Consider the following 142,639-nt stretch of genomic DNA (forward strand, 5'->3'; position numbering starts at 1 on the left):
GATTTAAAAATACAATTTTTTATGCAAACGGTTGCACGACGCCCAGTTCACTCCATTGGTATCTGATTCGTTAATAGACTAATATATCACTGGAGGCGAATAAATGGGTGTGTCTGTGACATCATTCTCTCGGAATAAACAAGCCGATAATGGCCTGTCAAAAAGCATTACCGTTATTGTTCCGAATAAAAATCATTTCTGGCGAATGTTTAGGGAAAATACCCACGGAACTTCGGCTTTTGACACTATTCGCGGAACGCTTGTCAATCCCATTAATGTATTTTTGTTCCGGTGTTGTTAGCTTTAAAATTAGATTATAGGATCGTCAATGCTGCAATATATATTGTTGCAGAAAATTAAAGGTTAAATACTTTTGATGGCTTATTATTTCACACTTTTCAAAGGAATTTTTTATTATTTGCCCGTAACCAGTGAAACTCTGGCACTTACAATTTTGGGTGTGTTGGGAAGCTGTAAGTAGCCGAGAACGAAATTATGTGGGAAAGATGATGGTTGGATAGTACCCGGCTGTTCAGATCTGGCTTTTAAAACTGAATGAATTTTTTAACCAGGGCGATACGATTATTTACCAATTTGAAAAAAAAAACATAAAATGACAACGTCTTTATGAATATCTGTTACCGAAACCTAAACTAAGGAAATACATACTACAAAGAATCAAGAGTACCGCGGCCCGCATGCTTGGCCGAACAATATACAGCTTACGATTTTTTCGTACAATCAAGTCAACGTAATAAAAAATAATAATTATCACTTTTATTGTTGCCGAAATGATATCACTCAGCCAAAATATGTTTAGAGCAGTAAAATGGCGTGTCCATAGCCTTAATGAGTAAAAATCACAAAATTAATTTACTAAAAGCAGGCACATAATATTTATGTATACATCGCTACATTAATAAGGAGCTGAAAAGCAACAGTACCTACTTGTAACAAACTGTTATTGAATTTATGACGTTTATTTATGATGAGTCCGTCAAACTGTTATTGAAATGATGGACGTGGATTTATGAAGAGTCAGTCAAACTAAAATGCCCAGGACAGAGCAATACGAGTGCGATTTTGTATGAATGGCATTGAAGCCAAATCTAGGACGAAGGGAAATGCCTGGCCACAGTGGCAGCCATCTTGTATGACCATCTTTTGAAATGGTTTGTATGCGAAGTGGTATTACTGTTACTATTTTAATTTTATTTTCATATTTTTTAAGCAATTTCAACGGCCTCTGATTATGATACTGGAAATGGGATGTTATTTAAAAAAAACAAATAACATAAAAGCAGTTTTAACATTTTTCTTTTATCTTCCCCCTCACTCCGCGGCTTATTATACTATCTCGAATACTTAATCTGTCTCCCTCCAAGGCTTATTTAGTCCCTGGTAAAACAGATTTACGATAAGTCGTTCTTATATATTTGATAGAATCAATTATTGTACATTGTGCAGCCTCCTTGTTCTGTCCAAGACGCCAACAAACTTAAGTTTTCTTACAATATGTTGTGTATTATACGGACACGACATTCAACATTGTGCGAGGTTAGGCTTACACAATAAATATAAAATTCAACCAACAATATTCAACATAACCTAACTTAATTGCTACATATTGTATTTATTTTCAAAAAATCACTGCCTTAATCGTTTGTATTCATGAACATGACAAATGACGTTTGTGGAATTAATGAAAACTGAAAACTACCCGGAAAACATGAACGTGGAACGGTTAACCTTCAAAATAAGTTATATGCTAATTTATCACGTGAAGCTACTACGACTGTATCTAGTATTCTCGTTTTAGCTTTCGCATTGGCATTAACATTAGGTTCTATTTCAGATGCCATTATAATATATTACATCACATTTCCTTAGATATAGACTTCACTAGACGGCTCTGCTTGAAAGTGGCCGGTTTCCATAACCAAACTGTTTGTTTCAATAACTTTTGCATTCTTCTCACAAGAAAAGGAACTTCCAAACACTTTGAAATTCATTTTCACCAACTGGGAAATAACTAATGGCACTTGGCTGTAGTTTTAACATTTAAATTCAATGACAAATCTGCTATCAGTAGGTAAACAATGGTTTGTTGAAACATTTTTGTTTTGAATAAATGGGGAAAACCGGTTTCAACACTCCCGTTCCGAAGGGGGGTAATACACTTACCCCAAAAGAGAGTTTTGTACGATATCTAATGGCGTGAATACATTTGCGTGCCGAAACGCGAGCCGAGCCTCGAATTGTGGGAAAGGAACTAAGCAATAGCAAATGATGCGAAGCTCGAGTCGCAAATGTAAACGCAGCATAGGTTGATTTTTTCAGCACATACTGTATAGTTTAGATAATCCTTAAAAACTATTTGACAATCGAAGTGCACTTGAAAAAAAATATATACAGGTACTATTTTTATTTTATAATTTATTTTACTACTTATTTAATTCAGGCGAGATTACTCTCCCTTATTCGTAGTTAGTATCCCCACTACTTTTTAACCCTTAGGATATGACCAACTACAATAGCAGTTCAGTGAAATCATGACTACCTTCAGGTGTACTGCAATGTGCAGTGTATAGAGCTAGTTTTTATAAGTTTTGAACGCATTTCAATATTGTCTTTGAAAATTCCAAAGTAAAACTTTGACATTGTAGGGCCTGTCAATTATTTCAAATATAATTTTCAATATTATATTCGGCTTTGAAATATTCAGAAAATATTACCCGTCTTCTAAGGGTTAACATATTAGAAGGTGACTGTTATATAATAAAGAAGAAAACTAGAAGTGCCACTGACTTAGTACCTTTTGGGTCTAGACCATTTCGCACGCGGTCTGTTTCTCTCACACTTGCTTGAAATTGTATATATCGCCATCTCATTTGAACTTCGTAATCCTGGTGAATCATAGTTTTGTATGAAAATATAGGCCCAAACTGGGCTTATATTTGGATTACAAAACTTTACCACACGGCACTTCTTGGGTTATTCTTTATTCTACAATATTTGGCTGATTTATATAGCACCGTCTTCGTGAAAAATCACCTCAAGGTCGCTATGGTGACTGTCTACGTGAGATTTTGAAAAACTACTCCCAATAGGCAAAATTTTGGTATTTTTGCGCACTTGTCATTCAATATAAGATGAAAATTACTGTCTACATCTGAAAAACTTTTCGAAAAAAACATTTCGAAAAACTCTGCGTAAATGCCGGGGACTTCATTTAGTTGAAGATCGGTGCCGGCGTAACTCATTCTCTGGACCAGAGAATGTGTTTACCTTAGCCTCTCCACCAGACGTTATAAATGATTGTAACACAATTAAGATAGATAATAATCTACTTTCTTCTGATTTTTTTTCTTTAATCAGACTTAATATTGTAGGAACTAAACAGAAATAAAGGATTTAGTTTTGACTGACCATTGAGTAGGAACACTTACCCGTGGTCGAGGGGTAAGGTTCTCGACTTGCAATCCTGAGGGCGTTCAAATGGGTTAAAATCCCGGCGTGCGCAGGTTCATTTTATTTGATTCATATCTGTTCTTTCACGATTAAATAATTAAAAATAATATAAGGTAAATTTGCGTCACGTTCCGGAGTGAAAGATACCCTCAGTTTCGCCCTGGTGTAAGAACACCATTCAGTATTGAAACCTTGCTTGAAATGGCTTTAGATTTTGATGGTGACCAGATCTGAATAACCAGATAATTTCCCGACTTTCTCTTCCCCATCTCCTTCCCTCCCCTATACCTTCAGCCTCACAACATACCCCGATAGGGGATACCATAGTCTCACTGACTCCAGACGATTGGGAGCAATTGGGACTCGTGTGCGGTATTCACATAAAAAATGGGTTTGAGGTAGATTAAAGTGTGTGGCCATTATTGTGGCCGTCATCGACGTTTGTCCTTTTCCTTCTTACGCGTCTTGTTTGAAAACGAAAAAGACATAAGCAACTAGAATTATGACGTCACGTACAATTTCTCGCTTGGACTAGCATTGTCACATGCAAAGGCAATCAATATTTTCGGCACATGTTTCTCAATTCTAAATCGATGAATCGATGAGGTAGATAAAATAGTAGAAAGGTTTTAGCCTAAAATGACAATATGCACGAATAAACATTAAAATTTATTAAGCGGAAATGATTAATAAATGTGTTACACAGATTTAGGGACATGTAACCGAAGAGGATCAAACTGCGTGTAATTATAACTTGAATCTAAGGAACGGTTTACGGTAAACATGCAGCGAAATGTCCCTGAAGGGCAATCTCTTGCATTTTATTTCGATGTCCCACCCCTTTAAATCCCCCTTGACTAAAACTATAAGATTTACTCGACCGCGATGCAAATCAGGGCTGAACTAGCCATTAAGCGCAGTAAGCACATGCTTAGGGCATTAAGCGAAGGGGACATCACTACCAGTTTTACCGTGCACCATATACAGGGTGTCGAGGGACATACCTGACCTACTTTAAGCAGTAGTTCTCAGCCATTAAGCGCAATAAGCACATGCTTAGGGCATTAAGCGAAGGGGACATCACTACCAGTTTTACCGTGCACCATATACAGGGTGTCGAGGGACATACCTGACCTACTTTAAGCAGTCATTCTCAGCCATTAAGCGCAATAAGCACATGCTTAGGGCATTAAGTGAAGGGGACATCACTACCAGTTTTACCGTGCACCATATACAGGGTGTCGAGGGACATACCTGACCTACTTTAAGCAGTCATTCTCAGCCATTAAGCGCAATAAGCACATGCTTAGGGCATTAAGCGAAGGGGACATCACTACCAGTTTTACCGTGCACCATATACAGGGTGTCGAGGGACATACCTGACCTACTTTAAGCAGTCATTCTCAGCCATTAAGCGCAATAAGCACATGCTTAGGGCATTAAGGGAAGGGGACATCACTACCAGTTTTACCGTGCACCATATACAGGGTGTCGAGGGACATACCTGACCTACTTTAAGCAGTAGTTCTGAGCATATTTGGAGTAAAAAATGTAAGTGACGTTTGGTCTCCGCCTTTTTTCATCTAGAAACTTTAAAAAACATTAACGGTCTTACTAAAAAACGTGGTGAAAATTTTATTCAGTTTATGAACTACCGTGTATGTGAAAACATATACGTTACTAAATGAAACGTAAAATAGAAAAGACAAAAAAAAATTGTTCATGGAAAGATACCTAAGATATATACAATGCTTATCTGTTGTATCGTATACTTCAAATATTTTTAATTTCTCATCGAATTTCGGAATTTTTCGAATGTATTTAAATGTTCTATTTTTTTCTTTGTTTTGAAGATGTAACAAATACCGCTTTAGATACTAAATAAAATTACCTTTTAGATTTTTGTATTTCAAATATACTTTCATATTAAAAAAGTGCAATATTTTAATTTAAAACCCGAAAAAAGTTGTTAAAAAAGCTTATCACAAATATTTTTGATCAAAACGTCGAAAATTTCATACAATTTAAAACTCAAAATACACAGTTATTTAAAGAATTTTCTAGAAAATTGTCACTTTACTTTTTACCTCGTTCATACAATTAAAAATTATAATAATAATTCCCAGAGGATAACCAAAAAAATCAGATATTTTGGTACAATATAAAAGTTGATTTTTAATAATTTGTATTGACATACATATGCGGAAGGCATTATTAAAAACATTAATTTCGTGGAAGTTTTATTAAATTCACACGATAAAATGTCAATTGAAAAACAATATGTACGAAATAACCTCTCTTTTCACGTTCACGATGTGACATTATTAATAGATTAATACTGACGAAAAATGACACAAATAATAGTTAATATATTAAATTATACTAATATAATTTGTGAATTTGTATGTTGAATAGAAATTATAAAAAAAAATGTTTTAAATCACACATATCAAAGCTGTCATATTTTCCTGTGACAAACATACGCATGAGTATGCCATGGCCCATGTTAGATCTTACTTAATAATTCGAATTTTAATTCTTTGTACAATGTGTAACAAAATATCGTTTAACGGTTGTGATGTGATTATTTACTAGTAATGCTGTAACACACTAATTATGTTTTTATATTACTAAACTAGTCCCAGCGAGATCTCATACGGACGTCATCGACGTTTGTCCTTTTCCTTCTCACGCGTCTTGTTTGAAAACGAAAAAGACAAAAGCAACTAGAATTATGACGTCACGTACAATCTCTCGCTGGAACTATTATTGTCACATTCAAAGGCATTCAATATTTTTGGCACAGCTTCTCAATTTTTTTAAATCGATGAAGGAGGGTTGCGGGGAGGGCTCTTTTGAGGCCAGGTATAGATTTATTGAATCTTCTGAAACCCCGATAGGTATTTCAATGACAAAATATGATAAACATGGTTATTTTGATTAGCTGTATCTCAAACACTGTTAAGTTCACAGATTTTTTTCAATTTTTATATTATTGCACATTTAGTCTACTTTAAAAAGATATACACTCTTTGCTGAAAAAAAGGTCATTCGAAGTCAAGGATCGGAGAACTGCCGAGGTTAAAAACTATTTTTTTTCATTAGGCCTCCGTCATGTAGAATATACCAAGAATTATAACTACCCCATTTGATGCAAGGTAACTCCTCCCCCTGATAAATTTACTGTATTATCGGGGAAAATTGTGCAGCAAAGTTAAAACAAAATATACAAATGAGGTTTTTAGGAATAAATACGTATGAAGCGAAAAGATACGTAGGTACTTAATTCAACATTATTTTGTATTTTGCTAGTGGGGTTAATAATTTTTAAAACCATTGATTTGAAATGTGAAGAAAGTCTACTTAATTTCGGATTTTTAAGTTCATTTTGCAAAGGTTCTTGGTGCTTGGCCCCTTCGACCCGCCCCTGTGTCGAAGGGTTACAATACTGAGACATAGTAGAAAGAGCTATTTTGGATATTTTATTTCTCAACCCCCTGCGCCTTGTTTCACACCCAACTATAATCAACACAGTTTGAAATGGCAAAGGTTATGTTAGGTATTCGCGTGACCGCCGCTGTGTTACTCCGGGGTTCAATAGTCTGGCTTTGCTGTCGTTTTATGTTGGGGATGCATGAATTGTTTTTTTTTCTGTACAGTGATAATTTCAACAACCATTCTCAGTTGAATATTTTATAGTAGGCTTTATAACGGCCAAAATATGTGAACATATGAATTTGCTTTCCTAGTTGCACATGCACAGGTTTTCATATTTAATTGACTGAACGCCACTGGTAGGTAAATTCGTTCATTTTCATTTGTAAAAAAAAAAAATACTCACTGCTTTGTGTCAATTTCTTTCAAACAACTCAGATTTATAATGGAATAAATATTCATTGCGTTGCGTTTTTCAGCTTGGCATACATTTAAAAATACAAAAAAATCACAACTCCTCTTTAATTTTGTCTTGGTAAAATAACAATAAAATGTTAAAGATTTCATAGGGTTTTTTTTAAATTTCTTAGTCTATATTACATGTGATACTTCATAGTACACTGTGATGCAACTTATTGGCAATCATTCAAACTTAATCGGTAGGAGTTTTGGATGGTTTTTTTATAAATATTTGAATTATATTAATAGGTTAATATAACAGATTATAACGCGGGGACAGATCCGTGTGGAAGGACGCGTAACAAGAATTTAAAAATTCAAAATGTTTCGATTTGTAATAAGGTCTGGTGATGATGGAGTCTTTGTTCGCCTAAATTTAGGTTGCTGATGATGTGGAAGCGAACATAGAATCCTTAACGTCGGAACTGAAAGGAGACAGCAGGAGATCGGCAGAAGTGAAGGATTTCTTACAGGCGGCCAAGAGTCTTGACTCTCCAAGGTCGAAGGGTTTTAGCGCCATTGATCAATTCGAATTATTTTTCAAGTTGCTGACAGTTGTTTGAAATAAATTTCTATTTTTCCCAATTATTTCAACTTCCAGCTAGTGTAGATATAATAATATTGTACGTCGTACCTTCGTGGTCAGAATTATGAGCGCTCCGTGATTTAGTCAACTGTACAAACAAACATTAATATCAATACATTAATAGCAACCTTGTGCGTCGAATCGTATTTAGTTTTCGAACATTGTAGCCGCAAGACCCGTCAATATTTTGACAGTAATTTCCCAACCATATACTTTTATGTTTACTATTTAACAATAAAAGCAATTCTTACAAGAGAGCATCGATTTTTTCATTAGTCAGCGGTCGTTCAGACAAACATGTTTCGGCATTTGTTTGACTTTAGTCATCATCGACAGTATTGATTTATTTACGAATATTGAGTCTCATTGAATAGAATTGATTTTGCACTTTTTCTTCAGTCTGGACAATGTACTCTAGTCTTTGCGTCATGCATTTTTCTGTCCGGTGAGTTTATAGATATGTTAAATGTTCGCCAGGCGACAAGCATCAGCACTTTTCAGTTACGCGTGGAGACCCATCCACGTCAGCAACATTTATTCAACTAAATCTTAACTAGCTTTCCAACAGTTATTTGTCAAGTGATAAAGAGTGCATGTCAAAAAATCGCTCCACAAAAATATCCAAAATTTGTAGATTATAATTCCTAATAACCATATAATTTATCGTTAAATGTGTCCCCGAAGAACACTCTAGAGAATTGTCGAATTTTGTGAAATCTATAAAGTCTCATTTATATTTTACAAGTGTTTTAAACTAACTGTGAAGTGTCAAGAGTGTTTTTGCCGAAAAATCAACCATCTGTTATTATATACTGTGCTAAGGCAATTTACAGTACATAGGAGTGAAATACGCAACAACACAGAAGGGAGCCGTGGCAGCGCGGGTTAACGCACCACTATCGCTTGCACATTATCCGGCCGCGGCGCATCGAGTTCGATCCACACACCGGCAAAAAAAAAAAAAAACTTCACTTTTTTTTAAATTAAATTTAAATAAACAATCCTACACCATCTATCTGAATAAATAAGAACTAAATTATTGACAACATCACTTTTAGCCAAAATCACAACCAGGCATAATCATTCTCGCTCTGTGCATTAGTCACGATACTGTGTCTACATTCAAATTAAAAATAAATATTTAAATAAATAATTCCTATAAACATGAGTCGACAGAGGAATGCACAAAAGAAATTAACGACATCTAGTGACGCTGAGGAAGATGACAATAAAATCATTAGTTATATCGATAAAAAGTTTCGAGAAATGAACGAAACAATTAATACGAAACTAAATATTCTGCCAGACATAAAAGACTCCATCAGCTTCATTTCCGCCGAGTATGAAGACCTGAAAAAAATGTTATCTGATTCATTGGGCACAATAAAAAATTTACAAGCTGAGAATGTTAAGCTAAACTCAGAAGTGCGCGATCTTAACGCACGCGTGTCCCACATGGAACAGACAGCCAGGGAAACCAACGTCGAGATCCAGTGCGTACCTGAGCATAAATCTGAGAATCTGATATCGATCGTTAAACAACTTGGAACCGTGATTTCTCGCCCCTTTGCCGAGTCGGAAATACTTAACATTCATCGAGTCCCCAAGATCAAACCAGATTCCAGAAGGCCCAAGTCAATCGTCGTGAAGCTCCCGAGCGTGAGGGCAAGGGATGAAGTCCTGGCTGCAGTCGTCAGCTACAACAAGAAAAACATGAACTCCAAGCTAAATTCAACACATCTAGGCATCGACGGCATCAAATCACCGGTATACGTCAGCGAACACCTCACACCAGCAAACAAGGCCCTGCATGCAGCCACGAGGATTAAAGCGAAAGAAGCTAATTATAAATTCGTGTGGATCCGTAATGGTAAAATACTTGTACGTAAAGATGAAAACTCAGCGCATGTAGTGGTGATTCGCAACCAGGACTCGTTAGCTTCGCTTGCCTGATTCCTACCGTATTTTGTTTAATTTCAATTGGTATATTATCTGTGAATTATGTATACTGACATGGACAACCTAAGAATTTATTACCAGAATTGCAGGGGTTTAAGAACTAAACTTAATGAAGTTTATCTAGAAATACTTAATAACAATTTTGATATTATTATTCTAACTGAAACATGGTTGAACGACTCTATATCTGATGCAGAAATTTTTGGCTCGCGTTATAATGTTTTCAGAAGGGACCGTAACAGTTCTTCTAACCATAAAAGTGACGGAGGGGGTGTATTGATAGCCGTTTTACAAGAGTACCAAACAAACCGCTGTAAGCATTGGGAAAGTACCTTGGAAGACGTATGGGTGACTATCAAATTCAGCCAGAACAAATTAACGAGATGTCTCTATATCTGTGCTCTTTATATACCCCCCCCGTTGCTTGTTGATAATTTTGAATACCTTTTTGAAAAAATTAGCAATGTTATGGAAGGCGTTGGTGAATCGAATTTGTTAATTATAGGAGATTTCAACCTGGCAGGTATTCGTTGGACCCGCAATGAGCCTAACCAGACTCATTTCTTATCTCCAGAAAATTATAATAATGACATCGGCAACCATCTTGTGAACTTTCTTGCCCTAAATAACCTCAATCAATTCAATGACATTGTGAATAGTAACGGTAGAATCTTAGATCTCGTTTTATCCAATTCACATGAACTACAAGTCAGGCAAAGTACCGATATCTTAAGTCGCATTGATGTACATCACCCACCCTTAGAGATTGATTTTAGTTTTGATTTCAAACTAACAAAAATGCTAAAAAATAAAACCTTACTTAAATATGATTTTAATAAAAATGATTACTTTCAATTCAATAAGGAATTACAAGAACTAGATTGGGCATTACTTTTACCTGAATTCATGTCGGTGGACAATATGGTTTCTATATTTTACACTCATCTGAATCGTATAATTGAGAAATGCGTAACCAAAATTGTAAATTGTAATAAGCAGTATCCCCACTGGTACTCACCAGACTTAGTTAAACTTATTAAGGAAAAAAATAAATTTCGAATTCTCTATAAAAAATATAAAAATCCTCGTGATAGAAATTCTTACGAACTCTTACGCACCCGTTGTTCCAAACTCATTAGTAATTGCTACTTTAAATATATTCAACAAATCGAATCGTGTCTGGTTAATCATAATAGCGTTAAAACTTTTTGGAGATTTATCAAACAAAAGAAAAAAAATAACAGTACTATCCCCCAAAATATGACGTATGGAGAAAAAAAGTCATCCAATGGCGAGGAAAGCAGTGAACTATTTGCCCAACACTTTTCATCAGTATATGAGAAAGATAACATAAGAGGCAACGAAGAGACTCAACCTCATCCCGTTTCAATAGATCAATCAAACGGCGTTCTGCACACAGTAAATATTAGTGTGCACGATGTAAAAATAGCAATGCTTAACCTCTACCAGAGCAAAGGTCCGGGTCCCGACAAAATTCCACCTATCCTAATTAAAAAGTGTGCACACAGTCTCGCACTCCCTCTGACTATCATTTACAGGAAATCGTTGTCTTCATCCGTTTTCCCAACAAGATGGAAACAAGCAAATATTGTACCTATACCTAAAAGTGGCGACCTTCACGACGTCACAAACTATAGACCCATCTCCATTCTCTGTTCATTTGCTAAAATTTTAGAAAAAATAATTTGTCCAAGTCTGAATTATCATCTCAAAAATCTTATTACTCCAAAACAGCATGGATTTCTCTCCCAGAAATCAACATCCTCCAATTTACTTTGCTATGTCACTACCTTAACCGAAGCTGTCGATAAAGGTCAACAGATAGACAGCATCTACACTGACTTTAGCAAGGCCTTTGATAAGGTAAATCACAGATTATTAATACATAAACTAAAACGCATGGGTGTTCATGGTACCTTGCTAAACTGGTTTCACTCCTATCTAACTGACCGTGAACAAAGAGTAGTATTTGATGGTTATGAGTCAAGAGGATTAGATGTGCCGTCTGGAGTACCTCAAGGGTCCCATTTGGGCCCGATCTTGTTCCTTGTTTTTATTAATGACTTGTGCGATGTTATTTTGGATTCTAAAATTTTATTGTTCGCCGATGATTGTAAGATTTTTAAAATTATCCACACATTACTTGATTCAATACTCCTTCAAAATGATATCAACAGAGTTTCTAAATGGTGCACTGACAATAGAATGTTTCTGAATTCTTTAAAATGTGTCCACATAACTTTTACACGTAAACGCAACTCAATCTCAACTCAATATTTTATCGACGGTACTAAACTCCAGGAAGTCACAACCATTCGGGACCTAGGCGTAATATTTGATAAAAAACTAACTTTCACACCTCATATCGACAGCATTATTTCTAGATCCCTAAAAATGCTAGGATTTATCAAACGAAATAGTAAAAATTTTCAGAATCCCAAATCAAAAATAACGCTATACAATTCCTTCACCCGCAACGTGTTGGAGTACGCAAGTTCTATATGGAGTCCAACCTACAAAGTTCATATTCAGCGAATAGAGCGGGTTCAAAAACATTTTATGTACCACCTAGCGTATTGTGATAAGCGAGCTCGATCACTTCCTCATTACACCGATAGACTAAATTTCTACAATGTACGCACCCTTGAACAGAGAAGACTAAATATTGATTTAAATTTCCTTTTCAAAATTATTAATGCTCTAATAAACTGCCCTTTTTTACTCTATCAAATTATGTTCAACGTTCCTAGAATTGGTTCCCGACTAATACATTATATTCCGTTACATATAAAAAAATATAAAACTAAGCTGGGGTATGACTCACCTTTACCAAGAATGTGCCGTTATTTTAACGAGACATATAAAAGTCATCCCATTGATTTGTCAATGTCATCACTGGCCACCTTCAAATCAAACGTAAACAAGACTTAAAGCTACCTATCGTGTTGATCTATAAAATAATTACTGTTGCTGTTATGAAATGTATATGTAAGTGTATGTATTTGTGTATACATGTATGCATGTAGGTGCATACATGTACATTATTCTTTACGTATAGTTTTGTGTTCATCAATGTTGTGTTTGTCTGTAATTAGTGATAGTATCAACCAAGTTTAATTAATGTAATTGAATTTCGAGAGCTTTGATATGAATCACTGTTGACAAACCTAAGAAAAAAAAAAAAAAAAAAAAAAAAAAAAAAAAAAAAAGTAGTGTTAATTTAATCTACTCCGCCCAAAGTCCAAACTGACCGGAATCAGTGGGACTAGCATCCCCAATGGGGGTGTATGAATGTGAATGAAGCAAGGAGTCTTCTTGACCATTATCTGCGTAGAAATTCCAAGAAAGTATTAATAAACGGAATATAACATTTTTTATTGTTAGGAATTTATCCACCTGCATTTCTTGTATTAACCCTCGAGTTTCTTAAATACTATTGGTTAAAGCATTTAATAAATAAACTTGTTCAAAAGGTTATCAGAACTCGATTAAATACACAAATTTTTAATACTTTTAAAGCACGTGAAAATTCATGTCACAAGGGTTGTTCGTGAATGGGGTTGCGTGAGAGTATAGCTACCAGCCACAAGGGTAGGTATTGGTTACTAGGGTAGCTCTGAACTACCCTGTTCATAAACTTGCGTTTATTCATACCCCACTGTGTGTCTAATTGTGACTCGGAGATTTTATTTACCAATAAATAATGCCGACCCAGTTTGAACGAATATCAATAATACATATATTGGTATTGATACCAAGTCCTAAGCGGATTGTATTTAATAAGTTCAAGTTGCTGTGGATTTAACAAGTTAATATTTTAGATGTAGATTAAATATTGAATACGTTCTTTGCTTCTACATGATTTTACATCGGATTGATGTATTAAATACACGATACATTTGAAAACGTGTCTCGTGTTAGTTAATAATACAACCCACTTCTTTGTCCATTGTTAATTACGGTCAATAAGTTCATAAGAAGGTATGATCCTTAGAATTTCTTGGGAAGAGGGAGGATATACGACGGAGCTATCAATATGCAATATGCCTTTAATCCTCTCCTTGTGCTTTATTTCCATATTTGTGGAACTTAACCATAGTCTAAAGAAGGTAAACAAAGCTTAGTTGTTCATTTCGAAAAGTCATATTTGTTAAACTGTATCACCTATATCTACAACCACCATTCTAGTGGATAAGGTAAATTATCTATTCTTCCATTTCGATTGGTGATATTTGTGAAAGTGCAGAATATCGACAGCCACGAAAAGGAAGTAAACAACGATTAGTGTTTCATTTTGAAATAAATTTCATTGTGAAACTGGACCATATGCTATACCTACACGCTAGAATTTGTTATTACCCCATTCTGTAAACGTTTCTCAGTACGAGATGATGTAGAAACTTTATAGGGCGTGTTACACGACTGGGAAAACTGTTTTCGTAGTTGTGTCGTCAATGTTTGAAAATTGCTCCCATTTTATGCCAAAACGCCGCTTTTCACCAATAAACTGAGAGACGGCGACAGCTCAGTTAAAAAGTGTGACCATCGATCCATGTGCTCCCGGAAAACTGATATAGCGGGCATTCTTGAACAATCAATAATGCATGTCCCCGTAAAGTAACAATATTTTTTTCTGTACGAAAGTCCTTCATTGGGTTCGCCGCGAATATTCAAGGCCATTAGGCTGGGAATACACAAACTGCTATACGCAGTCAATATCGACAACCACAAGCAGTACCTCCGTGGCGATCTGCAGTTCTCGAAGTTAAAACCTCTTTCGACATAGGCTGACAGCCTATAACATATCAACATATTTGTATCCCAGGCTTAGCTCGTACTACACACACAAGTTAAACACACCTTCAGTCCAAAAGACTTCCTGAACTTCAAACTTGCACTATCCAAAAAGGTTTTCTGGGTGTGATACGATAAGCTCGTGATCCCGTCGTCGCCTTAGTGGAATCTCGCTATTTTGAGCCTTTTTTACATTTCCTTGAGGGTTGCTGTCTTTATATCAGCGTAACGACATATTCGTATGTCAACAAAACATTCAATTCATTCATTGTTCTCTTCAATAGTAAAGTTATTATAATCTCTGCCAGCATTACTTATGTTTTCCGTTCATCAAACTATGTTGATTTGCTGTGTTGTGTAGCTACTCGAAACGACTCGGTGTAAGATTCCGCCTATAATCTAGATTGTACTCGTGTAATATGTGGAATCTAGAATATATGTCGGTTGAATTCCACGCAGGTATAACAAACGTTGTTTTCATTAGCTGGAATACTAGCGGTTTAATGATTATTTGCATTTGAAACTTCAGGAGCTTTACGACTAAAGAACGTGCGGGAGAATAATAACAGAACAAGTAAGCGGACACGGAATAGGTTATGATAATAAATATGTATTTTTAACTGAAATTTATTTTTCAGATAAAACTTATCGTTCTCTTTTTTCGCATTTATGTGGTTCCATGATAATTCAACACACCTTTAAAGAGTGATATAAAGTCATTAGAATCGATGAAAAAAAATTAAAACCTAACCTACTTAACCCAGTTAATAAAGTTTTTGTTTCATCACTTTCCATGACTTTATATAACTTTTTAAAGATGTGATGAATTATCATTTTGATGATTTTTCCGGTCACCTATATACACAGAAATATGATTTATATTTCCATGTATTTTCATTTTTTAATTAATAAGGCAGTACGGATCGACAAACAGTTATATAAAAAATATTAAATAGTTTATTAGTTCTTCTTTTGGCCGCCTGCGGAGTATGTTAAGCTCACAGACATATGACTAATATTCATATGTCTATGGTTAAGCTTTAAGCTTTTTCATGCTTATTTAGGTAAAGTAAAGTAAAATATTGAAGACAATATTAGCGATTTCTAAACGAAAATCTGAAACTGAAAAATCAGAAAAGGATACGGTCACATCTAGGACACGAACCCAGGACCCTTGTCTTTCCGGGACACTGCTCTACCACTGAGCTAATGGGACCCTATCCCCCTCGGTCACTTTTAACTGTATCATACTTCGAATAAGAACTACCAACATTGTCTTCATTTTTTCACCTCACATTTTTATTGGCAACTATCTTTATGTGTGACCGTATCCTTTTCTGGTTTTTCTGTTTCAGATTTTCGTTTACAAATCGCTAATATTGTCTTCAATAATTAAATATTACAATTTGAGGTTTTACTCAATAAAGTTATTCCGAAAAAAAAATAAAGTAAAATAGTTTAATTTTTTGTTTCTAAAGCAGCAGGGGATTAGAACCATCGGATGGGACCTTTTCCCTGATCCCTGATTGTCAACATTGGAACAAACTAAACCGTTCTGGAAAATTATCTCAAATTGCTAAAAAAAAGGTCATGACACGTCACTGCTTTGTGTGTCTTCATACAAGCACTTTCATAAAACGTTTCATAAAACCCGGTTTAATAGTATGTAATGCTGTGTCACTTTTCTGCATTTCTCTATGGACTCTGTGACGGTTTCGCAATAATGTGTCGGCTTAACGAGCTGCCGTTAGTTAAAGGGGGAATTGTTGCTAAGAAAGTATACGGAGGTATCCAAAGATATTAGAAGAACGAGATGTCCTATGAGCAGTTCATACTGTGTGGAATTGTTTTGCCCAGTGTCGCCGGTTTTGTTCACCAATACTACTGCACACCTTCGCTTACGCTAAGGACGTATCGTTTCAGTTGGCACTAATACATAGAACAGATTTCTGTGCGTACACGTCCCGATAGTATTCAAAGTACCCTAATTAGGTAGTACTCCGCGTACGGTCCGGCGGCCAACATAGCATATCTCGTTCTTCTAATATCTTTGGAGGTATCTCATTATTAGTCTTCAGTGCTGCAATACTGCAGTAATCTAGTAAGTGGGTCTATCGCCTGATAAGGTTTCTTCCTGTACCAATTTCTGGTGACTTTTAATAACATTATCACATTCACTGGTACCGTATAAAATGGCTATAGACAATTTAAATAGGATAAAAAAGATTAGGTATTTTATATTTGCTCACACTCGTTTTGTTATTTGAATTCTGTTAAACTGTCACAGTTACTTAGAGCTCCAAACACTGGATAACATTATTATTCATACTTTCAAATAATTGTGAAACACTGGTTCAAAAATTCTTGGTTTATGATTAAGTCTCCCATATATATATATAAAAATATAAAATATTTGTCACTTTAGATGCATATTTGCCCATGGTGGTCGTCAAGGCGGTGTGATATATATATATATTTTAAAGTTTTTATACAGCATTTTATTTTTATTTTTTATTGTTGATACAATATTTCATATTCTAATTCAGTAATGTTGGCCTCACTGGGTTGTTTACCCGTGCTGAGGCCCCCATTTTATAATATAAGAATTTATACATTTAAAAAAAGAAAAACAACATTAAAATAAAGATAAATTTAAACTCAAAATAAAGATTAAAAATTAAAATATAATTATCACACTAAAAGAAAATTTTTAAAAGAGAATGTAAATTTATAATGATTTATGTGTTTGTGCGTGTTTTATATATTTGTTTGTGTTGCGTGTATATGTTTTATTCTTTTATGTTATAGAATTTTGGTAATATTGTAATAGTTAAACAAATAAAAATACACTGTTGCACTTAGCAAAAATCCCACTAGTGCAAAGCCGTGGGTATTATAGTAGATTATAACATTTATATGCTTTAAGTATAAAGTATTATATATTAAAGTGTACATTTTCTTTGAACACAAAATATATAAAATGGAGCTATCAAAATTAACACGGTATGTGAAATGTAAACAAAATGTGACATTTTCAATAAATTTTTACACAAAAAAATATGGTAGGTACCTACTAATGTTTTAGAAAGAAGAAGCTTTATAAAAGTATATACTGCCCAGCTGTAATTTTACTTTGATAATCGTAGTGTTAATTTCAGTAATAAATTCGTAGGTTTGTGTTCTCGATATTATATTGAGTTCACATTACTATAATTTTTGTAATAATTTCTTAGGTTTTTGTTCTCGATATTATATTGAGTTCACATTACCATATTTTTTGTAATAATTTCGTAGGTTTGTGGTCTCAATATTATATTGAGTTCACATTACTATAATTTTTGGAATAATTTCGCAGGTTTGTGTTCTCGATATTATATTGAGTTCACATTACTATAATTTTTGTTATAATTTCGTAGGTTTGTGTTCTCGATATTATATTGAGTTCACATTACTATAATTTTTGTTATAATTTCGTAGGTTTGTGTTCTCGATATTATATTGAGTTCACATTACTATAATTATGGGGCTGCACATCTCGACACAGGAATTCTTTAGTGAGATGAGGGGCTTATGATTTTGTTATATACCTTTTTTCAATAAATAAATTGTACTATCAAAAACAAAACAGAAATAAAAAATTGTGATAACAAAACAAGGGCATGAATTTATGGCATTGCACAACAGATGTAAGTATACATATTTAATGTTTTGACGTAACAATATCTCAACAAAAGTTGTAATTAGTGTGTTGTACACCTTAGGGAGAGTACAATTAATATACCTTTGGGCTAATCTGATATTCTAATATACCTACATAGTTAATATGTAAACTTCACAGTCTGATTTGTGACAGTGTTCGTTGAGGGGGTGCGATATATGCATAGATCGGCAATGGTTTTTTCGTTAGTGCTAATTATTTATTATGTGTACAAGGTGTCCGGGGAAAGTTTACTAACTTCAGGATGTGATTCTACATGACAGTACAAGAAAGTTCATTAACTTCAGGAGGTAATTCTATATGACAGTACAAGAAAATTCACTAACTTCGAGTGGTGATTCTACACTACAGTACAATAAAATAAAATTTCGAAATACTAACGTGTTAAGGTAATTTTCAAATTAAATTGTTTTTACAGAAAAACAAATTCTAGGGCAAAATATTATGTATGGGAAAAATCAAAGAGTAATATCCTAGTTCCATGGGAAAGTTATTTATCTTTTTTATATCTACCATCTTGTATAGTCACCTCTTGTGATTAGTGCACTTTACCCGAAGACACATGTATACCTAACATGTGCGCATAAGCGCACTTGAAGTGAAATGACATTAAAATGCGCTCTATAAACACTATGTTATTATTATTATGTATTTTTACAGTAAGAGAAGATTTTCCCCAATTCTGGGCAAAATGACGATCTGGTGATGGAAATGTGTGGGGGCTGCTAAACGAAGTATCACATAACATACAACTTCACATCGAAGCAGTAGCGAGTCACATCAGTTTATCATAAAAGTTAATTATCACCGATAATAAGCAGAGATATATCGCCAGAAAACATTAAACATCAGCCCCGATGATGGACAGTGTAACGCTGTCCGAAACGAAGGCTAAAGATGGGGGAAGCGCAAAACGGCATAGTAACCCAAAAATTAATCACGGTAATACTTGTGGCCGTGAAAATTTAAAATCATATCTACATTTAACAAGACCTAAAAATTGAAAATATTTTGTTAATACAGAATATTATACCTATTTAAAACGTTTTTCAAATACATTTTTGTGACCGAGGTAGTCCTGGAGATTGGAAGAACCCGAAGATTTTTATTTTGAAAACATTGTTCAGGTTCCTTATCGAAAAAACGTATAAGGTAAGTCCCGGGAGGGTAATTTTGATACATACATAACTTATTTAAAACCCATAAATCTACTGGATAATCTTCTTCGGATTTGAAAGTATATACCATTGACAAGATCTAGAAATGACTTTTACATCCGATAGTCTTCACTCCGTTAATTATTGTCGTCGTGAAAGGGTTCTATGATACTAAATACTTGGTTGTTGAAAACGGTCATTAGAAATGGCCTTTGGATGTTAAAACCATGTCATTTTGCGTTCGCTGTTCGGTTGTGTAAATGTGTCAAGGTGCGATTCTCCCTGCAGTTAAATGCAGCTTTCAGAAAATTTCTCCTAGACCTAGACGTTATTCCGCTTGCACTTGCCCAACCAATTAAATTATTAGTCTGGTACAATGTGTTCACCAAAAGGAAACATTTCAAACTAATCAATAAGATTTTTAGTGCCTTTGCAACAATAAGGTAATCTACACCTTATGCATGCGTATTGTAATGAAAATATTTCGTTTTTAGTATTGCGTTCCTTTGGTCACTTAGTCCTACTGCAATTAAATGTATGTTTTAACATATTACTCATAGAAGAAAGAAAGGTATCTACCCCTTCGGTGATTTTTCAGATGCAGGTGCGCAATTAATGTTGAGCCAAACATCACACGTATTTTGTGTATTGGTGAATTTGTATACATTTCCAACAGTAATTGCCATGTGAAACGTCATTGAGAAACAGCGTAACAGCTTTTCGTCTCGTAACCGCCTATTTATTGACAACAAGTGTACCTGTATTTACGTTAATTTTTTTAAATGTATTGCTACTTTTATTATGTATAATATAAAAATATCTTTTTAAATTCCACTGAAATTTTCATTTCTGATGTCGAATAACAAGTTTGAAATATGTTGTATGCAAGCGATGCATCTGTGCGAGTACTTTGTTCGTTTCACGCCATATTACTATAAGTGCCAATGAGGACGCCGCATGGAAACAAAAATCGCATCGGTATTTACTGCACAGGACGCCATATTTCGTATGTTGCATGCAATATGTTGTATGCAATCGATGCATCTGTGTGAGTACTTCGTTCGTGTCACGACATATTATGTTTATAAGCGCCAATGAGGACGACGCATGGAAACGAAAATCGCATCGGTACTTACTGCACAGGACGCCAGATTTCGTATGTTGCATGCAATATGTTGTATGCAAGCGATGCATATGTGTGAGTACTTTGTTCGTGTCACGCCTAATTATGTCTATAAGCGCCAATGAGGACGACGTATGGAAACAAAAATAGCATCGGTACTTAATTCACAGGACGCCAGATTTCGTGGATATATATATATATATATAGACAGGATATTCGTGGATATATATATAGACAGGATTTCGTGGATATATATATATATATATATATATATGTAGGCAAAAGTAGGCAACGCGTAAAATGTTGGGGTACATTGCCCGACGTTACGGAAATCTTGCCGGCTAGACATTGCCGTAAATGCTGGTTTACAGGCACCTGGTTTTTGGCGAAATGTGTTTTCCTTCTCTGTGAATAAACTATATTAGTTTACTTATATATGTATATGTATTTTATTAGTTCTGTGGAATATTTTTAAACTGGTGAAATTTCGTTAATATTGGTTCCTTTTACGTAAATATAGTACGTGTGTTCATAATATAATGATGTTATAAATTTCGCTTAATTATCCGCGTCGCTTGGGTTGACGTAATTTAAAAATTGCAAATTGTTACGTAAAAGCTGAAATGTAACAATTTGAATTTCCTACAAGAATATTTCATATATTATTATTAATGAATGGCCTTCTGAAGTTAGAGCCGTATGAAAGCACATTATTTATATTTTTGAATAAAATAATCCCACGAAAAACATTTTTCAATGTCTGACAAATTAAAAATATTGTCATTATCTGCTCGAAACATAAAGCCTGTTTCACCCCCAAATGGGAACCTCCAAATTTTTATTTTTATTTTAATTAAGGTTAACATTTTAAGATGTTTTAATAAATAAGAATAAACTGAAAAAAATATTTTTGTAAAATCCCATATCTACAAGTTAGGGGGCTGCTTTGAATGAGTTTCCTGGCCTTGTGATCTAGGAGGTTTTAGTTTCACTCGGGTGTATGAATATTATTATCATTGTTTACATTAAGGGCCCGTTCCCACTTCCGTTTTCAAATCGGAGGCGGGTCCCGTTTTAAAAACGGATGGCCAATGGCCCTGTTCACACTTCCGTTTTGAAAACGGATCCGTTTTGAAAACGGACCATACTCTACGAAAAAAAATAATTGTCGATTCAACAAAAACATGTTATTTGCTCATTCTTCAGTAATGGTGCGCAATGGACGACGATGAAGCTCTTGTTGTCATGTGGTACTTATTAAAAAGAAGGAAAATTTTGGGTACACCCAATCATAGCCGAATGATTTTCTGTAGGAATTTTCCAAGTGTTAATTGGTGAGTTGAGAAGTGATGAACTAAAGTTCTTTAATTATTTTAGAATAATAATGATTGGATTATTTATATAGCGCCGTTTTCACCATGAAAAATCACCTCAAGGGCGCTTAATGGCTTAAGAGAATGTCTATCACTTCCTTTAACCATCTACTGGAATGAGTTTCAGAGAGCTTAACATATCAAAATACAAAATTGAGAAAGTGCATTTGTCCTGAAGAAAGGCTATCGATATTTTAAAGTAAGAAAACAATAAACACTCAAATATTTTTTATTATGTGTTTATTTAACTAATACGCTCTTCCGTGCATCTCATTAAAGCTTTAAAATTTAAAAAAAGTAAACTTAAAAAAATAAAAATAAAAATTTTGATGTACAAAAGTTGTGTACACCAAGTGTTTTGTTTTTATTTAGTTAAAGATAAAATATTACCATACTCTTTCTTCGACCAGTGGTATTAAATTTTCGGGATTTATTACCTTATCCATTATTGTAGTTTTGATTTATTTACTTAACAAAATAACCAAATACAAGCACGCAGCGTGCCTGCTTCCTTGCGACAGGGAGCGGGCGGGGAGGGGTCGGGGTTTGGCGGGGACTCTGCCGGAACGACTGGACGACAAGTGTGAACAGCTCCATACAACACTATGAGCGAGCGTGTTCCGACACGATTTGAAAACGGACGCGCTGCGTAGGCGAGCCATCCGACAAAAAATGTCGGATCCGTTTTCAAATCGTGTCGGACAAGTGTGAACAGCTCCATACATCCACTACAGCCACTAGGGCATCCGTTTTTAAAACGGGACCCGCCTCCGATTTGAAAACGGTAGTGGGAACGGGCCCTAACTCCACACAGGAGGCCCCGAGGAAAATGACTTTCCTTGTGCATTGTGTCATTTTTTGGGATAGTGTGGGGGGTCTTTTTTAAGGAAAGGAAGGAGAAGAAGTTCTGGGAAAGTAAAATGTATGAGGGTTGGGTAGAAATGCAGAGATCAGTGTTTCCAAGAGTGACGGGCATATGAATATATCCCTCTCACTACGGCGCAACTGGTGGGCAGACGCAACACCAAACGTATGCTCAATTTTTCCTTACTTGATTAAATTGATAAACGTTTTGAAATATCGAAACTGCTTCTTCGGCAGATATTCAATTTCATTGGCCTGTCTGAGACCTAGAAGTCGAAAGGTCTCAGGTTAATTAGAGATCAGTTTACGTTAAACTCTTCGATAATCGCATTATAAGATTCAAACTAGAGTAAGTACGCTTCTGCTGTACGGACTCCACACCAGAAAAGATGTATTGAAATATAATAATGGGTTTTCCAATAAGAGGTGTTATTTTGATATTCAAAGAGCTATTGAGAGATGATTAAGATTTTTTTATGGCCAGAATTGGATGGCATTGATCTGGACAACATTTACTTTCAACAAGACGGCTCTACGTGCCATACAAGCAACGAAACCATTGATCTTTATGGGAAAAGTTTCCGGACCGTATTATCTCTCGAAGAGGTGATCACAATTGGCCACCGAGATCTTGTGATTTAACACCTTGCGACTTCTTCCTTTGGGGCCACGTGAAAGATAAGGTCTACGCCAACAGCCCAGCGTCGATTCAAGACCTCAAAGATGGAATTCGTGAGGCTATCGAGGACATAAGGCAGCCACTTTGCGATTTGGTTATGGAAAATTTCATGAAAAGGATATGGTCCTGTAGGCGTGGTCGTGGTGGTCATTTGACTGATGTTATTTTTCACTATTAACGGCATTCCTTCTTCTTTATAATGAAATAAACATTCAATCATTTATATTAAAAAATGGCATTTTTCTATGAATATCAAAATAACACCTCTTATTGGAAAACCCTGTATATGAAAATGCATTCAAGTAACATTAATATAAAATAGTGCATAATTTGATAGATAGTTTATACCTCCTGGAGTACTATAAGTTGTTAGTATCGAACCACTACTGTCAATTGCGGCACCACGATCTGCTAGGGCAGGACAGACGTATTGGCGTAGCACATCATAACACTGGGTATGGTGCTTCTAACATGTCTCTTGGTATTTTCAACATAACCGACTAGGAACACAAGACAAAATGTAACATTCTTCTGCAATACATACACAACTAACTATCAGACACACTCACTAACTTATAGGATGCACGATCTTTGCAACAAGTTTGGGTGAACTTTTGATATATTTACTGACTCCATTTATAGAAGTTAGCGTTATCTATACCAGCTTTTTGCTGAATCATCCAAATTAAAGTAGCGTTGGTAATGTAGTTTTAGTTATTTTTCTTAAATGTAGTATTGTTTTAGCTTCTATTTTGTTTATGTTACTGTTACATGTTTTACTAATATTGCTTCACATTTAGTTTATCAGTTTGACTTTATTTCGTGCTTTTAAAATTTTTTTGTATAATTTTCGATAGCTCACTAGATATTTTGTATTCTTATAATCTATGCAAAACCCCAGCTGGGCGTAAAACCAAATAAAATAAAATAAACCTTAAAGGTTTCAAATGCAAATAATGTATCTTCATTCATGTCATACTTTTTATTTATTGGGCTTAGAACTTACCGCTTACGTTAACTTTTATTTTGTTACTGTTATGTGTATGAAATGAACGTATTCTGTTTTCAAACACAATAACTGTAATTGTTCACTAGGCACAACTAAAAAAAACTTTTTTTCATTATTTTGATCAAAAACTAAAAAAATCAAAATATCTCAGATCGGCGGAGTACGAAACACCACAACCTAACTAATTAATATGTACCTATAACATATTTAATCTTTGATCTGCAGCCATTCGGCAATGTATTGAAAATTGATATTTTTAATTCATATATGGACGCAGGTAGCCCTCAATTTTACAACATACCCCAATTAATACCACAGTACCACTCCAGACGTTTAAGAGCTGTTGAGACTCTTGTGGGGTATTCATATAAAAAGGCTCTACCTGCTTCTGTCCCAATTAAAATATACTGAAAATGGTTCCATGCTAACTCAACACAGTGACTATTCAACACACTTTTAAAAAGTGATATAAAGTCATTAAAAACGATGAAAAAAAATTTAATCTAACTTTCTTAACCCAGTTAGTAAAGTTTTTGTTTCATCACTTTCCATGACATTATATAACTTTTTAAAGATGTGATGAATGATCATTTTGATGATTTATCCGGTCACCACTGAAAATATAATAACACTCTTGTAAAGTATTTCAAAATGGTTATATCGAGTTAAACGAGGGCGGAATTTTATTTTGCTCCTGAAATATCGAATGAATATATTTAATTTTTTTCATTATTGAAACACTGATAACCATGACATATGCGACTGTGGCACACACGATCTGCGGTCAATATCTCTATAACATTTAAATTATTTCCATATTTCCTTACCGTATAACACACGACCAGTGACGATTGATTTTTTATAGCTAGAGTGTATATAATTTTTGAAACAAAATTAGTAAATAGTAAAAAAAAAAAATTGGTAACAAAATTTTCAAGCATTTACGAATTTCTGGTATAAAAAAAAGTAAAATCAGTAAGCTTGTGTTACCGTAGAATTTTATACTCTTATTTTAGCAATTATTTATTAGGGATTTTACAACTTTGTTGTATTTTGAAGGTAATTTAAGCTATGGTTTTAATTTAATTTCGAACATTGCTAAGCGCCTTTAAAGCGATATTTTACAAGGAATTGCGTTATATAACCTATCCACGTGATTATTAGACCTTTAGCACAATATTTCACTAAGTACCGTTGTTTCGCTAACCATCTTTGTATGAAGACTTTCAGGATAATATATGGCGTAGAGTTCTAAATCCTGCAAATACTTGTACAAAGCTTGTATTGCTTTTTTTCGGTCGGTACAAACTTATATGCAGCAAAATGAAGAAAAAAAATAAAGTGTAACATTCAAAACAACTTTGTATACACCACCCTAAATAGTGGTGTAAACAAATGATTTATTTTCATTAAATAAAAATGACGTCACGAAGTGAATTTGCGAATATTGAAGAAATTAATAATGTCACCACCGACCACGAGTCGCGACCCAACTACTTCTTGCTAATTTTAGGGCGTGGTTATAATCGCTATGTAGCTCTGTTACCTGAATTATCACACAACACGCGATATCGTTGTGTACACATACGGTTAAATAACTCGGGAATATGACATTACATGGTGCATTTTGGATAATTTCTCTATCCCATTTCCTAGGAGGCTCCGTTAACCCATCGCTACGAATAACGTATATCATGACCATATTTTAATTCCTCCCACTTTCATCCATAATAATAATAATAATAATATTTTATTCCAGAATGTGGGGAGGTTAGTGCAGTCCCACACGTCCCATATAGATATACATATAGAAATTTTTTTTTTTTTTGAATAATATATAATAAATTAACAAATAAGGACAACTATGCAGGGTGTGGTCTTGAGTGCGCTTGGGCCCAGCGCTCACTCAGGAGTGGCGCTTGGTGCTGGTAGGCTGCGGTCACCAACGTGTTGGTGGAGGCCATTAGCCGCATCCTGGCTCCAGTGACCCGGTGTCTCATCAGGCCGGCAAATCCATTCAGTCCTAGTTCCGTGAACATTGTCGATGCGCTGCTGTATCTACGGTATCCAAATATTAGTCTACAGGCGTCATTATATTGAATTCGGAGTCGTTCCATCGAGCAAGTTCGGTAGTGACACCATGTCTCACACGTATACAGGCCAGTACAGAATGCGTTGAACAGTATTTTTTTAACGTTATTGCTGCATTTGCAAAATCTGCGGGCAATCATATTAGACACTATGCTTAGGCTTCTCCTTTGTCGTTCGATATCGCCATCGTCCGATAGGTCTTCATTAACAATGTGCCCCAAGTATTTCACGTTCGAACATGTATTTATTTTATATTATTTTATTTTATTATAAGCGAAAAGTCTTGCTTGCGCAATGATGGAGATCTCAATTATCAAAGGACTGAACCCGCGACGCCTGGGTGGTAAACCGGCGCGTGTGTGCCCTTGGCTATTAACCGGTGGATTATAATTCAAATACATACAGTAATACCTCGGGTAGCAAAGATTCTGATGCTAAAATCTCTTTAAAACTTTGAAAACCATCGGGTAAACGGTTTGCTATCACGGAGAACAAACATAATTGATGTCGAGGAAAACTATCTAATGAAGATTTCTAATAAGCGTAATAATTGATTTGTATTTTTAGTAAAATAAAACAGAAGTCCACCATTAAAAATTCCAAATTAGAAATAATTATAAAAAGTTCTAACGACTAATCCTGCTTCAGAATATATTATAGACTGTAGACTATATTTTTTAAAGTTCGAGTGTACTGTTATTAGTTATCTTGCCACTCCAACTTTGAGTCTTCTCGAAAATCCACACTGCAAACGTATAACGTAATAAAAGCATCGTGATTAGTGATTACACTCTGAGTGTAAATGTCAAACTGACAGCCGACAGCGCGCTTGTAGCAAAACATCGCCCAGTAATTGCGTTCAAATGTCTCGGCGCCGAACATTTGACTTCCTTGCGAATGGGCTACATAACTGTGTTTAGTGTATACCTAATTGCTAGTTAGGTTGATTAAAAATCTAGAAATGTTTCTGAAAACTCTCACGTGGATCCCATCATTTGAGGGTTGGTTTAGATTATTGCCAGTTGGTTGATACCTACTCTCCTTTTCGCTCTGTGAGGTACTAAATTTAGCTTGAAATGATCTTAGTCGTGTTTTGTGGCCAGATCTGATTAATATGAACAAAGCATTTCCCCGCCACCTTTATTTTCCTCTTACCACTTTCTACAGCCACAACAACCACCAAATCGCAAAGGCTCTGGGCAGTTGGGATATTATTTACAATTATTATACAAGCTATTTTGTGAAATCCGTTTTCCTAACCTAACCTAACCATTTATTTTTATTATTAATTTCCATGTTGGTCACCCTACATTTTTATTATTTATTGTTCCATTGGCACTTAAATCGTGTCCACTAATTATATACCATTTTCGCCTAAATGCCGTTTGATAAAAGTAGGTTTCTACCTCTGAAAATACCATTCGCAGTTACTATTGTGCATAATTGAAAATGTCCGTGTTATCATTTAAAGTTATATTCCACTCTAGGCTCTTCTGAAACGGGTTTTATACTGCGCCTAGTTTGTTTAGGACGTTGACATATTTTATTTAAAAAGCACTGTTTTTTATTCTTTAATCAATTACCGGTTGTTTATTTAATATACGTATTAATTACATTATTAATGGTTTATGTAGATTTTGGTATTCTTTGATAACCACCAGATGGTAAATACTATGTATTTTTTTTAATTAAAATTTCTCCTTACTTAACCTAACCTAACATAACCTATCGTAACTAAACCCAACCTTTCCTGACGTAATCTAGCCTCTTCGAACGTAACACCATCGACTTTCCGTGACTTTTTTTCGAATTAGGTACCTTTTTTATTGTTTTTTAAAAGTATTATCCTTTTAAACTACAAGTAAGCAGTTGTACAACAGAATGTTTAATAACAATGGAATACAACATTAAAATTCATGTTCAAATTTTTGTAGAGAAAAAAGTCTGTGTCATACTTTTTTGTTTTATATGAAAATATGATTCAAACTGTAATTGAATAAAATCAAAATTTTAATCGATTTAAAAAATAAGATTTAAAGATAAATAAATCTGAAATATTCTACACTTTGTAGAAAGGTGAGGCTTCTCTAGTAGGTATTTAATACAATTTATTATTCGTGCTATGTATTCCATTATTATTACTAACTGTTTGAGGTATTGAATTCCCTTGAACTTGCCTTTTTAACGAGCCATAAGTAGGATAGCCTATTCGTGTAGAAATATAATAATTATTGTAATCCGCATATTACCAATCCCCCAACCCCTAGCATTGACCTCGGGGTTGGGCCTACCTACTCCCCATTAACTGGAAATGTTTTCATGACCCCTTGACTCACTCACTTGGCTTTCTGCTTACAAAATAATATTATGACAGTTTTGACATTCACACTTAATCCCCACTCGAGAGTTTGAATGCTGTCAGTTTCCTGAAAAACTAAAATTTAGTTTTGGTTGTGAGGAAGACCGACTCATATTATATTCTCCTACTAATTAGGAGGTGACTGCGACCGTTCGGGAATGTCACTTACCTAACTAGCTATCATACCATTTCTACATACCGGATTGGTAGGCAGAGGATGAAAAACCCCACAACTCCTGTCTTCACACAAAATCCTTGCTTCATTTGCATTTAACAATCGTCTCATTATACTCTTCTGATATCCCAAATTTCGACATGGCCAAACTCAAGAAGGTATGTCATCTCTAATGATGACACTCCTTTATTCGCCCAGCCGCTCTTAAATTACTTACAAATTGGTGACTTGACCTGATCAAACAGTGATTTACCAGAGAATTCCATATCTGTTGTTGTCAGGATTGAAATCGGATTGAAAAACGGATTGTTGTTTATTGTGTATATTTGTTTACTAGTACCTAGTTCTGTGAACAGTGGACTTCGCGTAATGTTGATAACTCGCAATAGTCGCAATCTCATGCGCCCTGGGCGAATAAATATGTACTATCAAACACGGCTACGATCTTGACAAGATTTACCGGAATGCAAAAACAATTTACACACAGAGGAAATGCAAAGTGCTAGAGAACAGAAAACTTACTTAAAAAAATATTGCTAATTTATCAAGAATCTCTTCAAATTATTCTTATTCCGTTTAAAAACAGCCAGTTATGTAGGCCATTCACGAATGTATTGATAGGTATCCTGATAAACTTTTAATAAAATTCTAATGTTTTGTCGCGATGACGGAATACGTGTTCATAAAAATCCTAACATTTTCGCACTTCGTCATTTTATATTACTGAGAAAAACCGCAGGTGCATGAACTCGTGTTTCGAAATTATTACGAATTTACTAAAAGTTTATCAGAAAGCGGCCTGCAGTCCCGTTTTTAACCAGATTATCAATAATTTGAAGAGATTCTAAATTAATCAGCAATACTGATTATTCTCCCTTTACTTATAATGATAATAATTATTTGCTGTAATTTTATTTTTGTGCATATTACAAGGTTATCATCGAGTTTGATAGGTGTCTACGTTGTAAACAAAATTAAGTTTTTATTTTTTTTTAATATATTATAGTTCCTGTAACCTGTATGAAAGTGTAAGTAGTATACCGAATCATTTTCTATAATTCCACCCAGCTCACTAGCATGATTTTTACCATTTCTTTTCAATACACGACAGTTTCACTGATCTACTAAAACGACCACAGATATTTTGGTTCTATAAAAATGTATGGAACGAAAATATCCTTAAATACTTGTAACTTATGCGGGTGATCATTCGGTGTCTTGCACACGCCCCTCATCAATAGACTATTTTACGAATAACTTATTGGTATAAAGAGAAGGCCGACATATTCGCTTTTGATATTAGTTGCTAAATAATTCACTTCCTTTCCGATGCACAGGTGCTGTCGTGAAATATTTTCAGAACTGACCAACTGAACTACCCACTAGCTATTACATTATATTGCCTACTTATTAGTTCCTACACCCATTTGCCTTTAGAATATTCAATTGGTACAACGTTGCCAAGGCGATCAATTATGTTGAAATTGTAGATAGGTACTTAATCATAATAATGGTAAATGATATGTTCGTATGAAAGTATTACCAGATAGATTGGTACCTACCCTATTTTTGTTGAAATTTTCTCGTAAGAAGTAAAATATTTTTTAAATTCTTTTTAGTACAAATAGTAAAAGTATGGCATAAATATGTTACACATCTTCGGGATAGTTTTTCTTTCAGTTTATTCTGTAATATATTATTATGTTTATCATTCAAGAGCTGTCCACTGTCTACATAATTGTCAATGTTCCGGGTTCCTAGACCAGTCTAAATATGTTCTATGTATAAATATTATTAATTTAACCTGTTTGTATAAAATCATTAATTCAATGTTTGATACCCCTGATTTATTATATGTAATCTCTTTTCATACTCCAAGCAGGTCGGTTACAAGACAGTACCTACTTACCATATTATTGTAGCAATTCTATATCAACGTCCCAATATCACACTCCTATGCGACGGATTCAACAGCTAGGAAACAAATACAACGATGTTGTTGATATATTTAATACATCAATTTCAATATATGTATAAGCATACCCAATTGAAGTTTTTTACATCAAGTAGTGGAATATTTTTAATAAAGGTATTTAATTTGACTAACACATAATAATTTTGTCAACTGAAAGAGAAAAAAATATTTTGGTTTTTTTATGTTTTGTGCTATTCTATTCTATTCTAAATACTGTGTGGATCAAGTTCAGTGATATTTTGACTTTATATTTATTTTTCTGCAATTGGTTTCCTGCACTATTTTCGTGTATAATTTCGTAAATATTTTTATATATATATATATATGTATGTAAAAGCCTTAATAGGCGTGAAATAAATAAATAAGTATTCAAGATTAATGACACGACGTGTTACGACGCATGCACTGGTGCATTGATACACTAAATTGTTTTGCAAATACGTCAAACTGTGCTGATAGCGCGCACACTGGGTGGCTTACTCGCACTTTGACACATTACGTTGGTATGATAAAATCAATGTCCTAGCGCACGCATGTGTTAAGTGCAGTTTTTACAAAAAAACTATTACGTGTTTTGTTAAGTATTATATCAAGATTACTCACATTGTAAATAGATGTTTCGTAGGAAATTCACATTGATTTTGTTGCTTCACTTCTTTTATTTAACCTGGAGTATTCTTATAAATTAAATTTTAAATCGCACTTACCACGTATGTGCGCTAGGCCATCGAAATGATTGTAAAGGGGATATTCCATTTGATTGTTTTACATGTATACCGCTCAAGTGACCCAACTGCCAGGAGCCAATGAGACTGGCATCTTCAATTAGGGCATATGCCCTGTGCAAAGACCACCGTTCAGAATCGAAAAATTGACTCATGTGACTTAAGCCGCATTCGATGACCAGATCTGAATAGCAAGGTATTTCCGAGCCTTCATCTTGCCCATCATTCCGTTCTCTACTCCATTCAGCCTCACAGCATACGTATTCCACTGGCTCTGAAAATTTGGGAACTAGATTATAAATATTAAATAAAAAAATTCGAAACAGTTGAAATTCCATTTCAATATTATTTTTTTTTATTAAAAACCTTTTTTCCATTTGTTTATAGATTGAAAAAGTTATGAAGGTTTTCGATTTTGAAAATTCTTAAGTACTAATTTATTTATTTGTAAGAAACAAACAGCTTGAATACATCGTTAGAATACACATAATGATTTAATTAATGTTAAGCAAAACAAATCACACAAGCGCCCTAGAGGTGATTTTTCGTAACGACGCTATATAAATTAGCAAAATATTATTATAATAATTATTTGGAGGCAATACTGCGCTAAGCAGCTAAAGTATTGTTACTATTTTCTTGTCATAGTATGTCAATGGCGCCGATATTTAAACTAATTCAGGTGCCATTTGCTTCAGGGCTGGGTTCTTTTCCGCCTTCATTGATAAAGAAAATAAAACAAAAATGTTAGAATTTTAGTAAAAACTTTCATTATTTAATGAGATCCTGAATCCTAGCTCAGTTAGCATGATAGTTATTTTAGTAAACACTTTCATCATTTAATGAGATCCTGAATCCTAGCTCAGTTACGGGCTTTTTCACCAAACCCTTATAAAGTTTATCATAACTATATGTCACATAAAATTATGCATACGATAAAGTTGCTCATAAACCTAGGTGCGTTTCACCACAGAAAACAAGGTCCCACGCAGCTATTAGACGAATCTCTCTGGCAACAGCGCTTTTATAATGTCTAATGCAACGCCTGTCTTTAAAATGCGATTGTTTCTATGGAATTGCAAACGTCAAAACGGTAAACAGACGTGGTTTATTTATGCAGACGACATTTCTGCCCAATTCATTCTTGGTAAGTACAATAGTTTTTGGTATTGTTAATTATTATGCGATCTTACTAGAGATTTGAGTCGAATTAAAAGATTTGTCTTATTTTTCAGGATGAATAAACGAGATCGAAGCATTAATTTTACGAAAGACGAGTGACAGTGTAAACAAACTACTTGAATATAGCGACGCGGTGATGTCCTTAGGAGATAACGGCATCAGGTATTATAATATTACAAATGAGGATGTTCAAAGTCACACAATGTCACGCAATGATTCTTTTGAATTATTGTTCTTCCTGTTAATCCCTAAAGCCTTGCAACGTGCATCTCGAACTGTCAGAATTCAGATTCCATATAAATTCGCTATTTTTTAATATATTTCAAAATAAAATACTGTTCTTGAATGTGGATTAAAGACTCTCAGTTTTGTGCAGTACAAATCGACTTATGCACTTAAAAATATAAAATTTTTGAACTCAAACATTTATAAAGTCACTTACAAATGGTTTTTTCATCATGAAAACTGTAATTACTACTTTACACGAAACAAAAAATGTATTTAATTAGACAAAGATGTTATGAAAGTTATTGTCCCTTAACTTTTTTTAATTTAATATGAAAATTTGCAAACTTCGACAAATATTTATCAAACGCTAAATGTTTTTTCATAGAATTATTTGAATTCTCTCGGGAGCGTTTATAGTAAATTACTAAAAACGCACTATTCTCTCTTATACTTCCAGATAACCCGAATGCCATTGCAGAAGAGGTACTCATGGAGGTGTTCTCCATAGAAGAAGATAAAGACGAAGCATTCCTCGATAACCGCCCACTTCCAGGGCTATTTTTGGATACGCAGTCTCCGATCCAGAAGCCCCCGCCTCAGACCTTATGCCGTGGGATAGTTGGCCCATCCCCCTGCTTCGCACGCCTCGATGATCAAGCAGCCGCAGCCGGTGTCTGCTGTGAGGCGGCCACTGCCTCAAATAAGCCGCCGTCTCGTTAAACAGAATTCCCCAGACTCCAGAGGGTCCTGATACTTGAACACAATTGAGGAAATAGGAGGAAGATGATAAGAGGCAATTGAAACTGAAAAGCACAATTAAAAATTGCAATAATAAATTAATGTTTTTTTAATTCCATTCCCTTTTAACAAATATATATTTTTAATACATAATTATTTACAAATATAGAACTTAAATTATAATAGATTATTAAACAATAAACATTATTCAATGATCTCGTGACTGGATCCAATCTACCTCTCCTGGAAGCAGTTGAATCTAATAATTAAATTGGCATAGCAGATTACTTGCGTGTTCATGCAGAACACACCATTTCTGTTGAGGCGTACTTCAGCATTTTTTCACCTGAAATAAGAGAAAGTAATTTCAGTAATCAACATTATTATTTCAGTGCAATGGCAATGCCATCAGGCGACAACACTGTGCTTGTCACTTGCCCGATGAGTCTTGTGAATGAAGTTGGCTAGCGCTTTCATCATTTTAATAGTCTTCATTGATTCTAATGACTATTTATCACTATAGTATGTACTACTGTAGTATGTTATTGAAGTAGCAAAGATTCTTACTTGGTGACATTGCGATTTGCAACATGTTTGCAGGATAGCCTTTAGGAACTGATCCAAATTATAAATAAACCTCTTTTGGGAGCCAGGTCCTAAGGGAAGTGAACGTACACTGGACGGAGGTGTACAATAGCCTCCTAGCACTTCTTTTTGGTGCAGCATTAATCCTGAAAACAATTATATTATGGTGTATCTATGTACAATGCTTGTAGCAGGATATAATAATATATTATGTGGGCACACAAAATAACATTACACACAGTAACTAACGTCACTGGGTACATACACTGTTATTATTTGAGTACAGCTATTTCGTTATGTATTTGTATTAAAATAACATACCTGGTGGTGGTTCTCCGAGACATTTTGTCGATGATTCGGTTATGGATTACATAACAGCATGTTTCATCAGTCGAAAGCGCGAAATGAAATCTACATCATTCAAGACTTCCAAATTTTTTTCATAAGCTTATATTGTCACTTACTGTTCACTCTTGGTATTCGCATTACTGACGCCCGCGACCCGTCATATGCTTCTGCATCTTCAATTCTGGCAAAATCCTCAATTAAATCCACATAAAAGTAAAATAATGTAAACTTCACAGCTGTCAAAAGTATCAAGTGTCAAGTCAAAACGTACTGAAAGGCAATAGGTAGAAAACTCGGCTAATATATCCGACATATAACCACTATTAGCTGCTTCAAGTACCCTATAGTGAAGAGGGACCTTATCTTACATATAGGCGTTTTTGAGCGTTGGTGAAATCGAAATAATACTTTATCCTATGCATAGTGCTTCTGACAGTTTATGAGCAGGATGGTGAAATACCCCGTTAGTATGATAGTTATTTTAGTAAACACTTTCATTATTTAATGAGATCCTGAATCCTAGCTCAGTTAGCATGATAGTTATTTTAGTAAACATTTTCATCATTTAATGAGATCCTGAATCCTAGCTCAGTTAGTATGATAGTTATTTTAGTAAACACTTTCATTATTTAATGAGATCCTGAATCCTAGCTCAGTTAGCATGATAGTTATTTTAGTAAACACTTTCATTATTTTGAGATCCTGAATCCTAGCTCAGTTAGCATGATAGTTATTTTAGTAACCACTTTCATCATTTAATGAGATCCTGAATCCTAGCTCAGTTAGTATGATAGTTATTTTAGTAAACACTTTCATCATTTAATGAGATCCTGAATCCTAGCTCAGTTAGCATGATAGTTATTTTAGTAAAAACTTTCATTATTTAACCCTTAAATGCATGATTTATTAATTTTTCTGGAAAAAACAATATTTTGTAGATATTTACATGCATATGCAAAGAAATATAAAGAATTTAATTTTTTTGTAATTATTTAATGATATTTGAATAAATAAAAAATTGTTGCAGGTTTACATGTATTTAATAAAAATTAATATGAACAATTTACGTATGAAAAAAAAATAAAAAACCTAAAAAAATTTCTCAAAACTAATAAGTGTACCGGAAAAATACGAGTTATTACATATAAGTATTGTATTATTGTATCTACTTACCTAAGAAAATCAAAATAATAACAGCAAAACAAAACTGTAATTCAAACCTCCAACCAATTTTCGAGAATCTTCACATTGTTAAAGAAAAAGTGACATTTGACAAAAAATTTTGAAAAAAAAAGGTGATGCCACTCGATAAAATATATAACCGTGAACTTGATAATTCTAAAACGGCATGCATTAAGTATACCCCAAAGAGTAAAAGGTGGTTTGAACGGTATGTTGCAGTTTTGCAACAGTATGCATTTAAGGGTTAATGAGATCCTGAATCCTAGCTCAGTTAGCATGATAGTTATTTTAGTAAACACTTTCATTATTTAATGAGATCCTGAATCCTAGCTCAGTTAGCATGATAGTTATTTTCTTTGTGTTCATTGGCTTTTCATTCATAACATATTCAATAATGTACTTAATTTTTTTCCCATTTGGCGACAGAAATATATGAAATATTTGATTGGTTGCTTTCACCTCGTATACGTGTTAATTGAAGAAACGCGTGAATCTATTTATGTTATTCTTGTACATAATTACAATATTATTAAAGTTATATAAAAATACCTAATTGGTTGTATGCATTAAATAAAGGGAGTTCATTGGACATTTTAAAATCTTTATAATAAACATTATTTATTCTCCCAATAAACTGTTTGTATATCATTTGAGATAAGTCTATCACTATAATACCAGTCCATTTTTTAAGAGCAAGACGCAATATAGATTAATAAAAGTGTCATATTCGCCCAAAAATATAAATTCTTCAAAACACCGACAGTATAATAATACAGGGTTGGAAAACCTTGCTTGCACAAACTCTAATTTGCACAAGTAAGCATATACAGGATTTTCCAATAAGAGGTGTTATTTTGAATAGCCCGCTATTTCAGTAGATGTTACGTTTGAAGCTGTCATTTTTTGACATTTGACAACTAAAAACGCCATTAATAAAAATGGAACGATACACGCTTCACCTTTTAAACATTTGGTTTATATATAAATTGTTAATTACCAGCCTCAGAACAGACTTTGTCTAGTGAGGAGGGTAATGAAAAAAAAACATCTGTACAGAACCAACCTTAAATAAACGCCCGGGTTGCCGGCACTGAAACTGAACAACACATTGAAATTATTAAAAATCATTTGCGTGAATCAAATGCAAATCATCTTGAGTGATGAGGCCCATTTCCACCTCGGTGGCTTCGTCAACAAGCAAAATTGTCGCATCTGGGGCTCGGAAAACCCAAGAGTTATTGTTGAAAAACCTCTCTATCCTCAACGTGTGATTGTTTGGTGCGGTTTATGGTCCGGCGGAGTCATTGGACCTTACTTTTTCGAAAATGAGGCTGGAGCAACAGTTACGGTGAATAGATTGCGCTATCGAGAGATGATTAATGATTTTTTATAGCCGGAATTGGATGGTATTGATCTGGACAACGTTTACTTTCAACAAGACGGTGCTACGTGCCACACAAGCAATGAAACCATTGATCTTTTACGATTGAATATGAAAATAACACCTCTTATTGGAAAACCCTGTATTTATTCCAAATAAACGGTCTGATCCAGCCTATGCATGGTGTGAACCATAATTCGAACATAAACATAATGTATAGTTGTCATAGATAGGTACGTACTGATTCATCTCACGTCTTCCAATTCTGGACCGCGTGCTAATATTAAGGCGAAGCTTAATGCCAAATCACTATTTTGATTAATCTTTATAACGAATCGTACATTATCAATACCAAAAAATATGTTTTAGCTAAATTGAAGGTTTACCTATCGCTTCGCTTTATTAGATTACAAATAAAAAAATAAATTACTCGATAAAAAATATAAATGTAAACTACTAAAAAATGTATAAACGCGTAAAGAAAACAACTTTTAAAAAATACAGTATTATAGCTAAGATTATCTGTGACAGTTTCACTTGATTAACTTTTTTGCTTTCTTATAAAATTATTTACAAAATAAATAAAAATAAAATCGAACGTTTCTAGACTCCGTTTGTCAAGCGATTTTAATGCCTATTACCTACGATATAAGGTATACCAATAATATACACATTTTTGGCTTGTAGCTTCTTCTTAAGCCATTTTTTACAACGGATGATCGGAGTTTCTATGATATCATCAGGACATCATCAAACGACGACGCACAACTCTGCCCAAACGCACTCGCTGCTGTATGCGTACAAAGTGACATTACATATTTTTGTTATCTTTTCATTTGTAATTCGTAACTAATGCAAACTGTCCTACTCATTATGATGCAGAGGTGATATTTTAGGTTGTCCATAGTTTACGTGCATCTTTTCAAATGTTGCAGTATTTTAACTCACTTGTTACTTTTGGTTAAATCCTTTGCATTGCCACATGGTTCGATTTACCAAATGGTTTCCACGAAAGAGATAAGCGGTCTAACTGCGTAATATTATTTCACGATAAGCCTAAACCAGTCAGTAATCTCCAGTGTCCTCAGAGCTTGCGATATTTAGTAATGCAAACTGTCCTACTCATTATGATGCAGAAGTGATATTATAGGATGTCCATAGTTTACGTGCACCCTTTCAAATGTTTCAGTATTTAACTCACTTGTTACTTTTGGTTCAATCCTTTGCATTGCCACATGGTTGGATTTACCAAATGGTTCCCACGAAAGACATAAGCGGTCTAACTGCGTAATATTATTTCACGATAAGCCTTAACCAGTCAGTAATCTCCAGTGTCCTCAGAGCTTGCGATATTTAGAAATCTTTTTTGTGTTTTGACCGATGTACTACGTCGTGTAATATTTTAAATTGAGCCGCTATCAATAACAACCCTTACGTAGATGGCGATAAGGTTTAAATTCCCGCTTAACACCATCCGCCTGTTTTGATTTATGCAAGAAAAAAACATGGCCAAAAAGTGCCTTTTATTTTATTTTGTGGATGTTCAGGCATAAATATTTAATTTTTTTAGCTCATTTTATAAATAACTTAATTTGCCACACTATACAATAAAATCATAACCGAAAATGGGTTCGTAAGAAGGAGATTTTAAACTTTAAAGCGGTTTTCATAGGCCTTTACATTATTTTTTTCTAGGCTTATAAAAATAGTTATTTAAAAAATACTCGATTATTCTACTCGCAGTATTTAATTAATAATGCATCTGAAACATTTCTAGGCGACCATATTTTCAAACCAAAAACACATGATTTTGCATTACTACGTATGGCATCGCCTTAAGAGAAGTGCATTTTGGGCACATGTTGTTATGAATGGACAATAACAAAAACAATGCTGTAGCCATAGCCCACTCCAATGCCAAATTATGTCGCCAGCGTGTCGCAAAAAACCTCATAATACGTAATAGAATATAGAATGCTAATTCCTATTTCCACTATTTACCTACGAATCTATTTTTAAAACAAAGCCATCAGAGCACGTAATGTGAGTTACCGAGTTTGATAACGATTTTAAATATATTATTTTTCAATAAACGTTGACATTTTCTTGATTTTTCTGAATTATTTATCAAATAATCTGAGGCCCACATTTTCATATTTTTTATGTATATCAAATGAATATTTTAAATCATTGAGGAAGAAGATAGTATTAATAAATATAAACGAAACAAATTAAACAGAAAAAACACAGACAAATAAAAAGAACGGTCACAACTAGGAATTGAACCCGGAATTGAACCGAGACCACTCGACCATTGGGACCTAAATATTAGCAACTAATTTTTCCCATATTTTTGGCATCTACCTTTTTAAAGAGAAAAAAAGTTTCTAATGAAATTGGTTTGTACAAGGTAAACACAGTTTATAATTTATCATGATATAGCAGTGTTATAAAAGTATCGGCCTCGATTAAGGATTTAATTGCAAGAATCGGCTCCCGATCCAATGTTTTGTTTCGCATAATACACAATACTAGTTTCGTGCAACACCAACAGAACGAACCAAAGACAATGAAAGTCACGGTCAACTGGTTTATTGGCTTACTGGACTGGTTAGGTTAGATTCCTTGCCGACGATGAGCGAAGTTTCCCATTCGAGACATATAAAAGCGACGGAGTCGGCAATCTAAACAAGAGTATTAATAAATCCAACCGTGAATCTTCCCGTTACATCACCGTGCACTACATCTAGTCCAGAAACCGTGTACATCAGACCTTGCGTCAGATCCGGTACTTCTGATTTTATAGCGAGTTCTTTAGCATGTTGGCCCAATGAATAATCCCAGTTTCCGGCCTCGATCACTGAACGCAACATTGTCAAAAATCCAAAATCCCTCGAAATATTTCTTCAACTTTTGGCGATTTTAACCTTGGAGGACTTATCTTTATTATAATTATGCCATACGTGTTCAAAGTGAGCTGAGAACCCTCTATAGACCTTATAGTTTTAAAAATTTACAAATTTTTTAAACTCGGAAATCTTGTGCAATATATTTTTTTTTTGGAATTTCGACGCCGTATGCCTATTTTCTTATGGAAATTTCTCCTCACATATTCCAATGGACGCTGAAGAGGTTTGAGGGGACCCACAGATAACCACTCCCTATATTTTTAGTATTTCTCATTTTAGCCATGTTCTTTGTTACATTATCGAAGCCTTGTTTTGCCCTGAACGTTTCTTGACCATAAACCCCTTCCTTCCTCTCCATTCATATAAAAAAATTTGAAAAGGACGATATTTGTCAAGTAATATTGTTTTGCTCTTTTTACTTATTATGTTCTTATAACACAAACCCCTTACTTATATCGCGGTGTAAAATAACGTCTGAATAGTGAAAAACTTGACTCAATACCACAGCTTAGGTATGATTAAAACGGCCTTAAACCGGGCTCGAGGCGGGTTGAATCTGCGCCTAGTAAGTGAGCCGGTTATTATTCTTATGAAAACGCTACAAATTGATCCATCGTCTCGTATTGATTCTGCTTGACTTTAGACACGGTATAAAATACTGTATTAAACTGACACGTCAACAGAGGCCCTCTAGTTGTCTTTCAGTAACTCGATATTGTATACATTTAAACCAGAACATTGTTTGGAAGCGTGTGTATGAATATTATTGGAGCATTCCAATAGCAAATATCATTTAACCAAACGCATTATACCTAAGACAAGTTTTCCCTTTACAAGTGTCAAGTGTTAGTAGACTGAAGGGCGTAGCTACAACAATCATATGGGGGGGGGGGGGGGTTAGTACCTAAAGGGGGTTCGATCCTGGGGAGGAGTTGGAAAATTTACTAGAAAGTTTGTTTGGAACGTTTACTTACCACAACTTATTATTTATATCGCTTTGATAAAAATAGATGGTGCCAATAATATTGTTGTATTTTCCAGGAATGTAATCTATTAGGAGTATTCTCCTTTTTCCTAAGTAATACCGGGCCGATGGGAGGGATTGGGGGAGGGAAGCCCTTAATCCCCCCCTTATATACTCCCGTGAGTAGATTTTAGATGGGTACCGTGTACTAACCACCTACTTCGCAAATAATCTCTAGAACTCTGAACAATGAAAAGCATTCAAAACATATTTATGTTTTAATTGTGTCTCAAGATAACTAGCTTCATAATTTTTCACAGAAGTTACTATTTCATCAAATTTACTGCCTCGCTTTTCGAGTCCACACGAATTGAATTAACGAGTACATAGAACATTCGCCAACTGCACTCATTATTTCTTGCATTTGAAAAAAAATTGTTGACTGAGAGACATTTTCACTGTTTTCCTGTGGAGAAGACTTTGTTATTCAATTCATTTGTAACGATTGAAAGTGAAAGCGATCGAAATGAAGCATTTGGGTAAAATAATTGATTCGTTCAATTTAATCAATAAATCTACTGGACGAGACGTGTCGAACTTCCACATAATATGTACATCTTCCCTGAGAGAATAGTCCCCGTTTCCAACACTCTCGATTGAACGAATCAAATCACTCGCTGCATTTACTTGACATTCTGTTACTTTTCATCATCTTACTGGGAGACGGACTCTATCCTTTCTTACAATTTCGACGTACACGTCTAGTACACTATTTAAATATCAATAAATCCATATGGTAAAATGAATCGATTCATATTTTAGTATTACCTAACCTCATTACTAGGATATGGCAAAGCTGTGGCAAAACCAGTGCCGTACTCCAGGGTAAAATAACTTAATTTTTTAACACAAAAAAACACACCAATTAAACACTTATTTTTAGATCGCTTCCCGGTTTCAGCTTGCGAGAACACTTATTATAAAATGACGTGCAAAGTTTTCTCGGAGCAGTCTATATTTTACCTCGACGGCCTCCGTGGTCGAGGGTTAAGGCTCTCGACTTGCAATCTGAAGGTCGTGAGTTCAAATTCCGGCGTGGGCAAGTAAAATTTATTTGATGAATTTGTGTTATTTCACAATTAGGGTTGTTGTGAGGCTGCAGGTAGTGAGGAGGAGAAGTAGATGGGGAGAGTAAGGTGGCTATTCAAATCTGGTCACCAATCTGGTGGGATCAAAACGCGATGCCAACTCAGCCACTTTATCAAGTAGCATATTTATCATTTATTTATCAAGTAGCATAGTTTAAATACTGTTTTAATACGCAACATTTTAATTTTTTTCAAATACCTGTTTTTTAATGCATTAAATTATTGTGAATATACATTGATTTAAATTAATATATATTATAAAAGTACGTGTACAATGTGCGTGCCGCTAAAACTCAGAAACGAGTCCCGGTACGATGAAGGCAGTTATATTGTGTGGTAGCCCTCTATCCCACATCCATGAAGACGGTTCCCGTTTTTACCTGAAGAGCGTGCTTTTGAAGATATAAGGGCTCGAAGTTTCGCCTTCTAGAAATTTCTAGAACTGTTCAGAACATTCGAGAGTATTCGAAAGCATTCCAAAACATTCCAGAACATCCCGGAACATTCTGGAATTTTGTGGAATATTCGGGAATAATTTTTATTTTTTTTAATGACTACTTTAAAATTACAAATTGAAGTAGTTCATTCATAGTCCTCCTGACTAGGTATTTCTGTTCCGAGGTGGACTGTAGGCTGTTGTATGGGTGTTACAACATGATTTACACATCTTCGTGTTATGTTGATTTCCACAAAATATATGTGTTTGTGTTACTTCATTATTTTAACGATTTCCTCGTCTTCGTGTTTAGTTAGCCATAATTTGCTGTCGTTTTTAAACCTTTTTTATATTCATGTTTTTTTTTAATTTCATTTGGAATGGCATCATTTAATTTTGTAGCATGGAAATTATGATTTTTCTGGCCAAATGATTTATTTAATTATGGGATATTCTGTGTAAAAAAATATAAATTGTATTTTATTGGTTTATTATTTTTATGAAGGGATAATATAATCATTATTATTTTTGACCAATATTCACTGCTTTCATTTAGTCTGACGGACGTCAGACAAAAACCAACATAAAAATTCATAAAAAATGAGTTCGTGTCCTGACCTTTGTCCCTCACTCATAGTTTACCGAGAACAAAGCGACCAGTCTACATTCCGTTGTAACCTCTCCCTCTTTCCCAAAAACGACGCTTGTAACAAAATGAGCGGTTGCGACGGCAGAGCCATACGTGCCTCGGAATGTAACATCTGTCTTCTTATCAATCAATATGATGGGTGGCATAAAATATTCAACAAGGGAACAACTCGCGGTCGGGGGCGAGCCACGTGGTGTGTTTGTTCACCACTTTATTCTCGCCAGCCGGTACTCAATAGCATGGGCAGATTTATTCACACCAGTGAATCGATTCAATCTGTTTCCCCTAGTCTTGTGAATTGATTCTTTTTATTCGTTTATTTTATTCACGAAAAAAATACCTGATAAAAGTGGGTATTACGACATGCAAATCGATAGAAAAATGTATTTATACTCGTATTAGACTCGCAAAGCTGCATTTAAGATTGTTTGCATTGTATAGCTAAGGTCTACTATTATTACAAATGTTTCTAGCTTTCACCCTTCAAGGGTGTTCTAGGCCACCATTTCAAATTATGGAGAATATAAAAGTGTATTTATATATTATTTTTGTTTAAATTAGCCAATTTCAATATTATATGACGATTTGAGTCGAATTTAGACTTAGAAGAGATGAGACGTTAAATGGAGGAGAGGCTATTTTAGATAAAGACATCCAAAAATATGTGTTCTAATGTTCCTACTTCTTGACGTGAATTTTAAAAAGGTGAGAAGGAACAGAACAATGTCCAACTCTAATCGGAATAAGTGAGGAAATTCCTTTAATGGAGAAATGGGGGAATAGTTAAAACCACGTTTTTTTGTGGTATAGTTCTCAGTATTAAGGCATAGCAGGTTCCCTTGGATTGACTAGCAATACGCCAATACTCTCTCCAAACATTGCGGGATCTATCATTGATGATGGAAAAAATATCAGAGAGGGGAATGTGGTTTACGAGGGTAACAATAGGGTTAGATGCTCCTTGTTTTGCCAAGGAATCCGCAATATCGTCACCCACAATGCCAATATGTCCAGGAATCTAAATCAGAGGAATGGAAGTTATCAGCACTCTTATAAGGCATACAAAGTAATCATAAGGGTGAATAATAGGTCTGGATTTAAGTTTTTTTAGAAAACTGAGAGAATCAGAGGGAACAAGGGAATGTTCTAAATTATTTTTGATTATATGTTTGGAGGATTCAATTGTTGCTATGCACGAGGCTGAGAATATAAAAAAATTGGTTTGAAATTGAATGAAATATTCTGTCATTAGAATTATTGTGGTAAATGTTAATACCTATACCACAGGAGTGTTTGGAGATTTAAATAAATAAGAGGAGTTGGGCTATTTAGATGAGATAATGTGATTGAACATATTATCGACAGTACGGGCTGGGAGATTGGAATGGCTTTTAAGAATGCCGGATATTTATTGAGAAAAGTAGTAGGGATTTTTTAATAAAAAGGGCAGCATCGCCTCCCGTACCATCCCGGCGATTATCGCGGAGACGGGAGTGTATGGAGTAAAACATGTCTCCGAGATAGCAGCCCCAGAAACAAGGTTTGAGTTTAATAGGTCAAGGAGGTTAGATTAGAAATAGCACTTCGGCTATTCCACTGAAGTATTCTGACACCTTGTTGAGTCATTTTGAAGAAATGATTTTAATGTGGGAATAATAGAAGCAGCGTTGACGGTAGATTAGTTTGAGAAGAAATCTTAAAAATAAGCAGTATTTGTTTCACCTGAAATGTTTAACTAATTTTATTTTATTTATTAAACTTAAAATAGTTACACTTCACGTGGTTTTATATAAACGTACATTTTTGATTTTGATGTGAATATTTTAATAGAAATATAATATTACAAAATACATATTAATAATTAATGCGAAGAAATGACACTTTTCTTCGTCTAAATAATAATCTGTATTTTTTATGTATAATATGTATCCATCTCATTTGTAAATAATGGTTAAAAGAACCCGAGAAAATAACAGATGATTGTATGTTTAAAAGTAAGCGAAATGCATAATAAGGGAACAAAAAATAACATATTATATCCTACTCGAAATCTACCTCTAAAAGTAGATAGGTACGTGTACGTACCATAAAAAACAATAATAATGTTATCAACGTATTCACGCTTCATAATAAGGTTCAAAATCGGAAGATATCGCCCGTCTATGTGAGGAAATTGAAGGCTTGGAAAGAAGAGACAACCGAAACTGCCGAACGGATTCCCGGCGAGCATTGAGCAATAAATTAGTAACTTTCGACTAGTGTATTATGTCTTGCAGTGACTAAACTAACGCCGATCTGCGGATCTAGTATCTCCATTGTATGGGTCCTAGGACCTTGACTTCCCAACTGAAATATACGAAAACGTTTTGATTCCTTGAGTAATAAATACACTGGGACTAAGCGCTCAAGATAGACTCGATACTGACAGACGAGTGACGTACGACGTAAGACCTAGGACGGAACTCTAGGACTACAACGTCACAACTCAATACGGAATAAATTTATTAATTCCTTGTATAAGTGAGACACAGTTTGTGAAAGAGACGCGTTGCTTAGAACTAATGGCTAACTCGCAGCGCGGTGGTTTATCGCTCATGAATAACGGTGACCCGGGTTTACAGTATATCTACCGTATCGCTTACCTTAATATAATATTATTCATTGAACTAATTTAATTGTCAAATTAATACAAATACACGCATATATATTTTTATTTTTTTTACATCTTACCTTTAAAAAATCTTAGAATGCAATCTCAAGGGTAGAAAATGATGAATCAATTCCGTTTGAAATCGAGAATCAGGTCGCGTGCCTCACAAGATTTAATTAATTAATTTAATTGCTTCATACAATTTTACCCGCGTCTAGTACTCAGTGCGGTGCCTAAAATGAATAAACACACTCTGTTTTACAAAGTAAACACAAAAACAATAAATAAATTGGTGTTTTTTTTTCAGTAATTACAGATTTTTGTAGCTATTTTATTTTCGACAATCTTTGAAAAATCAGTATAAAAATGCTGTATTATTTAAAACAATAATAATTTTGTTTATGTAACTTCTGCAAAAAAATAAGCAAAATTAAATATTTAATAAAATTTTATTGTTTTTTTTTGTAATTTCCACGTTTTTAAAATAACGGACCAGTTTTATTCACTCTGCTAGGAAAATCTTCAAACGGGAACATTAAAACGGTATGATATTTAAAAAAATAAATATATATATATACATATATATATATATATAAATAAGATGCTGGCAGCAGGAAGAAACAGGGTTGAAACCTGTCAATTGTTAAATAAATAAGTGGTGTAAAGTTATGTTAACACTGCGAATTGGTGTTTTTTTTACTGACATTAACTTTCTTGCAAATTTTTTTTTGATAAATCTGACTTCTAACTTTGTTTTTAAAAGTGGGACATTAATGAAAAAAAAATTCTGGGCCCGTAGCTAAAAGGCCTTCTAAACGATCCGACTTGCAGAACCCAACATAACTGCAAGATTGTGTAGGCAAAACCGCAGACCGAATTATTATTATTCCCTTTGTCGGGCCGCACAGTGGGCTGAAAATCGCCTTTCATAGACATAGAGACTTGAATTTTCAAGGGTATTTTTTGGCTAGAAATGGATTCTGCTGATCATTACTATGCTATAAAATTTCGTACGAAGCAATTGCGTGTACAAATGAAGAAGTTATCATTTTTTTAAGAAAAATTTGTATGGCACTGACATTAAAAAAGAGGCTATCTCTGGAGTCATAAGGTTGGCCATTCTATCCTTACACACAGATATACTACTATTTATTTGTATTTTTTTGACATACTTCGTATTGTGGCGCAACTTGTGATTTTTTTTTAAATCCTTAAAGTTGAAAAAAACACTTTTTAATGTTGATGATTCATTTTAATGCTTAAATGATTTACATATGAGTATGCTTTGTCTAGTTTACAATATTTTATTAACACTGCAAGCCTAAAAACATGTTGTGTTCTGCATGTCGGATCGTGTGTAGGGCCTATAAGCAGTTTTACCACTCTGCTACGGAGATCGTCTCTCGAAGCAACTTTAATACAGTATTTGTCAATACAAACCTAATATGTAAGTTTAGGTAGTCGATAAAAGAAACGAACGCTTAGATGGTTTGGGAATCTAAAGCAGATGAATGAAGAAAGGAATGTAATGCTCAGAGAATAATCGAGTGAATGGTAGAAAAGTAGGAGACGCCTGAGGAAGACATGGCACGAACAAGTGAATATAGTAGTCGGCCATATCAAGGGTCAGATGATGTGTATGAGACAATATATGTGAATACAGCAAGGAGTTTGTGGCAAGAGAAAGAGTTAGTTTTATTATAATCAAAAGTAGCTTATATTGTCCAAAACGACATCCTTATATCATTGTCACTCACGACCGTATAATTCAACACGTATTGAATATTTCATCCGTGCTCTACGATTCTCAGAATCGCCTGCTTATGCGCAGACACGAAGACGTCGTTGTTACAAAAAATTCTCTAAATATTTATGATCTTCGAATAAAAGATTGAACCTACCGGCACTTTTGTCCTCTTGTAAACTTGACCAGAAAATGAATAAATACCCCGTTGACGACATCCTGTACAAATTACAATTATTGTTCTAACTTCAACGTAAAAAAAATGTACAATCAATATTTATTTATTTTATATATATTTATATAAATTAAAAACAATACAAAACAAAATTAACCTTTGTCTGTCCAACTGGGAAGGATTCCCGTTTCAAGACAGCCAAATTAAGTATTTAGTACATAATATTCTTACAATGGAATGGCAATGCTGTCAAAACAAATTTCGAGAACATTGTTGATTGTATTCGAAGTGACAGGATGGTTTCTTTATCCTTGAAAGAATCGCAAAGATGTAATTTATTACCAGGGTCAATTTGGATAACATTAGTAATTGCAATCAGAACAGATGAATGGTTTCTTTCGGGACATCACAAGTCTGAGATTCTTTCCAGGGCATTTCGGAGAACATTTACAATTGTATAGTTTGAATTTCCACATTTATAAATCATTATAAGACATATGAATCCTATAGTACTATATTTTTAGAATTTCTTAAGTGATTATACATATAGAAATTACACATTACTAGACCAGAATATATGCCGTATGACATATTATTATGAATTTCCATTTTTAAAATTTAGAATCTTTATTTATTAAATGGCTAGTCATTATTATACAGTAATCTAAATAAACCGCGCAAAAGATTCGCAAATTTAAATTTAATTAATAACAACAATGAAGATCAAGTATTAGGAACAAACTGTTCAAAATAGAACATAAGATACAAAATAGAAGAAAAGTTTCAGAAGTACAAACACACAACAATCATAACCCATAACATAGCCTAAACTCACCTTACCGGTTTTATCCTGTTACCATAGAAAAAAACAATAATTTTTTGCGGCGTAAAAGTTAACCCCTTTAATAATTCAGTCGTGATGTGCGTAGGTACCACCTTAACGTATCCAAGTCGAACATCTTTCGAGTGAATTAGTTAACGAAATGTTTTAATTCGCTGTAATAAATTATTTTATGTAAGCCAACCTAACCTATTCTTTTATCACTGTTCTATTTTCTACGGTTGTCATAGAAAAACATCACTTATCTTTACGGTGCTAAAGTTAACCCCTTTTATTATTTAGTACTGAAGTAAAAACAATTAGGATTGAGTAGTAAGCTATCATCTATCAAGATATCTGTATACTAGTTGCGTTGTGCCCTGTGTTACCCGGGCTGTACACAATGTTTTAGAAAATTTAATTTTACAGTGACTTTCATCTTGTTTTGAAGGTCAAGTGTTCGAAATTTCATCATCCACGCTGTGCCCTCGAGTCCGCGATCTATCAAGTACACCACTACAAAAGTAATGAACGCTTTAAAATGATTTACCCTTTTTAAATTAAACCCACACAGGAGGCCCTGAAGAAAATAATTTCCCTCAGGGCTTATGTTATCTTTTGGGATGCTGTGTGGAGGGTCTTTTTTGAGGACATGAAGGAGAGAAAGTTGCACCCCTGCTAAATTACCGGCCGTAGCTTGCCACTTGGGATGACCTATGGCAGAGGTGTTGGTTATCCAATAAGTTCGTTCCCGGGGTTGCGTTACCCAAACTTGTAAAAAAGCACCATACATAATCAAATTTAAACATTGCTCAACTATCCTTTGTCACTAAATAAAAAAGAATACGCAGACACTGTTTCAATCTTCCTTTTTCTCCTTCACCACCCGTTTTTTCTTTCGTCCACCTCACAGCAGAGTAACGCCCTAATCCATGAGATAGGATTAAGTAAATATATTATCTATCAGTATCAGCTGTCAATCATTGATTTAAATATGAACATATTGTTTAACTGTAATTTTAAGTAATGAATCAGAAGACAATGAAATGTATTTAAAAGGTTCTTACCAGGTTTATCTACGCATAAGCTACTCGTACAGCCTGACAGCAGAATCTATAGAAGACAATGAAATGTATTTAAAAGGTTCTTACCAGGTTTATCTACGCATAAGCTACTCGTGCAGCCTGATAGCAGAATCTATAGAAGACAATGAAATGTATTTAAAAGGTTCTTACCAGGTTTATCTACACATATGCTACTCGTACTGCCTGACAGAAAAATCTATAGAAGAAAATGAAATGTATTTAAAAGGTTCTTACCAGGTTTATCTACGCATAAGCTACTCGTACAGCCTGACAGCAGAATCTATAGAAGACAATGAAATGTATTTAAAAGGTTCTTACCAGGTTTATCTACACATATGCTACTCGTACTGCCTGACAGAAAAATCTATAGAAGAAAATGAAATGTATTTAAAAGGTTCTTACCAGGTTTATCTACGCATAAGCTACTCGTACAGCCTGACAGCAGAATCTATAGAAGACAATGAAAGGTTCTTACCAGGTTTATCTACACATATGCTACTCGTACTGCCTGACAGCAAAATCTATAGAATACAATGAAATGTATTTAAATGTTTCTTACCAGGTTTATCTACACATATGCTACTCGAACAGCCTGACAGCAAAATCTATAATCAAGCATCCAATAATTTGACAGGCTAAAATGCTTGCCTACTTGTTATATTCAAAATCAATAGCATTATGAAAAGAGACATTCGTGGTCTGTCTATTCGTCTATTGGTCAGTAATAATATGACCATAATTTTCCCTTTAGCGTAGCGACAAATTCCCTGTCCCCCGGCAAAACCCTACCCCTGCATTCCAACACCTCGAATGTAAATACTAGTGGAAATGAAGAGGGTAAATTATTTTTTCGTGTCAATATAATCTTTGTATGATTGTAATCCACGACCAGAATTTCTCTTCACAAATAAATGAATCGTTCGAAATACATCCACGAAGTCTGGTAAAATAAAAATTAAATATTGTAATTTTTCCAGTTCAGATATTTTTCCAAACAACTTTTTCGAGTTACAGTTTTTAACCTTTTACATTTTTCAATTGTGTGTTCATTGATCTTCTTTTAGTTCAGATCTTTTCCAAACAACTTTTTCCGGTTTCAGTTTTAATCTATACACATAACAAACAAGAGTTTTTTCCAACCGAATTTAGTTAAAACGAGATTTGTTATATCGTTTAGCGTACAGGGTGTATTCAGGACATATCCGTTAGAATTTAACCAGAGTTTCCCGGGGTTGTTTGGAGTAAAAGATGTAGATAATCATTTTACTATCGTCACTGATTGACAAGATACAACCAAAATGTCATCGGACAGTAAAAAGACATTTTTTACTCAAAATTAGCTCAGGAATCGCTGGTTAAATTCTGTCGGGTATGCCCTGATACATCCTGTACACTACACGATATAACAAATCTCCTTTTAACTGAATTCGCCTGATACACCCTTTAAAACACAATATAATTTATATCTCAAATAATCATCAGCGAAATTATCATCTGCTAAAACGATTTTTTTTCTCAGTTTGTTTTTAAAATTAACAAAAATACGGCGTGAATGCTAACTGATTTTTTTATTTTTGTTTTGTTTTAAAATTAAACGTAAACATCTGAACCCAAATACCTACAACCAGAAAATAAGGACTGAGTTTCATATAGACTATCTAGACTATTTTACTTTGGTTAGGAAAGAAATTATTTTAGAAAAAAGCCAATCATATGTAATAATTGTATTTATCTTCATAAACATAGAAATAAATACCTAACTACTCTTAAGAAATGGCTGTCGTAATCGGTGATTGAACTTGGTATCTTTATGTTTAATCATAACGTCTACAAATCGGCTGATAATGTTTGAATGTCTTTCGGTCGCACAATAGACGAAACTGTCTGAAGCATCCATCGTCATTTATAAAACAATTTCAAAATATTCCTTTTAAGTTGGTTTGATATTGCATTTAAAAGTCGGTAAATTACACGACAAGGTAAATTAAACATCTCAACAGGATACAGAGCGAAGCTCAAACTTTCTTCAGACAGACGCACCTATTTATAAATAGATATATGCGTTAAAAAGTACGTTGTACTAAAATAATATTATTCAGTGTTGTTTATCCCTCAAATCTGAGCCGATTCCACTGCTTGCGACATCTTCTGTAAATAATACCAATTTCCGTGTACATGTGTTATAAAGTCTTTTGAATCAATTGCTAAGGCCGTAATTTCAACATTTTGCTAAAATATGTAACATTTTTGACTCGTGTTTGTTGTAATATTATCTAACTTTTGTGTTTAAAAGCGCAATAAATATTTTTTATGAAGTTTTGTAAAATATAAAATGAATGATGTGCTAATTGGATGTTTTGTTCCAGGGAGGCACCGGGCAGCGGCGCTCGAGAGAGCTTCGCCCTTCCCCATGGGGCCCCAGCGCGCCCCGCCCCCACTCCCCCGCGCTCCGCAGACCAGGCGTAGGCACGACCAAACCAACCTGACCTACCAAACCCACCCGCCAAACACGCCTATACATTCCCGCAGATGCTAAATATATCATATTTTATATAAAGATATTTACAAATTCCCGACCTTTTTAAAGGTTAAAAAATATATTTAAAAAATTTCCAACACAAATTAAAGACGTTATTTTTCTACGAACTTTTTAATAGGATGTTAAAATCTAGTTTTTAACCAGTGATGCCGTGATTGCCTTCGTTTAATCGATTCTCGATAAAGTGTCTTAATATCTAAGTATCTATATCCATAATATAATTGTGTTAAGAGCTCAGTCGCGCTTACAGGATTTGAGCATAGTTTCTAAAAGTAACGATAAGTGGCCTTATTTAGTGAACTAATCTATTCGAAGTGCATTTAAACGTGTAAATAAATGAGCAATTAAAAATCATTACCATAAGAGCACAATCAAATTGCACAATCACATTTTATTATTATTGTTAATACAAGTGCCCTATTTTTATAATCTAAATATTTATATTTAATGTTGAGCCAAGTGCCGGATTGTTAATTTGTGTGTTGTATTCCTGTTTTATATTCAACGTTGCAATATAAAGTGTGTCGGTACAGTCAGCGACATGGGAAAACCATCCAACAAAACACACGGCCAGGGTGAGTTTGTATTTTTATTTAAGTATTATATGGCTTGTTTTCTGTGGGCTGACCTACTGACATTCTCCCATGACATAGGACTTTGTGGATATCAACAATACGCAACCAAAATAAATATATCTAGTTACCTGCGGATGTAGGCTTTTAATTATAAAACACGAGGGCATTCATTATTCGTGGTTTAACGACAATTATCTAAAAATATACATTTTACTCAACCTACTACGTAAATAAGATGAAATCTTATATAAATGTTATGTTCGTTTGTTCAAAATCTTAAATCTCCGAAAGTTTTTCACTGTTTGCTTTGAAATTTTGACACAACTTTACATTCAAATACGCGTGTGTTTTTATATACTTACATTATACAGGGTGTATCGGCACGTACCCGACAAACTTTAACCAGCTATTCCTTAGCATATTTGGAGTAAAAAATCTTATGTGCACTTTGCTGTCCGGTAACGTTTTCTTTTAATAAAAAAAATACTATTCATATTTTCACCACATGTCACCACTGTTTTATCCTTTGTCAAATTTTGAAAACCCATCTGGCAAATATTTTATTCGAATTCCGTTGAATAATGCACGTGTGTACCTATATTGGCGCACTTTTACAATCACAACGAAATGGCACGGCACCATTCGTCTCATTTTTAACTATTATTATTTAGTGTGTGCGAAAAAGCGAAGACGCTTTTTGACATACTTGCTTATAACAGCTGTTGAACACGAAAAGCAATGCCAATGACAGTGATGTAGTGTGGAAATTTTAATTTTTTTTGTTTTTAATTGAAAAAAAAATGCTACCGGACAGCAAAGTGCCCATAACATTTTTTACTCCAAATGTGCTAAGGAATAGCTGGTTAAAGTTTGTAGGGTTAGTGCCGATACACCCTGTATAGATTTCACCTGTGACAGGTATAAACATGCTTTAAAAAAACATAGCCATTTGTCAGACTAGCATGTTCATTGAAACAGAGCCATCTGTTGGATGTAAAAGCAACGCGCACTATTGTTTCTCTATCTGAGAAACAATAGTGCGAAAGACTGATCCACAGCAACGCGTTGCGGGGTACAGTTAGTGTAATAATTAAAAAAAAAAAATTATTGGGTTTAAATTTAAACTGGAAAACTTAATCTTTTTAACTTATTTTGAAGGTTATACCCATCAATGTAATTTATAATTGAAGAAGAAGATAATACTAATAAATCTAAACGAAACATGAAACCGACCAAAACACAGAAAAATAAAAGGATAGTTATCTTTAAAAAAAAATAAAAGGACAGTTATCTTTAGAAAAATAAAAGGATAGTTATCTTTAAAAAAAATAAAAGGATAGTTATCTTTGGAAAAATAAAAGGATAGTTGTTATCTTAAAAAAAAATAAAAGGATAGTTGTTATCTTTAAAAAATAAATAAAAGGATAGTAGTTATCTTTAGAAAAATAAAAGGATAGTTATCTTAAAAAAAAATAAAAGGATAGTTATCTTTGGAAAAATAAAAGGATAGTTGTTATCTTAAAAAAAAATAAAAGGATAGTTGTTATCTTTAAAAAATAAATAAAAGGATAGTAGTTATCTTTAGAAAAATAAAAGGATAGTTATCTTTAGAAAAATAAAAGGATAGTTATCTTAAAAAAAATAAAAGGATAGTTATCTTTGGAAAAATAAAAGGATAGTTGTTATCTTAAAAAAAAATAAAAGGATAGTTGTTATCTTTAAAAAATAAATAAAAGGATAGTAGTTATCTTTAGAAAAATAAAAGGATAGTTATCTTTAGAAAAATAAAAGGATAGTTATCTTTAGAAAAATAAAAGGATAGTTATCTTTAAAAACAAATAAAAGGATAGTTATCTTTAGAAAAATAAAAGGATAGTCATCTTTAAAAAAAATAAAAGGATAGTTATCTTTAGAAAAATAAAAGGATAGTTGTTATCTTTAAAAAAATAAAAGGATAGTTATCTTTAAAAAATAAATAAAAGGATAGTTATCTTTAGAAAAATAAAAGGATAGTTATCTTTAGAAAAATAAAAAGATAGTTATCTTTAGAAAAATAAAATGATAATTATCTTTAAAAAAAATAAAAGGATAGTTATCTTTAGAAAAATAAAAGGATAGTCATCTTTAGAAAAATAAAAGGATAATTATCTTTAAAAAAAAATAAAAGAATCTTTAGAAAAATAATAGGATAGTTATCTTTAGAAAAATAATAGGATAGTTATCTTTAGAAAAATAAAAGGATAGTTATCTTTAAAAAAATCTGTTTTTTCTGTTTCATGTTGCGTTTAGATTTATTAGTATTATCTTCTTCTCAATGATATATTTCATAAAAATTCAAACGATCGAATTAAGTTGGAACACAAATTTGTCATATGAAAATTTAAATGTCAGCGTAAAAAACGCAAATTTTACGATGTTTTATTTTTTTATTTTTCAGTGTATTTACTCAGTAGGTTGGGCAATATTATTGTTTAATAACTCTAAAAAAAATGCCAAAGTTACCTCTAAAATCAATTTGATATTATAATTTAAAAGACAAAATAATTAAACAGCTCACGTCCATTTTGATTATTTTATAATTATTTATTTTGGTTGAGTATTTTGACCTCAAATCCAAAATAAAGTTTTGTATGAAAAGGCCTCCTGTACTTCTACCCTCCTTTCATTCAAATCGTGGCATTTTTTGTATATTGAAAGACCAAATTCCTCCCCCTCTAAGGGCGGCATACCATAAAATAAGGGTGTGCTATTTGCCTGCCGGTGACCCCATTTAGCACCGATCCGAGTAGGTCTCGGAGTGGGGGCAATCAAAAAGGCAATTTGTCCCATATCCCCTTCAAAGGCTTCAGGGAAATTGGACTGGTAAATATAGTCGGTATTCATTTCATCAAAGTGTACAACAATAATAACAATATATACCTACAAATGCCATCTATACCTGTCTATTTACGCTCGAACACCGTAGGTATGCCTATATTGAAATAAAATAATTATGTGATACCGCACAAGACAATCCGCATTAAATGAATTCCCAGGACTGTCAGTACCGTCCTGGTGGAAAAAAAATGAAGTGGGTACTGTAGGTAGCATATCAAGTACCGTTACTTTTTTCGTGAAAATGTCTTTCGTTCATCACTGGGTATAATTTGTATTTTTCTGCTCAGCTTACTTTTTAGAGCAGCTCCAGATCTACAAGACGACGCACGAATAACTCATGTAACACATTCAGTTACGGAGTTACTGACTCGTCTTCTCTCCAAAATCACTCGTTATTGTCGTGCAGAGTGATTTTGAAGGCTCTTATCTGACTCCCCTCCTCGCTCGATGACATATGCACACTAAAAAGCAAATGATAATGGTCTATTTTTAGCATATAAACACTACTTGGCGCCACAACTCTTGGGCCACGAGATATATTTGCATATTTGGCGACAACAAAAGCATTTCGTCGTTAACTCTGGCGGGACCTTAGTATGCGTTTTGAAAAAAACCACTATTCAGAGTTGAAACATTGCTTGAGATGGCTTTACCCGTGTTGTTGATTAGATCCGAATAGCCAGGTATTTCCCTTCTTATTCTTCCCTTTCCCACTCCTTTTAGCCTTATAACATGCCCCAATGTTTTTAAAATAATTAAAATTGAATTGAACTCTCACCTACTCTTATCTTATTCTGAGTATTAACATGGCTGGCCCGACTAGTATTTGTTTCGCATGATCGTGGCAACAAATAAACAATATTACTTGTTTTATTCTATTTGAAACGTGGTCTAGTGTAGTATTACCGACTATTAGCATTTATTGACCATTACCGATCTGATGATATTCCATATTAGCGTTGTGCTGCATTAAGTAAATACGTTATCTCAATTGCATCGTTTTAGTGACACTGCTATCAACTTCGCATTTCAGCCTAGCAAATTCTTCAAAAAACTTGTATTGACCAATATTATTTTATTTTTATTTTAGCGATAAAGCAAAATAAAATTTTGCTTTGTGCAGATGCATGTACTATTATTCTTGCTTTTTAAAGGAATCAATTTTATCAAAATTATATTTTAATAATTAAATATGTCGGCAGTCGACGGAGCAAGTTTCATTCCCCCACATCATGCAATCTCTGAGAACAATAATTGTACATAAAATTAGTGCGAGAAGCAACTACAATAAATAGTCCATGGAGTATAGTCTTGTATTTATTGGGTACGCGATATCGACCAAAGTAAAATCACATCAATAGTAGGTACGCGATGATTAATCATACTCAATAGTCACCAGGCCAGGACTGTCCAAATGTCCGTTAATGATTTGAAATAATAATAATAAAATATTGTAAATTTTTCTTCGCAGTGACAGTTCTGGTAGTTAGTAATTGCATTAAATCAATATAATTTATATTATCAATCAAATTGTTATTTATAATTAATGTGCCTTAATTTTTTTTTGCTTTTTTCTTTCAATGAAACTAGGGCGATGATTGAAAGCGAATAATAAATAAAACTAATACGTATTAGTAAACGAAGAAATTTGAACATGTTTAGCTTTTTTAAATGATTAATTTTTGTCTTCAATTAATTTACCTTAATAATGAACTTTTGTCTGTCATCGTGAATTAATGCTTTTTTGTAGTCATATTTGAAAAGTGTGTAATATTACATTTCATTGGCGCAAAGTGTCAACAATACGCATGTTTATTTTACATGTATGCCAAATACATTTGACGACCCCTTAGGCAGAGCCTAATAATAAGCTTGTTTACTCTGAACTCACTTCACGGTTAAAGTTAATATTTCAACATTTACATTTGTTCATTTCCTTCGAACAAATTCACGATAATATTCGTACAACGTATCTAAAGATAACCAAATATATTATTATAGTCTTTGGTATCATAGAATAAAGAATAACACAAGAAGTGCCCTTTGGGCGTGTTTCGTAATCCGAATATGAGCCGAATTTCTGCTTATATTTCCATACAAAACTGTGTATTACCATGATTGTGAAATTCTAATGGAATGGTGATATACATTTTCAGGCAAGTGAGGCAAAACGCGTGCTAAACGGTTTAGAACCAAAAGGTACAAAGTCAGTGGCACATTTGTTTCCATTCAAATTTTCTTGTTTATTCTATGCCCAATTACAATGCAATTTTATCATCAACATAAATAATTCCATATGAATAAGACAAAAATGTATCTAGGACTATTTAATGTCATTGTCTAGGCTAGGACCAAGGCTCGTGGAAAATGTATTTAACAAGGTTACCTCTTCCAGGGGGTAAAGCGGTGATTGACTAGAAAGTCGTGACATAACTGTATGTCTGTCTCGACACAGGTTTACCCTAGTGAGACAGGCATCGAAAAACCACTTGTAAAAACTTTATATAGATAAATAAAAAATAAAAAAAATAAATAAAAAAACTAGACGCCCATTTTCTACTGGGAGATTTGAATTTACTCCAATACAAGTGGCGTCAAGCGACTCTAGCCAAACGCTTTTACATTTGATTTATTTATAAGGTGTTCGTTATATTATTTATTTATTTATTTATTTACGCCCTAATGGGCTTTTACAAAAGTAGTTAACAAGTAATACAGTTGTGTTACATAGTTTACAATAAATTATGATTTTTGATTAAATTAAGGTAAATTCAAATTAATAGTGTGGATTACGGAAAGCTAAATATGTATTAAAGAACATATAAATATAAAAACAAAAGTGTATTCACTACGGAGTTGTGAATTCACACATCTCAGTAAAATGATTAAAAAGATTTCGTTTTATAACTAATACGGAATCTTTAAACATGTCTACAATATTCCCAAATTTATTGCCAAAATGATGTAGTCTATTTATAGGTGTATGAGCTTCATAGTTGGTTTTAAAATTGTCACAGAAAAATGTAGCACTTTGCCTCGTATTTCTAGTCGGTACGTAAAATTTTATTTTGGCGCGAATTTCAGGGTTTTAAATGGAATTATTAATAATTTTATTTAAAAGTACAAGGTCAGAGATGATCCCCCTATCTGATAGCGTTATTTAAGTGTTGTTTCATCAAAAGAACATAGTTAATATTTTGAATTGGAATATTCAGTTTAAAGTTAATAAATCTTAGAAATTTGTGCTGTACCCTTTCAATATTGTCAGAATGCGTTTTATACAATGGGGACCAAATATATTTAATTATACTTATATGTTACAGCTAATGTTCGGAATAAAAGGGTAAAATCCCAGGAATATTTGCAAATTAACTTATGCATTGATGATGCAGAATCGAGGTTATTTATTGGCTCCTTCTACATATTTCCTTTGAAGACATTCAAATTGAAAGTTTAGTTAATATTTAGCAAACTATCGTGACAAAGATATGATAGGGAAACTGTTGAGGATAATTGCATTTGCACAAAGAGTCACACGTGGTGGTGGGTACTCTCAGCATCACCTTAGTGAATGTCGTAAAAGACCACCATTCTGAATCGAAGCGTTGCTTAAAATGGATTTAACCGTAATTGGTGACATGTGATTAGCTAGGTACTTCTTCACCTTCCTCTTTCCCATTTCTTTCCACTCCCCATACCGAAATAGCCCAAACTCTTTTCATCACAGCTAAATGGAATAATACAACGTATTTATAAAACAAACTAATTATAACGAAATAAGCCAAATTAAGTCCCATGGACCGACATGATCACCAACACAGAAATTCTCAGGCGGGCTAGAGCAGAGAGACAACTGCTTAGATTAATAAAAATCAGGAAAATTTCATATCTGGGTCATGTACTTCGATGGGAGAAGTATCACTTGCTCCAGTTAAAATTGAAAGGCAAGATAGAGGGTCGCAGAGGGCCTGGTAGGAGACAAATGTCTTGGCTGCGAAATATACGAGAGTGGACCGGCATTAGAAGTGTGGAGGAGCTATTCCGGGCAGCGCAAGACAAAGAGACATTTTCAAGAGTGATCGCCAACGTCGGGGGGACCTGATACGGCACATAAAGAAGAAGCCAAATTACAGCAAGTATTTTTTTTTAAATCAACTCCACACAGGAGGTCCTGAGGAAAATAAATTTCTCAGAGCGTATGTCATTTTTGGAGATGCTGTGCGGTGGGTCTTTTTAAGAAGATGAGGTTGTACAAATGGATTATGAAGAGACCATTATTTAGGAAATACCAAAAACCTTGCCACAGCTGAACTGTTGAACTCAAGAACGAGTCGTAGAAACTACCCGTTCTCGTGAGATAAATAATGTCAACCAAGTATAAATGTTGGGCGCACGTTAGTCACGTTTCCCGGGCATGCACCTGTGCCGAAAGGATTAAAGATTCTAGTTCCTCGGAGCATCTTCCATTGAAATACCGGTAGAACAACGTTAACATTCCCATCTAGCCTCTTTGCTCTAAAAAATGAAATCCGCTTGTTAAAACAGAGGAAATCTATCAAACGGACTGCCCGTTTCTGCACTGAGTCAAGGATTTTGTCAAGTATTTTGGGGCTCCAGGCCAGAGGTGGCTGACAAATTAAACTGTGGTTTAAAATAATGTAATGGTGATCTATTCAAAGTATGTACAAACCTACTTAATTATAACTACTTATTATATATACATAAAATTGTATTTAATAGCTGACGTGTACCCGGCGTTGTTCTGAGTTATGAATGGTTTGGATTAAAGTTTTGTGTTTGTGAATTGTGTACCTAAAAACTGGGTGTAGTTAAGGAGGAAATACATAGTAATCATAGACATATGAATATTAGTAGACCTGCCCTAAGTGATTAAAAGCGTATTATCCCCACTCCCCATACCGGTTCCATTGGAGCCGGCTGGGCTCGCGTATGGCCTCAAGTGAAATTTGAAAACGTGACGTCATCATTCTTGTGCGAACTATGGTCGAGGCATCATCGGTTCATTTTACGAAATAACACGGCAAAATGTTGACTTGTGATATGAAAACTTGTAAAAATAGATGTGAAAAAGAGAATAAACCCAATTGTCGTATTACATTCCATAAGTAAGCATTATTTTACTTTATTTTAAGCTTATTCACACCGTATTATATGGATCAGTTTTAGAAACATATACTATCACATCACAATGTAGCGATTCTCAAGTGTGCTCATCGTTGTTTACTGGGGTAAGTAAATTATGAAACATTTGTAAAAGTGTCTTAACTAAATACTCTGAAACTAACTACGACTCTGCAAACAGAAGAAATTTACTTTGCCGAATTTGGACTTCGCAAATTAGTTCATAACGTGGCGAGTAATTTGCGCTCCCATGTAAAAATGTCTATTCATTCAAAAGCAGATTTTACTTTTAAGAACTAAATGGTGATATTATAATGCGAGATGCCTATTTACTGTCAGATTGATTTATTGACGAATCACAGTCAGCTTAACCCCCTTCGTTCTTCAACAGTTGATTTTACCCCTCGCCATTATCTTCTCGTCTATTAATTCCTATGTCTGTGATAGTAATATTATTATTAAGAATTAAAAAGTTTTTTTAAAAGTTTGTTTGACTTGATCGCGCCATCTTTTTGTCGGGCATCTTCGACGTCTTGTACCATTCACTTCCACGTCATACGTTCTCCTTACCCCCCTTTCTTCGGTCATTAAATACGCCTAGCTTTACCATACATTTGTATTTGTGTCACGTGACCGCGCCATGTTTTCCTCTGGCGTCCCCGACTTTTCTACCTTTCACTAATATACACCATATTGTTACTGTTTAAAAATACATTATATCGACTTTAATTCGATTCCGTATATCATTCCAGAGTAGAGATAATACGTTAAGTCTTCCTCGGGCGTACCTAGGGTTGCCAACTCCCGTTTTATGAATTAGAGGATATGATACGATTAAATAAAGGACATATGATGAAAATAAAGGACATCAATATATTTTTTTTAAATGCTGTTATGGTATCAGTACTTACATTTATTAATAAAAAAACATTGTTAATACACAATGTTAATCGAAGCCAAGTAAGTAGTACGACCTTAATTAGTCATTTTGCATTTAAAGTAATAAATAAAGTTAATACTTGGTATTACTTTTGGCTGCTCTGAGAACTTCTTCGTTTTCTATAATGAAATTATAAAATTGTTTGCATTTCATGTTGAAGTTCGACTTTATTTGTAGTTCTTTTATTTATTTATTTTTATTTATTTAATATTTGTATGTTTTTTATAATAAATATACAATTATACATATTATACAGTGTTATCAAGGTAAATAATAATAGCTTTTCCTCACCATAAACGAGACGAGGCTCTTGTGTTCTGCTTTTACATTATTATTATCAATATTTATTATTTCGGTTTTTGGTCCACGTATTCGTACATAAGGAAAAAATCATTTCGGCTTGGGCTTAAGAAACGGGGATTGAAAATACGTATTGTATTATTTTTAGCAGATTCTTGTTTTCATCCATAGATTTGAGAATCTGAATAAAAAAATATCAAGAACATTTTCACACTTCTTATCGTCTATAATTTTCGTCCGGAGAGGCTTTAATATACAGAACTCTTCATACAATCCATCAAGGTTAATATTAGGTATCAAAGTATTGTCCTCTATTGAAGATTTTAAATTAGAGGACAAGATCAATTTTTGGGTCTGAAATAGAGGACGTCCTTTAAAATAAAGGACGTCTGGCAACCCTAGGCGTACCTGACATTTTCTACCATTCACTACTGATTACCACATTTTCTACCATTCACTACTGATTACCACATTTTTACTGTTAAAAATCAACATTTTCTCGACTTTAATTCGACTCAACAAAAACATAAGTACGAAGAAATTAACTTAGATTTACCAAAAACATTACATACCCAGTTAAAAGTAAAAGAGATCGAACCTTTCGGCTTCCAAATGGACTTCCCGAAAAGTGCCTGTGGGAGCTAACCTTGTTAAATACATTTTCATTGGCTAGGACATAAAGAAATTAATAATCTTTTCAGATATGCAACATGAACCAATCATAGTTGCACCCGCATATGTTGCACAACAAAGGTAGATTAAATATGTGTCAAACAATAGGAGAAAGATAATTATTATAATGATTGGTACTTCCATATTATCAGAAATCATTTTGAAAAATCTAACCTCAAATTTTCAAAAATGTTCTAGATACGTTGGAATATTTCTTTTATTTTAATTTAATATTATAGAAACAAACATTGATTTACGGAGATGAAACAATATACAGGAATAAGATACTTCATGTTGGGTACCTATGATGTTTCCTTGTAATGTCTGCTAAGTGGTATGTTTATTCCTTAATTACCAGGTGACTTGTGTAGTTTATAGGTGTGTGTGACGTGTGTAATGTATGTGTGAGTGTATGTATGCGCATTGAATAGTTAAAATTTTTTCATGATAGCACGATATACCATAATTATTACCTTAACTAGCGCAGACCCGTGAAAAATCACAGGATAGTCTGAATTCTTGACGAATCAATTCCAATTTTCTAAATAATTATTTGTTATAAACACTATGCAGGTTTATCATACAGGTTGTACACAAGGGACGTACTTTTCTTACTTTAACCAGTGATCCTAACATTATTTGGTGTAAAAAATGTTAACACTATTGTAACATCCTGTATTATAGGAAGGTACTTCATCGCTTGTCTAAATTCTTCACACATTGTTCCAATTTTGAAATGACACTTAAATTTGCAAAAGCAGATTTGAGTTCATTGAACCAGAGTTACGCAGGACAGACATTATTTAATATATGCTTATATTTGAGTGTATCAATAATAATAAACATAGCGCCCTTAAGGTGATTTTCTACGAAAACGGCGCTATATAAATTAACCAAATATTATTATTCAGAAATCTAAACTGTTTAGTTGGTTGTATCATTTAATATAATATTAACGTAATCATTTTATCATTTTTACAAGTCTTACAGATCCCGCTGTAACCTCTCCCTCTATCTCGTAGTGGAGCTCTCAGCGGCAGGACCTTCATATTATTATATACACAATTTGGGCACAACGAAGTCTTCTCTGTTTAACAGCTGAATTTCCATTTCCTGCAACGGTGGTCGGTAACAAAGTTTCCTGCGGTTCTGGGCAGCGCGGTAGTTCGGTCAGTCTCCGCTAGTCGGCGTCGCGGCGCCGATTTCCCCGTCCCCGACGCCATCTATACGGGTTTTCAGAAAAGCGTCCATGCGCCTGATGTCCGATGTACTCGCGCCGAACTCTGTTCCGAATTCCGTTGTCAGATTCGTCCAATTACTCGATATAAAGTTAGTGTTGGAATGATTTACGTTTAGCCGCAACCCACCGCGTTGCGCTCAGCCTGCACATGTTGAGTTTCGGGTAATCGCCTGACAGTTTACGTGCGCTAGAGTTCGCGACCTCTGTTTGTAACCACCATGTGAAAACATTCAAGTTTGCCTAAGTTTCGTGTTTCGTTCGACGCCATGGTTCGCTGAACAATATCCGCGAACCTGTCATCATTAGCACAGTATCTTGGATTCCCCCACGGCTCTGATACCATCCTAACATGATCCCAACAGCTGCTGTGCCTTCTGACAAGTGCAGAGTTGGTGTTTAAGATTCGCTCGGCCGGTATCGATTATTAGTTTAATGGAGTGACAATTGTAAATTAGACGAAAATTTACGGTTTGTTAAACGATTCGTGTAGAAAAGACGATTCTCTTTCACTTTAACAGTCACTTTCGATGGCGTAATTATTTTTTTTGGTGGGTTTGTACTTATGTTTGACATCTTGGTTGTTATCTGACATTTCATAGTAAGGTTTCTAATCAGTGATAAATAACGTTAAGTGATTTTTATCTCACATTCTTACGAATGTTTATGTAGCGTGACGTTGTCCAAATTTGTTTTCAAAATAAATAGAATTTGAATTCGTCCAGAAATAATTCAATCTAAAATTTAACTGTGAAAGTGGTAGTGACTTGTGTTATTTTTAAAGGAAGAGTCATCGCCGGCGATCACCGACTACACCGCTGAACGCGTCACCGTAGAAAACCTATTTAAATGGATCGGATCGGTAGACATAGTAACGCTTAGGGCCAGTGATTCATCCCTATCGATCTCCTCGCTGACATGCCCGAGCCTACTGTTAGAGATCTGTCGTCCCTCGAGTGCCGCGACTAGAGAACTGGAAAATGGGATGTTACTTGGCTGAAAAGTCTCGCGAGATTCCTTTAGAGACCCTCACGTCCGTCGTTTCCATCAAATATATTCCGCAAAGGGACAGACCCTGGGGGCTGAGAGCCCAGGAGATTCAGTGTGTACACACAGTGGTCCAGCAGCAGCAGCAGCAGCAGCAGCAGGCCTGCCGCGGGGGGCACGCCAGAGGGCCGGCGCTAGCGTAGGCGGGCCCCGGGAGGCCCCATGCGCCCCCCGGCACCATGGCCTCCCTGGAGCTGGAGATCCTGGACCTGAGTAGCGAGGACGGCGCGTGCGGCCGCCGCCGCAAGAGCCAGCGTCGGCGCAAGAAACGCACGCGCCGCCACTCGGACGGCTCCGACTCAGCGGACATCAACATCAGCGTGAACCACGAAGGGGAGGACGAGGAGATGGAGCTGGAGGCGGGCGCGGGAGGCGAGCCCCGCGGCCGGCCCTCGCTGCGGGATTCGCTGCTGTCCGTGCTAGGCAAGCTGGTGGTGTGGAGACGGTGTGAGCCGCGGCCCCATCCTCACCCCCACCCACGACCCCACCCTAGGCCTAGCACCAGCACGGACTACTTCAAGTCCTTCTACGACTGCGGTTCGTCTTCTATTCTCTGTTGGACTCTACCGATTCAAACTTACTGCTGACTAGTTAACCACTACTACTAATCACTGAATGCTGATCACTAACCAATGACCATTGTCATTGTACTACTTATTGGTTCCACGTCGGCGGTTCGTCCAATGCCATTGCTTCATATTATTATTCTTCGTAAGCCTTCTAGCGTCTGGCTCTGGCCAGTGTTGCCGATTCAGTTCTTTATTTTGGTATCCCACGCATACCCTGATGTCTGCATTGTTGATTATTGACCCTTACTTGGCCACATTGCTGGCCATTTGCATTGCTTTCGAACTACACAATTCTTATTGTTAGAATCTACCAAGCTATCCCAAAGACGCTTTACACCGTTACAATATAATTACTATACAGGTGTCCCAAAAATAGTGTCAAGCGGAAGTCGAGAGGTAGAGCACCCCCGTATGTCCCGCTATTTTTTGTAGTTTTTGAGTTATGATTTCTTTTCGTATTTTTTTGTGAAACCTTGACTTGAAGAGATTATTAGTCACAGAACCATTAATTATTGAGATACATGCTTGATTTGTTAGAAAGCTTAACAAGTCCAAAAAAATCTGTAAGTCAAAGTTTCACAAAAAATACGAAAAAAAATCATACATCGAAAACTTAAAAAAATCGCGGAACATACACGAGGGTGATTTTGGTACGTCTAGGGGTGTTCTACCTCTGGACTTCCACTTGATACTATTTTTGGGACACATATATATGTGTAGTTTTATGTACATAATTACTATAAAACTCCGGTTAGCAAACTTATCTTAAAAATGACTGTTTTTTACATAAAAGAAAACTGATATATTATACCTATATATTTTCAGATATCTCAGACTGTATATATATCGTGAAAATATTCAGATTATGTTGGATAATGTCAAGAATTAAAGACAGAAAACGTTAAATAGAATCTAAATTTTCGCGATTTTATAGTTAGAATACGTACTTGTGATTTATGCAGCGTCAACTCCTAAGACTACAGTTGATGCTCCACAATTATTGTCTTCTTCACACCACCCCCTTATGCTAATACATACGTTAGCAACGGACTCGAATAGCTAGAATAAGCTCCATTTCGAAAACTGACTGGACAAGTGAGCAGACGCTTTCGTGAGCAGTTAAGTGGTCAACCACCTACCATTTCCACTATCTCTATTCTCTATGCTGTTTTCCCTATTTAAATCAATACCCACGTCGAGTGCAGTTGTTACCACCTCACACCCAATATCAGGAGGCTCAAACTGCAAATTTGCAGTTACGACTTACCATTTATAATAACCGTGCTGATTGGATTATCACGGACAGTCGCGATGTAATTGCGTGAAGTTTAATATCATCATCATCAAACATAATGATTATTTAGGTTGTGGGTGATTGTAACTCTGGTTCAATGCACTTGGATTTGTTTTGAATTTAAGTATCGTTTTCATAATTTTTACTGATTGTGTATGATTTATCGTTGATTTTTCACGGGTTTGCGCCAGTTAAATATAATATTTTGTACCTTTCTTTACTCAAGCATGTGCTTCAATTATTGTTTTATATATGTTATTATTAAATTCTGCAAGCATTTTATTTTTTATTATTGTGACAGCTTTTTCGGCGTTCAAGGCCATTTTCAAACTAAAAATTTAAAAAAATATCAAATTCATTTGAAATATTTCAAACTATATAAAAAAATATTTTACAAATGCAAAATGTTGTTTCATGGAATTATTTAAAATCTTTCTCTGTTTCTAACACTTACAGTACAAAATGAGAAAGCACAACTTTTACGAGAACGGCGCCCAAGGCGTTAAAAATGTATTTTATCATGTCAATAAATTGCATAGTGTAAATTGCTGCTGGAATATGATTTCTGGTAGCAACATTGATTGATATCACGTTACATCAAGACTTCCAATTGATTTTTCATGTCACTAAACTCATCGAATTTATGATAGTTAAATTATATAGTCATCAAAATAATAGTATTATCATAAGAAACAAATATAGTAATTTAAATAATAAAATTTAAAACGAGCTACCTACATATTATTATAATTGTATCCAAAATTAGACTTAAATGCAGACGGGCCTTTATATTTAACCACCAAATAATTATACAGTGATTTGATGCCCAAATACAGGATTTTCCAATAAGAGGTGTTATTTTGATATTCAAACGTAAAAGATCAATGGTTTCGTTACTTTTGTGGCACGTAGCGCCGTCTTGTTGAAAGTAAACGTTGTCCAGATTAATACCATCCAATTCCGGCCATAAAAAATCATTAATCATCTCTCGATAGCGATCCATTCACTGTAACTGTTGCTCCAGCCTCATTTTCGAAAAAGTAAGGTCCAATGACTCCGCCGGACGATAAACCGCACCAAACATTCACACGTTGAGGATAGAGAGGCTTTTCAACAATAACTCTTGGGTTTTCCGAGCCCCAGCTGCGACAATTTTGCTTGTTGACGAAGCCACCGAGGTGGAAATGGGCCTCATCACTCAAGATGATTTGCATTCACTCAAGTGAATTTTAATAATTTCAATGCGTTGTTGAAGCGTGTATCGTTCCATTTTTATTCATGGCGTAGTTTCCACTTGTCAAATGTCAAAAAATGACAGCTTCAAAAGTAAAATCTACCGAAATAGCGGACTATTCAAAATAACACCTCTTATTGGAAAATCCTGTATATGCAATATATTCACACTCTGGGGTGTTAAGAGTACCTGACTTGCTTTAAACCAGTTTCCTGACATTATTTGGAGTAATGTGTAAATGATTCAGTCTCCAGTGACATTTTTTGTTGTTGTTGTTTTTTTTAACAAACTTAATGAAAAATTCTTTCACGTGTTGTCACTGGTCATTCACCCGAGTAACCGCCCAACCCTAACTCAAGCCACATGTCATCTATCTACATGTTTACTCCAAATAACCTTATGAATTACTGGTCAAAGTAAGTCGGGTACTTCTCTTAACACCCTGTGTATTTATCACACTCGCCTTTTACCCGTGTTTTCCAACGTTGGTTGTATCAAGGAGATTCTATATAGAGGAGGAGGTCTACCAAATACTTACTACTATGCGTACAAACGTATTATTTTTACATTTGTTTTTCGTTGTTTTTTAAACGCTGTTATTATTTTTCCTCCTGTAATAATAAGTTTTTTATTTTTTTTACAGAAACAGAAAGAAGAATACGAGCTAATAATAGAGAATTCAACTCACAATTTCATTACGCTGTATGTATTATTTTTATTTATTAAAAATTACATTCATATATTTGTGTACTTGTTTACAGGTAACGTTGGAAGCCTTTTGTATTTTTATTACACCTGTCGCTGTATATTTTTATACAAAAAACTTAGATATCTTGTCAATCATGACGATCCTTACATTCTGTGTTTTCAAATAGATTTTACATAATTAATTCCTTTTTTTGGTCCCCTGGATTATATAAACGATAACCATAGCAATCCGTCAAACTGTCGGTGTTTTCAAAGCGATATCTTTTTGTACCTCCATATTATCTTCTGGACATGTCGGTGTATGTTCAACAAACCCAAAACATCTTATATCGTTTGTTTCATTACAATATCTCTTTCGAATTACTGATCTGGACCTATAAAACCTATAACCATGACAACCCCTCAAACTGTTGGTGTCTCCTTCTTTTGCTTAGCACAATATCTCTTTCTTACTCCAGATCTCCTACACATGTTAGTACATTTTCAACAAACCTAAAACATCTTAAATCGTGTGTTTTTCATTGAAACACATCTTCTTGCTGTTGTTTATTCCTGTGTTGTTTTCAGAGCAACTACATCAAGACCTCCAAGTATTCCCTCATCACATTCCTGCCGCTCAACCTGCTGGAGCAGTTCCAGCGACTGGCCAACTTCTACTTCCTGTGCCTGCTGGTGCTGCAGCTAATCCCGGCCATCTCCAGTCTGACGCCCATCACCACCGCCATCCCCCTCATCGGGGTGTTGGCTCTCACTGCGGTCAAAGACGCTTACGATGACTTTGTGAGTATTTCTATTGGGTTTCGTGACTAAAGAGAACAGTGACAAAACACACAATAAAGAAATAGAATAAACAAACCTTACCTATTATTTTATTTTGTTCTGTTTCATTGCTGTTCTGTTTTACAATTTTTTTGTAATGCCTCTGGGTCTCTGGAGAACATGCGAGCATTCTAATATGATCATTGTTAGAATAATTTGCGATGCGATTTTTACCTTTATGCTTCGAAAAATGTATGAAAATCAAAATCAGCAACGTTTGGGCTAATAAACTTTAGGTTCCACTAATATTTTTTTTCTGTTTTATACTCCTGCCTTTAACAGGTTAGAGTTATGTCAAGACCCTAAAATGAAAAATCAGATGTTAAGGCGAAGCTTAATGAATCACTATTTTGATTAATCTTTCTAACGAATTGGTGTACATTATGAATACCAAAAATATGCTTTAGATAAATTGAAGGTTTCCTATCGTTTCGCTTGAGTAGAATACAAATAAAAAATAATTACTCAATAATAATTACTTGAGTAGAATACAAATAAAAAATAATTACTCAATAAAAAATATAAATGGAAACTGCTAAAAAAAATATTTTTTCAATAGAAATGTATGAATAAGTAAAGGAAACAACTTAAAAATAAATAGAGTATTATAGCTAAGATTATCCGTGACAGTTTCACTTGATTAATTTTTTTGCTTTCTTATAAAATTATTTACAAAATACATAAAAACCAGTTTTGTGCATGAAATCGAACGTTTCTAGACTCCGTTTTTCTAGCGATTTTAATGCCTATTACCTACAGTATAAGGTACACCAAGAATATACACATTTTTGGCTTGTAGCATCCTCTTAAAGTGAAATTTCGGAAATCGGATGTGCAACTTTTTTTGACAGTTACTGCTTTTTTGCATTTTATAGTTTATTATTTTACTAGTGGTACCTCCATACTACGTAGCTTCGCTCGATTTTCTACCCTTCTTTTCCATAATATTCCTTCTGCAAAAGAACAATATAACTTATTTTATTAGTGTATATTACCTTCCTATTACATAGAATCGCCTGATTTTCTACCCTTTTTTCCATAATATTCCTTCCGCAAAAGAACAATAAAGCTTATTTTACTAGTGGTACCTTCCTACAACATAGATTCGCCTGATTTTCTACCATTTTTCCATAATATTCCTTCTGCAAAAGAACAATATAACTTTTTTTACTAGTGGTACCTTCCTACTACATAACTTCGCCTGATTTTCTACCCTTCTTTAAAAAGAACAATATAACTTATTTTCTCATATTTTGTGACAGATAAATGAATGACGTAACGATCTTTAATTTTTGAGCCTAAAAATTCCAGTCGGAAAAATCTATGCGGATTTCATGACATGCGGTGTGGCAAAACAGTGCATAAACAGACAGTACAATTTTGGAGGGTTATTAACAAAATGGCGCAACTTACAGAAATGGGGCTTATTTTATTATATATAAGTTTAAAACTTTTAGTTTTATATATTAACTATAAGTAAAAGCATAAAACTAATAATAATATATAGTAGCGTAGGGAGTGTGGCGAACCCATCGCTCAGGGAGTGGAAACAAGACCTGCAATAGCCATCCCAAGCTAAGGTGTGAGCTACAGTGCTCAGGCTGAATGACTTGGGGAACAGTGTCACGAACTGTGCCTCCGAGTAACAGGGTTGCATCTCGGAATATTTAGACCTTACCCCCGCACTGGAGTAGACCTTCTATTTCCCTATATACTCGTGGAACGAAAATTGGACCATTCGAAAACTCTCTCTTTCTTCGCTGGGCCTTCAGAGAACCAAGGGGGAGTAGACTCCTCCGTCGTGGGGCCTTCAATGAACCAAGGAGGAGTGAAGAGGAGAGACGAGACCCTCTTCCCTCGTGGGGCATTCAGGGAACGAAGGAAGAGTGAACTCTTGGAGGAGTGGAGAGGAGAGACTTAACCCTCTTTCGTTGTGGGGCCTTCAGGGAACCAACGGGGAGTAGACTCTTCCCCCATGGTGCCTTCGGGGAACCAAGGAGATGTGAGACCCCCTTCCCTCGTGGGACCTTTAGGGAATCAAAGTAAAAAAAATGGTATATAAAAACGGTTCCATGATAACTGAACACAGTGACAATTCAACATACTTTTAAAAAATGATATAAAGTCATTAGAAACGATGAAAAAAAAATTTAAACCTCACCTAACCTGACCCAAACTACGTTTTTGTTTCATCACTTTCCATGACTTTATATAACTTTTTAAAGATGTGATGAATTATCATTTTGATGAGTTATCTGGTCACCATAAAAACATTTGGAGTGGAGAGGAGAGATGAGGGCACCTCCGTGAACTCTTCCCTTGTGGGGCCTTCACAGAACCAAAGGGGAATAGAGAGGAGAGATGAGGCTCTCTTCCCTGTGGGGCCTTCACAGAACCAAAGGGGAATAGAGAGGAGAGATGAGGCTCTCTTCCCTGTGGGGCCTTCACAGAACCAAAGGGGATTGGATAAGAGAGATGTGACCTGGTAAGACACATTGTGGAACCAGAAGACATAGCCACTATCCAATGACAACCCTGGTGAATTTTATAAAAGGGACCGGGTGACTGTTAAAGGAATGAGGTAAAATGGGAGATAGCACGATGGGCCTATGGCCTAAGTGCTCACGGGAACTACTTGTAAACCGTCTCCGCTTTATAAATGAATAAATAATAATATTGGAAATATGCCAAATAATGCCAAAAATATGGCAAAAGTTAGTTGCAAGATGATATTGTTAATTCTATATTTGAATCTTGAGATCGACAAATAGGTCCCAATGGTCAAATTGACCCTCACTACTCCAAGTCAGTTCAAGGGTGCGTGGATATAAAGCGAGCCATCCTCCATAAGGTGGGTGGCAAGTTGTCTTATTTTAGGATGACCAGATCATCCTTCTCAACAGCTCTCTGGTTACTGTCCTTCCATTAATGCCATTTCTGGAGCTCCGCCAAGAAGTTCTTTTTCCACCTTGACCAAAACGATTGGGTTAGTTAATTTAATTTTTGAGACTGGTTTAGTCTGTTCAGGCATCTCCTTCAGGAATTGCAGTTGTGTATTAGCAAATGAGAAAATGGTTGGTAGTTAAAGGGTAGAGAGATCAGTAGGATCATCATCATGGGACAGAGGTGTTAATGGTCTTGAGTTTAAACAAGCCTCTACTTGATATATTGCAGTATATAATTTTTCATATTTTAATGGAGAATTATCAGTGATTCTCTTTAAATGGTACTTTGCAGATTTTACTACAGCTTCCCGCAGGCCACCCTGATTTGGAGCACGTGGGGGGGGTGGTGAAATTTCATTCTATTGCCCTATCCGCTAAATATTTTTGGATTTTTTCAGCAGCTTTTTTTTTATTTAAAAAAAATTATTTTAGTCGACTATATGCTCCTCTGAAATTGGTGGCGTTGTCCGAATATATTTTTAAAGGCTTACCCCTCCGGGCTACGAAATGTTTTAAGCTGTTCAAAAAAGTTTCCGTAGAAAGGTCAGTTACCAACTCTAGATGTACTTTTGGACAGATTCTTATACTATGGTACTCCACAATAAATTCCCACTCTCATTCAAAAATCACGAAACATTATCTCAAATAAAAAACTGAATACAAAATGTAGGGAAATCAGAAGTAGAATATATACTGACACAGAGTGAAACCAAAACCATTCGACTGCACTAAAAAACACACATATATTTATAATTCTCTCAGAAAAAACTACATAATATATTTATAATTACTTCATATTATTCATACTGTTAAATTTTAATATGTAAATAAAATCCTCTCCGCACGGGAGCTCCCAGTGAAGATACAATAATTAACTCTACTTTTTACAAAAAAGGAACATAATAAAACATTAATTATTATTTTTATATTTCACATTATTTTTATTTTTCATGAATAAAATAATAAATATTGTAATTTTGCAGTACGTGCCAGAGTGGTTAATACTCTCAGGATCGCATAAAAAGTAAAATAATTTTTTTTTTTTTTAATGTGTGTTTTGTCTGTTAATTCCAGCAAAGACACCAGAGCGACTCGCAGGTCAACAACAGGCGCTCCAAGGCACTCCGCAACGGCAAGCTGGTGGATGAGAAGTGGGCCACGGTGCAGGTGGGGGACGTCATTCGAATGGAAAACGACCAGTTCGTGGCGGCGGACATCCTGCTGCTGTCCACCAGCGAGCCCAACGGGCTGTGTTACATAGAGACTGCAGAATTAGATGGGTGAGTCGCGTTGTTCATTTTCCTACATAGAGATGAAAGAGTTATACGGGTGAGTCGCAATGTTCATTTTCTTTCATGGAGACTGCAGAAATAGATGGGTAAGACGCATTGTTCATTGTCCATCATACACTGCAGAGTTAGATGGGTGACTCACATTGTTCATTATCCTACATAGAGGCGTCCGAGTTAGATGGTTGAGTCGCGTTGTTCATTGCGCTACATAGAGACTGCAAAGTAAAGTGGATGAGTCGCATTGTTCATTGTACTACATAGAGACTCCAAAGTAAAGTGGGTGAGTCGCATCGTTCATTGTCCTACATTGAAACTGCAGAGTTAGATGGGTGAATCGCATTGTTCATTGTCCTACATAGTGAGGGCAGAGTTAAATGGGTGAGTTGTATTGTTTATAGTCCTACATGCAGACGGCGGAGTGAGGTGGCAGAGTTAGTTCGTTTTTGCTATCCTAATAGGCAGGTCAACCACAGGCCCTACTTGACAGATTTGATTGAGCAGCCATCATAAAATAACTTGAATATAGTCGATAATTGTCAACTTTTGCACTTTGTTCCACTTGGAACAAAGTGCAAATGTTATTTAAATTTCAATTCTAATACAATGGAATTCCACCACGAATTAACAGTCCAAAAACTAGACTCATTAATTGTCAACTCATCAAAAAATGTAAAATGATAAACGTTTTTCTTACAAACAGTATCCTTCACTCCACTGTCACTTTTAATCATGTTGTTGTATGTCTTTGTTCAACAGGGAAACAAATCTAAAATGCAGACAGTGCCTAGTGGAGACAGCGGAGATGGGGCAGGATGAATCTCTCATCGGCAGATTCGATGGTGAAATTGTGTGCGAAGTTCCAAACAATTTACTCAATAAATTTGATGGTGAGTTCCTTCTCATTTTTTAAATTTATTTGAATCAGCTGTAATTTAAAATTGAATATTTATTTTATACATTCAGTGTGTAACAGCACTTACCCAAGCTTCGGTACAGCCTAGCGGGTCACGGGTTACGCGCTCTGTCTGGTTCCAGCAGCACGGTGACAGGCGAGAAGATGGACCAGGCTCCTCCATTCTTCATCGCGTTCAACACGTTCCAGAGCTTCTCCCGCAGCCCACATTGCCAGTGACCTTGTCCATCCACTATATTTATGGAATAATGAATCGTTAATTTATTCTAGGTGCCTTATCATGGCAGGGGAAGAGATTTCCCCTGGACAACGACAAGATATTGCTGCGAGGCTGCGTGCTTCGTAACACCTCCTGGTGTTACGGGGTGGTCATCTTTGCAGGGAAGGATACCAAGCTTATGCAGAACAGCGGGAAAACCAAGTTCAAGAGAACCAGCATCGATCGACTCTTGAACTTCCTCATTATTGGAGTAAGAAATGTTTACTTGCTTATTTATATTTCTGATTTCTACCCCTTTCCCTATTTAACTTATAGAATAGCTTATATGCATTTGCTTCGTAGATTTAATGCGGTTGAAATAAGATCCTGAATGTGAATGTACCTTGTACAACCATATTACAAATAGCGAATATCCAAAAATTATGGATTTGGACCTTGAAGGCCCATTTTATTTTCTTCTGAGTAATCTTTAGTACTTTGGCGAATGCACGAAAAAAAGAATAATCATTTATATTACACCTATTGAAGCATAAATTAGTTTGTTGTCGCAAATGTTTCTATTTGTAATTTATTGTCAGCAGATGATGTTTTTATTTCTGATTGTTGTGACTTTGTAAAATAATAGAACAAGGTAATATAATGTGAATATAATATGATAAGACAATAGCTACATAATCAACAAGACAATCAAAAACACTAATTTAAATCATCTCTTTGTATGGTATTTATTGTTCTAAAAGCATTACTTATTTATGTTTATGTTTATATGATGTGTCAAGAACATCTTTATAGATGCGTTGATAACAAATTGTTGACTTTTGCATGACATATTTAAGGTCAAATCATTTTTAATTTTTCATATTAGTAACAAAACAACCATTGAATGTTGTGTTAGTAAAATGAAGATACAGGCCAAAGTAAACTGTTTTTCTAAAGCAATTTAATAGATATCCTCTATATGTAGCTGTATAGTGAGTTCATACTTGGTTCATATTATTCAAATAAAATTATCTGTCGTGGTGAGATGACAATGTCTTATTGCATGACACTTTTATATTTATTTAAAAGACCCAAGATTAGAAGAATTTGCCTAGCCATAAGTATTTGACAGACTTTTTTGTTATCAAGTATCAAGATGTAATTTAACTCTAAATTATATTGATGTGCCTATACTTTGTATAATAATAATTATAAAAAACATTTCTAAAGATACACACACGTCTATGGATTTCAATCTTTAGAAAACAGATGTTGGGTGGAAAAGTTATGCTCGCTTCAACGAATTTTCAATGGAAGGAGCTTTGTAGAGCTGGCTTTATTGATGCCTTTGGCACCAGTGGAACGGTTTAGAGACATGTCAAAACGTCAGCTCAACATTTCTTGCACGAGAATTGTTTTTATGACCCATTATTGTGCTTTGCAGAGAATTATTATCTGTCAGATTTTGTATTTTCTCCCTCCTACAACACGGGTTCACTCCTTCTTTTCCTTAAAAAGACCTTTCACACAGCATTCCTAAAGATGACGCAAGGAAACCTGAATACTTCCTTCGCTGAGTAAACATAAAAAGTGACCTATTAGTAGGCGTGTTGACAAAAAATTCATTATTGGTTCAATTCCTCTGTTAGCTAAGTCCATTGCAGAGCAACATTTTCCGCTCATAATGATTATAGTAGGAGTTTTTCAAGTATTGTCAGGTTAGTGTCCGGAAATAATAATAATTGGATCACCTCAAAGGCGCTGATCAGTACTAGCGAGTGATTTTTTTTTTCAAATTTGACTTAAAAAATTCTAACTTGAACTTAATTCACTCGGAAATGGAAGGTCATAGGACAAAATCGACACCAAATATGATGTAGATTCACCAGTTTCCGTGTTTTTTACTTTGAATTCCCGGGCGCCGTGTATATGTATATGTGTATACACTGTATATATTATTCCTAATGTACAATTTGTTTGTTATCCACAGATAGTGTTTTTCCTGCTGTCAATATGTTTCTTCTGCATGGTGGCATGTGGCATCTGGGAGTGGCTGTTTGGCCAGCGCTTCCAGGTGTACCTGCCCTGGGACACACTGGTGCCCTCGGAGCCTGTGGAGGGTTCGGTGGTCATCGCCTTCCTCGTGTTCTTCTCCTACGCCATCGTCATGAACACGGTGGTGCCTATATCACTTTACGTCTCAGTTGAGGTGAGTTATTCTCATCTTGTTCTCCTGTTGGCCATGGCAAGCACATCTTGTGTCACCCTTCTCATTTTTTTCTCCCGTTGGCTGTGGCAAGCACATCTCAGTGACTGGACCTTGTTTCACCCCTTTCATCCTAATTATATTGGAATTGCAGCGTGGAATTTGATCTCCTTTACAAATCGCCACCAGAAAATTGGTTTGTTCTCTTGTTTTAATAAGTTGCGGAAAATTAGCATTACATGTTGACATGTTTACTTATGCGATTGCGTTTGGCTAAGAAAGATATTTTCTGTTGGGTTGGGTACTAATTTTACATGGCATATACGCGCCGTTTCGATTTTAATGCCTTATTTTGTGTCTATGTCCACAAAACGCCCACTATTTTTCATATTTGTGGACGTAGATCAAATTATGGACATAGAATCAAGAACCGATTTTTGCTTTTTTCTTCGTCCACAATGTTCCAGGTGAACATGAAATGGCGAATTTTTGGCAAATTACTGTATTGTTTTGTTCTATTCTGTTCGAACAAACCAACACAACACATTGGTTTTTTTTTGGTGGATTTGAAACAAAAATACTTTTTTCCATCCTTGAAAAAAAAAAAAGTTTTTTACTGGAGGATGTATAATAAAGCAATACTAAATATTTTAGGGAAATCGTTAACAAAAAAACTGATTCCTCTAGTTTCACTTGAAAATCTCACAAATTATCCTTATACTCTACTTATCCTCCATAATATATATTTTTTCTTCCTTCCTAATACGATAATTTGTATGGATTTTAATTTTGTAATTTTTTTTACTTTGTAACCTAGTTATATTATTTTTTTGCAAATGTACACTCCTCTTTCATCCACAAGCAAATGCTTTTAATGGAAGTATATTATACATGGTGTCCGGAAACTCGTAGTACAAGCCGGAAACTGGAGAATGTATACCACACGGGGAACCCAAATAAACATAAAGTTTTTTGATTTGAGCATTTTTATAAAAAAAAAAAACCAAAAAAATATATTTTTTGGTTATTTTAGGGTTCAAATTTTTTCGTCATTATTTGTTTTACTTTTAAATTTTTAAATAGTTTTAATTAGTTGGGTACTTTGATCTTCAGTAATAATTTATAAGAATTTGATCAAAAAAAAAATCAACTTCTGACTCGATTTACTCGAAAACGAAAGCTCAAATCAAAAAAAATTATCCTACAAAATCGACTCCAAATGTGATGTAGATTCACCAGTTTCCCGCTTGTACTACGAGTTTCCGGACACCATGTATAAATTAAAACAGTATGATTTGTAAAGATTATATGTATATTTATTGTAAAAATCACAAATAATAAACAAATACAAATACAAAAATAAATACTGAACTTTAGTTTTACATGAAAAAGTCCATTTCATTAAAAATGATCTTTAGTACAAACCAATATTAGGGTAGCGAAATGCTCTATACTAGCTGCGATTGCTGGCCATTCGCCTTTAGTTCTCATTCCTTCCTCTCCAACATAAGAAAAGTAGGAGCTTCAGACGGATGGAATCATCATAATCATCATCGCTATGTACTTCCCAGTGTAATATGATCTCCACAAATGTTCTCCAATGTCCCTCGCTAACAGGAAAACAGTCAAGTGAGGATGACTTTACTAGTTAGAAGTTACACAAATGTTTTGTGGTTGCGCCCATTGAATTCTCACCTTTTCACTGCGGGCTTATAAGCCAGAAACCGTCAACTCTCTCATGGAAACAGGGCTTTGGTTGGCAAACTAGTTGTTAAATAAAAGAGTTTTTGTTTTATTGTTCCAGGTTATTAGATTTGCCCAAAGTTTCCTTATAAACTGGGACGAAAAGATGTATTATGAAAAAACAGGGACGGCAGCAAAAGCAAGAACAACAACTTTAAATGAAGAATTAGGTAAGATTTTACTGTTTTCATGCACATTATGTTATTTTTATTTACTCCTACGGACGGACACATAATTTTTTAAAACAAATATTATGCAGAATATAATAACATTTTGTGTCTATCAAATGAAAATGATATTTTCCCATCAAATTTATACAAAACATGGTGCAGAACATAATGACTAGGACATGGCAAAGCTGGGGCGAAACCAGTAAACCAATGCTGTACTCTAGGGTAAAATAACTTAAGTTTTTTAACACAAAAAAGCATACCTATTAAACACTTATTTTTAGATCGCTTCCCGGTTTTAGCTTGCGAGAAGTCGAGCATGTTGTCAACAATAAAAGTTTATTGACTTATTATAAATAATGTGCAAAGTTTTCTCGGAGCAGTCTATATTTTATCTCGATGGCCTCCGAGGGTTAAGGCTTTCGACCAGCAATCTGAAGGTTGCAGGTTCAAATTCCGGCACGCACAAGTAAATGTTGGATGGTGATCTTACACCAGGGTGATACTTAGAGTATTCTCCACTATGGAACGTGCCGCAAGTATACTACATATTATATTAAATGAATAAAATGTGATATTACAAAAATTCATCAAATAGAATTTACATGTGCATGCCGGTATTTAAACCCGCGACCTTCAGATTGCTAGTCGAGAGCCTTTTCCCTTGACCTTATACCTAAATGAAAACAGAAATCTGTTCTTGACGTATCAAATATTGTCCTTGAATATTGAGGGAACATCACACTCAAAAGTGCATTTCTTATTAAAAATACTGGACTGCTAGTTCACCTGTAGTTTTAAAATGATTTTTTTCCATAGAAGCCATCTGAATAACAAGTCTCTTTTCTTTTCCATATATTTTCCATTGAAGAGAAAGAGATGAAAATAACATTGTTTATACATCTACATAATATGATTACAACCATATCAAATTTCATATTTCTGCCAAGTCGGCTGCAGCTTGCAAGTCGAGTGAAGTATTTTTAGCACAAGAAGGGCAAAAAGGAGTATACGAAATGAGATTATTTTAGTAAGAATGATTTTAGCCTTTCATTAAAACTCGACTTTTATATGTCTTAGTTGTATCAGAGTATTTGACCATCTGGTCATTATAGTGGAAAATACTGTTAAATCTTTTGTAATAATTTTTTATTATATTTTAGACAAATCTTTGATACTTGATATTATATTTCACAAAAAAATACAATTGATATCACCCAACCTCCAGACTAAAAAGCTGATATATTTTTATGCATAGAATGGTTAATTTCAATTTCGGTATTCTTCGCAGTGAAAACTAATTTCGTTAAAAAATAATATGTAGTGTATTCAGAATTTCTTCATACCAGACCTTTCGTTGTTTAAACTAGCCACTTGCAACTGCTACACTGTGATTAAAACGAATTTAACACATTAAATAGTGATAATTCAATTGTTTTGCCTTTAATAATGTGTGGCTCTGGAGCTTTTCATTTTGCCATAGATTTGCTGTGTACTAATAATAATGACCTTTCGTATTTATCAAATCACTATGATATTTTCCTGTCAAATTCAATTCATGTGGATCATCAGAACACAATGACATTTCTATCAAATTACAATGATATTTTTAGGTCAAATTCAATACATCTTCTCGGACAAGACGGGTACATTAACGCAGAACATAATGACATTTAACAAATGTTCAATAGCAGGTCGGTGTTATGGTGATGTTATTGACGAGAACACAGGTGAAATTGTCGATGTCATCTCTGAGGTATGTATTTTCCAACCTGTACATACCACCCCTTTAAATGTATCATTTAATCCCCTATTTAATATCATTTAAACATATATTTTAAAGATTCCGTAAGTTTTTGCTTCATTTCTAAATTCGGAATCTTGGTAATGCAAGTAGATGTTAGATTTTTGATTGAAAACATTTTTTAAATCATATAAACTCGATTATTCTCTGAATGCTATTGAAGCGTTTGAGAGGAATGTATTTATCTTTGTATAATATTTTCTTTTAACTCATTCATTTATATTTGCATGCGTTTTTCTAGTAAAAGTTAGATCACCAATGCACTCACTTTGTTTTTTAGACTGTATGTGCATCTATACAGGAGATTGTACTGTTTTTATTAATCCTGTTGATGGATTTTAGAGATTTTCTGTCTCGCAATTTGTTTATAATGATGTGCAATGTTGCCTGTACGGGGCATGTTGACTGTGTATATTAGTTATATTGTTTATAATGTTGACTGTATGGGGCATGTTGATTGTGTGGATCAGTTATATTGTTTATAATGTTGTGTAATGTTGCCTGTATAGGGCATGTTGACTATATGAATTAGTTACATTGTCTATAATGATGTGCGATGTTGCCTGAACGGGGCATGTTGACTGTGTATATTAGTTATATTGTTTATAATGTTGACTGTATGGGGCATGTTGATTGTGTGGATCAGTTATATTGTTTATAATGTTGTGTAATGTTGCCTGTATGGGGCATGTTGACTATATGAATTAGTTACATTGTTTATAATGATGTGCGATGTTGCCTGAACCATGTTATCTGTGTGATTTTGTTACGTTGTTTGTAATGATGTGTAATGTTGCCCATGTGGGGGCTTGTTGACTGTATGAATTATGTAGTTACACTATTTACAGTTGTTAGCAGTTTTCACTATTTTCTTTCTGAATATCAAAAATACAGACATTTTCTTTTATTGTGTGACTTCTACACATTATAGACTTTATTTCTATTTATTGCTAATGTGAAGTTAGTTTACATAAAATATGGCTGTTAAGTTATTAAGCATCAAAGGTGATGATTTTATGTTCTGCTAGCTGACATATACCCGGCGGTGCTCGGGGTTATGGATGGTTTGGACTAAAGTTTTGAGGTTTTGAATTCTAGTGTACCTGAAAACAGGCTCTATTCTAAAGGATTTAAAAGTTTACTTTTTAAAAGTTTTTGTTTCTCTTGATTGTGCCTGACTTCCACCATTCACTACTTACTGTATACCACATTGGTACTACTAAAAAAACTACATTACATCAACTTTTATTTGACTCCGTGTCTCATTCACGTCAATCACAGTCGACAGTCTCAAATCTTCCTCGGGCGTCCCCGACTTTTTCTACTATTCACTACTGTATACCACATTGTTAGTATTAAAAAACTACATTATACTGACTTTTATTCAACTGCGTGTCTCATATCAGTCCAGAGATAATGCAAAGTCTTCCCCAGGCGTCACTGACTTCTACTACCATTCAAAACACTCTCTAAAGACCGGTCAGTAGCTGAGTTGGCATCGCGTTTGGTTCCCACCCAGGCGTCGCACATTCAATTCCACGGCTGGCCTCGAGTCCTCCGTCACAACACAAGCAATATTTTCTGCTTACTGTGGTGGTAGTATGAGATTTTCAAATATTGTCAGGTTATTCGTAACCCGGGAATGTTTGTCTTTCTTTTAAAAAAAAAAAATTATAATTTAAACACTCCTGGCAATAATAAGAACAAACTTTGAAATTTTCAGCGAAATCGGTCCAGTAGTTTTTGAGTCTACAAACAAACAAACAAACATTCATTTATATTTGTATATAGATTGCTTGTGTTATATATATTATTATTTTTATGGTTCTATACATCCACTCATTTATAACTTTATTACACATTAAAATATTTAGAAAGTTAAAGTGAATGTACATGATTATTTTGTTAGATACGCATGGTTTGAAAAATTGAATGTCTACGCCATTTTGATATGTTTACATTAAGTATTCCAGTTTCACAGCTTGAAGATAGTTAATTTGCAATACCAATAATGAGGATAACAGAATTTATAACATCTTGAAAAGAACTCAAATTATGATCGGAAATTATCAACTACTTGTCGGTATCGCCAGTAAAACCAGAGGTGAATGACCAATATCATCACTGTAACAACAATGGTGGTTCTTTTCAGCCATTTGTATATTAAAAAAAAATTCCGGTTGTAAAAGGGTTACATCAGTGGCCTAATGTTAAAAGTACCAAGGTCAAAATAGGAATAAGGCCTCATCAACGTCAATATTTACTGAATTAACCCCCCAGGCTAATTTGTTCACTTTTGGGAACAACTCCTGTGGTCTAATAGAAATCGTTGTGTCCCCTTTACTGTCATGGTGAGAAATATGATCTAAATAGTGTTAGAAAGAGAAAACACCACACTTTATATTCAAATCTAGAAGTTAACCACAGAAGAATTAAAATGCACATCTGTATGAGCCCAAAGATTCCGACCCCAATTTGAAAAAAATATTTAAACCCTGGTGAATTTTTAAATTTATTTATTTTTATGAAATGACAAAAAGGTGAGGTAATGTTAGTAAAGTTTGTAATACATTTGTCTTATAAAATGTGATTTTTTTTTCGTTAATATTATTTTCATTTTTCGTAATTCTAGTTACAAAAATGGTGCGACAATTAAAAAATTTTAATATTTGCATTAAAAATTTTAATATTTCAAATTTCAAAAACAGTTTTTAGTTTTCGGATGCGTTCAGAAATAATCCATCTATTTGAATCTAATTGCAAAACGGAAATACTCCGACCTTCTGACAGAATATTCCGGAAACCTGAGGAGGGGTTAAGTAATAATTTGACATTGTAAATCTCTAACATTGGCGTTGTCGTCTTGTATTTCTTTAAATCGGGTAATCTTTTAGTAAAGAAAGTTCCGACTTCTTTACAACTTCCACAGTCTTAACTTAATACAGTAGAAACTAACAGACTAATCTGAAACTTTGGAGGTCCCGCGCCGCCAGGAATCTGGCACTATCTGAGTCGGTGTCAGACTTTTAAGATAGGGTTAAAGTGTGAGAAAACAGTCAAGAGATTATATTGACATACGAAAAGAAAAAATTGTGCTTTATTTACTTTGTTTGATTTTCACAAATACATATGTAGGAAATACATGTGTTCTACAGCACTAAATAAAAGCACAAATACTTTCATGTCTTTTTTATTTTCCAGTTTTCCATACATTCCAGTAACCCGGCACCATCGGGCTTAATGTGGGTTAGTGAGATTCTGCAGTTTCATTTAAATCAATCAACATTGGGTTTTTAGCACTAGCACTAGGTCACAGATATTATTGGTGTTGCAAATTGTCTCGTCTCAAGTTATGCATCCCGTGGTTGCAGCCCTCACGGTCTCATCCCGTCACTTTTCCGTTTTCTTTTTTTTCATTTCTGTCACGCACCCGGCAATGGCAACAGCAAGAACGCGCGTCCGATAGGGGCAAGCTGCGCCTGGGTGTCCGCTACAGCGAGGGGGGACGGGGGGGCGGGGGCGCCGCCATCTGCCACACGAGCCTGGCCGCCCTGCTCGAGACAGAGGCGGACCAGGGCCGCAGCACCCCGGGCCCGCACTCCCGCTCCCAAACTGCTAATGCACCCAACAATACCACACCCACCACCGGCAATGTATGCAATTCATGTTTTGTTTTATGTCAGACTTAAAAGTCTAAGACTCCCTCGCTTTTTAACATTTCCATGGAGATGTAAAACTCTCTTATAAGGTTTTTTTAAGGGATGGGAAAAAACCAAACTTTAACTTATGGTAACCTTATAAGGGGGTTTTAAGGTATGAGGCTTCATTTTAACATCTTTATTTTGATTCTTTTAAAAGTCATTCAGAAACAACAATACCTCACCCACCACTGGCAATGTATGCAATTATTTTATATCAGAGATATTTTTTAAAACTTCTTGTTAACAAGTTTAATATGGAGATACAAGACTTCATTTTTGCAATTCTTTTAACAGCATCCTTATTTACTTAAAAAAAAAAAATTATTTCAAAATCGTTTGTTAAAACTTGATAGCTTTTTAACATTTATATTATGAAATTACTTAATGCAGAGGTTTTGTTAGCTGTAATCTCTTTTATTTGTAATTTATTAAAATAACAAGAATTCCTTGCTTATTCAACTTTGCTTAAGGGGTTAATTTTCCTAGGTTGAACAAATTCTTAGGCATTGACTTTGTATCTTTTCGACCCTAACTTCCTTTTGCCAGAATTTGTGTTATGCCAAATAATAAATAAATAATGTTGTACATATTATTACTGGCTTATATATTTGTTTTCTTGTGTCAATATGGTTTCGTTTACGCAAACAATAATCTTTGTCTCTATATTCTATTTCCTGAGGAACATAAAAAATACTCGAACAATCTTATTAATATTTAACATAAATAGTTATTATTATTAATTTCAAACACATAGATTTCTCACAAATTTCATGTTGGTATATAAAAATTAGCAACATGCATGTTGTATGTTTTTTCTTTTGTTTTACAAAAAAAAAGTGTGTCCTTAACTGATCCTTCGTTAGAATTGTATGTATTTACTATGCATTTTATTTATTTATTTAGTGTTTGCATGTTTTTGTATTTTCATAAAATGTTAGATCTTTTGTTGCACGTTACTCATCCGATATAATAGTGTATTCAAATAAATAAATACAATTTCATTGCTGTGTTATTTTAGACATTTTTTGATTTGAATAGAATCAAATGAATTCATTTGCACTTACACAAAAATGATTTTATTTTTAACTCCGTTTTTGAACCTAGTAATTCCTCATATTTTGTAAATAATTTTTGTTTTTGAAATACGTCATTGTGAAGATTCAAATTTTATATAACATATAGCTACTCTTCGCACAACAGTTGATTTAAAAAAAGTATTAAGTATAATTAAATTTTAAAAATGACATTTATCGCAAAGCAATACTTTGAAATTAATTTATCGCTACTTTAAAATGCTTCATACGTATTCTGCTTGAAATTTGTGTCCTCAATGTTGTTCCAAATACAAAGATATTGATTTTAAATGCAAATCATTGCAATGTCTATGTGCATATTATTCAGATGCAAGTGGGAATTTTGGCCAAAGTTTGTGCATTGCCTTTTTGTCATGTCCCACGATTTTTATTAATATTTTCGTAGTTATGTATTATAGAATATTGGAAAGTTTTGTTTTTTTAATGGGAAAATTCATTAATTTATTTTATTCAGTTAAACAACTGTCGAACCTGTATACATTTTAAAACAATATTTTAGACCAAAAGGAAGTGCGTTTTTAGCATGGCCCACCGCTATATTCGATTAAACCAAGTCTGATTTTGTAATTAATTTTAGTTGTTAATTAAATTTGTCTTAAATAATTTACAAAATATTTTATTTTTGGAAAATATGCAATTTTAACATAAACTTGGATCAACATTGGAAAAATCACATTTAACATATTATTTGATATAGAATCCGTTACTTACACTCCGAAACATAGTTGTGAAAACTTAAAAGTAACTGAATGGAAAACTGTACTAAAATCATGTACAAACTTTGGCAAAAACGCCCAAATAGTAAATAGTAAAGTAATTAGTGTTTTTACCTGTTTTTTCAGGCCACGGAACCGCTGGACTTCTCGTTCAACGCCCAATACGAGCCGGACTTCAAGTTCTACGATAAGACTCTTTTAGAGTCTGTGAAGCGGGGGGATCCCGAGTCTCATATATTTTTTAGACTGTTAGCTTTATGTCACACTGTTATGCCGGACGAAAAGAGCGGCAGACTAGAGTATCAGGTAAAAACATTATTTCTTTTGCATATTATTTATTTAACCCATTGGCCTCCGAATTATTGAGCTAAAAATTGGACCTCACGTCCAAATTAATTTTGTACCAAAATTTTTAAATCTGCAGTGAGGTACTAAATCTTACATAACTTTAAAACCCTATGTCTAGGTGTAATAACATATTTTTAAAATTTATACATATGTATAAATATAAAAGTTAACTATAATCAAGTTAGATAAAAAATATGTTTTGTTTTTAAAAAAAAAAAAATAGTATCGATTTTGATTAAATGTGATTTTTTTTCTTAATTTTTTTTACTTAGAATAAAAAAAGTAAAACATTGGTCAATCTTATTGGCATAATTTTTATTTACGTATGTAATAAATATTAATAGTCTTCAAAGGATCCTCTGCACATTTTTCGAGCAAGGTTAACGATACCGGAACCCATTTTGAAAAAACGAGGAATTTTCGTGATTTTTTTCTGGGAAAATGTGTTTTCCAATTTTTTATTGAAAAATATTTATAAATGCGGTAAATGCAATGATTTATACAGACTGCTGATTGGAAAACGTCCTTTGTGACGACCACTGTTGCTTGGAAAAAGATCATCTGGATTAAAAAACAAACACATTTAGTTTTTTGCAAAAAAAAAAAAAACTATGCATCGAAAAAAATTTCCTTCATTTAAAAACTGCTTTTTGATACGTAAAAGAAACTTGTAAAATTTGAAGTTGATCGGTGCAGATTTTTGAAATATTGTGGTCACCAATTTTAAAAAAGTAGTTTTGAATAAAATGCTTTAATAGGTTGGGATTATACGGGGACAAAATATAATTTAAAATGCAATTGATGTCAGGCCCGTATAAGCCTTCTGCAGCGGTAGCAGCCCCCAGAATTCCAATTTGATGCTCTCTGCGGATCATTCATCCTTCTTGCGTGTTAGATTGAGCACAGCGCTCGACCGTTTCTGGACGCATTTCTTCAGATTCATTCTTCAGATTCATGACTGCAGTGCATCCCCATCGCTTGCAGCATGTTCAATACTCAAACATATCCTTTCTTTCATTTAAACTGAATAGAATAGTTTTGAAATCTTGTATTTTGAGAATCCGTCGAAAACCAAATATAAATATTTTTAAAAATTTCAATTAATCAATATTAGGTTTATCCCCTTAAGTTTCTAAAGTAGGGATGTATCACACGAAATCCGAATGTAACATTGTCATCTCCGAAAGGTCTCCGTTAAACGCTTATTCTTGGTTCTAGTTCCGCTTTATATCAAATTGGGATCAGCTGGCATGTATTACAATATGACATTTACAATATGATTTTCTACTGATCACAATTTGTTCTAAAGCTGAAACAGATCTAGAATCGGTGTTACCTTTCAAATGTCAAAATGGCATTGATTGGCTATTTGATGATAATGTTACAATTGAATTTCTGTGAAATATGAAAGCCACATTGATCACAAATTCCTACTAATCCCCTCATACCCTTTTCCTTCCTAGAAGATCCTCTGCTTCCTTTCTTTTAAGAGACCTTCCTTGAAAACAACTAAATGTTTGGCGATTACGTTTTTTTTAACTTTATTTTTATTTACCAAATAAAATTGTACAACAACTTCTTTTGAAACTATGAAAAAGCAATGAATGCACCTGAAGGTTTGATATCTATCTCATTTCAGGCCCAATCACCTGATGAATCGGCTCTGGTGTCTGCAGCTAGGAATTTTGGTTTTGTATTTAAGGAAAGATCTCCTAATAGTATTACTATTGAAGTTATGGGTGAAACTGAGGTAAGTTCATTAAAAAACATCCCTTTGGGAATTGTTCTAATTGTAATCCAAAAAATAATGAAGAAATCATGTTATATCTAATCTTGTTTTCTCTCCGTTCCAGGTTTACGAACTGTTATGTATTTTGGATTTTAATAATGTAAGAAAAAGAATGTCTGTAATCTTGAGGAAGGATGGACAACTTAGGTTATACTCAAAAGGTGCTGATAATGTAATATATGAAAGGCTGAAACTCAACCAAGACGAAATAAAGGCTAAAACATTAGAACATTTAAATGTAAGTCGTTTTTACTCCATCTACAAAAAATTTAATGAAAGGTAAAATAAAACAATGGTAATCTTCATTCCAATCTGTAACCAAAACCCGTTGTGTTGTAGAAATTTGCCGGCGAAGGTCTGCGGACCCTGGTGCTGGCGTGGAGACCCCTGGACGAGGCCTACTTCTCCGACTGGAAGCACCGGCACCAGCAGGCTGCTCTTGCCATACACGCTCGGGACGACCAGCTCGATGCCATCTACGAGGAGATTGAGAAGGATCTCATACTCATTGGTAAATTCCGAGTTCCTCTTAAAGATATTAAATGATACCGTCTATGAAGACATTGAGAAGGATCTCATATTCATTGGTAAGTACCAATTTCCTCTTAAAGATATTGAACGATGCTGTCATCGGGAGATTGAGAAGGATCTCATACTCATTGGTAAGTTCCAAATTCCTCTAAAAGATATTGAACGAAGCTGTCATGAGGAGATTGAGAATGATCTCAAACTCATTGGTAAGTTCCAAATTCTTCAAAGATGTTGAATAATGCTGTCGTGTGGAAATTAAAAATGATCTCATTTTCATTGATAAGTTTGAAATTTTCCTCAAATCTAATCCCGCAAAGCTGATGATTAGTTGAAACCTCTCCTTTAAGCCCGGCGTAGTAGGTTAGTGGCCCATGGCGGTGCGGTGAGATAAGAGCAGGGTGTACTGCGCGGGCGTGGGGCGCGGAACAGAACGGCCGCTCAGTAGGCGGCTAGCGCTTGCTCGGGACTCAATTACTAAATGCTCTGTAGCTGCTTAAAACTGACCGCCTTCGGTATTGCGAAGTCCTTGTATTTATGTAGATCCCATTCATTTTAGAAAAAACCGGCAAATCGCGAGTAGTTAGGTTGGCGGCTTCTCTATTATTCTATATAGGTAGATGCAGTGTATATTCGCCGTCTTACTCGTAGGTTCCAATGTGATGCTTGTTGTATGTACATATTGAATTTCTAGAACCTAGTAGTAGATGCCACTACACATCTACGAGGAGAATGAGAAGTATCTCATACTCATTGATACGTTTTAAATAATATGTAATATTAATGTTAACAAAAATTCTTGGCAGCGATTGTGTTAATCTCTGTTTGGTTTTACCATGGCTTCAATATTACTTCTTCTTGTCTAATTAATCCATGCATATTAACTTCATACATTTTTTGAAATCCACTAAATTGACAATAGTTTTTAGTTCGAGTGTTGTATACCTTGACGGAAAAGTAATAAAAATTTCTTTGAGCAAATGCGGTTTTATTTATAGGTTGGTGTATTTTTAGTTGAGTTGAGGATCTTGTATTTACCCGATTTAATAAAATTAAAGTTTAACCTTTTTTAAATGCATGAATTGAAATCTGCTTTGTGTATAATTGTTTCAAAATCATAAAGTTGAAAATGTTAAAGATGTCTTCTGTAGAAGTTTTAAAGGGGCCCTAAGAATAAATTTCATAATTGTTTTCTGTACTGTATACTACCACATCTTTCATTCGTCTCTACCTACCGTCACCCACATAACAGTTAGCAAGATACATGAACTTCCCCATCCAATGATATTGTATTATAAATGGGACTGGAATAGGGCATACAGAGTATATTTGAGTCGTGTAATTTCTATACCCGCTATTTCAACTTTCATTGATTTGGAGAAAACCGCAAAAAACTGTCACATCTCTAGCGTACATAAGTAAATGCATTAAAAAATTTTATATAATGAATTGGAGTAATAAAATTTCGAAAAGCATTTATTTTTCTATATATGTCTAGCAATAATTAAGTAATTTCGAGAAATAAAATGGATATAGCGGATTTTGATACTCACTTCGTGATTTTGAAAGTCAACTGAGGCGACATGGCGGGTTTAGAAACTCACGCGTAGATCATTTTGACACACGAGCGTGGCGTCAGAGCGGCGGCCATATTGTATTTTGGCAAAATAACTGCTTGTGATTCGTTGAATCCGATATAGCGGGTTTTGATAGTGACTTTCTGTATGATATAGCGGATTTGGTTTCTCACTCGCAGTTTAACATGGTTTTTGGTCATGATAAGGAGGGTTTTGAAACTCAATTTTAGGCTCCTCTTGTTGCTCGCAAAAATGTGAACAAGATGTCATACTCAGATCATTTTGTCAAAAAATCGGATATAGCGGGTATAGAAATTATAGGATTCATTTGTATGAGTTCTTCTTTTTCTACTGTAAATTTCTGATAGTTAAAAAGAATGTGAGCTTTTTTATTGTATTGCTTACATTTTCAATTTGTGCATCCATTTTAACTTCTAGTTCTGGACAACTGTTGGAAACCGTTTTGATAGTGTCTTGACAATTTTTATGAATCTTTCCTGACAAAAACCGTAATAGATTTGAACTGGTTCACTTGATTCATTTTTAATTCTTACTGTCTGTGATCTAGTTAATACAAAGAGCTCTTGAATTACATTAATATTTAAACAATTGTTCTAACTTGTGTTTGTTTATATTACAGGTGTAACGGCCATTGAAGACAAATTACAGGATGGTGTACCCCAGACGATAGCCAATCTAGGAATGGCTGGTATAAAGATCTGGGTTCTAACTGGAGATAAACAAGGTGATAAATAATATACTTGGTTTACTTCATGAAACGTGCATGTGGACTGTAAAGAAGTCAGGGATGCTTGAAGACATAGTACCATCAAAAGAATCTGGTCGTGTCAACATGTATGAATATGAAAGTAGTATGTGTCGAGGCTGAGTTGTGTGGCATTCCTCTCTACTTGGCCTGCCCCTGCGCAGAAATGGCATGACAGTTAGTTAGTTTTCGTACTGCAATGCAATATGTATATTACTGTCACGTGATGTGTATTGTTTGATTATTATAGGTAAATTCTTCAGAAATCTAACTGACTAACTAACTAACCATCACGCCGTTTCCCCGCAGGGGTAGGCAGAGAGGACGGACCGCCAAACAACTCGGTCTTGGCACACACTCCTTGCCTCATTCACATTCATACATCGTCTCATACATACTCTTCTATTGTTCTGACTCTTGACATGGCCCGACTCAAGTATCTGATTCACTTGGTCGTGCCATGTCTTCCTCGGGCGTCCCCGACTTCTGCTACCATTCACATTTGCATTGTATATTCTCCTTACACTCCTTTCTTCGCTCATTCGCTCTACATGCCCAAACCATCTAAGCGTCCCTTTCTTGATCTTACTCATTACGCTTACATCAGTCTTGCACTCTTTGCGGATATCCACATTCCTCACACGATCATACATGGTTTTACCACACATATGCCTCAGGGATCTCATTTCAACAGCATTCAATCTACTTTCATCCTTTCTTTGCCAGTTCCATGCCTCACTTCCATACATCAGGGTAGGTACCAGCACTCCATTGTGGACTGCTAACTTCGCTTCTTTGGACAATTTTTTGTTAGCGCCAACTGCGTTCAGTCCTCCATTAATGGAGTTACCTGCATTTACTCTTCTTTCAATATCTCTGTCAGCCTTTCCATCCCTCGTAAACATGCTTCCTAAATACACAAATTCATCCACCTGCTCCAAATATTCCTCATTCACAGCTCATTCACTTCAGAAATCAATTCTACGAAATCAAATTACCGAAATCAATTGTTCGAAGGACATCTTTTTCAAATGGCAGTTCTTCGATCATGGTCAATATCAATTATTTCAAATAACTTATTTGTCCAGGTTTTTAAATAACATCAGTGATGTCGAATTTTTCAAACATATCACTCTATCACACTCAAAAGTTACGAGCCGATTACACTGGTAATCGGCTCGGCACTGGTCACACATGATTTCATACACTTTAGTTTGCCCTTTTGAAGGCTTATTTATTAATTTGCTAATTGGGAATATGTGTTGTGCGTTGTTTGGACAGTTTGGGCAGAGCATTGATGATTGACAATTGACCCCTTCACCTGGGCGCAGTTAACATTATTACCGCAGTTAACCCTGTCAGTTCACTTAACAAATCTTGAAAAACATTGCATGTATTTAAACGAGTTGTTCAAAATTTTTTTTGTTATATTTCAGAGACGGCAATCAACATAGGATATTCTTGCCAGCTGCTGACAGACGACATGGTGGAGGTGTTTATAGTGGATGGAATAACTCACCAGGAAGTAGAACAGCAATTAGAAAAATTCCGAGACTCCGTTCGGGTGGTTAACACCTATCAACCCCAAGGTGATATTCTCATAAGTTCACCATTATGCTATCCCCCATGTTTCACCTTATTCCCTTGACATAGTCCAGTCCCTTTAATAAAGTTCACCTGGGTTATCATTGAATATTTGGCAATGAGTTTTGTTTTCACAGGGCATACCCATAACTCCCATATAGGTTTCCTCTGTTTCCACAATGTGTCACCCCAGGTAACTGAGCCTTCTTATCAAGGTGGGTTATTAGCATCATCAATGAATCGGTATCAATTTGTAAGTTCTTTGGCTTTCCGCCCAGTTGCATGTGTCTCCCGAGGTGGCAGTGTTCTGTCAGTAGTCCTACTAGCTCCCTCAGTGAGTTTCTCATATTGAATAGTTAGCTGGCTTATTTTGGTTTGGACCGTCCAATTTACTCACTTTCAGCATAACGAGAATCATGTCACGATAACTATTGATTAATACAACTCTTTGTTAGTTAGTGTGTGTGACTGTGATTATTTGTTTGTAGGTCCAGCCCCGTCGAGCACCGCCACAAATAACCACATGGATGGCGGTATCGAAAATGGCAATGGCAACGGCATATCCTCCCACAGTTCCAACCTGCACCCGGCCAACAACACGGCGGGCAACTCAGGCATGGGCACCCCCATTGGGGATGGCATCCTCATGGCGGACCACCCGTCCTTCCCCACAGAGCCCCCCACTGGGTCCCACACCGGGGACACCTTCTCCCGAGACGCCAGTGTCAAAGTCAATACCGCCCCCGCCATTTCAATTGTCACATTTAGGTGGGAAAATAATATAGACCAACCCGTCTCACAGTCTACAAGGTAGAGAGATAAAGAGCTCATTTTATCCCGTTTTTTTATTTTGTTCCTTTTTACTGTTTATTTTTAAAATCCTCTACGTAGGCTTTTTACTTACATATTATATTTTCCCGTCTTTATTTATCATCTCGCAAGCATATTATTATTCTTTATCTTGTCATATATTTGTAATTTTTAATCTTATCAAAGAATCGGGTGCATTTAGTCTGTAGGGGCTGTTAAGCTGTGTGCCCAAAGAAAAGAGGAATGAAAATAAAATCTTGGAAAAAAGTGTTCATTTGTAGAAAATCATGTCTTTATTTTCGTAAATTAATCGAAATATTATTTTTTTCGTATTTTCTTAAGGGAAAAAATTTTTTTGAAAGAAAGCCCCGCAGGTTCGGATTTGATACATTTTAAGAAAATGATTAAAAGCACAGGTATAGCTAATAGGTACACAATTTTAATGCTAAGTATTTGTCAAATTAAAAAATAATATATTGCACTGGAGAGAACTACTATTATTATTTATATATCTTTAAAATCATTGTATCCCTATCATAAGTCATTTCTTCTTCATTTCATATAAATGTTTGTTGTTAATCATCTACTTTCATCAAAATCATATTTTATAAATTATTTTTTATGTTTTGTTTTCTCTGCTTTATACCTCTCTTCCTTAGTATATGCTCTTTCTCTCTCTAACCTGCCAATCAATATGTTCGATACCTTTTGTGTCTTGTGATTATTATTTTTGAAAATTATAATTTTTTACAAAATTATAATGGACTGAAAGTAAAGAATTAGAGCATTTTCACAACAAGAAAATCTTACACGTAAACCATAGAGTTTTATGTAAGAAAAAGGTGTCTGAAAATTGGAACAAAATTAGCAAGAAAAATATATTTAGTTGCTGAAAATATTTTGTAGTATGTAGTAATAAAAAAAAGTATCATAAAGTATGGCAACACGTAAAGTTTAATATTTGAAAGCACATTATTAGATTTGCAAGTGAAACTTTAAAAAATAGTGCGAAAATTTGAATAGTATGCTAGTAATTACATATTGCATAGGTATTTAAGTTTTAAGTTGTCATGATGACTTTTTGTGAATAACATTGTTATTTTATGTTTGCAGTTGGTGTGCTTTCGTATGCATATACTGATTTTATTTTCTGAAATATTACATTTGTGTTGCATTTGACCCTATGTTACTGGAGAGATTTACATTTATGATACATTGTGAAATCTCTTCAGTTTATCTGCACGTTTGTTGCAATTCTTTCGAATAATGCTTAGCTTATGTGACTTCAATGTGTGAACAATAACTTTCTTCTGAAAGATAGAGGTTTTTAAAATTAGGTGTATAGATACAAAGACGACAGTATCAAGAAAAATGCTAAATTGAGTTAAATACCCAATAGTTATAAAATTAACATGACCGATCAGGTTGCAATAATTGCAGTATTTTTATAATAATGCATACCTACATAACAAAATATTAAAAATCAATAGGTCACAAAATTTGTAACAAAAAATGCATCAATATCATAAAAAAGCATTTATTATCTACGGAAAATTAATCATCAAAAATTGCGGCTACTTGCTGTGATTTACATTTTGTTAAATTATTGTTGCCTCAAGTTTTTGTAAACAGATTTAAATTGAAAAAGTACTGACATCTGCCATAGCTGTTTCAATATACCTCAAATGTAGGCAATCTTTTTCCAATGTCATTTATATTTCCAGTTTAAGTTACTTTTGCCACTGAAAATTTTCAAAATTCCAGTTTAATTTTAGGGGTCATATTTATTTTCAGTCCGTGCCGGCGGAAAGAAATTAAATGCACAAAAAATATTATTATTTTTTGATGAATAATGGATTATAAAGTTGGTATTGTTAATCATATTATATCACGTAAAAACGGTGGTATTATCAGTCATATATTCATGTATGGAATTGGTGTTATCAATCATAAATCACATACAAAGTTGGTATTAACAATCATATATTCAAAGTTGACATTATCAATCATATATTATCACTTAGCCACTAGAGCGATAGAGATTTCCGGGTGTTCGATTTGGCCGCGTTCATTACAAAAATCATACCTCCAAATATTAATATGGGAACATATTTCTTACTGCGGTTTGAAGCCAATGAATCCACCTAAAATTGAACTAGTAAAGTTAAAGGCCAAAAATGAAAGATAACGGTACATATCTTCACTGCGCTTGCAAGACCGGCTATGTGAGTTTTACTAAATTTTACAGTGGAAGCATAAACTTCCCACTTTTGTATTTAAATGCGTCTACAAACAACGTTTGAATGAGTACTGTGCGATATGGGTTAAATTTATGCACACATACTAGATTGGGGTCGATTCCTGAATTTTTAAAGAATTTTTTGGTGTAAAAAAAACGTTTTGCTGAAATTTGGCACATAGCTCTCTTTGCAAGCGCAACAACTATATTTATATACTAGGATAACCAAGAATTTTTTTTGTAGCTAAGTTACTACAATTAACATGGTTTTTTTATAATATATATGTTGAATGTTTTGTGCAAGCAGTACAGAGTATAATTACTCTGGAGCGAATGCGGAGAATGCTGATGTTGGCGCAGATGAAGGGAATGGCTTCGCTATCGTGGTGAACGGACATTCTCTGGTGCACTGTTTACATCCTCAGCTCGAGCAAAGGTAAGAATCTATAGTAAACATATATTGTCATAATACAATACGTACCATGATAGCGATTCCCAAATAAATCCTCTCTTGATTTCCGAGAGGGAGACGCTTCCAGTATCACCCAAACCAGATATGGATAATCAGATCCACCTATTTCCCTCATAAGTAGTTCAACCAAAAAATAAACCGTTTTCTAGCATCGTGCGGAATGATGCGCGGTGCGAGAGACTAGAGCACTATTCGAAGCCACCCACGCCCTTTCTACTCAATCCAAGAGTCGTGTCTGTGCACCTTCTTTTTGCTTTCTATTCCCAACAGCTGCTGCATGTGCTTCTGAGCTGGCAGTTTCCTGTTAATATTCTAGCTGATTCCCTCAGTGAGATTCTATCAATATATACTGATTGCCTGGCTAATTTGGGGTTTGCACTTGAGAATGTCATTGTAGAACGTTGATGCAATTGTTCCAGATTTCTTGATCTCACAATGGCTTGTCGCTCCGTCATATGCTGCCGGGTGACTCCCTTGCAGAAGGCCATGGTGGTAGAAATGATAAAGAAGAATAAGAAAGCTGTCACCCTGGCCATTGGGGATGGCGCCAATGATGTTTCTATGATCAAAGGTAGTTATGACTTTCTACTATCTTCAAATAAATGTTACACCATTCTTTTATTTATTAGGTATTTTATCAGTTGTTGTAAAGTACACTATGCACTTGGCAGATTTATAAATGTTGTAATAAAGAGCCCCCTAAACACTGAGTAAAGGGAAGTAAAGCCAGGAACATCAGAATAATGTCTACATATAAATGTAACACTTTTTGTGTCTAAATAGTGCAGAGAAACAGACAAAATGCACAATGTGAAACTTTTTCCTATGTGGACCTGACTCAAGACAAGGGCCCCTTTGGGGAAAATTACCAGTAAGACAGGCCCCGTAGACCGTAAACCGTAATACACTTTAACCTTTGAAATGTCGGATTCCCGTGAGCTTCAACTTCTGTCGTTGCTGGTCGTTGAAGGTCTTCTTCTGGGCTTGACGACTAATTTCGTATAAACTCACTTGTGTTTTACAAAATTATGTTTTTGTGAATTTTTACATCTTATTGGATAATGTGTTTATGTATTTGTCATAGTTTTATGTTTATGACCATTATAAGTAATTTTCCCAGAATAGCTACTAAAATATACTATTTTACTATTTAGAAAAAAAAAAATCCCCTCTCAGTCTACAAAAAAATTAAATGAAGAAATATGAAAATATAAATTGTATTTCGTAAGGTTGATTAAGTGTGTTATAATAATAAAAATTAAAATCATGTGAGGTTTTCCTGTAAATACATACGTAATATAGTAACTTTGGGCTTTCAAAGCTGATCTGGCAACAGTCAATGCCAAATTAATAGTGGCAAAGGGAGAGATCGCGATTGAAAAAGCAGAAAACCAACACAGGTTAGAAAAAATATTGCAGTTGGAGTCAGATCTAGGACCAGTGATGCGTAGAGTAGCCGATGCCACGGAAGCAAGCCTATCGTTTGCCGATATTGTGAAAAATGGCCCACAGAAGATGATACCATCAATCAACCGCTCAGGACTTAACGTTGGGACCCCCAAACCTGCTGTATGCATCTTCCCAAAGCTGGATTCTACAAAAGATAGCGACGATACGAAACAGCTACTAAAAGATACATTACGACCATCAGAACTTGGAATCCGTGTGACGGGCATTAGGAGTATCCGAAACAAAGGCGTTGTAATCCATACTGCAACACAAGAAGATCAGGATAAAATACTGAAAACCCCATGTCTAGCAAACTCGGACACTCTAAGCGCTCGATTACCAACAAAACGGCTTCCAAGGGTGATTTTCTTCAACGTTCCTCGTAACCTAACGGACGAGTGCTTCCTAAAAAATGCCTTAGCAGGAGCCCAGGACAAAGCAGGCCTAGATTTCGCAGTAAAAAGTTGCAAGCTAAGTCACCTTGCTGGCGCTCGAACTGGATCAACTTGCCACCGGGTCTTCGAGGTTCCTGCCCACATTCGTCACGTGCTGGTGGAGCAGGGGAAAGTCTTTGTGGACTGGAATGTGTGCCGTGTTCGTGACTTCATTGGACTTACAGTGTGCTCCAAGTGCCAAATGATCGGACATTCCTTCAAGTTTTGCAAGGACCAGCAAAGATGTGGACACTGCGCAGGCGAAGGTCACGCCCGGATAAACTGCCCAAAAGCCGCCGCCGAGCCTGTCTGCGCCACCTGTACAAGATTTGGGAAGCCCGCTGCACATCCGACTGGAGACAAGGACTCCTGCCCGGCCTACAAGGCTGCCCTTGCCAAGGACTTTGCAACCATTGATTATGGCGTCTAATTACATTGAAGAAGATGACGAGGTAGATTACGAAAATACTCATAATTTCTGTGATTGGCTAAAGTTTCATAGCAACTACAATATGGAAAATATTAATATTGTTCAGTTGAATGTTAGATCGATTTATAAATACTGGGATACTTTGAATGTCTACTTAAATACTTGTTGGAAGCATATTCATGTGTTAATGTTATGTGAAACGGCTATAACACCGAATCTTGTCTGTCTGTATAATATTCCTGGATTTAATTGTTACAACTATTGCCGAACTAAAAAATCTGGAGGAGGTATATTGCTATATGTTCGAAATGAATTCACATTTCAACAGAAAACAATAGAAACAAATCATTTTGAATGTGTGCTTGGCTCTATGACACTTCCAAACAAGAGTATTTTAAACATCATAGCAATATACCGCCCCCCCAACTCTAGCCAACCACAATTTCTTAATGAAATATCTGCCATTCTGCATACTATAAGCCCCAAAGAAAATGTTTTACTTATAGGAGATATTAATCTAGACTTGTTAAATTGTCAAAACCCTATTATTATGGCATATGAAAATATAATGTCGGATAATTATTTAATCAAATGTATTTGTGACGTAACTAGAGAAGCAGTTTTAGCAGGAAAAGTTACTCGTACTTGTTTAGACCACATATTTGTCCGATTTAACAGTGGATGTAAACAAAGCGATTCTCTTTCCTCATGTGTATGTAATAATATTACTATAGCGGATCACTTTTTAACTGCAGTTAATATTAAATATAGTGCAAGGAAAGAAGCCCCAGAACACGGGGAAAGAATTTCGTTTTTATCGCAAAACAAAATCGACAAAAACATTCATAATTTTAAGTGGCACTCCTTGCTTGAGGAACAAGATTGCAATATACTATATAGTAAAATTAAAAACAACTTTAAGAATTTGTATGAACAGAGTAAAATCGTTATGAATTATAAACCCAAAAAAAGACCTCTGTCAATAAAACCTTGGATAACTTCTAATATCTTAGAAAACATAAAAAAAAAAGATTCATTGTACAGAAGGTGGAAGAATTTTCCTAGCAATCAATTCTTTGAATTGGAATATAAAACTTTCAGAAATAAGGTGACAAAAGAAATTATTAAATGTAAGTCTACCTTTTTTAACAATAAATTCAAAAATTATTTTGGAAATACAAAAAAAACTTGGGATGAAATAAATAAATTATTAGGACGCAAGTCCAAAAGTAGTTGTGACGAAATAATCTCGAAATATATGTTAAATACGAATAATGAAGAAACCGTAGCAGATAAGTTTGTTGAATATTTTACCAATAGTGTTAGCTCTATGATACATAAATGTGATTATTTAGCATCGACCGTCAGGCCGAATGAAGTGCAACATAGTATGTACCTACCCAGAGCTACCTGCCAAGAAATCAATATTATTGTTAGCAAATTAAACAATTCAAAGTCACCGGGGATTGACAACATTCGAATGTTTGACATTAAGACACATATTAATATTTTAGGGCCTGTTATAACACACTTTATCAATTTAATTTTATCGCAAGCAGTAATACCAGATGAACTAAAAAGTAGCATCATTAGGCCAATTTACAAAGGGGGCAAACATACAGATATTCAAAATTATAGGCCAATAAGCATATTGCCAGCCCTAGAAAAAATACTTGAAAAATACATTTCCATAAAACTTAATAAATATCTAGAATCTTTCTCTTTGTTGGATCCCAACCAATATGGATTTCAAAAGAAAAAAAGTACGGAAATGCTGCTTCAGGAATTTTCAAATCACATAAATTATGAATTAAATCTAAAAAAACAAGTTTTGGTTTTATTCATAGATAACTCTAAGGCATTTGATACCATTGATACAAATAAACTATTAGAAACACTGGAGGCAATAGGAATTAGAGGAAAGCTGCTAGTTTTATTAAAAAATTTACTAACTGATCGACAAATAAGAGTAAAAATTCTTAAAAAATTTAGCAAAAGAAAATATATCTCAACAGGTGTTGCACAGGGGTCAATTCTAGGGCCAACCCTTTATATTATTTATGTCTCAATTATGAGAAAATTGTTTTCATTTGCTAAACATTTTGTATATGCAGACGATACGGCGCTCGTAATATCGCACGAAGATCTGGTTACTGCAATGAACCTTTTGCAACATGATTTTATTGCCCTACTGAAATGGTCGCATGATGCAGGCCTCTTTATAAACGCCAAAAAAACTAAAATTATGCACATCAGATCTCCACACGCTAGATGTAATGTAATTCCTTCATTATATACACACACATTTGACTGCATACATAAAAATGTTGCACAGCCCTGTTCATGTGAAACCATTGATTTTGTCAAAAGTTATGTATATTTGGGTGTTACTATTGACTGCTACATGAAATGGGATGTACAAATTGCTAATGTTTGTAAACGTCTACGAGCTATTGTGGGTAGGATTTATAAAATAAAATATTTCGTGCCTATAAGTACTTTAAAGTTAATCTACTTATCTCTGGCTGAATCCACTATACGTTATGGAATTACTTCTTGGGGACATTCTTGTAAAACTAATATAAGCTATATACAAACATTACAAAACTCCATTATAAAATTGTTAATCCATAAATATGACAATCAACACAGAAGTAACATTAAATTAATATACAAGTCTCTGAATATTTTACCTGTCAGAGGATTATTGTTTTATAATATTGTAAGTCAACATGTTATATTGTCTGATTCATTGTATAGGGAAAGAGTTTGCCATAAACATAACACAAGATTCACTCAAAATGAAGGACTGGTAGTTCCGAAATGTACTAATAAATATGGTGAAAGAACTTTAAACTATATAGTACCCAAAATGTTTAACTTATTACCAATGACAATTAAAAATAATAACATGTATACTGCTAATGTTAAATATAATCTAAGGAAATGGTTATTGGATAATAATGATCTATACTGATGCCCCTGAAATGGAATTCATATTCTTAGAAAATGGAAAAACAATTATTTTGTAATACCTGACTACCTACCTCTATTTATGAAACTATTGATGTACTTGTTGATAATACTAATTTGTTCATACATTTATTTTTACTTGCTTATTTTATAAGGCTTTTATGTTTTATGTTGATAATACTAATTTGTTCATACATTTATTTTTACTTGCTTATTATATTATGCTGCTATTTAAACTTTTCTGCAATGTAACCAATTTATGTAATTATGTATCGTTCAAATTGTATCTTATGAATGTATAAATGTTGTCTCTATGTCCCTGCTGACAAACTACATAAGTAGTTTAGCGGGTTTAATTGTGAATAAATAAAAAAAAAAAAAAAAAAAAATTTGAAAAACGGAAATATCTTATGCTTTTCGCGCACCAATTTCAAATATTAATTTATCACCTGACTTGTGCCGAACTTCAAGCAATGTAAAAACCCCCTTTTGATTTGTTATTTTGTCGACAAGCGATTATGGTTAATGATTATTAGAGATTAATCAACCTGCCTAAATTATCTGTTGTAGCTGCCCACATAGGCGTAGGCATCTCTGGCCAGGAGGGTCTGCAGGCAGTGCTGGCCAGCGATTACTCTATCGCCCAGTTCCGCTTCCTGGAGAGACTTCTCCTGGTGCATGGCCGCTGGTCCTACTACCGAATGTGCAAGTTCCTCAGCTACTTCTTCTACAAGAACTTTGCATTTACATTGTGCCATTTTTGGTTTGCATTTTTTTGCGGCTTCAGTGCGCAGGTAAGTCACACCAATCTTTACTATCCCTTGTAGTTGTTAATTCTTAACATGGATATTTTATCGTATGCAAGAACTGAAAGATATAGGATAATATAAGATGCAAAAAATAATAATGTCAAATGCAGTTGTCAAAATAAAGGGCGACAAAAATAGAGGGCGCTGCGATCATTTACATGATTTTAAATAGCAACACCGGGATTGTTGAAACTAGTTGAAAGGAAAAATTAAACTTTCAAATGCACTCTGGTTCAAGTGAATATTTTTCACTTCAACAAAACGGTATTCATAAATTAGTGGTGCTTCCTGAAAGAAGATGATTCTGCATCATATTCTAAAGAAATTTATTATTCAAACTTGTGAGCGAGGTAATTGCATGGAAAGTTTTTTTTTTAAGATGCCAATCAAAAAATCTTTAAGCAAATTAAAAAATAAAGAAAAATTTAGTTTTGCCATGTTTCCTATCCAATCTGAGTCAATGATAACCTCACATTCGAATCTACTGTTTTTTCTAAAATAGATGTTGCCATAGTAATGAAAAATTTTAGTTCCACTTTATTAAATTTCTACACTTTTTTGATTGACTATAACTTGTGAGCCAAAGTGAAATTAAATAAGGCAATACTTATGTGGTGTTCACATAAAAACAATAAAGAATTTTATATATTGTACGTTTATTCCAGACTGTGTTTGACCCGATGTTCATCTCGGTGTACAACCTGTTCTACACATCTCTACCCGTGCTGGCTCTGGGCGTGTTTGAGCAGGACGTGTCGGATAAGAACTCTCTGCTGTATCCTAAGCTGTACACGCCCGGCCTCACCAGCTCTCTGTTCAACAAGACTGAATTCATGAAGAGCGCTCTGCACGGATGCTACACGTCTCTGGTGCTCTTCTTACTGCCATATGGTGAGTTACAGTAGGGACATACATCACAGTAGACTCACCATACCGGCAGTTCAGAGATCTGGCACCCGGTCCGGTAATTCGGCTCTACCTGAGTCAGACAAGAAATGATGCCAAGATAATTTATATGTTGAAAATATTGTGTATGTATATTGAAATTTGAGATTTGACTTGATAATGCAGTATTATGAAGTTATTTATGCTCTATAAACTGGCAGAACACACTAAGTCGTGCTAAATTAAAATATTTGGGCATACTGGCAAAAAAACGTTAAGTTCGGAAATTTGACATTTTGACTAATGTAGTATTATGAAGATATTTATGCTCTCTTATGGCAGAACACACTAAGGACGGGTTGTTTCACAGAGCGTCGTTAAGAAACGTAACAGACAATGTGGCAGAGGCCTGAAGGGTTCAGATTACCCGCTTTTAACAATTTTCTGCATAGAAAACTAAATATAGTACTTTCTCACTATTATTGTAATTTAAATTTTAATATGGTTATAATCAAGAAATGCCCAGAATTCCCACATTTTCCCCTAAAAAAGGGTCTCCCTGCAAAAAACCCAATTCTTGGGGAATTCTACACGAATTGGCAACCCTCGTGTGGATGTTGTAGACTATAGATTTATTACTCGCGAAGACTGGTTGAGATGAATAAGCAGATCCTGTCATATCAACCAAACGGTTTGTTTTAACCCTTGAGACGTTGTTGATTTGCACGGATCGAACCTTCTACAAGCTTCCATTTTTTCAAAGACAATAACAAGTTTTCGTTCTCTTTCTGACATAAAAGAAATAATTAATTTTTAGATGAGAGGAAGAGAGATATATGCATTTTAATAATGTGCAGTCGTTCTGGGACAAATATGGTCTTAGAAGAGTATAATGCGCGCACGGCATTTGGGACTGTTTGGGTCTTAGAAGGTCCCAAGGGTTAAGGAGATACATATAATAATATATATATTTAAACTTATATATTCAGAATCAGCATTTGATGATCTATAATATTTTTCACTGGAGTTCCTTATTGAATTGGCCACATGCTTGCATTTTATAATAACTTTAACCCTAATCTATTTCAGGGGAACATAAAGCCTTAAGATACGTCTCAGAGGCGTACATATATAAATGACAGCCTGTAGGCCAAAATATATCTACTTGTGCCCTTTTTTTCTATGGAAAGTTAAGGTTGGTATATAAACTAATAATAAAACACAGTTTTATCAATGAAAACTACCATCACAGGGATTTATTACAACGAAACAAAACATTATGCTTATATTCAAACAAAAAAATCATCTTCTTAAAAAACAACTTGAACATGTTTTTTTTTAATAATCTAATATTTTTTAACATCAATTACTTATTCTTAGGGCAAACAATAAAAGTAATCATGCTTTTAATTACTGGCTATAATTTTAGAGCAATCTACACAGGCATCAACTTTGTGCTCAGAACATACTGACTTTTTGCACTTATAGCACACTAATTTTGACATTCTCTTTTTTTGTAGCAGCTAAAAATGCAGTATTTACGTTTATTGAGCTCTGGTTCTCCTGCCTGAAGTTTATTACCTGAATCAGTAGGTTTTACGAGAATTTGGCTTATATTTATATATCTCGTAAAGATCATTTCAAAGTTGGAACTTCAAGTCTCATCTCCATCCAAGGCTTGACGAAATCTGTGCTGAGTTGCTTAATGAATTATTTTCTGTTTGAGGGTTTATTGGATCATGTTGTGGCCATAAATAACAGCAGAATTGATAAAAGCCATGTTTAAGATTCCATAGAATACAGCCATTGACCATCTATTAGTTTTGCGGCTCCGCGACATTGAGGAGCACATTTGATCAAATGAATCTACTCCTCCTTTTGTTTGGTTGTAGAATTAGTAGAGTTAGGTTGAATCATGTCTGGTTTGCCACTTGAATTATTAATTATTGCATTTTCATCACAAGAGGATAAAAGGTAAACCATCTTTGCCAACAGTTTGAGATCTCGAGTTCTTCAATTGTTCAGGGATTTCCCGCTTATTTGATCGAATAGTGCCCACTAGAGTTAATTTTAATTTGAGCTGGTCCTCAAGAGGTGCGGACTATATTCATAGCTGAAGTTCTGTGAGATGATTGACCCTTATTAGTTGACCAAACATGTCCATTCTTACCGCGCAAAGTATTGCGAAGCATGAGTAGAATCAGATGCAGGGTCAGCTTCTGCAACTTTGAGTCGGCTTCTTCAGTGGTAGCTGATTCTTGTAAAGTTAAAGCCTCTTCAGTTACACAGTTATTCTTATCTTTGAACCTTGTCCACAAACTGGTTGTCCTCGTCTTCAAAAGCTGATTTTCCCAAATAAAAACTATCTTCTCCGTCTAAGATTTTCAAAATATCGTCACTGTTTAATATATTAGACCGTGACATATTGGTATCTAAAACAATGCCAAAATATACATAAAATGTACGAAAGCAAAAACACATAATCTTAGTTAAAAGTTACACATCGGCCACTGGGTTCTCTAAATAGCACGAAGCGCTAACTTCAACCGTTAGAAAGAGAGAGAGAGAATTTTAGATAGCGTGTACGCCTCGCAGGCGTAGATAAGGCTTCTAGGGTTAAAAAAATTGTGTGGATAGACGTTCCTACTAAGATTACAAAAATGTTACTAAAAAAAATTTAAATTTATAGTTTGTTTAGTAATAAAATAAATAAATCTGTTTTTTACCTTGTGACGTCACTACGTAAAAATTATCCATCTTCAATATATTTTTTATAAAATTCTACACTGATTTTATTTTTAAATATAGCATCACTCCATTCCGGTGTTTTTGGCATCTACGTAAATATATTTGACATTTTACATTACATGACATGCATAACATTGTGAGTCGTTTTTTTATGATGACCTTTTTCACTTCATTTGTGCAAACATTGTTTGAGAAATTATCAGAGATGACGCTTCATTTACCGCCCAAACTTGTGTTACGAGCTATCGCGTCAGTCGCTAACAAACGTGTAAATGTCATTCCATTTAACTTAAATTACATCAAAAGGATTATATAAACTTAATTGCAATTAAATTTCTCAAAACAGCTTTCAGAGTTAATGTTTTTTTGCAGTATATCCACAATATGTCTTTCATTTCCTACCACAAATCCATCTGTCAAAATCATAGATAATATAGAAATAAAATAATATAGAGATAAAATAGAAACATAAGGGTGATATAGCATGGAAGCGTACAAACAGCCACAGCTACAACTAAACTACATGGACTATCGGAGGAGCAAATGAAAGTTATGCATTTGGTGTGTAAGTTGAAACAAAGACAGGGTGCCGCAGTGCGTAGGTGCCATCTGCAGTAGTTTGGTAGGTATGGGTACCGCTACCCCGAGAACCATTAGTTTGAAAACCAACACCTCTGCCATGGGTCACCCCAAGTGGTTTGCTACATTTGGTGTGACTCTGTCCTACCGCACAGCATCCCCATATATGACATAATGCGTGGAGATAATGGAGAAAAAAAAACCGTGACGCAGTTTCATAGTAATAACGTTTGATGTTTTTATTGAAATAATAATATTATTCACTCTTTTGTTCTTCAGGTACCTACAAGGACGGTTTAGCCCCCGATGGCCGGATATTATCAGATCACATGTTATTGGGGAGCGTTGTGGCCACCATTCTAGTTTTAGACAATACTACCCAGGTAAATCTCATTTTTGTTAAAACATGTTTTTTAGACAAATTATTTTTGCGTCACTATTCCACATCATTTTATTCTCAGTTTGACCAATTACCTTTCATCACAGACACATCGATGCACATATTGCCTTTTTATATGTATTTTATTCTCAGTTTGACCAGTTACCTTTCATTAGAGACCCATCCATGCACATTTATATGTATGTTTAATAATGACAAAATGGATGGAGATACCCTGGTATTTGGTATTGAATTCACCCGCGCTCATTTAAAAATCATACCTCCGAATATTAATATGGAAACATATAAGCAGCTTAGTGTCATTTGAAGCCAATGAATGCACCTATATTTCATTGTTTATTGCATACTGGTAGACACTCAAAGCTTTGCTATTCCTAATGTCTTAATTAATGTCGTTTCTGACTTCTTCTAGCATGTTGTATAATACAATGTGACTGTTAAAAAATTATATTACATTAACTTTAATTCTACTCCTTATCTCATTCTGGTGCAGAGATATTGCGTTAAGTATTCCTCAGGCGTCCCCGACTTCTTCTACTAATCAAACCACTCCCGGCACTAAAGGACAAACCTTGAAATTTTCAGCGATATTGGTCTACTACAGGGTTTTCCAATAAGAGGTGTTATTTTGATATTCAATCGTAAAAGATCAATGGTTTCGTTGTTTGTGTGGCACGTAGCGCCGTCTTGTTGAAAGTAAACGTTGTCCAGATCAATACCATCCAATTCCGGCCATGAAAAATCATTAATCATCTCTCGATAGCGCAATCCATTCACCGTAACTGTTGCTCCAGCCTCATTTTCGAAAAAGTAAGGTCCAATGACTCCGCCGGACCATAAACCGCACCAAACAGTCACACGTTGAGGATAGAGAGGCTTTTCAACAATAACTGTTGGGTTTTCCGAGCCCCAGATGCGACAATTTTGCTTGTTGACGAAGCCACCGAGGTGGAAATGGGCCTCATCACTCAAGATGATTTGCATTTGATTCACTCAAGTGAATTTTAATAATTTCAATGCATTGTTGAAGCGTGTATCGTTCCATTTTTATTAATGGCGTAGTTTCACCACAAAATAACACCTCTTATTGGAAAACCCTGTACTTTTCGAGTGCCAACATATGCAGGCTGAATTTTCATATATAAAGATTTGAAGGTTTTATAATTGAGCTGTTTGCGGGAATATCGAAATAAATTAAAAAAAATCATCTGACTAAATTTAGGCAGCCATTGCTCGAGGCCTAGAGCGATGGGTATAATATGGACCTAAATATGGGTATTCATCGTTCGACTGGTTAAAAAATACTTTTTTTGTCAAGACTCACACTAGAGAATGTTTTATTAGGACTCATCTGCCCTGATAATGGATACTGTAATGCTGTCCTAAACGTTGGCTAAAGAAGAAGGTAGCGCAAAACAGCATAATACCCCAAAAATAAATCACTATAATAGTTTCAGCTGTGAAAATTTCAAATCATATCTAACCATCGCACTGTTTTTCTCCGGAGGGGTAGGCAAAGAGGATAGACTGCCACGTAACTCTTTCTCATCTCATAAATATTCTTCTTTTATTCTGACTTTTGCACTCGCCTAACTCAAGTATTTCATTCACTTCCACCGTTTCTTTAAAAAGGCCCTCCCCACAGCATCCCCAAGGATGACATAGGCTATTATTTTCCTTAGCTTTGGCTTCCTGTGTGGAGTTAATTATAACTGACTTCCCCTGCCTGACTAATTCTATTGTTCACTTTTGCATCATATATTCTCCTTAAATCTCTTGTTCATCTGCTCCACATGTCCAAATCATCTTAGTGTCCCTTTCTTAATCTTATTCATAATGCTTACATCAACCTTGCATTCTTTCCGGACATCCACATTGGCGACGCAGGCACATGGTTTCTCATTTCTACAGCATTCAGTCATGTACTTTCATCCTTCTCAGTCCTCGATTAATAGAGTTCCTATCATTCACCATTCTAAGTATAGGAATTGGTGACATAGATAAAATATGACTGATTATTTTGTTGGTTTTTTCTTTTAGATTGCATTAGATACAACCTACTGGACTGTGTTCAACCACGTAACAATTTGGGGATCTCTGCTATCCTACTTTGTTCTGGATTATTTTTACAATTACGTCATTGGAGGACCATACGTTGGTTCCTTGACTGTTGCTATGGGTCAGGCTACCTTTTGGTTCACCAGTGTATTAACAGTAAGTGCCCTTTCTTATTTTATGTATTTAATCTTCTTTGGTTATGTCCAGTTTTGGGCAAAGGCATCCCTCAACGCACTCCACATCGCATAGCAGTGTTTAGTTGTTGCACTTCTAATCCATTCTGGAGCACAGCTTTCAGCTACCAAGTGGACCACGGCAATCGTTGCTGATTGTAGGGTGTTTGCGTCGCAACCCCTTATAGTTTTCTTATGATATTTATGAATCTTGGTCTTCTTGCAATTTATTTACACATTTTAGCTACGTTTTCCGACTTCTGTCCAGTGTTACGTCAAGATACCCAAGTCTACTATAGTGGATAATAGAACCTTCTCACAAACTATACATTATGTAGCACCTGCACGCGATTTGCTTAGATAAAATGCAGCTGCAACTTTTGCCTTAGCTTTTAATTTCCATTACAATTAGGTCATTTTCAAAGTGTTTACTATGTTTATCTCTAGATTGGTACATGGTACAAGTCATAAATTAGAATTTATAATAATTGCAGGTAATATTTCTAATGGTTCCCGTGCTGGCGTGGCGCCTGTACGTTGTGGACGTGAGGCCCGGACTGGCGGCAAGGCTGCGAGTGCGACAAAGGGCGGCGCGGGTGCGCTCCCGCCAGTCCACGGATCCACTGCGCGCGCCGTCCGCCCGCCGAGCCCGCCGCTCCCTACGCTCGGGATATGCCTTCGCCCACCAGGAGGGCTTCGGCCGCCTCATCACCTCCGGCAAGATCATGCGCAAACTGCCCAACGCCGACTTCAGCTTCCCCTCGCTCGGGGGCAAGTTCACCAGCACAGGGAACAAGGAGCGAGACAAGAACGACAAACCAACCCCAGCCACCACATCCGAATCTCCACGCGCCCCGTGCCAAGATTCCGACACAATCAACTTATAAATACTCTTTATTCGTGGATTGCGTACCACCAATCTTTTTACATTTGGCGTGTTCATCTTTTCAATTTGAATTTGGAAGTGGACCACACACTTTACAATCGAAAGTGTGACACGCTACCATTCTTGTAATGCGTATGACATTTCATTATAGGGCAATTGTTAATATTATTTGAGATGTGATTTAGTTTGCGATACGGGCGGTGCATAAAAGTTGCGTTTATTTTTTTAACGTGCAATGATGGAAAATAACGTTTGTGAAAGTTTTATAAAACAATAGTGATAAAATAATGTGAGATATTTTTTCTGCGAATGTTACGAAAAACTTTAATTAATGTATATTTTTTAGAAATTTAATTTTTAACCTTAAAGCCTTCTCGTTGTTAAAAATATGTTATATTAAATTTGATTTACATGTTGTAACAATGCGTGCATGTTTTCTTCATTTGCCTAGCACAATAAGTGAAAACTACGTCCGTGTTATTTCTTTATCTACTGGAAACTATCCCGTTAATGGTAATTTAACTTTTTATGTTCAAACACATGCAACCAAAGATACTATGTTTTAGCAGGTCAGCGGGTAGCCTCCAATCTTAGAAATAAATATTAGTTTCTCTTTTCAACTATGTTTTGCTTGCTACTGTGTATGTTCATTCTTGAATCTGTTAAAACTATCTAATTTATTAACGTCCAAATTCGGGATATGAATTAGAATCCTCGAGTCTGGATTCCTTAGTTTATAATATTAGTTGTTTCCATGCTGAACAAATCACAAACCCGTCAGAATTACTTTGTTTTTTTAGGTTATCTAGGTATATCTTTCAGTGGACCGCCTGTACTTATTAAGACAGTAAGATTATTTAGAATATATTTTATTCCTTTCTTACACAAAGATAGCTGATGTGCTTCAAATCTCTGAAGTTGCTTTAGTTAAATTCATGGGAAAACGGTGGTGGTGGTGTCACACGACTAATTCCTGCAAACCTTTAACCCAAATATTAAAATTCTAATCCATCTTACTGAAAAGTGATCTTGTATTAAAGTAGGATTAAGCAATGAAACAACAGCAAACTATTTTATCGACACCACTGGGGTAAAAATTCAGAGTATTTATGGATGTATAAGAGGGTTTCCCATGATTTAGTTATGTATCAAAGTTGGCAATGGATACATTAAGAAAGGAAATATTTAGGGCTTGGAGTCGTGCACGAGGTATTGATGGAAATTTTGAGAATTGAGTATATACGAGGCATTGAGTTGTGTCCGAGATACTGATGAAAATGTTAGGGATTGAGTATGAATGAGGTTTTGAGTTATGCACAACGTATCAATGAGAGTTTTGGAGATTAAGTGTGCACAAGGTATCGCTGGGAATATCGGGGATTGAGTGTGTACGAGGTATCGATGGAAATGTCGGGGATTGTGTGCGTACGATTGATGGGGATTGGGTGTGTACGAGTGATCGATGGGAATGTTGGAGATTGAGTGTGTATGAGGTATCGATGGGAATGTTGGAGATTGAGTGTGTATGAGGTATCGATGGGAATGTTGGAGATTGAGTTTGTACGAGGGATCGATAGGAATGTTGGGTATTGGGCATGTATAAGGTATCGATGGGAATGTTGGGGATTGAGTGTGTATGAGGTATCGATGGGAATGTTGGAGATTGAGTTTGTACGAGGGATCGATAGGAATGTTGGGGATTGGGCATGTACAAGGTATCGATGGGAATGTTGGGGATTGAGTGTGTATGAGGTATCAATGGAAACGTTAGGGATTGAATGTGTACGCGGTATTGATTGTTTGGCACATTTCTAGAATATTACATGTAATGTTGAAATAATACCATATTTTGATATGGTTTTGCAAACACCTAACTCAAATTGTGATATTAAGTATTTATAATACCTAAAGTAAGATAAGGTGTAGATAAAGTAACAGGAAGTGTCTAACCAAAAAGGTTTACAGATTGGCTTTGAAGTGTACTATTATTATTGTAACTACATTAATATTATTTTATATGTAGTTTCTTATTATGTATTATTAAAAAAGATATGTATGCCAAGCATTAAAGTTATCAACAAAATACTTATTTTTTGCAAAGCATGGATCACTGAAATGAGAGAATAAGAATAGGAACTTTATATTAACGCTATGTATTCCTTCTTTTGTTTCCAACTCTTACTATTTGTATGAAGTATGTATTAACATAGTATAGTCTCAGTTAATCATTCCCAATGTGATTATGTTCCCGCTTGTATTTAACTTTTAACAACATCAATTCTTCACTGTATTATTTCCACTTGAGTAATTACAAATGAATTATCTAACATATGAATTTATTTTTAAAATCTTTTAATAGTCAATTTTTCGCTGTTAGTAATTTTCCCGTTTGACCTTTTTACTAGGAAAAAATCGTTGTTTTCTCGCAAAACATTTTCAATATTATATTATATTTTGTACCTTCTGTTATTATTACAGAATCCAATCCTTTCAGTTATAAAGCAATATTTGACTCTTCCAGCACTTAATATAAACAATCCAGACATTATTATGACAATCACAAAACCATCAGAATACAGCCGTCTTTAATTGACCGATTACTTTATTCTAAGATAAAAATTGAAAACTGTAACTTTTGTTTGCGTAATTATTATAACTAAAGTAAAATACGGAATCTCATTACAAAGTATCTGCGATGTAGATATTCAGTATGCAAAAAGTTACCAATACATATTTCAAATCCCTGGCATTTCAGCTCTATTTATTTGAGCGATAGCAGGGCAATACTGAGAGTATTTTCCACTCTGGAACGTGCTGCAAATATACTTGCGCAGGCCTGAATTTGAACCCGCAAACTCCAGCTTGCCAGTGGAGAGCCTTACCCCTCGACTCTCGACTGCAGAGGCTGTCGCGTTTTGGTAAAAAACTAAAATTATGAGTTTCAATAATTCAAATCATTAAAGTTCTGTTTTTTTCAACAAACTAAATTGAAATTTAATCCAATTCAAACAACATGGCTATTTGCATTGTGTTGCATCTTCTATTGTATGATATGGTAATAGGAACCCACCGTTCATCTTGTATTGTATACAGTTCTTAGAAAGAGTCCTAATTTTTTGTTTGTAATATGTATTGAATGATATTGAGTTCAACAATCATCCGCTTTATGTTGTTAGTATAATATATGTTGTTTGTTGCTGACTGGCTGTGAAGACACCATCTGTGAAACTATATGTTGGCTTATTCGGGCATTTAAAGTAATTGCTAAAAATAACAATCTACAAATAAGTTAATTGATGCCATTTTGCAGCAAGAACCAACACAATTTTCTATTAAAATGTATTGTTTTGAAAAATTGACTTAACATTATTATTTTGTGTTCAAATGAGTGATAACATTATATTTATTTTTAATGTGATTAACGAGATACAAGCATTTCAGTATTATTTGAAGTTAAAAAAATATTTCATTAATTTACAGTATTACTTTCACATTCTGATATACGAGGTTCCACTTTAAAAGCATAAATACAGAAAAATTTTCATTGAAATTGGTGCCTGAAATTAAAAAAATGTATTTTATTAAGCTTTGTTAATATTGACGTTGTAACTTTTTCTATTTTTTTTGCAAAATGTTGCACTATGAAGTATGTGTACGAAGGAAGAATAGTTATTGCGGATATTTCTACTTTATCAAATCTTTAATGTGTCAACGTAATAATATACAATTATAACTTGAATAAAACATTTGTTTACAGGCCTATTTAAGTAAAATATTACATTTACTATTCACCAACTTGTCCTTTCTTTGTCCACATTAAAATAGGATTTTTTAATATTGTTACCACCCACCATTAGGTGGAGTCAGGATTTGGTTGAAATATAACTATTTTTGTATTATGTAGATGTAAATATAAACACGGATAAGTTAAAGAAGGATTTGCTAATTGATAACATCATTCATGGAGAACTTGCTTGCCCCCTAACTACATGCGGAAGATATCTAATCTAATAGTTCACGGAGAACTTGCTTGCCCCCTAACTACAAGTGGAAGATATCTAATCTAATAGTTCATGGAGAACTTGCTTGCCCCCTAACTGCAAGTGGAAGACATCTCATCTAATAGTTCATGGAGAACTTGCTTGCCCCTTAATTACAAGTGGAAGATATCTAATATAATTCTACTATCTCAGGAGTAAAAAAATCCTTATGATTAACTTGCCCGTGATTTGTAAAAAAAAATTTATTGCATAAATGTTATAACTAGATTTTTTATTTAATAAGTGTTGTTCATTTTGTAAAATTCAAATATGTATAAAGAACTATATTAGAGTATTTAAAAATTATCAGGATATATTTGTATAATAATATTTTGCCTTAAAACAATATTTATGTTTGAATACTACACTCTTTTAGATACTTGTGTTCAAGTCGGTCCAAATATTGAAATGCTGGAATGGCCTGGTCGAGTTGTCTTCTCCTCTCAGCAAGTCCGAGGCGTGTTCAAATATAAATAAATCATATTTTATTTATATCTCTCATATGGGTTCATTAACTTCACATGTTTGGGGGGAACAATAAATTCCACTACTGTTTTGTATGCAGTTTTTTATTGAGATATTTGAGTCATCAAACACGTCGCTACATCGCTAATCACAATTCCCGCGTCGCCACTACCTCTCGAAACCTCAACGACTGCTTTGTTCCTAGCATTGATCTTAAGCACATGCATTTTTACAAAATGTCTAACACAAGCGACAATGAGATTACTAGACTTTCTCTGTCTCGACGAAGCGAGTGGTCGGCTGGTCGCGGGAAACTGGCATCACTGATGAGTTTACAAAATGTCAGCAAAGTATGGCGGTAGTTGCCAAGTTACTTGAATCGTCGAGTATCAGATACTTGCGTACCTCTGTGGAAGAACAGCCGAAGTTGTATTTTTCATGCCTTTAATTATTAAAAAAAAAAACTACACTATAAATACACAATCTATCTAACGCAGCTGAGAGGACAAAGATAAAATTAAGAACCAAAAAGGGCGATAATAATTGTTTAAAGTGAGGTAAATTTTAGCCGGTTTACTTCTCAGAATAGCCGTCTTTTATCTGTCTTATCGGTAACAGTTTTAGACACAAAACTTTCTGGCAGTAAACTGGGCCTCAAATTGCGCTTCAAAGACATAGTTAAGCTGGCGGTTAAAATAAACCTTTAATTGAGCACCCAGGAATAGAAGTGTTTACCAACACGAACAATATGCTTGAAAATAAATATTGGATGCTTAGATAAATTAAGATAATAAGAGTGTAGTACGGACATGATAATTGTTCATTTCATGTAAAATGGTAACATTTAATAATTTTCAATGATTAAAATTGAACGTCACAGTTGACCATGTGATATTTTTTATTAAATGCTGTTTTATTTACAAAAACTCATAACATAAATAAATAACATTTTCTTCTACGAGTACTTAAAATTGTAACCTTTTGGCTAATGATGCTCCTTCTACGTTGTCTAATAATTTTCTCTTGAGAGATGGCTTCTGTAAATCCAATTCTCTGATGGTGCAGGGAAGAGGCAGCTTGACTCCTATAGTCGGCGGTGGTTTATTACTGCAATAAGAGAACTCGTCAATTTCACATAAAACAGCGGAAACAAAGACATTTACCTGCAGATGTTTATTCTTGATATTATCTTCTCTGCATGAACAGTGTGATGATTAAATAGCTACTTTACAGATATCAAAACAACATTTACGAAAAGTAAGTAAGTACCTGAAGTATGGCATTTGTAACGCCTGGGAACAATCACATCTTCGAGGAGGATACAAGCAAAGAAGACTAGAAATCAGATCCAGCAAATCGTCTGCAGCTGCTGTGAATATGTGCTTGAATGGAGTAGAAGGGAACACCTTGAATTGTATGTAATCTGGCAAACCCACTAGACCCTAAAAAACAAAACAAAAAACCATAAATAAAGTATGGCAATTGGAATTGGATCTTCAGTGTTTAACGCAGAATGCTCCCTGCGTAGGTTAGAAATAGCTTATTCGGACATTATATGTTTTTTCATTTTTTCCCCACTCGGTACTCGGTGTTAGACTGTAGTCTCTATGGGTTCTTGACCCGACCAGATAGGACAAGGGGAAGATAATATATCTTACCGGCCAGTTATCTTCCGTTGGTGTGCCCATAACCTGAAATATCCTGGTGAGCTGGTCAAGGTCTGATTCACCGGGGAGGAAGGGGATCCGGAGTAACAGTTCTGCCATGATGCAGCCCACTGCCCACATGTCTACTCCGGTGTTATACTGCCTGGCTCCGAACAACAGCTCTGGAGATCTGAAATTGAATTAATATTTTACATCAATGAGGAATTCCAATCTAATTTTAAATTTTCTAATAATTTTCAACATCAATTTGGTAATCTTATGAATGACCATAATATAATGTACAAATAACATAAGAATCAATATTAAATAACGCAACAAAGTTGAATATTTTTTTAAGTATTAATAAGTAGGTATAATATTAATCAAATCGAATGAACCAATCGAACGACGACCGGAAATCTCCAACGCTCGAGTGGCTATAAAGAAGTCAATCGCCACCTCTAAAAGGTTGTGTACCCTTGTTTTAAGTAGATATAGATAAATAAATGATTTCAAATATTTTTCTCTTTAACGAGTGTACTGCTGATGGGTCTCCGGAGAATTCTAATTTCTCATTCTAATATTATTCTTGTTAGGATAATTTGCGATGCGATTTTGACCTTAATGCTTCGAAAATGTATTAAAAAAACACAATCAGCATCGTTTGGACTGGTAAAATTTTAGGTTCCACTAGTATTTTTCTATTTTATGCTCCAGCCTTCAACAGGTTAAAGAAAACCGTACGTAACGGCGTACAAGAATCAGTTATAATATTATGACAGTTTGAACAGAGCACCTATACTCTATAGTAGGCTGGTGTAAGCGAAATGGATAAAATTGAGAAAGAGATGTTTGGATTGTTTGGGCACAGAGAGCGGATGAACAAAGGAAGGAGGAAGTGAACCAAATATTTGAGTCAGACCATGTCAAGAGTCAGAATTACACAAGGATATGTATGACACAATGTGAAAGAAACCAGGAGTGTGTGCCATGACCGAGTTGTTTTGCGGTTCATCCTCGCTCGGTCATGTCCCCCCCTAATTTGGATTCCAAACAGCTCCGTTGTGTGTGTCAGTAGTGTAGTTATACAATAAATCTCACCTGTACCATCTGGTAACAACCTGGTGAGTGTTAATTCTTGACGGCGAACCAAAGAACTTGGCCAAACCGAAATCACCAATTTTCAGCACTCCTGCGCTATTCACTAAGAGGTTGTTGGGTTTCAAATCTCGGTGAAGGATCCACGCATTATGGAGATATTCTAGACCTGTAAAAATACATATTAATACTATATTCGCTGGGATTGAGTTGGCACAGGTACCAGGTACAGGATAAACTATGAATTGATGATGGTAATCTTTGGTATTTACCTTGCAGCGTTTGAATCATATATGCCTTTACATTTGCCGGGGTTAAGACTATTGTGGTATCTTTGATGATAACTTCCAGATCTGTGTCCATAAAATCAAATACCAGCGAAACATTTGATTTGTGACCAAACACATCTGTTGAAAAAATTACACTAGATTAGTAATAAATACATTAACATCATGGGTAAATATACAGAAAATAGGGACACGGTTAATACGCACTTTTAATAGAAAATCCACTGTAAATATTTCAGTTTCCGAAAATGATGCATTTTAGTAGTTATTTTGTAAAAAAAAATTGACATCTTTTCTGCACACTGTGTGTTTTGACATAATAATTTTGAAATGTTATTTTTAGGCTGGTTTTTTTACATATATTTTTTAACTAAACCTAAACTGACAACCTAAGAACCTATTTAAGGATCATAGGTTCATATTTTGGTTCAAATAAGAGAAGAAAAAAACTAACCTTAAAACTTTAATATCAATAACAATGGCCGCGAAGTAACAATTGTTTGTAATTTTAACGAAATAACTATTAAAATGCATTATTTTCCATTTCCGGAAATACTTACTTCTCATTATTATCTAACTACTTCAGAATAATAGAAGAGTATGTATGAGACGATGTATGAATGTGAATGAGGCAAGAAGTGTGTGCCAAGACCGAGTTGTTTGGTGGTCTGTCCCCTCTGCCTACCACTGCGGAAGTGCAATTAGTTAGTTTTTTTTTTGTTTTAACAGTTTACAATGTGTCTTCCCAGGTATCTGAGCCTTGTTCCAAAGGTGAATTGGAGTCTCTTCATCCTCTTCACATTTCCTGTATCTGTTGGTGTTTTCCACTCCCAACAACTGCATGTGCCTCCTCAGATGGCAGTGTCCTGTTAGTAGTCCTACCAGGGACCCAATTTTCATTTCAGTAGACAATTGCTCGCATGCAAGGATCGCGAACGATAAATTATCTACTGTTTCGATAAATGCGTATTTTCGACCGTCGTAGATAATGTAAAACAACCGATATTAATACCAATATAAAAACGTACCAATTTTATTTTTTTATACGGTAACCCGTGTATTTAACTCCATAGATTTGATACATTTTTCTATATACATCTGTTTACGACTGTCAATTTTCAATTCACTTTGTTGTTCGTTGAAGAAGTAGGCGACAATAGATCAATTAATTTAAGCACCAATTGTTTAGATAGTCGAAAATTTTTTATGAACAGTTCATTACTCAGACTAAATGCATCATTTCTTGAAAAAAAAATTCTTGGTGGCCTTTCAGTTAAATATTCGGCCTGTTCCATGTCTTCGATCGCTTGTATGTGCGTCAAATCTTCAAAACTCACCACTTTTATAATAATTAACAAAAATACGACACACGCAAACCGTACAAGTAACACTTTTTGACAGTTGAACTACTACTAAAACCAGTAGTCCAATTATCTACTGCTTTGTAATAGATAATTATCTATTAGAAATTCCAAAATACGCTTTCTATTGAAAATTAATAGATAATTACTCGATGATAGAAAAACCATAGACAACGTAGATAATTATCGCATGCGAGCAGTTGTCTACTGAAATGAAAATTGGGTCCCAATTCCCTCAGTGAGTTTCTGTCTATATTGAGTAGTTGTCTGGTTCGCCTTGGGTCTGGTCCGTTTACGAGTACTTTGGATTGCCTCATTCCGGGTGCCCTTTCCCATTACTCCCAGTGCCGGGATTTGACCCACCTTTCAATATGTATTTTGGTGTGGCAAGCTGCTACTCCTACGGCCGGCTTGGATCCCGCAAGTGGTGCTTTCGCCCCTTTCCTTGCTAGTCCATCAGCCCGCTCATTGCCCTCAATTCCTTTATGTCCTGGTACCCAGATCAGGGTTATTTTATAGATGGTAGCAAGTTCTTCAAGAATGGTTTTGCATTCCATCACCAGTCTGGAGTCGCATCGGTTACTTTCCAGTGCCAATAGGACTGCCTGGCTATCAGAGCATATGCCTATGTTCTTATTCCTGTACCCGATACATATGTTGTGCCTGTGCACAAGCTACAACGGCCTCCATCTCACTCTTGGAACCGTGAAAACAGACCACAGCCCCTGTTCCTTCCTCCATCTTGGACCCATCTGTGAACCAGATTAATTCCTACTTTTGGGTAGGGCCTGGAACCGTGTCCTATTCCTCCTTTGTGGGGTACGTCACTCTAAACTGCTGTCTGAAGAAGTATTCAGCTTGTTTGCCATTCTGCCTCATTCCAGCTGTTGGACTAATCGCCCTAAGTCTTGTTAGTTAGTTATTTACTTCAAAGTACTTTAAAAAGAAAATGAGCGTACTAAGCGTGTCTCTATTTTCTATATATTTACCATATCATCATCTCAGGAACAGGAATTTTATTCAGAATTCTAAATAATGTGAAATTATCGAGCTTACCTAATAACCCAATAAGATTATCGTGGCTAAGTTCTTGCAACAATTTAATTTCTCGGAGAGCAGTTCTGTTGATGCCATCTTTCACTTCAAGTCGACTGCCCAATTTAATTTTCTTAACAGCAACTATAATATCAGTCCTTATGTCTCTCGCTTTGTATACTGTAGCAAACTGGAACAAAGGTAATAAACATCCTATTCAAAATACTACACAAAATGGGAAATCCCATAAAAGGCATTATTGTAAGCTTTTTATCTATTTAAAATACGTTGAAGAATTATTAAATGAGTTTACTGCAGCTGTTTTCAGTCTAAAATTAAATAAAACTTGTGCATATTTGAAAAGATCAGAAACCAACCTGTCCTTCGCCTAAAAAGTCAATTTTTTCGTAATTAAGTACGCGATCTTCCATTTCGGCAACACTATGTATAAAACTATTCTTAATTATAACTCTCCCTTCACAGTAAATTAATAATACACGCTTAAAATAACCGACAAACAAACGTGTTTTCAAAAAGTCATGAACTGTCAGATTCTTTGTTGTTGAGTAGAGATCGGTAGAGATGGTCCATAGATGGTCTTGTTCATGTCTTGTTTATGTCCCGGCGACTACCATAAACATACCATAAATTGCCATAAATAAACCACTCACGCGACCTGTATGATATTATTTTTCTAATACAGTTCAGTTGAGTTCAGACACGGCGATTTTAGTTGAATGACACTTGAAAGCTAATCGACAAGGGTGAAGAATATCAACAAAGTTGATCAAGTTTTTAGTTGAGTGACTAAAGTTGGAAGCCCGTCTACTTTTGCTGTTCCTTATTCGAGTTTTACACCGAATCGACACGTCTCAACACATGTTTCAACTCGCTTGCGATTTTTAGTTCCTTGCGTCCTCTAGCGAAAGAAGATTTTACATTTAGGAAAATGGCATCTTCGTGGAAAAATGCCTGTAGTGGTCGGATGACAAACATCTAGGGGATCAAAAACAAGAAATATTTAAAAAGAAAAATAAGAATAATATAATATTATTTTCGAAATGGGACATACAAAATAAAATTAAAACAATCAGAACCATGTGCAAGAAGGATTTAGGATATAAATAATATATACTAATAAGAGTGGAAGATACTATTAGTATCACCCTGGTATAAGACCACCATTCAAAATTGAAACCCTGCTTGAAATAGACTTGGCCGTGTTTGGTGCCCAGATCTGAATAGCCAGGTACTTCTCCACCTTCCTCTTCCCCATTTAAGGCCACTCTCCGCTACCTTCAGTACCTACTTCGAATCGATTTGTCCACGATAATGAATCGAAATATTTCGATGTTCAAAAACATCGAAAATCATCAATTATGCCCATCGCTATTATCGATGATTCTGACCAACAGGCACATAATTTATTGTCTTTGCAAATTTTTGTTTTATAAAATTCAACTAGATATCAAATTAATATTTGCTAAAGGAATTGTTACTAAACGGTATACCTAACCTACCATTGAGTGAGGCGGTGTGTTTATATGAAACCGGGAAATTTGAAGAATTATGATGTCGGTTCTTTTGATGATAGTGTTAGTTGAAAAAATAATCGGAGAATTATTGCTGGACCTTGAAATGAATTGGCTGCTTTTACGGAAAGAATTCATTTTTAGAGCTAATTAATCCCATAAATAATACTCGTAACCACGATACGCCGTTCGGCCGTACGACGTCTCATAAAGTGACAGAAGTTTAATTAATGTTTGTTCTGTGTATATCAGACGAAAAAATGGTAAATATTCGGAATCGCTGGACACGGATTATACAAAATATTTTTTAATAAAACCTTCTGATTTACCTTAATTGCTATAAAAGAAATCTGACTGCATTTGGGATATTTTTAATTTTAGCATTTTAATTTTTAATTACGTAAATCGAAAATTCACTTTCGTTATATGGGATGACAGCTGGAATGATTTCTGTTGATGACATTTTCTCTTGTTGGTATTCCTGATACGAATGACTAGAATTTGAATCATTTCTGAATGCAAATTCTAGTTAGGTACTGTTTTGGCCAAACTCAAAAAATAAAATATTTTTACGTTACAAAACGTTAATTTATTTAGGTATTATTATAATTATTGTTTTATTTAACCTAAACTATAGTAACCTAACCTATAATAATAAAACCAAAACTAACCTAACCTATATCCTAACCTAACCTATAATAATCCATCCTAACCTAACCTAACCTATATCCTAATAATAATCCAACCTAACCTATAATAATCGAACCTACAATAATCCAACCTAACCTAACCTAAGCTATAATAATCCAACCTAACCTATAATAACCTCGCCTTTTTTAATTTTTCTATTTTATAAAACATACCTAAATATCTTTATTTTATTTTTCGAGTTGGCTAAAATAGTACCTACCTAGTAATTTGCATACCTATGGTAAAAAATCTAGCCACTCGTATCAGGAATACCAACAAAAGAAAATGTTATCAACAGAAACCATTCCAGCTGTTATCCCATAAAACGAAAGTGAATTTTCGATTTACGTAATTAAAAATTAAAATGCTAAAATTAAAAATATCCCAAATGCAGTCAGATTCCTTTTATAGTAATTAAAGTAAATCAGAAGGTTTTATTTAAAAATATTTCATATAATCTTTGTCCAGCGATTCCGAATAATTCCCGAAAAAATAAATCCCCCCAGACAAAAACACTGCCTTAGTCCTTGCCGTGAACAACATGTAAACAACCTCAACCCTATTTTTACTCAGGAGATATTTTCAATTTGTATGGATATTTCAGGCGACTAATTATTGCTTATAATTATATTGCTATTACTTTACTTAAGGGGAGTTTAATATTAATACTATGCATGTAAAAGAAAAGGAAGAACGAGTAAAAAAAAATAAGTTACTTAGTTCGAACACTATTAAAATTTATTTTGAAAGAATGCATAAAGTTAAGGGTTAGTCTTAATCTAGGCTTAATAATAGTCTTAAATCATAATTCTTATCTGGAACCGCGGATCTCCACGTTCGCACTTATCACCGATAACACAAGCGGCAACATGGGTTGGATCCGAAGGGCGGAATTAGTTCAGCCTGGGCCAAGGCTCCGAAGGGCGGAGTCGGCAGGCAGCGACTCCTGAGAGGGCAGCTTCCTTGGCGGAAGAGCCTCGGCGACCGCTCCAAGGGGGAGGGCAGGAAGTTTCTCGGCGGAGGCGAGACGGTAACTCCTGAGAGGGCAGCTTCCTGGTCGGAAGAGCCTCGGCGCCCGCTCCAGGAGGGGGCGAGATGATGACTCTCGAGTGCCAAAAAAATCAACTGTTGGTTGCGGAATCTGTCTTCAGCTGCGCGATCCGGCGACCGTAGCACGCCTGTGGTGGGGTGCTGGAACTAAAGTGGTTCCGATTCACACCACTTCAGTACGTTTTCTGAGTCCGTGGCGCTGGCATCGCCATTCTCACCGCTAGAGTTATTATTATTTTAAAATATGTTAAAATTAAATTTGTACAAAAGACCTTCAAACGATTGCAATATAGTCTAGCCTTGGGCGAAGGTTTTTATTGCCGGGTCGCTGGCTTAACGTTTCCCATTTCAGATTTACGACTTTATGGGTGTATTTCTAAGTTGGCTTTCTAAATTTGTATTGCGCTTGCCGGCCAGGCTATTCACTAAATATTTAAGGTCTAATAATGCGAACTGCCGCCTCAATCTGCGTGTAAAATTACAGAGACAGATGCGGGCGCACGTGTTCGCTTTGGTCGTTCTGTGAATTCAAGTCACGTAGATACCTAGGGACATATCAATTGGTTATCCTTTATGCTATGCATAAAATCTTGTCTTATAAACATTAGTTTATCATTAAAAAATAAGAACGTTTATGATTAAGGACGATCATAACTAAGAATAGTTATTTATAAGAACATGACACATTCAGTACAATTTGCCAGTTATTCTATGCGAGTGGTACCAACTACCAATATGCAAAAGAATACCAAGCCAACTGTCGCCGACATACTTCCGACTAAAGCCTTTTCCTCATGTGTTGGGACGATTCGCCATTTTGGCACGATATCGAGATATGTCAAAATTTCTCGCTTTAAATTCAAGATGTTATTACAGCTGTATTTAAAATTGAATAAAACAAAGTTAGTTAACATGTCCAGTGAAAGACACAATTTAATTGTCGTGCATAAATAAACCACTCACTAGATCGATATCTTCGGGATTTAAAAAAAAGTTTGTACACTACTTAAGGCCCGGTATTCCGTCTTTCGAATTGTAAATGGACAACGCCCACCTCAGCCCACCTCTTTTAGTTTTCATATGGTTAGGATTACCATAGTCGTATAAATATAAGCGAATTTAAATTACGATCTTACGTTTGCTACATCTGTTGAAAATAATATACAACATTGAAAAAATATTATGGACAAGAACAAATAAGTCTCCATGTGACATGTAATTAACAAAAGTCGCAATGCATTTGATGGCTACACGTAGTAAGAGTCGATAAGCGGCAGTCGTGGTTAGTTATTTGGCACTTGATAAATGAACTTTTTATCTCGGTGGATGAAAATACTAGCAAAGTGACCATTATTTAAAATGCCGGTAGTTCTCAATCTGTGAGAATTATTATTGTTTTTTTTAATATTATATTAAAATGTAAGTCATATATGCATATTTTATACTTTTATCAAATGAATACATATTTAATAATTTAGTTCGAATTTTAATGATGTTTCTCTTAAAATGTTAAAACCATTTTTTTATCGAAATGAATTAAGTTTATCAATATAATATGTTATCTTATATATTATAATATCTTCTTTCGTACATTTATATAAATTATATACTCGTATATTATATATACTTATAATAAATATCTATTATGTAGATAATTTATAACAACACGAAGATAATTTATATTGTTTTAAACTTTTTTCTATCAAAAGGATTTGAACCCTAGGTACATCAAAACAGAGATTGCAGTTTGAAGGGCTATATGACCCTGCACACCCAAACGGATTTATAATTTTGTAAATGCCCACCGCCAATAACTACAATAGCAGGGCACCGGAGTTCCATAGTAGATAAGAGATTGCATTAGGGATCGATGCTGCAAACTCTTTAGAGCCGGCTATATTAAAATACACGTAGAACAGACTCAGCATGTCCACAGAGCGTCTGTGAATTAGAGATGGCAATCGGTCGACAAAGCGATTAATTAGCTACCTACTTATGATATAACATTTTTCAGAAAATTATTTTAATTGTCGAAATCAATGTTGTATTAATTACAATAACCTGTGATTTTTCACGAGTCTGCACAAGTATCCCAATAACATTGAATAACATAGTAACATTTTACAAAAAATGTACAAAGAATAGAAAGAAAAATAATTATATCAATATTTATTCAATTTTAGTGTCAAATTACCAATAAGTATTTATTCACTGTTTTCTTTTGTTCGATTTCAGTTTGCTGCAGCCTTCCCTGAAGCTGTAGACATTGGAACCATTGTCCGCTTAGTGGGAAAAATTAAGCCCCGATCTCAGAGGTAGATCTTTTTCTTATTGATCCCTTGAGTCGTTTCCACATTGCTGAGGATAGTAATCCTAGTCCACTTCAATAGCACTGATGAACCAGGATCATTCACTCCTGGCGGTCCTGCGCTCCACGGAAAGCCGCGAACACCGACAGTGTACTCACTGCCTGTGATACTTGGTCACTTAACACTCTCTGCTTCTCCTAAAAACAACACTGTGGGGCATTCACTCATTCATTATACACGCGTCCTACCAACTGGCATTCTTTCTACATGTCCAGTCTTTGGGACCTAGGAATTGGAATAGAGTAATGCAGTGTACGTAACTGTAATTTTTTAATGTTTTCAGTTTCGGCTTGAATCTCCTCTGTCTGCCAGCTGAAGACAGGGCATTGCACTGCGTTTTCTATAACGGAACGACAGTGGTCAGGAACCATTATATGCAAAACCCCAGCTTTTGGGGAGGAGAACAAAGAGATGGTGGGTGGCCGATTAAAGAGTCGGGGGAGTTCGAAATTGCATTTGAGATAGAAGAGGGTGGCATCAACGAAAGTTTATTTCTCTTCCTCTTATAATAATCGTATTTGGATGATTTCTTTAAGTTTTTAAACCAGCAGGACTAGGAGGGTAGTGCAATCCCAGTCTGCCATATTACATGACATATATTTATAAATATATAAAATACATTACATGATAATATTTATAAAAATAAATATATATTTGTAGTTTTATATATATGTATGCATACAACAAGAGAGAAATAAAAAAGATGAAAAAAACCTAATGATAACATAAAAAAGCATTAAATGAATAAGATCATTTAAATGATCGTCCATCAGGGAGAATGTCTCACCGTCTGTATTACTCATTAAGTGGAGAGCTGAGTCACTCGGAAGCAGCCATGAATCATGATGATGACGTTTGTTGATTTTCGTGTCCTGCCCCAGAAGCTGACACCCTCCCTTCTGTGAACATCGTGGAGGTACTGCAGAACCTTGGTAGTTGCATAAGTTGCCAGTATGCCTTGTTGAAGCACACCAAGCACACCCTCAGCTTGTCCCATTGCGCTACTGGGAATTGTGTCCAGAGTTCTGACGTGTGTAGGGCAGTGCAATACGTCTTAAAGAGCAATTTTCTAATATCTTCACTACAGAGATAGAACCGCATTGAGAGCATTCCGGTCCTTACTCCTTATACTCATTGCTCTCCTTTGTCGTTCCATATATTATCTTCTATATATTTATTTATTTACACCCTAATGGGCTTTTACAAAAGTAGTTAACAAGTAATACAGTTGAGTTACATAGTTTACAAGAAATTATGGTTTTTAATTATAAAAGGTAAATTCAAATTAATAGTGTGGATTACGGAAAGCTAAATATGTATTAAGGACAGAGATGTGCTTTATTTCAAATAAGTAAATCCATTTCAAATGGAAATGCAAAATGCAAAATGGGTATTTTCCATTTTGCATTTTAAATGCTTTTCTAAAAACCATTTTGCATTTTGCATTTTAAATGCTTTTCTCAATGCATTTTCCATTTTAAATGCTTTTTTGCAACATTCTTCCTGTTATCTCCATTCATCTTTTCATCATAGGCCCAGTATATCAGTCGGTCCTCAACCTCGCCATGAGAGATAATTTAGGTCTGTCAAGTTGCTACCTGGTAGGAGCCCTGGCAATTAAGTGATACCATTAAAAAAAATACAGATTCAAATAGTGAATACGGGGCCATGACGCTGTAATATTAAATTTTTGATAGCAGTTTCTATTTTTTTACGTTGCCAACATTAGTCCCGCGCAAATTTTTTGTGTTTTCAATGGTTTCATAATCTGTGGTCGTGGTGTTTTTGGATCTAAAATCATGTAAGTACTGTAATTAATACTATTATATCTCATATCGAACTATCTACCTATGCACGCTTCCTAAAGAAAACCAATATATATTATGCTAGAATTGTAGAATGCTATGTTAGTATATTCAGTAGTTTAAGAATATACAAGTGAAGATGGATTTAGATGGATAATTTGTATGGCATTGCTTATCTTATTTCATTATATAAATATATGTACGAACTGCATTTTAACCAAATATATTTTTTCTTTCAGGGATGTGAGAGATATCAATACATTACCACAAATATGAAGTATTTGCTTCAAAGATGTTACCATCATTGGCAGCATTGAGAATGGAAATGTTTCCGCCACTTACTCAACTTGTTCAAAGGTTTTAAAAGGAAGCATGGTCGCTACTACAAGTACAATTTGCGCTACAGTGTCGCATCTATTTTTTAAAATGAAGTGGACACCTAAAGAACAGAAGGACAGAGTCCGTTCAGTGTTTTTACTACAAATAAGGAAATTAAAAGAAAGTACCAAAAATGTTATGTAAATTCCACAAAGTGGAACTAATAGTCTTGTACAAGATGAATCTTATTTTTTTCGAAGATAATGAAGATTCATCTGATTCTTCCGCAGCAACAGCAGGAACTCCGGATTTAGAAGCTTTGCAATACCTTCAAGACAAAAGAACCGATTTTGAAATGTTTCATGACTACTCTACTGCTAGGCACATGTACTTGTCTTCCGAGATCAGCACCAGTTAAATGTCTCTTTTCAAATGGAGGTAAAATCATGAGACCTCATAGAAGAAAGATGAGTGATGATGTTTTTGAGAAGCTCGTTATTCTAAAATCTAATAATGGCTAAGGCTACATAATATAGAATATATATTGGTTTTCTCAAAGTTGTATTATATTATCTGTGGGTTTTCTAGTGCGCCTGCTTGGAGTTTTCTGTGACAATCTATGGTCAAATAATGGGTGCGCACTAGAAAACAACATTTTATATTGTCTGATTGTCTCACTGTCCTGTATTTCTTTATTGTTCACTGGTGGATGTCCCCTCACTAGAGAGTTATTACACAAATGATGATGGCCCTAGGAAAAAATCATTAAAAATGACAATATTTAGTTAATAATAGATTCTATTATATTCCACTCAAATTCAATTGTTTTTTACACAGTACATATCAGTATGTATATTTTTTTATTCCACAAGTTGTTCTACATTGATGTCCATTATTAAATGACAAAGTTGTTTAAAATTTCAATAATTATTTTAAACCTGTGAAACCATTTTGCATTTTCAATGCATTTTGAAAATAGGTATTTTGGCATTTTGCATTTGAAATGCTTTTCTAAAAACCATTTTGCATTTTCAAATGGAAAAGTTTTGACCCATTTCCATTTTGCATTTCAAATGGTTTTGGGTACCCATTTTGCACATCTCTGATTAAGGAACATATAAATATAAAAACAAAAGTGTATTCACTACGGAGTTGTGAATTCATACATCTCAGTAAAATGATTAAAAAGATTTCGTTTTATAACTAATACAGAATCTTTAAACATGTCTACAATATTCCCAAATTTATTGCCAAAATTATGTAGTCTATTTATAGGTGTATGAGCTTCATAGTTGGTTTTAAAATTGTCACAGAAAAATGTAGCACTATTCCTTGTATTTCTAGTCGGTACGTAAAATTTTATTTTGGCGAGAATTTCAGGGTTGTCAATGGAGTTATTAATAATTTTATTTAAAAGTACAAGGTCAGAGATGATCCGCCTATCTGATAGCGTTATTAAGTTAAGTTGTTTCATCAAAAGAACATAGTTAATATTTTGAATTGGAATATTCAGTTTAAAGTTAATAAATCTTAGAAATTTGTGCTGTACCCTTTCAATATAAAAAATATACACATACATTGCATGTAAAAAAAAAATACTTAGATTAACAAGTTATCAAATATTACATTTATATAATTATATAAACCTATGTATATAAATTTCGACTACCATAATACGGGCGTGTGTCTAGTGTGGTAGTCGAAAAGCATGTAAAAACTGTACACATTAATATTTCATGAATAAAGAAAAAAAAAAAAAAAAAAAAAAAAATATATATTGTCAGAATGCGTTTTATACAATGGGGACCAAATAGGCGAATTATACTCTACCTGGCTTCTAACTAAAGAAGTGTACAATGTTTTCAAACATTCAAGTGACTTGAAATCACTCGCCGTTCTGCATATGAAACCAAGCATTTTTATAGCTCTCTTTGTTATATCATTTACACGCAGAGTGAATGTTAACTTTTCATCAAATATAACACCTAAGTCCCTGATCTGAGCGACTGATGTCAATAGTACATTATTTAAAGAGTATTCATAAGTAACATGACTTTGGATTATACGAAAACGAATAACTTGGCACTTTTGAATATTGACCCTTAAATGCATACTGTTGCAAAACTGCAACATACCGTTCAAACCACCTTTAACTCTTTGGTGTATACTTAATGCATGCCGTTTTAGAATTATCATGTTCACGGTAATATATTTTATCGAGTGGCATCACCTTTTTTTTCTTTCGCGAATGTCAAATGTCACTTTTTCTAACAAAGTGAAGATTCTCGAAAATTGGTTGGAGGTTAGAATTACAGTTTGGTTTTGCTGTTATTATTTTGATTTTCTTAGGTAAGTAGATACAATAATACAATACTTATATGTAATAACTCGTATTTTTCCGTTACACTTATTAGTTTTGAGAATTTTTTTTAGGTTTTTTATTTTTTTTTCATACGTAAATTGTTCATATTAATTTTTATTAAATACATGGTGTTGTAAACCTGCAACAATTTTTTTTTTATCAAATATCATTAAAAAATTACAAAAAAATAAAATTCTTTATATTTCCTCGCATATGCATGTAAATATCTACAAAATATATTTTATCCAGAAAAATTAATAAATCATGCATTTAAGAGTTCCGACTTTGTTTTTGTTGCACATCAATGACCTTTTGACATGTGCACCGATTCATTGTTACGCGGATGACAGTACAGTTCATGATAGCTTTTTGTTTGACAAGCCCCCAAAGGGCACACAAACTCCAACGGCTCGGAGGGCTTTGAAGCAGAGAATGGACGGTTATCTCGAGAGTATTTCCTCCTGGGGTAAAAATAATCTCGTCGAATTTAATGTTTCAAAGACCCAATCCTGTCTGATTACGTCTAAAAGGGATCCAAATGATAATCTAGTCTCCTTCAACGGAAGCAATCTTCCGAACAGGCCTTCCATTGATATGCTTGGTGTAACTATAAGTGACCAGCTCAGGTACGGGGGCTCCATCGAAGCTAGAGTAAAGTTGGCCTCTCAGAAGCTGGGCGTACTGTACAGGGCCCGCAGATACTTTAATAGTACACAACTGCTCACCCTGTACAAATCGCAAGTGCGCCCTACTGTCGAATTTGGCAGCCATCTCTGGTCTGGAGCCCCAAAATACCTGAAAAAAACCCTTGACTCTGTGCAGAAACGGGCGGTCCGTTTGATAGATTCCCCAATCTTAACAAACGGACTGCAATCTTTAGAGCACAGGCGTCAGGTAGGTATGCTGTCCTTGTTCTATCGGTATTACAATGGAAGATGCTCTGAGGAACTAGCGTCATTGATCCCTTCGGCACCGGTGCGTAGTCGGGATACACGCCAAACGCGCGCCCAACATTTGTACACAGTTGACACTTGTCACATGAGAACGGGTCGCTTCTACGATTCGTTCTTAAGTTCAACAGCTCGGCTGTGGAACGAACTGCCGCCCTCTGTGTTTCCTCCCTCCTACAACATGGGACTCTTCAAGACCCATGTTCACTCCTTCCTCTCCACAAAAAGACCCTCCACACAGCATCCCCAAAGATGACATAGGCCCTGAGGGAAATTATTTTCTTCAGGGCCTCCTGTGTGGAGTAAATATAAAAAAAAAAAAAAAAAAAAAAGAGTTAAGAAATAATGAGTTGATCACACACCAATGATACAATTTATCCAAATTAGAATGTAAAATATGGCAATCCTCTATACTACGTATCATTCTATATATTTTCAAATCATCAGCGAAGAGCAGAACTTGTACATCTTTAAATACACTAACAATGTCATTTATAAATAATAAAAACAGAATTTGTCCGAGGTGAGATCCTTGGCGAACCCCACTTGTGACTTCGAAGATGTAAGATTCTAAAGAATTTATTTTAACACAAAGCTTTCTTTTACTAAGATAACTGTTGATCCAGATCAATAAGGTTCCTTTAATGCCCAAAAGACTTAGTTTATGCACAAGAATATGACTCCTAACCTTATCAAAAGCTTTGGAAAAATCAGTGTATATCGAATCCACCTGATGCTTGAGAACAAGGGAATCAGTTATATAATTTTGATAAATGATTAAGTTACTTAAATTTTTTCTACCTGTGATAAAGCCGTGCTGATTGGGTACGGTAATAATTATTGATTTGTTTTGTACTATTATGGTCTAATCTATTTGATTCTGGGTATCCTAAATATAAAAGTAACTATAAAAATTGACAACCAACCACTCGAATATGTGTCAGAGTACATCTATCTTGGACAATTAATATCACACAAAGATCAAACCACTAAAGAAATCGAGCGAAGAGTAGCAAATGGATGGAAGAAATACTGGTCTTTGAAAGAAGTCTTGAAATCCAAGGAACTAAGTATGCAAATAAAAAGGAAAGTCTTCACCACGTGTATAATTCCAGTCATCACCTATGGATGCGAAACTTCGGCACTCACCAAACGCCACAGAGAAAAGTTGGAACGCTGCCAGAGAGCCATGGAGAGAAGTTTGACAGGAATAAGAAAACAGGACAGAGTGAGATGTAGCAAAATAAGGGAGATAACTAATGTTGCCGATATAGTTACCCAAATAGACCACCAAAAATGGAGATGGACAGGTCATATGATCCGAGACCCACAAGAGAAATGGTGTAAAAATGTCACTGACTGGTATCCCAGAGATGGCAAGAGAAGTAGAGGACGTCAACACATGAGATGGGAAGACGACCTAAAACTCACGGCTGGACATCAATGGAGAAGAGTAGCGCGTGACAGGTCCCAATGGAAATTGTTAGAGGAGGCCTATGCCAAGAGGCAAACTGAGCTTCGGGATATATTATAACAAACAAAATATTTCTAATATTAATGTACCTAACAGAAGTTCAGAATAAAAGGCTTATTATTATTATTATATCCTAAATATTTATAAACCTCATCCCTTTTCTTACTAGTTATTTGAAAATATCTAAATATACTCTCGTTCCCATCTTCAATTTTGCCTTTCTCTATATGGATGGTTCTACATTTATCTAAACTAAAAGTCATTTTAATATCATCTGAAAAGTTTTTAACTACCTTGATCATTTTCTCTAAATTTTGTTCAAAATTCGAAAATAATTTTATAACATCCATAAATAATAAATGCGAAATTGTACTACTCCCTTGTATCACCCAAACTTGCTTTAATTAAAATTTAGACAGAGGATTCAATGCTAAGCAAAACCAAAGAGGACTCAATGAGTCTCTTTGAAAAATCCCTTTTTTCATTGAAATGCCCGGTACTACTACTTTCTTACCCTTTAAATTGATAAGTTTGGTATTCCAAAAGGACATAATATTTTCCAAAAAGCTAATAATAATGGGGTTAATTTTATATATATTTAATACTTTGATCAGCCACGAGTGCGGGACACTTTCGAAAGCCTTTTGGTAGTCTATATAGCAAGTATGTAAATTACGCTTTCGACTTTGAATCTGTTTTAGAATTACAGAACCAATAACAAATTGTTCTTTACATCACATATGTTTTCTGCGACAACCTTTTTGCTGTTCAGATAAAATATTGTTTTCTTCTAAATGAGTATATATTAAATATGTCAAGCAAGAGGTTAAAATTTTGTATATTATCGGTAAACATATAATGGGTCTATACTGAGAGGGATTATTAATATTTTCGCTTTTAGGCAACATATAAGTAATGCCTTTAGTTAGAAAATTTGGAAAATTGTGAGGTTGTCTGACAAATTTTGAAAGATTTTTTGCCAAAAGACAAAGGATGTGTAAAGTAGTCAGACGTTTATACCAAAAAATATGTATCCAATCGCAACCCTGTGGCTTTCCAATTATGAGTATTTTTAATAATTTTGGCTAACAATTCAACCGATATATTAGAAAAACTCATTTTTTCAATGTCTGAAAAATTGAGTTCTTCATTTTCTATCCAGGGACGTTATGTTTTATATCTTTACTCCAAAAATCACGCATATCTGATTCAGATGGCAACGGAATATTATTATTCGAAATAATATTTTGTTTATCGTCAAGTTTGGAATAAAATATTTTTCATTTTTCTGGAATAATCAATTATTATAATTTTTGTTATACGTTTAATTATATCTTTTTAATCTAATTGCTTTTACACCTAATTTTTTTTTTAATAAATCCAATAAATCATTGATTATATTTTCATTATTATTACTATCATTGCTAAAACCAATTTCATCTACATGTCTCAAAATATTCCTACTTCTACTTCCATTTTTAAATTCTATTACTCTAGCTATGTTACTTCTTAAAAATACTACATCATTTTCTAATCTAATCTGCCATTCTGGTTTACTTTAACTATACATGGTGTCCAGAAACTCGTAGTACAAGCGGGAAACTGGAGAATCTACACCACATGGGGAACCCAAAAAAACAAAGTTTTTTGATTTGAGCATTTTCACAAAAAAAAAAAAAAAAAATATATATATTTTTCGGCTATTTTAGGGTTAAAGTTTTTTCTGGTGTTTAGGGTTGAACAACAGATGTTTTAACTCTGCAGAGCAGAAATATTTTATGATTACACCGGATTAAATGAAGGGTGATTTCAAAATAATGCTTCAAATCCGAGTTTCTTCATTTGAGTCGTGTAATTTCTGTACCCGCTATATCAACTTTCATTGATTTGGAGAAAACCGCAAAAAACTGTCACATCTCTAGCGTACATAAGTAAATGCATTAAAAATTTTTATATAATGAATTGGAGTAATAAAATTTCGAAAAGCATTTATTTTTCTATATATGTCTAGCAATAATTAAGTAATTTCGATAAATAAAATGGATATAGCGGATTTTGATACTCACTTCGTGATTTTGAAAGTCAACTGAGGCGACATGGCGGGTTAAGAAACTCACGCGTAGATCATTTTGACACAGGAGCGTGGCGTCAGAGCGGCGGCCATATTGTATTTTGGCAAAATAACTGCTTGTGATTCGTTGAATCCGATGTAGCGGGTTTTGATAGTGACTTTCTGTATGATATAGCGGATTTGGTTTCTCACTCGCAGTTTTAACATGGTTTTTGGTCGTGATAAGGAGGGTTTTGAAACTCAATTTTAGGCTCCTCTTGTTGCTCGCAAAAATGTGAACAAGATGTCATACTCAGATCATTTTGTCAAAAAATCGGATATAGCGGGTATAGAAATTATAGGATTCATTTGTTTTACTTTCAAATATTATTAATTAGTTGGGTACTTTGATCTTCAGTAATAATTTATAAGAATTTGATTAAAAAAAAAAAAAAAAAAATCAACTCTTAACTCGATTTACTCGATAACGAAAGCTCAAATCAAAAAAAAATATACTTCAAAATCGACTCCAAATGTGATGTAGATTCACCAGTTTCCCGCTTGTACTACGAGTTTCCGGACACTCTGTATAATCTATCATCAGAGGACGATAATTTGATTCCTAACTCATTACATATAGTGATGGCACTAGCATAATATACTATTGTATGAAGATCTAAAAAACTAATGTCGTCATATATTATTTTTGGTAAAATTATATTATTTAATTCAAAAATTTAGATAATTATATTGATTTTGGTATATATATATCTGTTTATGTTTAAATGAAGTATGTTAGCTAATTCTACTAAATTATCATCTACTAAGTTTAAATTTGCAATGTTGATTTCCCCAACATTATAAATAACGTCTAAGTTATTTGAATCTATTGTAATATCATTGGACATTTCGGCTAGAATATTATCTAAACTATCTACATCTGATATAACATTATTACTTGTATTCATTTGTTCTAAATTATTCCCCATTTGCAATCTATCTGCTACTTCCTTTTTAATCTGACTAATGCTACTACAGGAATTAAATTATTTTTGAAACTTTCCCGCTATTTTTTTTTTTATAGTGAGCTTTTGGTCTGCTAATCTTTGTTCCTTTACTTGGGCAATCGGATAATTTTGTGAGAAAAGTAAATGTAATTTGGGTAATTATTTACCTATATAAAAAATATCTGTTTCTAGTTTAGTTACATAAAAATATGAACGAATGATGAACATATTGAAATCGTTCGTCCATTTCATACGCTGCCTAGGAATACCTGTTTTTGTTTTTTGGGGTCTTAGACTATCCATGTTCATCTGTACAGATGACATTATAATCCCCTGTTCATCTACATTGGTTGCAAATGACATTGTTGTCATTTTGCAAAACAACTAAATTTAATAAAAAAATAATTAAAAAAACTTGGAGATGATTATATCGTTCCTGCTACATTCTAGTAACCAAGCAACTATCTCTCTCTCTGGTTTCAATCCTGGGATTGGTTTGCAGCAATTTCATCTAATCTCCTCTTCCATTCTTCCCTGTCTTGTGCGGCTCTTTTGACTTCTGCATATGATGAGCAGCGCACGTCCACCAGCAGGTCCTCCAGGTACTCTCGGCGTGGGCGTCCCCTAGAGTTGGTCCCCTCGGTCATACCCTCCATTATGACATGCAAGAGGCCTTCTTGTCGTATAACATGGCCGATCCATCTTGCACGCCTTTCGGACAAGGTCCTGAGCAGGTGCCTTCCTCCTTCGATTCTTTGGAATTTGTAATATGGTCTCTCCAGGAAATTCCTAACAGTCTTCTATAGGACCACATCTCAAAAGCCTCTAGTCTCCGTTTATCTCTTTCGGATAGGCACCATGTTTCGCAGCCGTACATCAAGATACTCCATACATAGGTCTTGATGAGGAGTATTCTCAGTTTTAGGTCTATATTATTCGATTCTATTATTTTCGACCTTTTATTGAATGCAAGCCTAGCCTGATGTATACGGCTGTCAACCTCGCTCTTAGACCGACCGTCCCATGTTATTTTGCTCCCGAGGTAGACAAACTCCTTGGTGTTCTTTAGTGGAACTCCTGCCATCTCTACTCTCATCTCTCTTCTCATCTCATAACTATCGTTACCTAGTAATTTCATTTATCAACAAACAATTTTCAATATGTCAAATTAAATATTCTAATTAAACAACCAAATTTAAATTAAATTTAACATTACAAATCTATAATTACCAATTAAATTACCTTTCAACATTACAAATCTATAATATATTATATTCCAAAACAACGTTATCAAAACAAATCAACAAAACATACTTATAATTTTTTTTTTTTCAAATGAATGTCAAATATTGTTGTTTACTTTGGTTTACCTAATTTCGAACGAGGGAGACCCTGCGTTTATAACCCCTGGTTAAGTGATTTTTTAGATTGGCAGTACCTGCCATTGCTTTCGCAATGTTCTATCAAATATAAGGGATTTTACGCGTGTATTAATTAATATTAATAATATTAAATAGCACTATTTTCCATAATCGTAAATGCAAAATCCGTTTGTCATTGTCGTTAAGGTTAAAAGGAAGGTTTGTTTTTAAAAACGGTAGATGTATGAGTGAGAAGAATGATGCCATCTAGATTGCGTCGATTTTTGGCAAATTATCGGACTGTCCTTACAGAAAACCACTGTGTCACGATGATAGGTATTTACTCATATGTTTTATAAAAACAAATCGGTTTAATATGCGTAACTTCATGTTTATAGCAATCAAACCAGCAAAAGGAACAAATACACCTATAAGCAACTTGACGCAAGGACGTTGTCATAAATAAACCACTCTGACGTTGTGACGTCACAATCTCGTCAGCCAATCGTGTCTCGTTTATTGGTATTCGAATTTTCATACAACTTTAAAAGTGAAATAATTAATATTAAAAATGTGGGGTTTCATGTACGATATTCGCGTTCAGTTAAGTTATTTACATATATTAAATGCATTGAAAGACTATATTACATTCTCTGTTATTGGACAGTGTTTAGTTAATGCTTTCTACTGTCCTTCCACTTGCTACGTGAGAACTGAGCCGGGAGACGGGTGGTTTCGGAAACTGAGTGAAGTCGTCAGAAGGCCCGAATACATTATCACAATAATTGATTAATCACAATAATTGATTTCCTACACTTTATTTCTGGTCTAATAGACATTAGATAATAGTGTTAAGAACCTACATTTGAATTTGTGTAAAACACTTCAACCCTATTATGACTGTTATCTTTCCAGATGATGATTCTTTGATGGCAAGCTGTTCACACACTTCCTGCACCGCCTTCCTTACTCCAAAATATCGCACATCAACGGCAGACCGGAGACTGTATTTACATCCATCAGCTTTGAGACGAAAACCAACATCACCGTTTAAACCAGGGCTTCCCTAACTGTGAGTCGCGGCGCCCCGGGGCGTCGTGAGTCAATCTTTATAGCGAAAATTAGAAGAAGATCAAGTAAGTTCCCTGCTAATGTTTCCCTGCTTTACAAGGCATTCTACAAGAAAAATCGACAGAAATTCTCGATCCTTCTTTAAAAATAATATTTACACAGCAATTGTCATCATTGAGCGAGCATTTTGAAAAATATTTTCCTGAAAATCTGGAGCAATATGACTGGGTTAGAAACCCTTTCCAGTCGACCTCACCATCAACACTTTCGACAGCAGAAGAAGAACAGTTAATAGAATTGTCCTGTGACTCCAGCCTTAAGCTGCAATATAATAAGGATAAACCACTTGAATTTTGGAGCTCAGTATATCAAGAATATCGTTCCATCAGCACTGCAGCGTTAAGGGTTTTATTACCGTTTGCGACATCATACTTGTGTGAGACAGGTTTCTCTGCAGTTGCAGTAATTACGAATAAGTACAGATCAAAAATAAATTTAGAGACAGAGACGAGAGTGGCGATTTCAGCCTCGTTTTGAGAAACTATGCTCGGAAAAGCAAGCACATCGTTCTCATTAATACCAAAGAAAAAAATTGCTTATTTATCTTTTTTGTTTGCTTCCATTTTTGTTTTTATGTTGTGTTCTTTATTTACTAATAAAAAATTTAGATACTATTTGGAGTTTTTCTGACAAATTGTGGGGGGGGGCGTCGCAAAAATATGGCAACTTCCCAAGGGCGTCACAGTTGAAAGAAGTTTGGGAAGCCCTGGTTTAAACAATACTGTAATTTTTCAAACCCACAAATCCACCCAATTCATGTTTTTCAAACACTGTGAACGCGTCTTATGTGCATGTTTATTGTGATAAAAATAATAATTTAAAAAATACAAAATATTGTCACAGCCAACTAAGCTGACCATTACACCAACAACTATTATAAGAACAGCACCATAAATTCATAATACAGGGTTTTTTATAGGAGGTGTTATTTTGATATTCAATCGTAAAAGATCAATGGTTTCGTTGCTTGTGTGGCACGTAGCGCCGCACAGTGGGCTGAAAATCGCCTTTCATAGACATAGAGACTTGAATTTTCAAGGGTATTTTTTTTGGCTAGAAATGGATTCTGCTGATCATTACTATGCTATAAAATCTCGTAAGAAGCAATTGCGTGTACAAATGAAGGAGTTATAATTTTTTTAAGAAAAATTTGTATGGCGCTGACATTAAAAATGAGGCTATCTCTGGAATCATAAGGTTGGCCGTTCTATCCTTGCACACATATAATACTACTATTTATTTGTATTTTTTTGACATACTTCATATTGTGTCGCAAGGTGCGATTTTTTTTTTTTAAATCCTCAAAGTTGAAAAAAACCCTTTTTAATGTTGATGATTCATTTTAATGCTTAAATGCTTTTAGGCTTGCGTGTAAATAAAATATTGTAAACTAGACAAAGCATACTCATTAAAATGAATCTAAAACTAAAAACTAGACAAGCATTAAAATGAATCTTCAACATAAAAAAGTTTTTTTTTTAACTTTGAGGATTTAAAAAAAAAAATCACAAGTTTCGCCACAATTCGAAGTATGTCAAAAAAATACAAATAAATAGTAGTATATTTGTGTGTAAGGATATAATGGTCAACTCTATGATTCCAGAGATAGCCTCATTTTTAATGTCAGTTCCATACAAATTTTTCTTTAAAAAATGATGACTCCTTCATTTGTACACGCAATTGCTTCATACAAAATTTTATAGCATATCAATGATCAGCAGAATCCATTTCTAGCCAAAAAAAATACACTTGAAAATTCAATTCTCTATGTCTATGAAAGGCGATTTTCAGCCCACTGTGCACAGTGTTTTGGCTTGCAGTGTAAATAAAATATTGTAAACTAGACAAAGCATACTCATATGTAAAGCATTTAAACATTAAAATGAATCATCAACAAAAAAAAGATTTTTTTTCCACTTTAGGATTTAAAAAAAAAAAATCGCACCTTGCGCCACAATATGAAGTATGTCAAAAAAATACAAATAAATAGTAGTATTATCTGTGTGTAAGGATAGAACGGCCAACCTTATGATTCCAGAGATAGCCTCATTTTTAATGTCAGCGCCATACAAATTTTTCTTAAAAAAATTATAACTCCTTCATTTGTACACGCAATTGCTTTGTACGACATTTTATAGCATAGTTATGATCAGCAGAATCCATTTCTAGCCAAAAAAAATACCCTTGAAAATTCAAGTCTCTATGTCTATGAAAGGCGATTTTCAGCCCACTGTGCGCCGTCTTGTTGAAAGCAAACGTTGTCCAGATCAATATTAAGGTCCAATGACTCCGCCGGACCATAAACCGCACCAAACAGTCACACGTTGAGGATAAAGAGGCTTTTCAACAATAACTCTTGGGTTTTCCGAGCCCCAGATGCGACAATTTTGCTTGTTGACGAAGCCACCGAGGTGGAAATGGGCCTCATCACTCAAGATGATTTGCATTTGATTCACTCAAGTGAATTTTAATAATTTCAATGCATTGTTGAAGCGTGTATCGTTCCATTTTTATTAATGGCGTAGTTTCACCACAAAATAACACCTCTTATTGGAAAACCCTGTATTTTATGTATGTGCTGAAAACAAGAATGATGTATTTTTGAATTATAATATATTATATATAATTTTTTTAAATGATTTTGTTTAATATTTAGTATTCCTCAACATAATAACCCATTCACGGCAATATAAACACTAGAAAACCTTAGCATATTTTCTCGTAATGTTCACGAAACACTGCAACGCATAAACCATTGAAAGTTCCTGCTATTAGGTATTATTAAATTTAACTGTAAACTGAATTGAAATAAATTATTAGTCAACCTTACACTAAACCATGTTTGTTGTTTATCCTTACGTTCAATATGGGAGGCGGATATGGGTACCTCCGCCCTGGGAACCATTTATTGGATAACCAACACCCCTGCATGAATTGTGTTATTTTATTTACTTGTGTTTTAAATTACGAAATATTCATCACCAAACAATTCGATTTTTCTTGTGTAGAAAGTAAAGTAGTTTAAAAAGTATTTTTATGGCTGTTATGAAGTTGTGTCTAAAATCATGAAAAATCGAAATGTTTAGTGATGAATATTTCGTAATTTAAAACCCAAGTAAATAAAATAACACAATTCCTTGCTTGACATTTGCAATACCCTTTGATTAAAAATATAATTTTTCTATTTGGTTCAAATCCCAATAAAAGTTTTGTATGAAAAAAGACGAACTGCCGTTGGTTTTATAACTCCAGATTACCACCCAACTGAACGCCTATTCGAAGAATTCAATGTTCCTTCATTTTGAGTAGTCTATGACGTGAACAATTCATTTTGAGTCGTCTATGACGTAAACAATTCAATTGCACAAATTATCAAATAAAATACTTAAAATATATATTTGCACATCCTAAACCTAAACTAAACATTTCTTTTGCACAACACCCTTTTAATAAATTACCACAAATATTAAAGATAAAATTAAAATTTTGAACACTGCCAGGTGATAATTTGAAATATTATTGAAAAAAAAACTTTACACTATTTTCACTTGAATTAAACATATATATTATTCCAAAATATTCTATTTATCAGCCACAATGTTAAAGGCAAAAATTAATTTGCATTTCTTATAATTTATATAACTATATATATTATTACTTACACAAAATGAAAATGTCTTTTATACCACATTTGGGTGCTTTTTTTCTACAATCAAACCACTAACAAAATACTTATTT

The 142,639-nt window shown here is 34.6% G+C and overlaps 3 protein-coding genes and 1 long non-coding RNA gene across 5 annotated transcripts; 3 read left to right on the forward strand and 1 right to left on the reverse strand.

The window, feature by feature from the left end:
• The first annotated feature begins 9,217 nt into the window (after positions 1-9,217).
• LOC149425888 (uncharacterized) lies at positions 9,218-9,904 on the forward strand. The gene has a single exon (XM_089643826.1). It carries the CDS (start codon positions 9,218-9,220, stop codon positions 9,902-9,904), a length of 687 nt encoding a protein of 228 aa, XP_089499952.1.
• Positions 9,905-32,875: 22,971 nt separating this feature from the next.
• Positions 32,876-34,192, forward strand: LOC149425889 (uncharacterized). 2 transcript variants are annotated; one of them, XR_016304263.1, is made up of 3 exons: positions 32,876-33,120; positions 33,209-33,317; positions 33,841-34,192. It is a non-coding gene; the product is annotated as an uncharacterized LOC149425889 (long non-coding RNA). The 2 variants fall into 2 exon arrangements; XR_016304264.1 differs by having other exon boundaries at positions 32,876-33,317.
• Positions 34,193-65,705: 31,513 nt separating this feature from the next.
• On the forward strand, positions 65,706-113,691 carry ATP8B (ATPase phospholipid transporting 8B). Its single transcript, XM_089643833.1, has 24 exons — positions 65,706-66,063; positions 69,267-69,325; positions 69,899-70,111; positions 74,170-74,375; positions 75,144-75,274; positions 75,571-75,770; positions 77,490-77,708; positions 79,510-79,618; positions 81,232-81,374; positions 84,869-85,075; positions 87,060-87,239; positions 88,921-89,031; positions 89,135-89,308; positions 89,410-89,581; positions 91,816-91,920; positions 93,378-93,530; positions 94,014-94,335; positions 96,882-97,010; positions 97,466-97,617; positions 102,903-103,126; positions 103,807-104,032; positions 107,633-107,736; positions 109,794-109,967; positions 110,479-113,691. Exons 1-24 carry the CDS (start codon positions 65,706-65,708, stop codon positions 110,869-110,871), a joined length of 4,464 nt encoding a protein of 1,487 aa, XP_089499959.1. The 3' UTR covers positions 110,872-113,691.
• Positions 113,692-113,694: 3 nt separating this feature from the next.
• Positions 113,695-121,376, reverse strand: Cdk7 (Cyclin-dependent kinase 7). The gene is made up of 7 exons (XM_089642135.1): positions 121,180-121,376; positions 120,824-120,992; positions 118,392-118,526; positions 118,123-118,288; positions 117,034-117,211; positions 116,645-116,817; positions 113,695-116,482 (listed from the first exon to the last, which is right to left on the reverse strand). Exons 1-7 carry the CDS (start codon positions 121,231-121,233, stop codon positions 116,341-116,343), a joined length of 1,017 nt encoding a protein of 338 aa, XP_089498261.1. The 5' UTR covers positions 121,234-121,376; the 3' UTR covers positions 113,695-116,340.
• Between the last annotated feature and the right edge of the window lie 21,263 nt (positions 121,377-142,639).

Source organism: Hesperophylax consimilis, chromosome 2, assembly GCF_061612785.1.
Source record: "Hesperophylax consimilis isolate HC1 chromosome 2, BYU_Hcon_1.0, whole genome shotgun sequence".
In the NCBI taxonomy this organism is placed as follows: domain Eukaryota; kingdom Metazoa; phylum Arthropoda; class Insecta; order Trichoptera; family Limnephilidae; genus Hesperophylax; species Hesperophylax consimilis.

Excerpts from the sequence above, each read along its gene's own strand:
- LOC149425888 (XM_089643826.1), top strand. The coding sequence starts at position 9,218 with ATGAACGAAACAATTAATACGAAACTAAATATTCTGCCAGACATAAAA.
- ATP8B (XM_089643833.1), top strand. The coding sequence starts at position 65,706 with ATGGCCTCCCTGGAGCTGGAGATCCTGGACCTGAGTAGCGAGGACGGC. Across the intron at positions 85,076-87,059 it reads CCACACCCACCACCGGCAAT|GCCACGGAACCGCTGGACTT; the intron begins GTATGCAATTCA and ends CTGTTTTTTCAG. Across the intron at positions 89,582-91,815 it reads GAAGGATCTCATACTCATTG|GTGTAACGGCCATTGAAGAC; the intron begins GTAAATTCCGAG and ends TTTATATTACAG.
- Cdk7 (XM_089642135.1), bottom strand. The coding sequence starts at position 121,233 with ATGGAAGATCGCGTACTTAATTACGAAAAAATTGACTTTTTAGGCGAA. Across the intron at positions 120,993-121,179 it reads ACTTTTTAGGCGAAGGACAG|TTTGCTACAGTATACAAAGC; the intron begins GTTGGTTTCTGA and ends CCTTTGTTCCAG. Across the intron at positions 116,818-117,033 it reads CAACGGAAGATAACTGGCCG|GGTCTAGTGGGTTTGCCAGA; the intron begins GTAAGATATATT and ends TTTGTTTTTTAG.